At 37.7% G+C, this 118792-nt stretch overlaps 1 protein-coding gene across 1 annotated transcript; it reads left to right on the top strand.

Annotated features, from left to right (window-relative positions):
- Positions 1–2732: 2732 nt before the first annotated feature.
- On the top strand, positions 2733–118407 carry FYB1 (FYN binding protein 1). Its single transcript, XM_068535269.1, has 19 exons — positions 2733–2916; positions 25011–26172; positions 66955–67111; positions 85762–85808; positions 87736–87755; positions 88194–88228; positions 89212–89332; positions 91823–91982; positions 92485–92629; positions 96998–97020; positions 98096–98162; positions 98933–99067; positions 100742–100767; positions 102981–103047; positions 105578–105668; positions 106592–106754; positions 114468–114501; positions 117229–117260; positions 118047–118407. The coding sequence occupies exons 2-19, from the start codon at positions 25038–25040 to the stop codon at positions 118067–118069; spliced, it is 2481 nt and encodes an 826-aa protein (XP_068391370.1). The 5' UTR covers positions 2733–2916; positions 25011–25037; the 3' UTR covers positions 118070–118407.
- Positions 118408–118792: the final 385 nt, after the last annotated feature.

The following is a 118792-nucleotide window of genomic DNA, read 5'->3' as shown; positions in this document are numbered from 1 at the left end:
TAATGGGAAAAGTACTACTGCTATATCATGTCTTGAAAGTCTTATATTAATCTGTTGGTTCAGAAAATTGGTTACATATATCCAGAGCATATGGTAAAAGAGGTTTACACCAAAAACAGTGTTTTTGCTTTTGCACTTATTGATTATAAGCTATATAACATAGAGAGGAATGGGGAGAACACAATGGAATTTTTATCTTCATTATTACGTAATTGTTATCAATAATAACAGATTATTGCCCAAATTTTCCTTTAGAAGGATTTATAAAAATAGGGAAAAACTGAGTGTTTATTATTCCATAATTATAAGATTAGCTCAAGATAAGATAGATTTGGGAAAATGTCTATACTTCCATTTATTTCAGGAACATATTATCATGTTACTAAACTGGCTTCATGGCTTTTTACTTGTTTTTTATTAAATCTTCAAACCTATTCAGAACTATCAGCAAACAGAGTTACCATCCAAACCCAATAAAATATTCAATTTTTAAAATATAATCTTTCTAAATGTGTATATTTCTTCTCCCCATTTTGGAAAGCAAAATTTATGTCTACACCTCAGAGGTAGAAATTGCTAGACTCACCTTTACCTGGGGTAAATGCATAAAAAAATCACCTGCCCCACAAACCAGGAAGCCATCCTTGGCCTCTAATAAATTGATTCAATTCCACGATGTTTATACAGTACTTTCTGTGTGCCAGGCACCATACTAGAAGCTAGGAATCAAAGACAAAAAAGTTGCAGCCCACCCTTACAGAGCTCAAGGTCTAGAGAGAGACAGATTCCAACAACTAAAAGATAGCACAGAAGCCAAAGGAAGGCAGGCCACCTTCCCCAGTCTTTAGGGACTGAGGTCAGAAGTCGGTGATAAATCTACACTGGGCTTTGGGGCACGAGCAGGAGTTACCCAGGTGAAAGAAAAGAAAGGAGGTGCATTCCATGAAGACAGGGCACATTCTGGGTCCTGGGATTTTGTTTTGAGTTTGATCTCAGGGGCAGGTTGGTGAGGAAGCAGAAACATGAGACTGATTTTTAAAAGTTAACATTTTTCAGTACAGATGAACCTATTTGCAGGGCAGAAATAGAGATGCAGACATAGAGAATGGACTTGTGGACATGGGGGGCAAGGGAAGAGTGGGACGAATTGGGAGATTAGGATTGACATACATATACACTACCATGTGTGAAATGGATAGCTAGTGGGAATCTGCTGCATAGCACAGGGAGCTCAGTTGGTGCTCTGTGATGACCTAGAGGGGGGGGATGAGGGGGTGATGTGCGAGAGAGGTCCAGGGGGGAGGGGATATGTGTATACATATGGCTGATTCACCTCGTTGTACAGCAGAAACTAACACAACATTGTAAAGCAATTGTACTCCAATAAAAGAAAAAATAAGAGAGTGGAAAAAAAAAAAGTTAACATTTTTCTTCTTTCTCTTTCTCTCCCTCATAACCATCCAGTAAATCCAGGGATGGTAGCGTTGCTCTCTGGTGCCAGGGCCCAGCCTCCTTCCGTCTCTGGCTCTGCCATCCCTAGGGTATTAATAAGCCCTAGTCATCAATAAATCTGAATGACTCAGGCCCGCACAGCATTCTGGCAGAGAAAAGCATGGTGGGCCCAGCTTAAAAGCACTATGCAGAAGCTCTTCAGATCTCTTCGGCCTTGATCCCACGGTCCAAAACTTAGTCATATGGCCACAGCTACTGTCAAGAGGGGTAGAAAATGTAGTTGTAGTTGTATGCCTGGCTAAAAAGCAGGAATTATCTTACTGTAGAACAGGCGTTGGCAAACTTTCCGCAAAGGGCCAAATAGTAAATATTTTAGGCCATATACGCTCCTTGCCATATATCATTGCTCTTCTTCTTCTTTGTTTTTCTTCCAACTCTTTAAAAATGGGAAACCCATTCTTACCTTGAGGCTCTGCAAAACAGGCCATAGGCCAGATTGGGCACACAAGTCAAAGTTTGTCAACCCTGTGGAAGAAAGGAAAATTATACAAGAAGGAAAGTGGCCATTCCTGGCATAACCTCTACAAGACTATAAACCGCTCAGGGGAAGAGCCTTGTCTCATTCACCTTTCTGGCTAGCACAGTGCTGGCATATACAGTAGGTGCTTAATGTGGATGACTGATGAATGAATGAATGAATGAATGAATGAATAGAAGGGAGATAGGGGAGGTTAATTTAATAGCCACAATTTCTTAAAATCCCATTTTGTGCCAATGGCAGTCTCTTAACATGGATTGTCATTTGAATACTCCATTTTCTCCAGAGTTTGAAGAAAAGTCTAACCAAGAACAGACAAGAGTGAATCCACTGGGCTTTCCACCCACTGCAATCCCCTTCAGTTCCTGCAGTCAAGCAGCCCACTTCACCTCCCAACTACAGATGCAATTGGGTCCCAAACATTCCACATGTTGGAGTGGACATCCCTAGTCCCAGCCCCCCGTCCTTGACCTCCACGGCAGGCGGACAACCCCGGGTGTACAAGCAGATTACAGAACCAAAGGCCTTCCAGGTTCTTCCCTTTGACAACCATGGTGGCAGCAGAAGAGCCTTGACTTGGTTTTGCCCTTTTAAATATCACATGCTTGGTCAGACTGTCAGCAGAAGCACTCAGACTGAATAGACTCTTTTTAGTTCCCCTCTTTCTCCTCCTTCTTACTCAATATCCTGAGGGCACAATAGAACTTTTCTTGTCTAAGTCAGCGTGGTGGGGTGGGGAGCGAGGAAGAGTGGATCATTCAACCATTCCCCTAGACATCTCCCGGCCAGGGCTCAGCAAGTGCCACAGGGCTTGGATTCTACATGCCGAGCAGACACAACAGCCAAAAGTGAGGGAGCCTGGCCCCTGGCCCCAGGAAGACCTACTCAGTGAGACCACCCTCCCACTTCATTCTTCAGGAGTTCAGGTAACAGCTCTATCCAGGTTTCCTTTTTCAAACCAATGTGTGATTTTTTTTTTACAGCAGGAAAAGGTACTGCCTTCAAATTCTGGCAGCACAGATTGTGCTGGCTGGAATCATTGACAGAAAAGCATGTTCTGTTGGCAAATAGCAGAAGAGGTGGGCATCAGACACCACAACTCAGCCTCATTGTAGCCAGAAGGGTGATAAGCAGATGAAAATGTGTCTGTCACTTGCTGTTTCATAACTGGATAGGGCCTCTCACACATGCCTGTTCCAACCTCTGGTGCTGCTGGTATTAAATGAAGTCTTGCAACAAAACCAGAGCCCCGGTCCTAATTGGGAACAGACGATTGATTTCATCCTGGCTACTGACAAGCTTGTGCTTACCTTTTGATGAAGAGGAACAAATTTCACTTTCCCCCAAAGCTTAAGGAGCTGGCAGGAAGTGGGGATTCATGTGGAATTCCTACACAGACTAGGGAAAGGGGGCTCTGCTGCCATCAACCCTGCCTTCTCAGAAGGAATCCTGGCAAAGTGGGACAAATGATGACAAAGTGCTACAAGTCATTCGAGGAAATCTATTCAGAGCAACCGGTTACCTCCAAAATTTAGTTGGAGACTTTGGCCCTCTTGTATGAATTGCTACCTCTCATGAAAAGAATCACAGGGCCTTTCCCCGCCTCTCCCCCCTTTTAACTAAACTTACAATGAGGTAATTAAAAGAAGAGCATAGGCCTCTTACTCTGTCTCCTACCAGCTGTGTGACTTTGGGCCAGCCACTTAACCTCTCTGTGCCTCAGTTTTCTCCTCTAAAAAAATGAGGATAATAATAGTACTTACCTCACAGGGTTGTTGTGAGTATAAAATTATATATACTTATTGTGTACTAATATATAATGAGATCATTAATATTTGCCACTTTAAATATTTTGGCATTAGGGATTATTCTGTGTAGAAAAATAGATGGGTTTATGAACACAAGGCAAAATCATGGCTGTGTTTTTCTGTCTGTGCTGAGAAACTGTCGGGGGAGATTTTATGTTGATCAAAACATGTGCATGTACAAGATGGGGCACACACTTCAGATTCTGATGCTCCAAGAAATTAATGATAAATGAGGGGCAGGAGGACGAGATTGTTCCTTCCAATAAAACCACATCTTTAAAAATGCTCCATTAAAGTTGATCATGAATTTCAAAGGAATCGCGGTGTATTCATGGGACACCCTGGAGAAGTTAGCCTTCTGTTTCAAAGAGAAATGTCTGGGAAGGACTCCATTTCTCTTGGGAAATTATTTTAAAAGTGCAAATCCATGCTGCCTGCATGTTATTTCCATCCATTTATTTAAATACCAGTGCACTTTAAATGTTTCCCAGCTCCTGCGGGAATCCAGAGGCCCCTTTCCTGGACTCGAAGTTCAGTAAAGGTGGTTTTGGGGGAAATTCTACACCCTTGAAAGTTATGGCGGCCTCATCGAGCAGTCACACCGCCACCTAGTGGCGCGAAGGCTAAGTGCACGCGATTGCTTTGAAGCTTGTTCTAGCCTTACTGTGCCTTAAAAGTCATGTTTTCTTTCTACTACTGGAATCCCATGTTAACGAGAGAGAGAGGGAGAGAGAGGGAGAGAGAGAGAGGGAGAGAGAGAGAGAGAGAGAGAGAGAGAGAGAGAGAGAGAGAAAGAAAGAGAGGTCAGGGGAAGTAGACAAAACCTTTCACTGGTCTGAGGCGTTAGCATGGGCTGCCTCTGGGTGAACATTTCTAAGAACAAGAATGTGGGAGAGGACCGTAGCCTACTGGCAAAGTTAAGGCTGTGGTCCCAGGGGTTGTGGCTAAGACCGTGGTTCCAGAATCAAGATCTGAGTTTGAATGGGGGGGGATGGGGTCTGCCATTCACCAGCTATGGGCCTTGGGTGAACTGCTGAACTGCCCCATGCCTTGGTTTCTTTTTCTATAAAATGGGGATAACAATAACTTCTTCATGGTTTATTATGAGCTCCTAGCAAAGAAGGCAATCCATAGCATTATCTATTGTCGTGACTGTTTTTAAAAGGAAGATGCTGTAGAAGCTGATATCTCACAGGTCAGGTAGCACAGGACAGTGGACCCAATGGACGAACAAACAGGAGACCCAGATTCTGGTTCTGCCACTAAGTAGCTGTGTGACTTTGGACAGATCACTTACCCTGTTTCCTTTCCTGTAAACTGAAGAGCTTGAATTCACTGATGTTTAAGGTTATTTTCTTTCTCAAACACTGTGAGTCTAAGGTAAGTCTTCCCATTAAAATTGGCCCACCTTTAAGGCCCATTTTGACCTTTCCTTTTACCAAAGCCCAGGGTCAAGCATGTCCCAGGCATTTATTTCTATAGTTGCTGACTGATGAGAAATAGAGATTGGAATTGTCTCTGTATCAGCCACTAGGAATAGACCAAGTACATGTTTGGGCAGGGATGAGAATCCAAAGGGAAATCCTAGAAGCTGAAGAATATTCCCCCATCAGAAGCCGGTCTGGGGTTTCTCTGATACATTTGGAGGGTTCAGAACTTGCTTGGTTTTTTTAATCTCTGCTAACTAGCCTCCTTACATGGACAGGAAACCAGCAAAACCACTGAGCTGTATAAATTCAATATATACTTTATTAGTAGTATTGCCAAGTCTGTGCCACCAATGTTGGTTCGACTAGTACCTGATCTTTCTTCCAAGAGCACGTTAAATGCCACCAAAGCTCACCTACTGCATATAACTAATTCCCCACTCTGTTGTTCCAAGCCAGGGGCCATCCCAGCATGGACACCTTGCTCTGGGGTGGTAACAAATGGTGGCTCAGTAAAGATAATCATGAAACAATACTTTCTGCCCTTCATCCTAAACCTCATCCATGCAAGTGCTTGGACATTTATAGAAATCCAGAACAAAGGCATTTTGGATCTTTGTGAGGGTGGGTGTATTAATTTCTTGTGGATCCTATAACAAATTATCACAAACTAGGTGACTTACAACAACAGAAACTTATTCTCTCAGAGTTCTGGAGACCAGAGTTCTGAAATCAAGGTGTTGACAAGGCCATGCTCCCTCCAAAGGCTTTAGAGGAAAATCCATGTTTTGCCTCTTCCAACTTTTGGTGGCTGCTGGCATTCTTTGGCTTGTGGCTGCATCACTCCAAGTCTGCCTCTACCTTCACATGGCCGTCTCCTCCTCTCTTGTATTCTCCTCTTATAGGGACACTTGTCATTGGATTTAGTGCCACCCAGATAATCAGGATAATCCCCTCACATGAACCTTACATCTGCAAAACCCCCTTTTTCAAATAAGGTCATGTGCACAGGTTCTGAGACATGGACATATATTTTGAGATTGCTACCATTGAACCCACTTAGTGAGCACAGAAGACAGAGGGGAAATTTAGAAAGACAAGCAGCCAACATCTGCACCCCAGTTCTATTTACCCATGCTGAATCAGGGTAGCCCCGAAAGATATCCCAGTCCTTGACACTGAATTTCTGCAACTCTGTTAGCAGGAGTTGATCAATAAAGATGTGAGGATAAGAGCAAGAGGGATCCAGGATCCCAATGGTTTTGCATCATTTTTGTACTCAGATACACCAGGGGACTCTACACCCTCCCATTTGTACTGGCTGGGCTGGTGATTCTCCATAAAGAAATTTTTAGAGAAACAAAGCAGGATGCGTTGGGACATTTAGCATGTGCAGCTTGAAAAAATCTCCAGGGTGATTCTACCACACCCTGTGCTTCTTGCCTTCCTCTTTCCTTGTCTTCACCTCAAAGAGGACATCCAAAATACCTTTATTTACCTTATCAGTCAAAAAATAACTTTAGTCAGTGACAAGTATGCTCGTACCTCTCAAGTCATTTTTACTGGTTTTATTCATATTAGAAATTTGACATTGGTCCATTGTTACATTTTAGCCACACTTATATGTAAGTCATTTAATTTTTTCTAAAAGTTTAAAAAAATATTTTGAATCAAACAAAATTTCATCTGGACAGTAAGATGTTTACATGTAAGTTTGATCTTATTGAAATGCCATTTTCTCCTCCCTTTTGAGTCATTTTCTTTTCTGTTAAATTGAAGTATAATTGATTTACAATACTGTGTTAGTTTCAGTTGTATAGCAAAGTGATTCGGATATATATTATATATATATATATATTATATATATATATATTATATATATATATATAAAATATATTCTTTTTCAAATTCTTTTCCATTATAGGCTATTACAAGATATTGAATATAGTTCCCTGTGCTATACAGTAAAGCCTTGTTGTTTATTTTATACATAGTGGTGCGTACCTGTTGATCTCATACTCCTAATTTATCCCTTCTCCCCCCTTTCCTGTTTGGTAACCATAAGTTTGTTTTCTATGTCTGTGAGTCTGTTTCTGTTCTGTAAATAAGTTCATTTTAATTATTTTTTAGAACATATAAGGGATATCATATGATATTTGCCTCCCTCTGTCTGACTTACTTCACTCAGTATGACAATCTCTAGGTCCATCCATGTTGCTGCAAATGGCATTATTTCATTCTTTTTTTATGGCTGAGCAATATTTCATTTTATACATATATATGTATATACACATACATATATACCACATCTTCTTTATCCATTCATCTGTTGATGGACATTTAGGTTGCTTCCACATCTCGGCTATTGTAAATGGTGCTGCAATGAACACTGGGGTGCACCACCCCCTCTTCCCCCCCTTGGTATCCATAAGTTTGTTCTCTACATCTGTGTCGCTATTGCTGCTTTGCAAGTTCATCTGTACCATTTTTCTGGATTCCACATATAAGCGATATTATATGATATTTGTTTTTCTCTTTCTGACTTATTTTACTCAGTATGACACTCTCTAGGTCTATCCACGTCTCTGCAAATGGCACTATTTCATTCCTTTTTATGGCTGAGTAATATTCCATTGTATATATGTACCACATCTTCTTTATCCATTCCTCTGTTGATGGACATTTATGTTGCTTCCATGTCCTGGCTATTGTAAATAGTTCTGCAATGAACATTGGGGTGCATGTATCTTTTTGAATTATGGTTTTCTCCAGGTATATGCCCGGGAGTGGGATTGCTGGGTCATATGGTAGTTCTATTTTTAGTTTTTTGAGGAACCTCCATACTGTTCTCCATAGTGGCTGTACCAATTTACATTCCCACCAACAGTGTAGGAGGGTTCCCCTTTCTCCACATCCTCTCCGGCATTTATTGTTTGTAGATTTTTTGATGATGGCCATTCTGACTGGTGTGAGGTGATACCTCATTGTAGTTTTGATTTGCATTTCTTTAATAGTTAGCAACATTGAGCATCTTTTCATGTACATGTTGGCCATCTTTATGTCTTCTTTGGAGAAATATCTGTTTAGGTCTTCTGCCCATTTTTTGATTGGGTTGTTCGTTTTTTTGGTATCAAGTTGCATGAGCTGTCTGTATATTTTGGAAATAAGCCCTTGTCGGTTTACAAATATTTTCTCCCAGTCCATAGGCTGTCTTTCTTTTGTTTATGGTTTCCTTCGTTGTGCCAAAGCTTATAAGCTTGATTAGGTCCCATTTGTTTATTTTTGCTTTTATTTCTATTGCCTTGGAAGACTGACCTAAGAAAACATTGTTACAATTTATGTTCAGAGAATGTTTTGCCTGTGTTCTCTTCTAGGAGTTTCCTGGTGTCATGTCTTATACATTAGTCTTTAAGCCATTTTGAATTTATTTTTTGTGTATGGTTTGAGGGATTGAGTCATTTTCACTTTGCCCTTGCAATCATTGTAACGTAGAAAAAAAGAAAGAAAACATCTCACTGTGGGAAAATATAAGATCAATTTTTTCACATCAGTTCACATCCATCTTCAACCTCACTTGGGCAATAAACTTTAAGCTGCAGCCAGGTGAGCAATCAACACCATCCCTGGGGGACCCTGGATGAGCCAGAATGGTGCCCCAGGTCCCTGAACTGACAATTGGACGACTCATTTTATGGACTCTAGGGGCAGATCTTTGCTGGAAAGAGACACTAATACAGTCACCTGCCTAAAACCCCACCACCACACCAAGACACCCTTAGACCAAACATCAAAAAAGCAAGCAGCATTGTTTCTCTTCTCTTAGTTGTTTCCCCTTTCCAGGTTGCCTGTGATGTTGCAATGTCAATCAAGATGTTCTGGCCAGAGCCATACACCCACTACACCTTTTTCTGTCTCCTTGTTCATCTCATCCTCTGAGTAGAACAAATGTTAACACATCACCTGCCATGATTAGGGATACTTGGACAGAAGGTAAATTATGAGAGTTTGGTGGAAAATTTTTTGTATCAGAAAAGGAAACTTAAAAAGTTTTGTATGTGAGCTGAGAATTTAAACTCCAAATACTAACTACACAAGAAGGAAAGAGATCCACCAGAGGGCAGACAGCAGAAGCAAGAAGAACTACAATCCTGCAGCCTGTGGAACAAAAACCACATTCATAGAAATAAAGACAAGATGAAAAGGCAGATGGCTATGTACCAGATGAAGGAACAAGAAAAAAACCCAGAAAAACAACGAAATGAAGTGGAGATAGGCAACTTTCCAGAAAAATAATTCAGAATAATGATAGTGAAGATGATCCAGGACCTCAGAAAAAGGAATGGAGGCGAAGATTGAGAAGATGCAAGAAATGTTTAACAAAGACCTAGAAGAATTAAAGAACAAACAAACACAGAGGAACAATACAATAACTGAAATGAAAACTACACTAGAAGGAATCAATAGCAGAATAACTGAGGCAGAAGAATGGATAAGTGACCTGTAAGACAGAATGGTGGAATTCACTGCTGCAAAACAGAATAAAGAAAAAAGAATGAAAAGAAATGAAGACAGCCTAAGAGACCTCTGGGACAACATTACACACAACAACATTCACATTATAGGGAAGAAAAGAAGAGAGAAAGGACCGGAGGAAATATTTGAAGAGATTATAGTTGAAAACTTCCCTAACATGGGAAAGGAAATAGACACCCAACTCCAGGAAGCACAGCGAGTCCCATAAAGGATAAACCCAAGGAGAAACACGCTGAGACACATAGTAATCAAATTGGCAAAAATTAAAGACAAAGAAAAATTATTGAAAGCAGCAAGGGAAAAACGACAAATAACATACAAGGGAACTCCCATAAGGTTAACAGCTGATTTCTCAGCAGAAACTCTACAAGCCAGAAGGGAGTGGCATGATATACTTAAAGTGATGAAAGGGAAAAACCTACAACCAAGATTACTCTACCTGGCAAGGATCTCATTCAGATTCGATGGAGAAATCAAAAGCTTTACAGACAAGCAAAAGTTAAGAGAATTCAGCACCACCAAACTAGCTCTACAACAAATGCTAAAGGAACTTCTCTAAGTGGGAAACACAAGAGAAGAAAAGGACCTACAAAAACAAACCCAAAACAATTAAGAAAATGGCAATAGGAACATACATATCGATAATTACCTTAAACGTGAATGGATTAAATGCTCCAGCCAAAAGACACAGGCTCGCTGAATGGATACAAAAACAAGACCCATATATATGCTGTCTACAAGAGACCCACTTCAGACCTAGGGACACATACAGACTGAAAGTGAGGGGATGGAAAAAGATATTCCATGCAATTGGAAATCAAAAGAAAGCTGGAATAGCAATACTCCTATCAGATAAAATAGACTTTAAAATAAAGAATGTTACAAGAGACAAGGAAGGACACTAAATAATGATCAACGGATCAATCCAAGAAGAAGATATAACAATTATAAATATATATGCACCCAACATAGGAGCACCTCAATACATAAGGCAACTGCTAACAGCAGTAAAAGAGGAAATCGAGAGTAACACAATAACAGTGGGGGACTTTAACATCTCACTTACACCAATGGACAGATCATCCAAAATGAAAATAAATAAGGAAACAGAAGCTTTAAATGACACAATAGACCAGATAGATTTAATTGATATTTATAGGACATTGCATCCAAAAACAACAGAATACACTTTCTTTTCAAGTGCGCATGGAACATTCTCCAGGATAGATCACATCTTGGGTCGCAAATCAAGCCTCAGTAAATTTAAGAAAATTGAAATCATATCAAGCATCTTTTCTGACCACAACGCTATGAGATTAGAAATGAATTACAGGCGAAAAAACGTAAAAAACACAAACACGTGGAGGCTAAACACTACATTACTAAATAACTAAGAGATCACTGAAGAAATCAAAAAGGAAATCAAAAAAATACCTAGAGACAAATGACAAAGAAAACACGACAATCCAAAACTGTTGGAATGCAGCAAAAGCAGGTCTAAGAGGGAAGTTTAGAGCTATACAAGCCTACCTCAAGAAACAAGAAAAATCGCAAATAAATAATCTAACCTTACACCTAAAGGAACTAGAGAAAGAAGAACAAACAAACCCCAAAGTTGGCAGAAGGAAAGAAATCATAAAGATCAGAACAGAAATAAATGAAATAGAAACAAAGAAAACAATAGCAAAGATGAAAAAAACTAAAAGCTGGTTCTTTGAGAAGATTAAAAAAACTGATAAACCATTAGCCAGACTCATCAAGAAAAAGAGGGAGAGGACTCAAATCATAAAATTAGAAATGAAAAAGGAGAAGTTACAATATACACCGCAGAAATACAAAGCATCCTAAGAGACTACTACAAGCAAATCTATGCCAATAAAATGGACAACCTGGAAGAAATGAACAAATTCTTAGAAAGGTATAACCTTCCAAGACTGAACCAGGAAGAAATAGAAAATATAAACAGACCAATCACAAGTAATGAAATTGAAACTGTGATTAAAATCTTCCAACAAACAAAAGTTCAGGACCAGATGGCTTCACAGGTGAATTCTATCAAACATTTAGAGAAGAGCTAACACCCATCCTTCTCAAACTCTTCCAAAAAATTGCAGAGGAAGGAACACTCCCAAACTCATTCTATGAGGCCTCCATCACCCTGATACCAAAACCAGACAAAGATAACGGCAAAAAAAGAAAATTACAGACCAATATCACTGATGAATATAGATGTAAAAATCCTCAACAGAATACTAGCAAACAGAATCCAACAACACATTAAAAGGATCATACACTATGAACAAGTGGGATTTATCCCAGGGATGCAAGGATTCTTCAATATATGCAAATCAATGTGATACACCATATTAGCAAATTGAAGAATAAAAACCATATGGTCATCTCAATAGATGCAGAAAAAGCTTTTGACAAAATTCAACACCTATTTATGATAAAAACTCTCCAGAAAGTGGGCATAGAGGGAACCTACCTCAACGTAATAAAGGCCATATATGACAAACCCACAGCAAACATCATTCTCAATGGTGAAAAACTGAAAGCATTTCCTCTATGATCAGGAACAAGACAAGGATGTCTACTCTCACCACTATTATTCAACATAGTTTTGGAAGTCCTAGCCACAGCAATCAGAGAAGAAAAAGAAATAAAAGGAATCCAAATTGGAAAAGAAGAAGTAAAACTGTCACTGTTTGCAGATGACATGATACTACACATAGAGAATCCTAAAGATGCCACCAGAAAACTACTAGAGCTAATCAATGAATTTGGTAACGTTGCAGGATACAAAATTAATACACAGAAATCTCTTGCATTCCTATACACTAATGATGAAAAATCTGAAAGAGAAATTAAGGAAACACTCCCATTTACCATTGCAACAAAAAGAATAAAATACCTTGGAATAAACCCACCGAGGGAGTCAAAAGACCTGTATGCAGAAAACTATAAGACACTGATGAAAGAAATTATAGATGATACCAACAGATGGAGAGATAGATATACGATGTTCTTGGATTGGAAGAATCAATATTGTGAAAATGACTATACTACCCAAAACTCTACAGATTCAATGCAATCCCTATCAAATTACCAATGGCTGGCTTCCCTGGTGGCGCAGTGGTTGAGAGTCTGCCTGCCAATGCAGGGGACATGGGTTCAAGCCCTGGTCTGGGAAGATCAGGGTCTGGGAAGACGCTGCAGAGCAACTGGGCCCGTGAGCCACAACTACTGAGCCTGCGCGTCTGGAGCCTGTGCTCCACAACAAGAGAGGCCGTGATAGTGAGAGGCCCGCGCATCGCGATGAAGAGTGGCCCCTGCTTGCCGCAACTAGAGAAAGCCCTCGCACAGAAATGAAGACCCAACACAGCCAAAAATTAATTAATTAATTAATTAATTAAAAAAAAATTACCAATGGCATTTTTTACGGAATTAGAACAAGAAATCTTAAAATTTGTATGGAGACACAAAAGACTCCGAATAGCCAAATCAGTCTTGAGGGGAAAAAATGGAGCTGAAGGTATCAGACTCCCTGACTTCAGACTATACTACAAAGCTACACTAATCAAGACAACAATATGGTAGTGACACAAAAACAGAGACATAGATCAATGGAACAAGATAGAAAGCCCAAAGATAAACCCATGCACCTATGGTCAACTAATCTATGACAAAGGAGGCAAGGATATACAACGGAGAAAAGACAGTCTCTTCAATAAGTGGTGCTGGGAAAATTGGACAGCTACATATAAAGTAATGAAATTAGAACACTCCCTAACACCATACACAAAAATAAACTCAAAGTGGATTAGAGACCTAAATGTAAGACTGGACACTATAAAACTCTTAGAGGAAAACATAGGAAGAACACTCTTTGACATAAATCACAGCAAGATCTTTTTTGATCCACTTCCTAGAGTAATGGAAATAAAAACAAAAATAAACAAATGGGACCTAATGAAACTTCAAAGCTTTTGCACAGCAAAGGAAACCATAAACAAGACAAAAAGGCAACCCTCAGAATCGGAGAAAATATTTGCAAACGAATCAACGGACAAAGGATTAATCTCCAAAATATAAAAACAGCTCATGCAGCTCAATATTAAAAGAACAAACAACCCAATCCAAAAATGGGCAGAAGACCTAAATAGACATTTCTCCAAAGAAGACATACAGATGGCCAAGAAGCACATGAAAAGCTGCTCAACATCACTAATTATTAGAGAAATGCAAATCAAAACTACAATGAGGTATCACCTCACACCAGTTAGAATGGGCTTCATCAGAAAATCTACAAACAACAAATGCTGGAGAGGGTGTGGAGAAAAGGGAAACTTCTTGCACTGTTGGTGGGAATGTAAACTGATACAGCCACTATGGAGAACAGTATGGAGGTTCCTTAAAACACTAAAAATAGAATTACCATATGATCCAGGAATCCCACTACTGGGCATATAACCAGTAAAAACCACAATTCAAAAAGACACATGCACCCCAATGTTCATTGCAGCACTGTTTACAATAGCCAGGTCATGGAAGCAACCTAAATGCCCATCGACAGATGAATGGATAAAGAAGATGTGGTACATATATACAATGGAATATTACTCAGCCATAAAAAGGAATGAAATTGAGTCATTTGTTGAGACGTGGATGGATCTAGAGACTGTCATACAGAGTGAAGTAAGTCAGAAAGAGAAAAACAAATATTGTATATTAACACATGTATGTGGAACCTAGAAAAATGGTACAGATGAACCGGGTTGCAGGGCAGAAGTTGAGACACAGATGTAGAGAACAAACGTATGGACACCAAGGGGGGAAAGCCACAGGGGGGTGGGGGTGGTGGTGTGATGAATTGGACGATTGGGATTGACATGTATACACTCATGTGTATAAAATTGATGACTAATAAGAACCTGCTGTATAAAAAAAAATAGAAAAAACTTATTTATAAAAAGAAAGAAAGAAAGAAAGTCATGATCCTATGATGTATTCGGGAAAACACAGGACTTATCAGAAACTCTGGGTTTAGATCTCCTTTCTACCATGTGCTTGAACTCCGTTTACCTTTCTGTAACAATAAGAATTTACCAGGCTGTTGGGAACATCGAAAGAGATATTATATATGGAATTTTGTTTTTAAATGTGATTATTAGTTCTAATAATAGAATTAGTAATGGGTGTAAAATACCAAACTCCAGAATGTTTTTTGCCAGATGTACGAGTGTTCATAGAAAAATATTGAGATCATTTATAGCCTGGAATAAACGATCTTAGTAAAGCACAGACTTTAATCTAGATAGTGGCAAAGTGCCACATACTAGAACTAGCACGTAAGCAAGGAATCACCAGTACCCTCAGGAGGGAACGATGGAATGCATGAATGAGAGGGTATGTGAAAACCCAGAGCAGCTGAAGTCATGTAGCACCTTGGAAAATTGAGGGCGCCTGGGAAAAGAGCGTGGCTAGGTGTTAGGAGCAGGACATACACCATGGAAAGGTTGACATTGAGAACATCACAGTTTTAATGAGGAAAGGTGCAACTGACAGTAAAGAGCCCCATGATGACAAAGGTGAGAGAAACTGCTCATTTCCTGGCAAAGTCTTGCTGCTGTGACTTATAGGAGAGAAAAAGTGAGATCAGAACCGTGAGGTGATTATATTATTTAATCCTGATTACAAAATACTGAATGCATTTTCTCCCAAGTTCAAAAGGAGAACAAATAGAATAAAAATGAGTTGAGAGGTGTGGGGGAAGGATTCCACATATTCTGTAGACTGAGGTTTCAAATATCAACCATCTCTGTGTGTGGAATCTTCCATAGTCCTCCTTTTCTTTTTTTCTAAATAAATTTATTTATTTATTTATTTATTTATTTTTGGCCGTGTTGGGTCTTCTTTGCTATGCACAGTCTTTCTCTAGTTGGGGCGAGCAGGGGCTACTCTTTGTTGCGGTGAGCGGGCTTCTCATTGTCGTGGCTTCTCTTGTTGCGGAGCACAGGCTCTAGGTGTGTGGGCTTCAGTAGTTGTGGCACAGGCTGAGCACAGGCTCTGTAGTTGTGGTGCACGGGCTGAGTTGCTCCGTGGCATGTGGGATCTTCCCGGGCAAGGGCTCGAATCCGGGTCCCCTGCACTGGTAGGCGGATTCTTAACCACTGTGCCACCAGGGAAGCCCCGCCCTCCATTTCTTATATCTAGTTTTTATTTTCCTCAAATCACATTCTGGCTCCCTCGCTGACGAGCTGCTGCCCCCTGTCTTTTTTTTTTTTTTTTTTTTATTCAAGCAGAAAGTCACAAAAATTATAATCATCCTCATCAGTTCACTCAGTCCCATGTAATTAATTTTTTTTTTCATTTTGATCTTTTGTTAGTGCCGCCCCCTGTCCTGATGGGCTTGTAGAAATCTTCCTCTTCTAAGCAGTTCTCTTCACACAGAACTTTTCACACGCTGGGAAGGAAGTGTCTAGAAAACCCCACAGATGGCCTCCTCTCCCCACCCCTGCACTTTCAGTTTCTAACTTCTTGTCAACTGCAGAAAGGAACTCAAATCCCAGGCTGGGTGTCAAGGTGTCTTTACGTGTGTTGAGAGGGATCTGGGGGCTGAGAATAAAAGACAGCAGGACATTTCTATCTTATTTTTCCTATCCCAAGGAGTATCTTTCTCAGCCATCAAGAATGTTTTATTTCAAATTTCATATGTTTTTAGAAAAGTGAGTTTTCTTTTGCTGGTTTATACTCCTTTTATATGAAAATAGAATAACCTTTAGAAATAGTAGACGAAAATAAGATCTCTTTGAGGTGACAGAGTTGGAGGTACAGGTAAAATGAAAGGACTTGTATTATGATGTGGACATTAAATATTATCCTAATATCCAAATAAGCCCCTAGGAAGAGATCTATGAAAATACTTCAATTATCTACAAGTTCATTAGACAAAATGTAAATTCCTCCGAGCTTATCCTCTGACTTGGTATAGTTTATGCAGGCTAAGTGAATTATATCATAAGCAAATGTAAGATAAATTTGCCATAAAAACTATATAAAATGGAATAACAAAAACACATGGCGTCAGGACTGTTTGTTGTTCTATATTATCTACATCCTATCGCCATTCCATTAACATCAAGAAGTCAAAAACTTACAGCAGAACAAATTTCAGAAATACATAGAAAGTCATGGGTAATTTCCTCATCCATTAATGGTTAAGCCATCAGCGACCATGCCAAAGTCAAAACTGTATTTGTGCAGGAGCTATTTGGTCAGATGACTAGGAAGAGGTTTGAAGATTCTAATTTGTAGAATGATGGTGATTTTCAAGCCTGTCTTTAAAGACAAAGGGTACCCAAAAGCCTAACTGATCAATATACCTGGAGAGTTCAAGGTGCCACAGCATTTGGGAGGTGGGTCTTTACTGGTTAAGCTTTTCCAGTTGCTGTGTGACCTGGCTTCCTCTACTTCAATTCACCCTAGAAGAGAGAACCCAGTAGGAACCAGGAAAGAGTGCAGAGCAGCAAGTGCCTGAGATCCCAGAAGAGGGAATGATGATACACAGTGACATCTGCAGAGGTTTTCTGCTAAGATGCCCAGGCCAGCCTCCTGAGGAAAGAAAGGCCACATTGACCTGCGTCAAGCGAAGCCATGCACACACAGCTCCCGGAGAGACCCCACTCATTCCAGGTGTTTTCTTCCTACTGTATTTCACCTCACAACGCGAGGCTGGTGTGGTCTGCAGTTCCCTCTCCACCTTCACAAGTCACTGACAAAAATGTAAGGGGTTGTCACAGTCGGGGCTGCCACCACTTCTCCCACTGCCAGCTCCTCCTCCCTATGCTTTGCCCAGCCTGCAGCAGTCCACTCCCACCCCAAGAACTCAATTTGTGGTGAGAAGCACCTTCCCACATCCTGTTGAAGAGGGGCCTGATGCTCCCTTCAGTGTCAGAGGCTCAGCCAACTGGAATCCATCACAGCCCGTTCGCCATGAAGTAAACATTCCGTTAAGCAAGGAGCTCTCGAGAATAGATTCATGACTGGGTTCAACGCTCCTTAAGAGGCTAAGGAAATCCTTTTTCCTACTTTCATCTGTGTGATCAGTCATGAAGAAATTCGAGTAAATTCAGCCTGTCAGCCATATGTTTAATAGCGATTATGGAAAGAAATGTGCAGGCGTTACGGGAGTGCTTATTTGGGTATGGGGTGGCAGAGGGGGGTTGTTTTTGAGGAATAAAATAAAACCAGGTCCCTGCTTTTACATCTCCTCAAGAAAACAGAGTACACACATTAAATACATAAATTATGATTCATTAAGTACCTAAATATTTAGACAGTGTTAACAGGGATGAAAAAAAGATTACTGCTGTTTCAGTGTCTAGAGTGGAGCTTGCCATCTACTCTCTTGTGAAGCATTGTCATAAGTACTGTATTTTCAACCATTAACTCTATCTTGACAACCAAAAGCAATTAAAGTCGTTTTATTACATAATTTCTAACAATAGAAGTTCTAAGAAAATTTATTTTCAGACTAAAATAATCCACCCCCCCAAAAAAGATCCCTTTTCCAAGTTTACTGGGTATAGCAGATCAAGTCACTTTGAAGAGAAAAGACAACTTATCACTGTGTGTGTGTGTGTGTGTTGGGAAGTTGGGGAGGGCTTGGCTTGGTCATGAGGAATATATCTGTTGTTTTATTTTCTTTAATCTAGGCAATATAAATCCATGGTGCTAAATACTACTATTGCTCTATGAAAGTTTGAACTGCTTGAGTCTATTCCAAATTTTCACCAGCCTGCTTCCTACCTCAAGGATGGTAAATTTATCTGGCTTACAGAAGAACTATCTTTTCTGTCTTTTTGCTATACCTCTGGTCAATCCTGGGCTGAGTGGATCCTAAATTTGAATAACATGAGCCATCACCTCAGCAGAAGCTGTGTTCTCCCATGCAGTACGCCACCCTCACCTGCCTTCTTTCCTCTTCCACCCGTGCTGGGCAGGACTAGGACGGGCTTCCTGGAACATTTTCCCACTACATATGCATCTCCTTGCAGCCTGATGCCGCTGATGCCCCTCTATCTGGGGTTCTGTTCTGGACAATGGTGGCGGTGGTAGGAACTAATTTTGTTCCTTGAGAAGCACTAGCAATTCAGACCAAATATATCATGAGTATTGACATGTTATCTCAACATAGTAATAAAAAAAAAGAAAACCTACACATGGTAAAATTGATCAATGATGAAAGAAAGAAAGAAGAAGGAGAGTCAGAGAGATAGAGGGAGAAAGAGACCAGTTTGGATAAACTATTGTTATTTACCAACTCCCTTATGATTAAAAGCATTAGATGCAATCAAGTGAAATCATTTTCTTCTCTTATTCCTTGGGCTCTATTTAGGAAAGAATAACAGCATCCATAAGAGTGGTTCATTCTCCTCATGCTTTAATTACAAAAAGTGACACTAACACATATTAAGGAGGTAAAATTAGGCTCAAAGTTATTTTAAATTCATTAGTTACCCACGATTCATGGGTGTTTTATTTCTTTTGTGCTTTACAAATGAAACTTTACAAAGATGAGACTTTCAAAGACAAGGAACTTTGAAAACAATCTAGTGATAGTCTTTTGTATTATTAGTTTCTCTACAGTTATTTGTAGGTTTTAGAGTGGATTACATTATAAAAATTAAAAGCAGAATTTCTGGTAAGATGTTTCCAATTATTCAGGAGCAAGAGGATTAGCTCAGGGATTCTCAATCTCAGCACTATTTCGACTGATAATTCTTAGTTTCAGGGTCTGTCCTGGGCGTTGTAGGGTGTTTAGCAGCAGCCCTGGCCTCTATTCACTAGTTGTCAAGAGCACTTTCTCAGTCGGCCATTTCAATCAAAGATGTCTCCAGACATTGCCAAAATTGCCCCAATTTGAGAACCGCTGGATTAACCTAATGCCCAGGTTATATTTAAAACCAAACAAAATCCAGTTACCAATGTTATTAATTTTCCATATGAAAATATGTAGATGAACTAGCTGCAAAAGAAAACATTTTCTTGATGTGTAGTTTCTTGATGTCTGTCCTAAATGCCATATCAGCCTTTGGTTAAGTATGTACTTGATTTATTGCCTTTATGTAAGTTGCTGAAAGCAAAAAAGATTTTCTGGAATCTGGAGTTGTTACCTAGAAGTACAGAGGATGTAGCTAAAGCATTTTTGCATCTTCCCAGGGACTGTGAAAAGCATGTTAAGTTTATGTTAGTGAAGGTATATAATTCTGAGGAAGGGGAAAACATGGAGGCTAAAGGAAATTCATTTCTGTCAAGAGCATCTCTACAATTACACCTGTATAATTATAGAGCAATGCACGGGAGTAGTTTTGGCTAAACATCGTTCAGACGTTCTCCGACTTAAAATGGTTCGATTTAGGATTTTTCAACGTTATAATGATGCAATATGCATCTAGGAAAAACCGAACTTTGAATTTTGAATTTTGATCTTTTCCCAGGCTAGCAATATGTGGTACGATACTCTCTCGTGATGCTCACAGCTTCCAGTCAGCTGTGCAATCATGAGGGTAAACAACCCATGTACTTGCAGCCATTCCATACACATACAACCATCCTGTTTTACTTTCAGTACAGTATTCAATAAATTACCTGAGGTATTCAACACTTTATTATAAAATAGGCTTTGTGTTAGATGATTTTGCCCAACTATAGGCTAATGTAAGTGTTCTGAGCACGTTTAAGGTAGGCTGGGCTAAGCTATGATGCTTGGTAGGTGAGGTGTATTAAATGCATTTTCTATTTAGGATATTTTCAACTTACAATGGGTTTATCTGGATGTAACTATCATAAGTGGAGAAAGATCTGCACAAACTCATTAACAGCTGGAATTAATAACAATTTGCTTCAAATAAATTTGGAAAATAAATTTCAAGTAAATTTCAAAATAAAATGTTTGTTTTACTTAAACTCTGAGATCTCCTAGATTGTGAAATGCCTCTTCTTAGGAATAAACAGAAGCCAGATCTTTAAATCATTAAAACTTACAGAGGTCCTGCAAATTAATGTAAGGGGTTAGTAAGGGAGAAACTGGATGTAAATTATGTGAGAACTCTCTGTACTATCCTCTGAATTCTTCTGTAAATCTAAAACTGTTGTAAAACATAAAGAAATTAAGTCTATTTTTTAAGAGATGGTGCAAATAATATGCACTGATATGGATCCAATTATCAAGGGGGAAAAAGGAGAATTAATATTGAAAATATTTAACAACTGGAATTGCACAGGCACCAAGCAATCAGAGTGGCTGCTGATAACACATCCAGCTGAGCTGGTGTGTAGCAACTTAGTATCAGTTCAGGATAAAAGCAAGGTGCAAAGCAGGGGTTTCCATTTGTGCAAAAAGCGGGGACAGAAAGGATGTGCATGTGTGTTTATTTTTATATATTTGTATATGCACAGTTAGAAATATACATAACAAGCTGATAACAGTGGTTGACTGACTCTAGAGAGGAACTGGGTAAGTTCACCATGTAATTTATTGTTTAAAGCAGGTCAATTTTGAGAGTAAAAGGGAGCATTATTAATAATTATTCCAGAACAATAGGCATGAACTTGTACTGTACTGATAAGTCAGTATTTATGATCCCCATAGAACTGGGGCATGAGGGCTTGGAGGGTCAGGGTTTAGAGCAGGCTTACTTTTCCCTCTTTCATAAAATACATTGCTCTTACCCTCTTTTAAACTTTTTTAAAGTAAAAAGAGCCCTAGAAAATGGAATGAAATGAGAATGAGAGAATGTCAAACAATTTTTAATCATTTTTGCCTTTCTATCATTATCATAAAGAAAGAAATCTAGCTATTATTGTTAAGATTAAGGGCGAATCTGGGTGTTGAAAATTTTATCTGATAAACTTATTAAGAGTTGTAACAACTAAAAACCTCTAAAGCTAAGCAGCCAGTATAAGAGATTAAATAGTTGTAGAGTTCAGGCTATTGATTTACGAGACATGTTAGTAAATTCAGATGCTGTTATTGTTTCTTCAGTGTGTCCCACGTAGGAACCTGTGGCTCTTTCTTTCCCTGTCTTTCAACATACAGTTGAAAGTTTCAGAGTGGGGGGGAAACCAAACTCAAACATCATAAACTCTATGATGTTATCCAGCAGTATGTTTGTTTCAGTCATATTAATTTAAAATTAAGATGTAACATTAATGACTGTAACTTCAGAATTTGGTCACCTGGAGAAATGATGTTATGTGACTAGTGAATTCGAAAAACAAAAAATCATGATGGCAGACAATCCTTGGATGTATATTACATGCAATTCTTGATCTAAGAACTTTACATGCATTAACTCATTTAATCCTAATTAAAAAACAAAACCCGGTGAGAAATAGGTACTCATTATTCTCATTTTATAGGTAAAGAAAACTGAGTTTCAGAGAGGTTAAGTAATTTGCTTGATCACACAGCTAGTGAGTAGCAAAGTCAAGGCTGGAACCCAAGTCAATGATTTCAGAGACGTTGCTATTAACCATGATACTGCACTGCCTCCTGGTTTTGAGTTGGCATCTGGGACTTAAATTCCAAATCAACCACTTCCATATTTTCTAAACTAAAACCAGGGTGTGCAGTTTGACAATGTGTTAGTGTGTCTCATGGATTTCCCCCCATGAAATCCAAGTTGTGAAGTTGCTGTGACTAAGTAGGATATCACTTAAATCCTTTAGTTTCTGTTTTGTCACCAATGCAGTGAGAGAGGTGGAATAGATAATTTCTAAGTCTTCTCTTTCTTTATAAAAATAGGAAACCCTCCCAGGTTCCAGGCATTCTTTAAAGTGCCTTATAGATATTGATTTCTTTTAAAGCCCTATGACACGACTGTATTATTCCCTTAATAGAGGTGAGCAAACTGAGGCCCAGGGAGCTTATGTACCTCACCTTACAGTAAATAGCTGATCAGACTCAAAACCTGGCTCCCTAGTCGATGCTCTTAACCACTCTACTCTGCAGCCTCTTATCATTCTGGACTAAATTGTAGATCTAAGATATAAATTACAAAATATAGAGTGAGTCTAGAATAAAAGATTCTTCCCTAGAGACAGACTTTCTTCCAGGTGGGGAGCAAATTTTTGTACTGATATTTTTTTATGCATCTTGTGTTAAGGTTTAAAGTCCTCTGCAGCTATGATCTCCCAGGAGGCACAGGGTAGGACCCGTCTTCACCTGTTCCCTCTGCCAGCACCCAAACTCTCCCTGGTTCTGCTGCCTTCCTGCCTATTACCTCCGGGGATTACTTGAGGATTTGAGAAAATCATGGGGATAAAAAAAATGGTCAAGGGAGGCAAGGTAGAAAATAAGATATTTTCAGCAACTTGGATACAGGGTGGTAAATTAAAGGAGCAAAACCAAGCTGGAAATTGCTCCTTTCATCTCATTTTCGCCTCCTGCCTAGGTTCCTTACCCCAGTCCTGAAAGACTATAGTTTGGTACGGAGAGAAACTCTTGCTGAAGGGACCATTTCTTTTAAAATCACCATTCACAGTATTCATCTCAGTGCCAACCTGAACAATTTCCCAAATATATTAGAATCCCGAGGGTTCTATACAAAGGGGAATGAGACAGTTTCTGGACTTTGGAGCCCGAGACAGACCTGAGTCTGCATCCCTGTCCTCACAGTTCCTGGCTGTGAGCCCTTGAATATGCTACTTAACGTTTCTAATAATAATAATCTCCTTACATTGAGCCCAGGCTGAGGGCCAGGCAAGCACTTTACAAATTCTGTCTCTAACACACATGACAATTCTGGCAGATATGCTCTCTTATTCCCATTGTACAGATTGTGCAACTGAGGCCCTGCTAATCAACTAGGATTCCAGCCGAGTTCCCATGCTCTTACATGAGGTCCTCCTGCAGTTTCAACCTCAATCCTCTTTCCTGTGACATGGAGTTAAATAATGCCATCATCCAAAAGAATGAGATGAGGCGACATAGATAACTTGCCTGGTTCAGAATCAAGCACATGTGTTTACACGCTAAACGGTGGTTCTTATTATCAGGAAAGGAAGTAACACAGGGGCATGTAGCAGGGCCTGCTGTGCTACATGAGTTAAGAGGAGGGAGCAATTCTTCCCAACCAGACAGGATCTGGTTTTGTGGTATCTGAGTGGGGCCTTGAGAGAAGAAATACGCTTGGCAGTGACAGGTGAGGATAGAAAGTAAGAAAACGTTTTCTAGGTGAATTTTAAAGCAAAAAAATGGAAACTGTCGTGGCTACCTGTGATTTTTTTTTTTTTTCTAAGCCTCAGATTTTATTCCTAAAAGAACTAGAAAAGTTCAACTCCTGGCTTTTGAGAGAAAAAGCAAACCCACCATGAATTCTTCCAGGTTACATGGGATTATAGTCACAGAGAAAGGTGACTGCCCGCCCTCTTTACTAGGTAATACCCTAATTCTAGACCAGGAGGACAGAGACTGCAGAAACCAGCATCTGGAAATGAGATTTTCCAGCCTGCCCCTGCTCTTTCCTCGTCACCTTCCCTGTGTGCTCCAGACTATGCCCCTTGAAAATGAGCGCAGTCTGCCTGCTAGTCTGGTCCCAGTTGAATCATTTACACTAAATATGTATCAATAAGTAGAAAAACTCATTTTATTGCTTATGTATAAAAATGAGTGGGTTTTTCTGCCACATCTCCCTGTTAGCAAACAGAGGGACCTTATATATAGGTGGGAACAAGAACAGGCTTGCAAACACAGAAATGTCAAACGTGGCTATGCTGTGTAAAGCATGCAACCCAGATTTACAGAAGAGCATGCTTTCATTTTTTAAATGCAGTTTCTATTTAAGAGGCTCAGCTATAAAATATGGAAGAGGTCATTTGTTAGTCACTTTCATATTTTTTCAAGTTCAACAAAACACATAAATACCAAGTTCAGAGTAAATCCAACAAGAGAGTTAGAGAACCAGTGAGAGGAAAGGGGAAAAGATAAGCTGTGACTTAACAACAACAAAAAGCAAGTCAGTCTAAGACAACCAAAAAAAAAAAAGTCTAAGTATCATAGCCCTCCCCCTTCAAGAAATTCTCACAACTTATTTTGCCATAGAGGAAGATAAATGTTACAACATCTCACGAACCAATCAGCGACGCTGCAGGCCTCAAACCAGGAAACCCTTTAAAGCGTAGTACTTTAAGTTGTGCAAGTGAGACTTTGGGCTCTCAGTGAGTTTTTGTTCCCTGTGCTTGCAGGATGGGAAAGCAGATGTGAAGTCCCTCATGGCGAAGTTTAACACAGGGGGCAACCCCATGGACCAGGTCTCGGTCAACAGCAGGCCCTTCAAGGTCCCGGGCCAAAACTCCCCTTCAGGAGTACAGGCCAAAAAGAACTTATTCAACAACCAAGGAAATGCCAGCCCTCCTGCAGGACCGAGCAGTGTGCCCAAGTTTGGGTCCCCAAAGCCCCCTCTGGGGGTAAAACCTTCTTCTGAGGAAAAGCCTGACAAGGAGCCCAAACCTCCATTTCTAAAGCCGACTGGAGCGAGTCCCAGGTTTGGACCGCAGGCCAACTCGGCCACCAGAGACCCCGAGGTGAAACCGGGATTTCTGAAACCTGTAGGCCCCAAGCCCATCGACTTGCACAAAGAAGATTCCAAACCTGCGGTTCCCCGGCCTCCTGGGAATAAGCCTTCACTTCACAGTGTAAACCAAGACCATGACTTTAAGCCACCAGGCCCCAAGCCGGGGTCAAATCATCCAGCCCAGGAAAATGAACCGAAGCAAGTCTTCCCAAAGCTGGCTGCGGCTAAAGGCAAGTTTATGTCAGCCTCACAAGATCAGGACCCCAAGCCCCTCTTCCCCAAACCCGTCTTTGGCCAGAAGCCATCCCTGAATGCAGATGACCCCCAGGAAGACGAAAGCCCCACCAAGACTGGGGCTCAACAGAGAGGCCCCCCGGCCCTCCTGGGAGCCAAGGCCAAAGCCGGCCCTTTGAAACCAGCCAGGGACGACCTAGAGAAGAGAGAGCATGGAGGTGAGACGTCAAGTCTTCCTTTTCCTGGAGTCGTTCTGAAACCTGCTGCAAGCAGAGGGGCCCCAGGCCTCTCCAAAAATGCTGAAGAGAAAAGAGAAGATAGGAAGGTAGACGCTGCTAGGCACGTCTTGCTGAGCAAAATGAATCCGGAAGAGCCGGCCGCTGGGGCTCCTCCTGCCAAGATCCTGAAGACACCTTCGAAGCGGACAGTGGCAGGGCCCTGGGGCCAAAGTCAAGAAAAGGAAAAGGAGGACCAGAATTCAGCCGCCCCCAAGCGGAAACCCCTGCCCCCCTTGTTTACCCTGGGCCCCCCTCCACAAAAACCCAGCAGACCGCCGCACGTTGACCTCACGAAATTCCGGAAAGCCGCTTCTGGAAACAGTGAGTTCTTTTCTCATTTGCTATTGCACATGTTATTTTCCCAGCAGAGGGTGTTCTAGCTTCCGGGGAAAAATTTGTAACAAGGAAACCATGCCATCACCGGTACTCCTGTGTGTATGACGACTTTTGTTTGGCATTTTTTTTTCCTCTGGTGTGGGATGTCTGAGAAGGTTGAAATCCTTAGTTTTAGGTTGGCATTCTGTGAGGAAGTGCCTTGGGGCGCTGATTTGGGGGCGTGGGGAGAAATACATCCATTTGATTGCCAAGTGGTTTTGCTTAATGATAACCATTTCTTTTACTTCCTTTGTTGGGTTTCATTTCTGTTGAATGAGACTGAGGTGTGTTCCCTCTACTACCACAAAGGAGTTAGAAGGTGAGCAAACCTCTAAGCCAGTGGTGGATGCCCAGGGGACATTTGACTGTCACGGCTGGAGGGTGCTACTGGCGTCTAGCGGGTAGAGGCCAGAGATGCTGCTAAACATCCTACAATGCACAGAACAGCCCCGCCCAACAAAGAATTGTCCAGTCCAAAATGTCAATGGCACAGAGGTTGAGAAACCTTTTTCCAAATGATTTTAAATGTCCACAAATGTATCATATGTCCCCTAAGCCCAATATTCAAATAAGAGATGCACAGGACTCTTGTGAAATGGCACTTACTGTTTTATATTCTAGCTGTTTTCTATTGCTCCGTCAGCATAAAGTTTTCTGAACGTTTCTGATTCATAAAGTAGTACATAACTAAGATAATAAGCCAGACAAAGGGATACATTCTTTTCCTCCTGGGTAAATAGTTTAATTTTCTACCAGAGATGTTACCACCATGCTATGGCACATGCTAGAAGTTGATCCTGAATGACTTGGTAAAGATTTGTAACCCTCATAGTGATGAACGAAGCTCACTTATGCTTGAAATGATTAATATTTTAGGCAAATAATGTACAACCGTTGTTTACTGTGAGAAAGGAAAAAGGATACTTACGAGTGACCACACCACAACTATATATATTTTTTACTTACGAAAGTGTGATCTAATTAAAGCAGTTCTGGGTATAAAGGTAGTTCATTTTTATTTTGGCTCTGTAGAAGCATCTCACAATATGTCATCTTCCTGAGACCAATATTCTCGGTGTCAACCAACATGTTAGGAATCAAATCCCCCATTAATCGGTCTCGTAGAAAGCAAGTTTGGAATGACCCCGTGATCACCTGTCTTCTAGAAAGAGTTAGCCTGTTACACTTATTGTGTCCTCATATGTCACCTTCTCATTTTAATACTGGGCCATAACTCAGAAATGTTGTTTTTCTGAAAGCTTCTAAAAAAACCCTTTCTTAATTTCCTGTCTTAGTTCTTCTGTGCCTCAGGTAAAAAATTAACTATCATAACCTCCATTTTATGGCTCTGAGTTCATGCCAAGGAAACTGTCCTGATGTGAAGCGGAAATCCTTGAGAGTTTTCTTCCACGTCTTCCATCTTTATTTACACTCCACTACCTGGTTTGAGTGGTAGTACCCGGATGGCTGCTGTTGTGCTATTGAAATGCCAGTGAAGTCCTCTTTTGGCTCTGCAGTCCTGGCAAGGTCAGCCTTGAGCTGATTTTCAATGCAATATAGCTCCAAGAGACCCAGGCAAAATTGCTTAGGAAGCCAAGTTGACCCTTGCCCTCTTTCTCCTCCTCCTTGCAACCCTGTCCCCATCCTGACATGCCTCCCCACTGCTCATGTACCCCATGACACAGTTTAGATTCTAAATCCTCTCATCAATGTACCCTACCTCCACCCTCTGACCCCTCGATATACATTATGCTTCAAAGTGGACCCTGTTGCCGCTTCATCCACCTCTTCCACAAATCAAAACTCAATCTTCTTAATTTGAACTGACGTCAGGTGGGTGCCAGGATAAAGCAATCTGATTCATAACTTTAAATTCTGAGTAACACCCCTTTACAGCATTCACATTTTTTTTTTTAAAGCATTTAAATTTTTAACTTATTTTTTAAATAGAAATTTACATCTGGCTCAAAAATGATATAGAGTGAAAAGTACTTTAGTCCATCTCCACCATTTCCTGGGTCTTCTCAGCCTATGCTCCACAGAAACCACTCTTCTTAATTTGTGTATCTGTCCAAAGTTTCTTTGTGTTTACACAAGCAAATATAAATATAGATATTAATCTCCTTGCTTTTTACTCAATAAGTAAAATACTATATGCAATGCTTTGATCCTTGCTTTTTTTTTTTTTAAACATCTTTATTGAAGTATAATTGCCTTACAATGGTGTGTTAGCTTCTGCTTTATAACAAAGTGAATCAGTTATACATATACAATATGTTCCCATTTCTCGATCCTTGCTTTTTAAAAATAAAAATAAAATTCCTGTCTATCTTTCCACATTTTAATAAGAGGTTATTGAATATTCTTTAAAGCCGCATGATAGTCAGGTAAATGGATGACTCACCTAATTGATTTAACAATTTGTAGTGTTTCCAAACTTTTGCTCTTCCAAACAATGCTACAGAAAATAACCTTGTATATGTGTCACAAAATGAGCATTTACTTTCTGAACACAGAGAATTTCTTTTTTTTTATTTTTTTTTATTTTATTTTTATTTATGGCTGTGTTGGGTCTTCGTTTCTTTGCGAGGGCTTTCTCTCTAGTTGTGGCAAGCGGGGGCCACTCCTCATCGCGGTGCGCGGGCCTCTGACTATCGCGGCCTCTCCTGTTACGCGGAGCACAGGCTCCAGACGCGCAGGCTCAGCAATTGTGGCCCACGTGCCCATCCGCTCCGCGGCATGCGGGATCCCCCCAGACCAGGGATCGAACCCGTGTCCCCTGCATTGGCAGGCAGACTCTCAACCACTGCACCACCAGGGAAGCCTGAGAATTTCTTAATAGTCAGGTCTGCTGACTCCTAATCCTACCATTGCTATTTTTCCTAAACCATACTAAGTAATTTAGTACTCCATTTAGAAAGGTTAAAAAAAATACCAGAATTTGAAAGTGTATAATAGTATTCAAATTAACTGAAGCTTCACCTAGTAACTCTGTAGGTTTTCAAAACCCTAGAACTTTTTTCTTAGGCTTCTACATGGCTCCTTCCTTTCCAGGTTCACATCTAATTCCTTAAACCTCTTCCCCAGATCTACCTTCCATCTTTTATCATCTCTGTCCAATATATTAGCCATTAAGGGTGCTTATCGTTTATTGAGGACTTGTTACATATTAGATACATGTTACCCCTGTTTATTCCTCCCAAGAAACCAATGAAATGGGAATTCAATGAGGAAATTAAAGCTCAGAGAGGTTAGGTGACTTGCCCAAGGCCATAATGTGACTAGGCAAAGACAGGGCTGGTCCTCCTGTCTCTCTGATTTCAGAGCCTGTGTCCCCCCTTGCCACCCTCCTTGCTATGGTCCCTCTCTTGAAACATAGGATATTATGAGATAATAGGTCAAGCATAAGTGAAACCCAAAGAATCTTCATTCTTCTCCCTTTCTCTGTCCTTTGGTTAAAACACGTCATTTTTTGTTTTACTATAAATACCACTATAAGCTCCATGTAAACAGAGACCAGTTTGTTTAACATTATTTATTTGGAGCATAGAGATAATATATTCTTGTTAGTTGCTCAGATATGTCCTCCCACCGAAATCCGTTTAATCAGAATTTAGTATTCATACTCTTTATAGCTTAGCAATTGCTTTGAAAATGACTTGCTTTTCTGTCTAGATTCCCAAAGAAATCTCTGTCTTAGATTTAAAAACAGCCAAGATGTATCTGTGTCAATCATTTTATCACCAGTGTTTTCTGAGATGATATTCCTCTTAGCTCTCAGAGATTTTCTGTTCCATGTATAAGGAGGGCCCACCACTTCTTTTGATCAGGCTGATGGATGACAAACGCATCTACTCATTCTAATCCAGTGTGATAAATTTGTCTTCCCTTCAGAGCTGTGATTTGAGTTCTGAGTATTGCTTTTAATCCCCTCATTTGTAAAATGAAGGTTAGCTGTGCTAGTCTTGAGGGCAGTCCTTGCTGGGGACCTGAATGCTGTTCCATTTTCTGACATCTCGTTCAGAGCCCCGTACCAGGACAAGGCCAACCATGGTAGCTCGTTCCCCCTTTGTCTCTGGGAAGATCCTGTTGTGGTATGTAGGGCTTTCATGCTATAGGTTTTGCCTTGACCTTCCCCAGGCTGTTCACCACCTCTGAGTCCACTTCTCCAACCTGGCGTGTATTAGGGAGAATCCACAGGTTTTCCTAGGGTCACTGTCTGCCCCCCGTATTGCTTCTCAGCCTGGGGAACAAGTGGGAAGCTTCACTTGCCTCCTGTGGCACCAGACTCTTCTGTTTCTTCCCTTAGCCACTAATTTTTGAAGTTCATTTAATGAAGTTACTTTCCTTTTCTTGTGCCATGGCTCCTAGTGAGTTTGGGATCATGTTTATCTTGCCTTATTTTGTTTTTCCTATTTTATTTGGGAATTGGAGGAGGGACATCCTGTAAGTCCCTCCCTCGTTATTTAATACCAACTGAATATTTCAGTTATAATCCAGGAGTCAGAGGTATTTCCACAGGGATCGTAGGTTCACCCCTTCACAAGGCAGGCAGCAAGATGGCAGCAAGGAAACTCATGTGACTTTGGGTGCCCACGGAGAGCTGTGTTTCGTATCCTCTGGGCTGTGCTCGCTGGTCATGGACACTTGGACTACCGCTCCCTATCCCCTCCCCAAGTCTCCTATTCTGAGGAGTCTTCAGGACACAATCAAGAAGGGGCTGGGGGGAGATCCAGCTACCCCATGCGGGCTTCACTCAGACTGTTGATAGCATCTGACCTCCACTAACCTGCAAATCCCTGAGAGCAGTCATATTTTAAGCCTTTAACAGCCAATCAGTTTATACTTGGACTACGAGAGGATTCAAATACTGGCTAGGCAGATGAGCCAGGAGAAGGAAAGGACCACTGAACTGACCCCTGGGGAAGGCAGAGTCCCCCCCTTCAGGGCCACTGTCACCACTGAAAAGTCCCCTCAGCATACTGAGGTTCCTGGTTTCTTGCTGGGCGCTCAGCTGGGCCACCAAAATTCTTTCTTAACCGCCTGGGCACCAGCTAGTCTTTTAATACTAATTTTGACACGGTAAGCCACACTTATTATTTAATTTACAGGAAAAAGTTTCCTTACAGTGATATTCACCAGACCTGTAAGACAGACTACTGTTTTCTTAACTATGAGAAGAGAAATTTCTGTAAACCCAATTTGGAGCAGCATACCATGATTTACCCTGATGTAATAATAACTCTTCCTGTGATCAAGAGGCTAGAAGTTGGTATATTTTTAAGCCACTTACAAAGGAGAATTTGGAAATATTGCCCAACCAACTGGCATTACATCAACGTTTGTAACATGCGCTAGATCAAAGAAGCTATGACCACTTGTAATATAAATGCATATTTTGTTTTACAGTGGCTGACTTACCCTTAAAGTATAAAATGCATATGAGGTGATTTAATATATAAAAAATTTGATCAACATTATTTAATTCTTAAAATAGGCATGCAAAGTTGTTAAGAGAGTAAATCCTAAGAGTTCTCATACAAGAAGAGACTTTTTTTTCTATTTCTTTAATTTTTAGCCATATTCAGATGATGGATGTTCATTAAACCTATTTTGGTAATCTTTTCATGCAGTGTATAAGTTAAATTATTATGTTTCTGTAGACTCCTTAAACTTATACAGTACTGTATGTCAATTATATTTCAATAAAACTGGAAAAAAACCAGGCATGCAACCCATAGAGGTAAAAGCATTAAAATGAAATTGCAATTTACTTGAGGAAGGAAGGGGGTAAAAAAGAAAGTCACATCTAAGAGTCAAATGAAAATACATATGAGTCAAGTAATCAAATACCTGAAAGCTTTTCCTGATTTACTTTCAATTGTGCTTACACATAAAAATTTTTTTAAAGAGAAGCATTAGTTAGGAAGATTGGGACAAATGTACGTGTTATAATTAGGTCCAGTTACTGAGCATGAGATGCCTTGCTTCATATAATCTGCTAAAATAATCTCCAATTCAAGCCAAATAAAACCTTTTGTTTTTAAAGAATTGGAGTTCCAGAATATTCATTTGCCACTGAAGGCTCCTTTTTTCCCCTGATGACAACTGTTTCTGAATATGATGAGTTCATATGCAAAAAGTACCTCTTTGTGCATATGTGTTTTATTCTCAAAACAAAACGAATTAACTTTTATAACACAAGAATAACTTCAATTATTAGAAGAGCAAAAGTATGCCTCAGGAGCAGAAATCCAGCTACCTGATTTTACAAAAATATCTGGAAATGTTTTATCCTTTCAGAGTGAGCACAATCATGATAGTTGTGGCGTGGCTCTAAAGCCCAGAGAAACATCTAGAGCACTAGATTGTTTGTTCTTCCAATATATGAGAAACAAGGAAGAGAAAAAAGTCCACATGCTGGAGAATGTAACTGCTATATACAGTTTACACTAGTAAATTTACACTAGTAAATACACAGGCAAGAAACCTATTTCTCTTCCATTAAATTGCCACTAAAGAAAAAAGACTATACTTCATTTTGTCTGGCATAGCAAGGTAGAAAAAAACATGTAGAACAGCTGATAGCAATAGATACCATCAGGAAAAAGTAACCAAAGATGAGACATCTGGTTGTAGAAAAAGAAGTGTGAACAAAAACCCATGTGAGGTTTTTCTTTCCCCCAAGTAAGAACTTGCATTGTCGAATCAGCTGTTCGTATTTGTTACAAAAGTCTGCATCTCTCTGCAGCTGCGCTCCTGCACACCACAACAGCTCTTTCCACCAACATGCTCCTAGCAACTGGGCAGGTGTTTCTCCAGGGGTGGCAGTAGGTCTGTTGAGGTAAAGAGGGGCACAGGGAAGTTCTTGCCACATAACACCCCTTGCTCTCTTTTCTTGATTTTCTTAAAATTCTTAGAGCAATAAGATAGCTCATCTGATTTTCCAAAGCACCTGTGTGGTGACAGGATTACTGCGACCAGGCAGCTAAAAATCTGTCCCTGCAAAATGGCAAGGCAGATAAATATCACAGAGATCCAAAGTGTGTTTGAGTATTTGTTCCCCTCATCTGGAATGAAAGTTGTTCAACTGTTATTAGGTGGAGAAGGAAGCCTAGATTAATGCCCAGAAGAGTCCGTCTTTAGTGGTTTGTTTTTAAATCCTACAGTAGTTCCTATTTCTCTTCCAAATTGTCACCTTAAAGAAGTTGAGATACATCATGTGTTCTCAGTTACTGAGGGTCTGGAGTGTGGCTTCTCCTTGCTTTCCAGCCTTTAGCTTCTGGTTCATCTAGAGTGGGTAAAGCTACACACACACACACACACACACACACACACACACACACACGCACACACACAACATAGCCTTGACTTGCTCCTCAGCCATTTTTTCAAAAGCTGTTTTTTATGAAAGGAGGATAAGGTAAGTCTATAAAATACATTTCAGTCATTCACATTACTCTAAATTAAAGAGAATTTTCTAGACCTGATCTGAACAGTTTGACAAGCAGGAAATCTCACTCTTTAAGAGGCTGTCTTTGATTTCTCTGAAGGCTTGAGTTCTTAGTCCTCAGGAGGAGAAGTTAGTTGTGCTCTGGCTGAGTAGAGTGCAACCAGATCACTATCTTCTGCTAGATCTCTATCTACCACTTAGGAACGCCTACTTTTTCCACTGACTCTGAGTGATTATCTAATGGACCTTGGGTGAACTATTATAGAGTGCAGTAGTATCTTAGTCAGTGCAGCCTGCTATTACAAAAATCCCATAGATTGGTGGCTCTGCAACAACACAAATTTATTTCTCACAATTCTGGAGGATGGAAAGCCCAAGATCAAGGCACCGTCAGATTCATCGTCTAGTGAGAACCCACTTCCTGGTTCATAGATGGCTGTCTTCTCTCTGTGTCCTCACATGGCAGAAGGAGCTAGAAAGCTCTCTGGGGTCTCTTTGATAAGGGCACTAATCCCATTCATGAGGGCTCCACTCTCATGACGATGTAATTACCTCCCAAAGGCTCTGCCTCCAAATATCATCACATTAGTGATTAGTTTCATGTAAATTTTGGAGGAACACAAACATTCCTGTGCCACTCAAACTTGCAAATGAGAGTCTACTACTCCCCAACCATCTGTTTCCCTCCTATTTTCTTGCTTTCTTCTTCATTCTCATCTTCTAACCTATGGTTCCTTTTTAAAAATCTTATTTTTTTCCATCCCTCCACACCGTCACCACAAATCTGTTTTCTTTTGGGACAATGAAGCCTGGGAGTAAAACCCACAGAAAATGCTGAGCTTTATGAAGGCATGAGGATCAAAGAGTTTGCTGATTCTAAACTACTAAGAAAACATGGCTAATTACATGTGTCAACATGATTTTGAAATGGAAAAGCTAAAGTAGGAAATTAAAGCTGCTAGTGTGCTCCTGAAAATCTGGATAAAGTTCATTCCAAATGCTAGCCCATGCTTCATGGACAAATTTAATGGTCCCCACAGAAGATAAATGAATAACCAGTGGCTTGAATTCTCAAGGTCATTTCTGTCTTTCAGCTCCTGCTTCTAACTTGGATTGGTTTAGCAATTGCCCCCCTCACCTTGTGCTGTACTGCAGTCACCCAAACAAGACCCAGCTATTCTCCTTAACTTTCACTGCAAACCACTCACTGAAGGCATTTGTGTGCGTGAGTGACAGACTTCAGTGAAGGTCTGTGGAGACAGGAGTTCACGTTGCATTGAGGCTAGAAATGTAAAATGGAACACTGGCAACCACGGTTCTTCAAAAGCAACTGTGCATTTTGCAGCTCAGCTTCCTGTCCCCCGCACTGTGACTCACCTTCTTCTGTCTTTTCCTCACTTCTTTGACCCCTCCTTCTCAATGCGAAGAAAAATGAGAACACACTTTCCATTTTCTTATTCAGAAAAGTTCAGCTGCCTCTAACCCAAACCCTTGAACTCAGCTGGTGTCTTCCCTTGCACATAAGCAGGAGTTTCTTATTCAAAGGCCATTTCACCATCTCTTTTAAGAATGCAAGGAGGGCTTCCCTGGTGGCGCAGTGGTTGAGAATCTGCCTGCCAATGCAGGCAGGGGACACGGGTTTGAGCCCTGGTCTGGGAAGATCCCACATGCCGCGGAGCAACTGGGCCCGTGAGCCACAATTACTGAGCCTGCGTGTCTGGAGCCTGTGCTCCGCAACAAGAGAGGCCGCGATAGTGAGAGGCCCACGCACCGCGATGAAGAGTGGCCCCCGCTTGCCACAACTAGAGAAAGACCTTGCACAGAAACGAAGACCCAACACAGCCATAAATAAAATAAATAAATAAAATTTAAAAAAAAAAAAAAAGAATGCAAGGAGTTTGTGGGATGGGATGGCTGGGGGGTGGAAGTGGTTTTATTTTTTATTGTGATTGGTAGCCATTTTATTACTAGAAACAAACTGCTGATGAATAGAATACATCCAAGAGAGTTTGGTCTATCCTAATAGAAGTATAGGAACTGAATTGTTCCAAATTGATGTGAGAGTCAGGTTGTTTCATCCTTTTGTCTATTTTCAGTGCCTAATAACCAGAGATGCCTTAAAAATAAGAGTGCTGGAGAGCAGTTTTCTTCTATCAGATCTGGGATTTGCAAGTTTTCAGACTTTTGCCTTAATATAGGGACAACCATGCAAACTAATGTCTCTTACATGTCTTCATGATCATTGTGACACTAAATGGGTCCTAAAGAGAAAGATGACCAACATGAATAGTGGCTCTGATCAACAATGTGTACATCATATGTATTCAGAAGGAGCAAGATGACATAAATATTAGGCCTTAGTCTTTCAAAAGTTCTCAAACTTTAAATTGCTTTAGGAATGCCCCCAAAGTTTCTAGTTCAAGAAGCCTGAGATGAAACCCAGAAACTGGAATAGTTAACAACATCATCAAGTGGTTCTAATGCAAGTTGTTCCCTGACCGCAGTTGAGAAATACTGCCATTTATGAGAACTATTACAGTGGGGGAGGAGTAAAAGGGATGATGGGAAGAAGAAGGGTTTCTAAACCAGAGATATTTTCCTGAAAACAAAAGAAATGCTGTAACACTGAGACAGGATCTTAGAAGTTAGTGATTATATCAAAACATGGAAATGAGTGAGTGATCTCGTTAAGCAAACAAGTAGTATCCTAGGGTTGAACTTAAACATTTGCTTAGTTAGGGAAAGTGTAAAGATGCTATTCAAATATCTAACATCTGGGTGGCTGGCACCAGAGTCCTGAAAGTCTTTTGTTATATCAGGCATTAACCTGTTCGTTGATGGATTGCAAAGACATCCAGGGGTTACTGAGGGCATCTGGGACCCTCAGAGGGCTTCAGCTAGTTAGAGTGTTTTAAAAGTTGATGGTTAAATCGTACATACCAGCTGGCTGGTACACCCCAGCTCACCCTGCCCATCAGCCTGGAGGAGTGTAGGGCTCCCCATCTCCCCCACAGAACACCTGTAATCAAGGACTCTCACTACTCTCTCCCTTTCTTTCCTTTCTTCCTTTTTTCTGCTCTCTATTCCCTTCTATTTTCATTTCTTTTCTCCCCTTCTGCCCTGTAGTGGCCTTCAGATTAGTTCAGCAGTGTTTTTCACATGGCACATATTCTTACTATTCATCAAATTTAAAAGCCGTATTTAGCACAACTGGTGGTACTCAAGGCAAAGGAAAAACAGTGTAAGTGCTAAAATAAACAGACTTTGGAAACCTGAATAATTGTGTATCACTGTAAGAACCACCACTATATTGATGGAGGGCAGGATGACAGGAGAGCCCACAGTCCTGCCCACAGTGGCTGTACTTGTTCCCTTGGGAGGTCTCCATGCTTGGAGATGGAGGGCCCCCTCCACTGAAACTGACCAGGAGGGCCAGGGGATAAGCAGAATTAAAAGCACTGGGTTTTTCTATGATCTGAATCTCATCAGCACCCAAGTGCAACTGTACTGGCCTAGTTACCCCACTACCTATATAACTCATCACTTGGTAACAACATTCATCTTTTTCTTTAACAATGTTTAGTGTATTAAGTTACTAATCTTCAAAATAGGCCTATGTTCATATAGTACTTAAGAGAAATTAAGCCAATGCAAAAGAAAGCTGGGCATTTGTCCCAAAATAAAGGGTGGATTTCCTCTGTAATGCTGTTTAGTTGATGTTCAAAGCTATTCGAGTTTGGAGAAAAGCTCTCTCAAGTTCCGATGCTGCAAACAGAGTCCTGCATTTGTGAGCCTAATGATAAAAGGAGAGGGTGGATGTGGCATGGATAAAAACAGAGATTTTTTTCAAGCTTGTCACTGTATTTTTGAAGGCTGGAAACTTTCTTTTTAATCTTGCTGTGAAGTTGATAGGTGAGCTTACAGAAAGCGCTGTGAACACTTATGATCTATGAGAAGTGAGATGTATTCTAAAGACAGTAGTGCTTTTTTTGTTTTGAAAAATGTAGTTGTTTACACAATTGTTTCTCATCAGAGAGAGTTCAGAGCAGTTGCTTTGTTGCTAGAGAGACTCGGGGTCTAGTAAAAGCTCCGTTACTTACTGTGGGACCCCAAGGAGGGTTCTTAGCCTCTCCAAGCCTCGGTTTTCTCATCTGTTAACGGAAATACGAAATCAATTCTGTCATGGGATTATTGTAAGGATTAAATGAAAATGTATATAATGTACTTTTAGAGTTCCTGGTGTATCCTGAAAACTCAAACCATTAGCAGTAATTTAATTACATTTATTAAAGGGGAAACGGAGATAATGTTCAAATAAAGACCTCATTGAAAAATACATGAGTAATAGATGGCAGTCATCAGAAGTCGCCTCAGGTATCAATCAGTACTAGTAAGAACATCATCCAATTGTTGCAGACTTTAAATCAGAGTTTATTTTGTTTCAACACAACATACAAGATTTTCATTATCACAGCATCAACTTGGTCCTCTTTGAGATGCAGCATCGCCTTGCATCCCTCTTGCAGTATTACTGTCTCCTTACGTGTGAGTTTTACTATTTGTTCACTACAGAGTTCTCCTTTCTTGGCGCTGGCTTTTCTTGAATTTTGGAGGTTCTTTGTTTGTGCGCAGGTTGGTAGTGGTGATGCAGTTAGACTGTTAGCCGTTTCTGTTTGTGCAGCCAGCTCTGGGGGAGACAGAGTTCAGTGGAGTGAGGGAGTGGCTGAGCGCTGAGGGGTAGGGCCTTGATGGCTAGTCTTCCCCAGGACAGTCCCTGCCTCCTGGGCATTGCAGCCCCCGGAGTTCTGCTCCACTTCGCCCACCCAAGGGCTCAGTCATTGCTCCCTTGATTCCTGGCCATATCTATACTGCTTCTTCCCCTCCAAGTACTCCCCCAGAGCCCCTTCCTGTCCCCTGCATTCTCTGTCTTTTGAGTGCAGAGCACTCTGGGTGGGGTCCCACTCTCTCGTGTGCTCTGGTTGGGCTTCTGTTTCTTCTTTCAACAGATCTCTCTTCAAATCTCTTTTTTAGGGATTCCTCAGGGCTTCTGGTCCATTGTGGATTTACTTTCTTGTTTTCCAGTATGTTTATCATTTGTTTGTTTGTTTGCTTGCTTGTTTTCATTAATTATCTTTTCCATCATTTCTAGAGATCTGGGGTGAGCAGAGCTTGCTATGGCGTGTAGTCAACCGGCCATCTTGACTGGGAACTTTTAGTCATATATCTAAGGGGGAAAACATTAGTAAGGCATATAACTGTTGAAAAGCATCAATATCAGAAAAAGTACTTAATGGGTTATCGTAAATGAATCATCTAAAGTTTGGATTTACGCAATGTAAAAAACAGTGAAAAATTCAACCATCCTCATGTATTGATAGTATGTATGTGTCAATGTAGACTTTGCACCTGGTCATAATACATGACAACCATCCTAAAGAAGATAGTTGTTTACGTGGGTTTTTCACTTCTTGAATTATGTTACAAGAAAAACAATGTTTGTATATACTGAGTGCTCTTCCCTATTTACAAGGATTTGTAAGATCTAAAGAAAGAACTTTGAGAAATGTGTTTGAGTGCCTTAAAGGGAAACATAGTTCATTATTTGGAATTTTAAAAATTACATACTCTCCAAAAAAGATTTTTACTTAAATTCCAGACTTAAGGCATAAATGCTAACAGCACATGAGCTGGAATCAAGATTAACTAAAGCTGGGGCAAAATTGTTTTTACTTAAAGTGCTTTCCATTTAATTGAGGGGAAAATAATATAAATTCATGTTGAAAGATATCCATGGGATAGAGATTAATTAATCTTTGATAAGTAAAATCGATATAATTTCTGTAAGATTTTATAGGTCTATAGGTCAGAATAGGTTGTGCATCATCTCTCACTTTAAAATGAACACTGACTCAAAGCATGTATTCAACAAGGATCTCTCTATAACACTATTAAATAAATCTCGGGGCGAAAGGTGAACTATCAAAAAATATACGCAATTACTGAAGAGCTTTTTTTTAAGTCACAGCAGCGAACTGATGGGAGTTACTTCAGCATCTTGATTCAACAAAGAATATTTAAGTGAAAGCCCAGTTTGCAGTAGCAGTAGCACATTTGATAGCATACTCTGCAAATATGAAATGTCTTTCCTTCAAATGGACTTATCACCCAATGTGAAGATTCTTTGGGAATTTTCTTGGAATTTTTTGTAGTCTGTGAGTGAAGAGAAAAAAGAGAGATTTGACTTGATTATACTACCCAATAGTTTAGGATTTTCACATTCAAACTCACCAAAATAACCCGTTTAACTTTTGTTTTCAAATTTTCACCTTTTAGTAATTTAAAATAATTTAAACAGGCAACAACATTACTGATTTTATTCAGATAAGTATACCTTCCTTGTAGAAGAAAACTCATCAAGCTTTCTTTTGGTTAAAATACTTGAATTGTTTATTATTTTAACTTTTGTTATTCTGTTCCACATACAGCAACACAAAATGTTTTAGACTTCATTGATCAATTTGTTAAATTATAATTTACCTCATAACTTTGGCAACTATCTGCTTTAGATAGTTTTATGAATATTATAATCACATTTTCTGATATGGGCAAAAAATTAGCCTAACAAATCAATTTATAATACATTTTTCTGTTTTCTCTAATAATTGAAAATTGGGTTTTCTTCTAAGTTGCTAAATAGGACTGGGTCTGCCATTAGGTGAAGTAAATTTTCATCATCTCAAAATATCTCACCTGACAACTGTTATAAAATTTCCTTTTTACCCATTGTTTCTCAAGGCAATGTTTCTCCCAGTGTGGCCTGTTGACCATCTACATCAGAATGGGCTTAGGCACTTTACAAAACTTAAAATCACTGCATCCCCTCAATTCTACCACCACCATAGCCACCTTTCTGAATGAGAACTTCTGGCTTTGGGGCCAAGGTTATCTCCATTTTTTAATAACTGCCCTGGAGATGCTTGTGCACGTTGACAATGGAAAAATTTTAACTCAGATCAGCCCTTCTTTAACTGGCAAATACTTTTTTGTGTGTTATAAACTAAATAATAACTTGTTTCGAGCAGTGCTAGAAACTCATGTTCCTTAGGGAAGCCCTGGACTGAGTAGAAATGGAAAGGTAGAGATATCAAGGAAAAGGACAACTGGTAAACCAGGCAGTTGGCCTGAACCATTCCACACAGCCTTGTCATAGACACTGGCCTGAAGTGCTGTGACAGCTGGCATTTGACAGTTAGCTTGTGTAGAATCAGCGGAGGCTGCTGGATAACATTCATTCTCCCATCATGCTAGGAATTCCAGACAATCTTCCTAAAAGAACTAAGTGCTCTTAGGATACGTCCAAACAGGTCAAATGCATAGATTATGCTTGGTTTTGGTTGTGACTAAACCAAACCAACCCCTTTCCTTCCTGGACCAGAGTTTGAGAGTACCTAAAAGGAGAAACAAATACCAATATTTACAAATAGGGGACATGGGTGCCTTTGAAGATGAACTTTGTCAACTCAGTTTTGCTTAGAGCTAGGCCTGTCTACACTTATTTCCTTTTGCCTAAGAAGACAGTTCTGCCCTGAACAACTTTTGAGGATAATGAAACACCTAAAAAAATTAATAATAACAACAACAAACAGGAAAGAAACAATAGCACGAAAGTATGTCGGACTGAGGTGCCAACTATTATAGAGAAAGTGTTGTGAAGAAAGCCTTCTCCTACTCCTCTGTCTCCAGATGGGTACTTTATTTTACCAAACGTTTCACATCCCCCACATGCTGAGTACTCTGACCTTCAAGGATCTTAAATTTTGGCTCCTTGTTTTCACCCTGATTTGGGTCTGTGATGAACCAGTTAGCAAGGGATATGATCATGCTAAAATAAGCTCACTTTTCCCACGTTGTACCTGCACAGTTCACACTAACCTAGTAAAAAGGATGTATATGACCTGAGTCTCTTTGAAAGCCTTCTATTTAATTAAAGCTTTTTTTAAAACAGAGATAGACCTCAGGCCTAAATAAAAGCATCTGTTTTTCTTGGTTAGAGCCACCTGCACAGTGCCTCTTGGAGCTTCCTCAAATTTTAGTGAAACCAAATGGCAGTGGTAGATAATATTTGACCACACACACCCACGCAAACGCACACACACACACATTAATGGCATCTGTACATGCCACCTGCTCTCCATGCACACCAGCATTGTTTAATGAGCAATAAAAAGGTAAATGAGAAGGACCTACTGTATAGCACAAGGAACTTTATTCAATATTTTATAATAACATACAAGGGAAAAGAATCTGAAAAAGAATAGATATATACATATGTATAACTGAATCACTGTGCTGAACTCCTGAAACTAATACAACATTGTAAATCAACTATAATTCAATTTAAAAAGGAGGAAAAAAATGGTTAAAATGGTAAATTTTATATGTATTTTACCACGATAAATATAACTTCAAACTTTAAAAACATAAAATTAAAAAAAAAAAGATTTCTGACACATGCTCCTAAGTGTGTAAAACAGCTAGTAGCTAAATGTTAAGTTTTTCGGCTACTCCTTTTTAAAAAGGCAAAAATATCAAAATAAAGAAACTATTATTTTTAATGTGAGAATGATGCTATTTTAAAATATTTTGTATGCTTTATTCTTTATTAAAAGATCCAAAAAAGAATGCAAAAGAAAAAAAAAAAAGAAATGAAAGCAGTAAAAGATGGGACCAGGGAGGTAGGCAGGGGTCAGACTTTATAGGCCATGTTAAAGACTTAGGAATTTTGCCTAAATATGAGGTGACCTGGTTAGATTTGATGTTTGGGAAGGATTGTTCTAGGAGCAGTATAAAGAAGTAGGAGACCATTGCAGTAATCCAGGCAAGAGCTTGGACTACAGAGGTGGCAGTAGAGATCGCAAAGGAGAGTGATTCTGAGAGATATCTAGACTAGGAAATGATGGATTAACTATGTGAGAAGACCACGGTCTTTATATTGTACATGTTCAATTAGAGGAGTCTTTGAGACGTCACATAGGCAGATAATTACAAGGGTCTGGAACTCATAGGAACTTCAGTTCTCTCTCTACATTGTTGACACTTCAGCCTGTCTCTTGGGACCCAATGCTCTTCTGAGTGTTTACATTCCCACTTGTCTGATAGACTGTTATCTAGGTTTGTCCTGTCCAATATAGTAGCCACTAGCCACAGGGAGCTTTTTAAATTTAAATTAATCAAATAAATTTAAAATTCAGTTCCTCAGTTGCACTAGCCACATTTTAAATGCTCAGTAGCCACCTATGGCTAGTGGCTATAGTATAAGACAGCACAGATATTAAACGTTTCCATCATCCCAGAACATTCTACTGAACAACACTCATCTAATGACCTCCTGGTGCCTCAGCTACATCTCCAAAACTGAATTAATATCACCAACAATATCACACCAATTACATGTTATATGGTGCTGGTTATTTCTGTACCTAAACTCTTGAAAACTGTGAGTTCCACGAAAGCAAGAACCATGCCCTGCTCAATCTCAAGTCCCCCCATACCAGCAAAATGCTTTTGCACTATGTGCTCGGCAAGCATTGGTTGATTGAATGAGTAACTGAGCAAGGCAGTATTTAAAATTCTGTCCCAAAAATATGTAGAAAAATAATCACTTATGTAATCTCTTAGATTTATACTGATGAGATGACTACTGAAATTTGGAACCATGGGATAATATAGCCTGGTTTATAAGACAGCTTCAGTAAAAGGGCTTATTACACATAATTATAACATAATTAGAGTAGAAGCAGGAGAGGTAGAAAGTAAATGGTGTACTCCCGAGCTACCTTCTGCCTCTACTGTACTCAGTTTTAACGCGACCAGCATTCAGTGGGTAACACCTACCACCATGTACCACTTCACGGAGACAGCAGCAGCAATAGCATCTGTTGCTATAGCATCTCTGTTTCCAGCCCTCAAGTGTTCTGCCCCTAAATGGCCAGAATACCTTGCCAGATAACTGTGGTGGTGTTGTGAGTTCTGGCCACATAGTCTTCCTGGGACTGGTCAGTGTCACCATAGGGATTTCCCAAGAGCCTTAGTCAACACCCGATCTGCATACGCTCATCACAATGTTGCTGCAAGGGATTGCCTCCTCACACATAAGAATGGGAGGGTCGGAATAGCAATTAAACATCGGTGGAGGCCCCAGGAGGAATGATGAGGCACATGAAAATGGAATAGAAGAGGAGTGGCAAAGTCTGAGTAGAAACGTACTTGTCCTCCTTTATCCCAGCAGCACAATGTTCTGATATAATTTTCCTGTTTATGCACAAGGAAGAAGGAAATTGTAGGTGAGGGATAATTATTTTGGACATGGTAAATCATTGGGTAGTGGTACAGTGTGGACAGCAGCAAATAGTTATTTAGCACTGAGCATGCCCTAGGTACTGTGCAAGACCCTAGGGATCCAACAGAGATGAGACAGATGTGTCTCTACTCTCCTGATGCTTGTCTTGTACTAGGAGCCACGGACAAGTCAGTGGGCACATAAACTACCCCTGACAAAGGCTAAGGAAAGGAGAGCACGGACTAGATGCTGTGAGACTTAAATATTCCTGGAGACTTAGAGGAGGAGGCTTCCTATTGGAATTGACACCCAAGCAGAGCCCTCAGAAAAGAGTGTCAATCAGGCCAGCGGAGGAAGAGTGGGGAGACAGATGAGCACGTGCAGATGTCTGAAGAGAAGTGAGAGCTGGCAGGGGCCCCAAAGTGGACTTTTCTGTAACTCAGAGTATCAGTGGGAGAAGTGGCAAGGTGTGGGAAGTACAAAAAAGTACTGAAAAGTCAAAGCCTACATACTGTTCTCTGTCCCCTAGAAATGGAAAAGATCTCATCTTTTTTTTTTTTCTCTTTTCCTACTCTGCCCCGTGTTTCTTCCTCCCCCACAGGAATCTAAATCAACCCTGCCATTCAGTCACACCACGTGGTTGCACAGTGGTTAAATGCACACGCTCTGGAGCCAGGCTGTGTGGGTGTGATTCCCAGCTCTGCGCACCAGTAGCTGTCAGACTTTGGGCAAGTTATAATAATTTGCATGTTTCCTCACCTACAAATGAGTACAATAATGCTACCTACCTTCTGAGGTTTTTGAGGAATTACAGGAATATTTCCAAAAGCAGAGCTTTGAGAACATATGTGCCTGGCACATAGGAAGCACCCTACAAAAGCTATTAGCATGGGCTAAAAGGACTCTGGTTAGCTAGTATGGAAACAAGCATTTAACCTACATTTCCATGGGAAACAACTTACAAACTTCTCTGTGTCCCAATCCACTAGGAGCCGGGGCTAGGAAGATTTTTAAACTTAGCAAATTTTCTGTGTGTTCCATGAGATGATATGTTTTTTAGGGATTTCCCAAGATTTTGAGAAAATTATCAGGTACCTTAGAAAACTATTGCAATATGTTAAAAGATCTGAGGAAAAAGAAAAATCTGTCTTACCACACCCAACAATAAATTCCTGAGTGATATTTCTTTAGAGATTAAAAATTGTTAACCTCAGTTGTTATCAGAAACATAATGACAGGCCTTCTGTACTTTTTTGAATCTTGGTTCAGTTAAAAGAACGCAAGTATTGCTCAAGTTCTTTTACTTTATTTGGATATTCTACCAGTATTTCTTTCTTTTCTCCTAATATTATATGACAATCCATTCTTATTCTCCCCATTTTGCAATGAAGACACTGAGGCTCAGAAATTAAGTAATTTACCTAAACTTACGCAACTAGTAAGAGATGTAGCCAAAATTGAACCCTGAGCCTTCTGACTATAGAGTCTGAATTTGTATTCTGATATTTGAGCCTTAAAAAAACTTCATTATCATATGGTGCTTGGAACACTGAGACATACTGAAAGGTTAGTGTTATCTCAGAATTGCCCATCTACTGAGATTTCCGCAGGATGTTATAAATGTTACGGGGAAAAGTAATTCAAGTATGTTTGGGAAATCCTGGGTTAAGCAAATTTAAATTAGTTTTTTAGTGTAAGGTCTTAATATACTACTGAGCACTATGAATATCAAATGGAGAATATAATTTGCAGCAATTTCCAAACCATATTTGTCTACAGACCTCTTTCTTTTTTCCTCCCTCTCTCAAAATAGCTCAGTAAGACCGATGTTCTCAGGAACTAACTTTGAAGGAAATGCTGCATGACATAAATGCAGAGTAACATAATACTTACAATTCAAATTCACTGGTGAAAAATATTTTGTGTTTGCTAGGAAAGAGGTTTCACTGGACAGAGCAGAAATTGCATAAAAAGGAGTTTGAAGTCATTGTTCTAAATCTTAATTTGCTTGAGATGGGGAAGCTGAGTGAGAACAACTTTGCAAAAATATGTCGCCAGTAAAGTAGGAAGTGGGTATTCTTGCAGCTTCTAACAGCTTCAGCAGCTTTGTTGTTCAGAGTCAGAGCTGTAAGATGCCTTATCTCAGAGAGCACGCACACATGCACACACAACCTCAAGGACCAGAGAGAGGTGATGAAGAACGTTGGGGATTTTGGTGGCACCCTTTTATATATAAAAGTTGAGGTTCAAAAGCTGGACGTAAAGCAATTGCAAAGTTTAAAAACTTACTGGAAAAAAAAGTAGTTTTGCACCCTAAATGATTCACTAATTCTATGGCAACCAGCAGTTTCAGCATCATAAGTTGCAGTGACTATGATCAACCCACAGTTATTAACAATCTTTAATGTCAAGAGTTCCTTTCTGGGCCCAATTCTGTCAACTTTGGGTGATCTTGGACAAGCAATTTCTTTGACCGCCTTCTCATTTGCAAAAGGAGAGGGTTGAATTGGATCACCCCTAAGGTACCTTCCTGCTCTGGAAATCTGTGAAATTAAAGGAAGAGGTGGGTCACAGACCTCTTCTGGTCGTTAATTCCCCAAGAAAATAGAGACCTATCTGGATAACAGGGGCATGGCAGTAAGGAGGCAGCAACAGAAACAACAAACTTTGGAGGTTAGCCACAGCCCTGAGGAAACCAGATAGGTGTCTAGGCTGTAGCCTGCAGGCCGCTGTGTCATGTTACTAAATTCAGGATGGGCCTGAAATAGTAAGTGTAGGCCATGAATGGCTGGAAATAATGACAGCTGTGATCTTCCAGTGTTGCCAGGGCAAAAGCTCCTCAGACAGAGTCCACGAAATCAGAAATACTATATATATGAGGAGGATCACTGGCTTCCTCCCATGGGTTCATGATGCCTGATTGAAATTGTAACCACCCAGTCTCTGGAAATTAGGCTAACCTCTTACCTTTCTGTTTTTGCTCCTGTCTCTCAGGGTGAAACTTCACCGTAGTTTCACCGGTGCAGTTTTCACTGCCTACACCATCTCAATTAAACTGGGCTTGGGAAGGCAAACCAAATGACTAGTGCATGAAACGACTTGAATCAGAAAATCAGGAAGTTGCATCACTATTTTTATTTTACTCTGAACTTGAAGAAAAAGGCTCATTTCTGAAAAACTCGAAGGTTTCCATCTTTGTTTCTTCTCCTACCATTTATGACTGTCTTGAGAGATCAATGGTGTTTATCTTTTCAAAGACTGGCCACTCCTAATCGTTGATGCCAAAGGAAGTAAAGTAAAGCCACTCCTAATGGCCACTTTCAAAGTAAAGCCACTCCTAATCGTTGATAAAGTAAAGCCACTCCTAATGGCCACTTTCAAAGTAAAGCCACTCCTAATCGTTGATGCCAAAGGAAGACTAATCATATGATCATCCAGAGTTGTGAGTTATTATATGTTTAGTTGTTTGAAAATATAGATTTGCTTTTGCTGATGATGGGGAGTATAGCAGCTGTGTACCTTTATAATCACACCGTCCTTAGGTGGATATAAAAACAACTTGGGATTTTCTGAATCAAAGAGGACAACCGTGAGGGGGTCACTTTGGGGCAGGGATGTTACATTGCTGTATTTAGAGGGGGCTGCTCCGTGCTCTGCACCTGCCTCTAGAGCACTTAACACCCTGGATCTCATGTATAAAATGAAGTCTTCAGTTTTCTGGAATGCCACCAGCAGGCTGGGACACACTATTCCTCCTCAAGTAGAGCTGTCTTGCCTAGTTCAGGAATTTTAGCCTCCTTGATCTCTAGCCACTGAAAAGCCAGTAGCCATTGGAATAGCCAAAATCAACCCCTTCTCCCCCACCCCATCCCCAATTCCAAATGCTTCTTTGGAAGCTTGTACTGCCCACCCCCATTTGGACCCTTGAGCAGATAGATGCACATGGATATTCTTTTCTGCCTAGCATCCTATCAGGATGGCCAAGAAGAGCACTGGGCAGTATGAGCGTGCAGTTAAAAATCTTTTGGAAACATCCTACACAGCAGGAAACCTGCACGTAAAAGGCACATTAAGAGTTGAGCTCGTTATGAAATTACAGAGTGGCGATTCCACATACTTTCACAGCAACTTTTGTCATACTTCTCTTTTTGTCTCCAGAAGAAGGCAGGTGTTTTGCTCAATGAGGTCAAAAGAAGTCCCTCACTAGTTCCGACCATCACACACCCATACTCCAGTCCATGTGAGACAGTCTCATTTCAGAACCATTTCAACTCAATCCAACCCAGCTCACTGCTTATATCAGGAACATCAATCAACTAGGGTCTTCTCCAAGCCCCATCGAATAGATGTCTAACCCAGTTGCTGTTGACACATGACCATCCCCCCCACCAACCGGGTCCCTTCTTTGAAGTTTTCTTGGATTCTCTGTAAAGAAGGCTCAACAGCCAACGTAGAATCTGCCTGGGTGAATCTCCACTCTGCTCTATCTTCCCACCCTACATCCCTTCTTCCTCCCCTCAACTCAGAGATCTGGCTATCAACAATTCCCCTCCTTCCCGGAAGTTAGTTATCAACCTTGCTCACAGCCAGAATCATCTCAGCACACACATGCACACAAATGTATGAGCAAGCAAACATATACTCATGACTTTGGGGAATTATTAAAGTCCTCCCCTTCACAAAAACAACTGGGAGAACTGTTTCTGTGTGGGGGAAGAGTTCTGCCTGCTATGCTTGCCTTTAGTCTATTAGTTGTTGATTTTTCTGTTTTGCCTAGTCTCTCCGTAGCTGCTTCTTTCATCTTGAAGAGTAACATGTACATTTTCAGTTATTTCACCATTGAGATACTGAAAAAACTTTCAAAAGGAAGATGTTAAGCTTTTATCTCCTTAGGGTTTTGGAAAAAATGAGGTAGAGAGTAAGATAGAGAGAGATTTGGTTTCCTGGGTTGGTAGAAAGAACATAAGACTTGAATAAGGAAAAAGGATTCTCTTATCAGGATCTCATGATTTTAAGATTTGCGTTCCTTCGTGAATCACTAAACTTCTCTGGACCTCAGATTTCTTATCTTCGATCAGAACTGAGGATACTTTAAAGAGTTATTCTGTGCTTTGTCATCCATAAGGTTAATGATTCTCTCATTCTGTGTTTCAAAGTCCTATGCAGAAGCAGGAAGATGGCTTCATAAAGAATCAACAATCAATTTTTTATGCCAAATGATGTGAAAGGCACAGAAACAGTAAACTCACAAGAACTTCCAGTCCTACAATTTTATGGTTGTCTTTAGGAACAGAGATTCTAATTCCTTGGCCATTTGCACCATAAAAGGTATGGGGTAGGTAGTCAAAATGGATTCTACCCTCTTGATGAATCCACTTTGCCTGGTTCTTTCTCTCTTTCTGGATAGAAAACTGGTGGTCAGTATTCTATAAACTGTACATTAAAGATTGCTCCTGATCACTTTGTCTTCCTTTCTCCAATCTTTTCAGTCTGCCATATCCTAAAGTTATCTTCTGGTCTTCCCCTTTGCCTTTATCACTCTCCACCCCTACTTGTCACTTCCCCATCCATCCAATTATAAAAGGGGTAGTGTGGTGTTTTTTTTTTTAATTGAAGTATAGTTGATTTACAATGTCATGTTAGTTTCAGGTGTACAACATAGTGATTCATTTATATATATATATATATTCTTTTTCAGATTCTTTTCCCTTATAGGTTATTATAAAATATTGAGTATAGTTCCCTGTGCTACAGAGTAGGTCCTTCTTGGTTGTCTATTTTATATTTAATAGTGTGTATATGTTAATCCCAATCTCCTAATTCAGTGTGGTGTCATCTTAATGAGGTTTTTCCCATTTCATAATCACCAGGTTCTCTTATTTCAGCTATGGGTGGATCATGTAAGGTTTGGTTCTTGTAGACAGGACAAGAAATAACCAGAAGGAACTCTTAGAAAATGAAGTACAAACTGAAAGCATCAGCTAGTAGCCAATATGATATTATTGAGGGTCAAAACTAAACAAGTTGTGCTTTAAGAAAGAGAGGTTGTGATAATAATACATTTCAGGCAACAAGTTACACACCTTAGTAGCACAGTGACTACTTAAAATTACCAGTCTCTACACAGCCCTGGTCTACCACCATTTAGTCTGCACCAGGATTCTCAAACTTGACTGTGCATCAGAACAACCCCAGAACTTGCTAAGATGCAGATTTCTGGGTCCCAGCCCCAAAATCTCTAATTCATTAGATCTGGGATGGGGCCTGAGAATTTGTATTTCTAACTAGTTCTCAGATGATGCTGATACTACTTACTGGTGCTGGGTCTACACATCAAGAAATACTGTCCTGTGCTAAATAGAAGAAAATGGACAAATACTACCTTTAAGTTATTTTTTTAAATTCTTTTAAGCAATCTACTTAAAGCATCTCTTCATACCTTAATCTAAACCTCTTACCACATCAGTAGTGCCAATATTAGCTGGCTTGAGTTTCACTATTTCTTTAAAAGAGAAGAAAGCAAAATTAGCGTTTCTCAAAATGTGGTCCATAGTCTACATGCATCAGAACTCCCTGAGATTCTAGGCAAGAATGCAGATCACTGAGCCCCATCCAAGAGCATCTCTGAATCAGAATCTCTAAGGATGGGTTCCCAGAACCTGTTTATTAAATATGCACCCGAGTTATTCTTAAATTTTGAAACTACTGCTGTAGATCTAAGTTCAATAATCAGCCTTATACTCAAGTTCTGAATAATTAAATTCTGACAATTTAATAAGAGCCTAAAAGGTGATTCCTTTTTGAAACTAGGGGTCATATTTCAGTTGAAATGTCTACAATATTAAATATTTTAAGTTTTAAAATAGCTATGCTATATAATTTATTAATATTTGATCTATGATGAAATAATGGTACCCTAAAAGTTTTTCTGTGATTGCTGTACATACTTGATTTTTCCTCATCACGTACTAAATTTTTGGTCACTGAGTAATTAACTTGTACTTCTTCTGTTTAATGTCATTCTAGTTAGAGCTCTCTAACTTACTGGGGTTTCTTTAAATATAATTCTTAGCTTCTAAAGTAGCAGTAGGCCCTTCAACAAGGTGTTATCAACAATCTAAGTTAAGTGTGCTCCTTTGATGCAGTCCTGCAAAAGACTGCATTGGAAGTTTGGTCAAAATGAACACTATGACACAATTTGTAGCTGTCAAAGTTTACCAAGACAAGTAATACAGCTTTAGCAAAGCATATCAGAAGAAATCAGACTGGGGCAGTTTAGGTGGTCATAGCTCTCTATATCTCCTGGTTCCTCAAGATAACTTTGGCTTGGTTCCATTATAGGTTGGACATGTACTGTTTTGTTTGTGAATTCCTGGCACATGTGGAAAGAGAAAAATGGGGTCTTACCAAGCCCCTTATCCTCCCCCCTCCACAGTTTCATCATGCTAAAACTCCAGTATGGACAAGAGCATCAATTATGTGCAAGGTCAAGGGGATTTGACTCCAAGTCTGATTGACTCCAAAGTACATGGTTTTGACTGGAACTATACATTGGCTGGCTATCTTGGACTCTTTTCTCCTTCCTGGCTCACCTTTCTGGATGAACTTTGACCAGTCCAATTCTGATCTATTCAGAATCCTTAGTGTTGATCCTATACTGCTTACTGGCCTTGCTCTCTTATTACCAAAGATTTCCTTTCTTTCAGTCAAGTCAGTGATTTAAAATTTAATTGTATTTAGACCCAGTGAATTTTTCTACTGAATGACTTCTTATTCCAACTCCAAGTCTGATATTAAATGTTATTCTTTCTACTAATTATATGACTTATGCCTATATTTGACTGTCATTCTTTCTGTTCAGTGCCCTGTAACATTCAATTTCACTACTGCGTGCAAAAAATGATAACCCTTCGTGTGAATATTAATGATAAACATGAATTACATAATAAATTCTTTATTGTGTTTAACCTTTGCTTTGTTCCAAGAGTGACAAGATCCAAGAGGGTTTGACATTTTTTTTCTATTTTTTTTCTAGCAGAAGATTATTTATTCATATACCCATTCAACAAATATTTAGTGAGTGACTACCATGTGTTTATGCCTGGGAATATAGCAATAAGAATGATTATATGGTTTTTGCTTTCATACAGCTTACATCCTAGTTGGAGGAGCAGATAATACACAAGTAAATGGATAAACAAATTCAGAGAATGCTTAGTGTTGTGAATGAAATAAAAACAATGATGTGACTGAAAGGTAGCAGACAAAGTGAAGCTACTTTAGATGAGATTGTCAGTGAAGACCTCTCTGAGAAGATAATATTTAATCAGAGTCATGAATGATGAGAGAGTCCAACTATACAATGATATGGGAGAGGAATGTCTGGCCAGAAAGCAGTTAGTGCAAATTCCTTAGGCAAGAATCAGCCTATTTCTTGGTTAAAGAAATAGTAAGACCTCAGTCAGCTGGAATACCATAAATGAAGGGGGACTGGTTCAAGATGAGGCTGGAACAGTAGGCACTGACCAAATCCAATGGGTCCTAGAAGATCATGGTTCAGAATTTGTAAAAGGAAGCCATTGAAATTGGAGCAATTATGAAGAAGAGTATTATAATCTGGTTTATATTTTGGGGCTTCTCTTTGACTGCTGTGTGGAGTATAAAATGTAGGCACATAAGAATGAAGCTGAAAGACAGGTTAGAAGGTTTTCAGGTGGGAAATGATGTGGCTTGGACCAGGGTAGAAGGGAGACAAGTAGATGAATTTAGAATATGTTTCAGAGGTAGCATTGATAGAAATTGTTCATGTACTGGATGTAGGGAGTAAGAAAACACAAAACAGGAATCAATATGAGTGGTTGTTAAATATTATACATTGATTTCACCAATTTACTATTATATTTGGACTTCATACAAGATTAGATGCACAATGTAAATGTGACTATATTATTTTAATTTAATTTGCATACTATAGTGAAGAAATTTATGAATTAGATTTAGAAACAGTAAAACTTGGTATTGTTTGATCAGTTAGAATCAGTAAGCAGAGCACACAGATGAGATAAATGAGGTGGAGAAATCTTTATTTGCGATTTGTAAACCTGACTGAGCTGTGGAGAGACAAGGTAGTATATTTCAATGTGAGGTCTTCAGACATTCTCAGAGTTCCTTAGATCATCAATACAAACTTTTAAATTATCATGTTAGTGAAAATCTAAAAAAAAATTAATGTAAGCATACATTTACATTAATTTTCATTAAAATACACCTTTATTTACCCCAGACTAATGAAAAGTACAAGTGAAAGCCAAAAAAATGTCACAATGAAAATAAAAACAAAGGTTTCACAGTAACTGAAAAAAGAATGTAGTGGTAAAATTGGGTTATAACACAGGACATAATACTATAGCAATACTAAACTCTAAAAGAAATATTCCTCATTAGAGCACTTTAATTAAAAATAGACTGTGAATATGGGTTAAAAATTAAAAATGGGTTTACTCAATGGTTAAACACATGTTACTAATTGCAAAGGTTTATTAGCACCATATGAAAAAATATACAAATACAACTAACTAGATTAAATTGTCCTTCACTGAAGAATCCATAATGAGGGAAGGGAATGAAAGTTCATGGATTACCTACTGTGAGCTAGGCACTTGTGACAGGCACTTTTGTTAATTAATGTAATTATCCTAACACTGGGAAGTAGGATTTTATCATTTTACAGATGAAATTGAGGCTCAGAAAAGTTAAGTGATGGTGTTGACACAACTGAAAAAAAATGATTAAAAATGTCCAGTGGTAGAGAGGGTATGAGGAGGCAAGTCTTCAGAGAGTCTCTACTGGTAAAGTTCCGCTGGAGGACAATTTGACAGAAACCATGTGAATATAAAATGTGCAAATCCTTCATCTCAATAATTCTACTTTTACATACCTAGTCTAGAAAACTACTGCCACAGATATAGAGAGAAGCATGTAGGTAGCTGCTCACGGCTGCATTGTTAGTAGAAAGTGGGTAAAGACTAAACAAACCATGAAATATCCTGATCACAAAGCACTCTGCCACAGTTACAAAGAATGAGCTAGGCCCATGCTATGCAATATGATGCTCAGCATACAGCAGTATTTAGGCTTTTAATCAGATATTTCTATGCATACATCCATAGGTGAGTAAATGCATAGGAAAAGTTCTGCAAAGATAAACAATGGTTGGAATGGGGAGTGAGATGTCATGTGAAATTTTATTTTTTCTGTTCTAAAACTTTTTCAAGAAATAATTAATGTTATTTGTGTAAATTAAAATACTTTTTTTTTTTTTTTTTAAGAAAAGAAGGAAGAGGGCAAGACCTGCCTGAGGTCCCACCTCTGGTAGGAGCTTCTCTGTGGCTTTTATATTTTCTCTCTTGGGTCTTCTCTTCTTCTATGTCTTTCTCTCCTCTAGGTCTTGATTCATCACCCGATGCTTTTGTGCTGTCTCTTGATTCAGGGACCCTTCTCTCTTCTCCCTTGGTGATCTTCCAAAACTAGCAATGACAAGAATAGTCATTGCCATAGAAATGACAAACATTAATTGAACTGAACCTTTTGTTTACATCCATCTGTCTACATAGTTGTGCTTCTTTCAGCTACACTGGGTCGTGGTCACTTTGCCTCTCCAGCGCTTCTTCCTTTGGAGTCTCTGTTCAGGCGCTGCAGGGAAGCTCTGTCTTCTTTGTTGGCAGTTCTGGTCCTCTTTCCTCAATTCATGATTCTACCTGGTCTGGTGGTCTAATTTACCCCTTTCAAACCCTTATAGTTTTAGCAGGAAAAAAAACTGGGTTCCTGGAGGAGCCTATGATCAGGCAATTTCCCTCAATAGACCTTTTCTTTATGGCACTTCCTCTCACTTAACTTAAAAAAAGGTGTCTATCACAAAGCAATTTAATCCAAAAGTGTGCTTTGTTTGGTGTGCAGAATTTGGGGGATGTTGTTTGTTTTATGTATTTGTTTTGTTTTGTTTACTTAGTTGCCAACATTCAAAAATTGAAAGATTTCACAGAAAAATCTAGACAAATTTACAGTCAGCTGGAGCCCTGCAGTAGCCACTCCATTGAGCCAGGGCATGAATCTCCTGCTCACCAGTCGATTCCCAGAGCTACGTACAAATGCATGCTCCTGTCTGCCTTCCACTGACAGCTGTGTTTGAAGCATCTGCTTTAGTTGTCCCTCTATTTGCTCACATTCTGAAGCTGTACTATTGTCTCTGCATCAACAGTGTTTACCCCTTCTCTGCTTATAGATGCTATGTTTCTGGATTATATTGATTTTTATTTTAAAAGTATTGATTTACTCAAAACACTCACTATTCCTTCAACATATAAAACAGTTCATATGAGGATTTTCTAAACCTTGAGTTCTAGTACTTCCTTTACTCCTATATGAGTTTTAGTATACTTTTAAAACAATTTTAGCATTTGAAGAAAAGAAATTCAGTTATTGTCTTCTGCTCAAATATGCTCTATCTCAGAACAAGAAAGGCACCGTGTAAGCTATCAGCATCTGACAAAAAACTTTTCCTATATACTGACTTTTTTCCTTTTAATATAATACTTAACATTCTTTTAAAAGGAAAGGTTCAGAAGTCAGCAATCTTCAGTCAAATTACTGCCTGATTTGATTTCATGTTATTTTATGAATTGAAAATAAATAAAAACATTTATAAAAACAACTTACATTTCATGATTATGTCTAATTATGAAAATAACGATATAAACAAATGGATAGCTAACAAAGTTATTGGGCAAGTGAAGTTTTAAGAATTAAAAAAGTATTCAGAGACATTGAATGTTACAGTTAGATCTGAGATAGGGAAGCTTAAGGTAGTGATCAAAGGCTTTCTTTACTTATTTTCCTCTAATTGATCATATTTGTTTTGATCTCTACCTCTTCACCTTCTTTTTAATTTCTGCCTTGATTATCTACGAAAACATGAACGTTTCAGTATTACTTTTCTTTCCATGTTGATAGACTATTCTAAGCTGGCCACCATTTTCTTGGCAGCTTGCTTTCAAAGCAAAGGTTTTTTTTTTTTTTTTTACTTATATAGTTACAGTACTTTGTTTTCAACTAAATTGGTTTTCAAAATTTCCCATCCTCTATGGGTTTACATCCACTATGGGTTTATAAATTCTTTGAAGATAAGAATAGATGGCTTTGAATCAGGCAAGAAAAAAATTCTGTAAAACAGGATTTTCTAAGCCTGTGACCCAGGGGTTTCAAATCCTTACCTTTGAAAGCTACTGAGGATTTTCTGAAAAATTTTATGATTTGACATAAATGGCAATACTACTTATATGCCTATATTGTAAATGATATTCTATACTAGATCAAATGTCAATCGTAATAGAGTATGATTATCCCAGTCTCAGTACACAGAGAGACATAAACGTACCCTCGGAGGTTTAATGAGAGCCTGTCCCATGTAGAACACAACGGTTCTAGGTTCTAAGATAATTCTTAAGTAGAACACCAACTATGTGCTGGGTAGGTACACATATCATTTCTAATTCTCATAACCATCCTGCATTTTAGGAAACAGTAGTCCCATTTTAACAGGCAGGGAATATAAAACCCAAAGAAGCAAATTACATTACCCAGTGTCCTACAGCTAGTACTAGTTGGGATTGGTAGTCAAACCCAGATCTGAATGACTCCAGCACAAGTATTGTTTCTACCAAACCATTCTACTTCCCATGTTGAAAACTTGCTTCTGGTGTTGTTTAGGAATCAAGAAAGTGAAAGTAATGTTTGTTTGTTTGGTACCTAACAGGCTGGATAAGGAGTTGTTAAACTTCCTGATTCTTAACCCATTCTAAGATATCTTAACAGAACCAAGATTATGCATAGTTGGTTTGGGGAAAAGGTTTTGGTTTTTACAGTTAAGGTGGGCAGACTGCCATACATCAATGATGCAGCCAGATCAAGTAATAGTTAAGAACAGGAATGTTTATTAAGAGCTGCAATGTTCAGGTGCTTCTGCAAGGTGGGTGTATATGACCATTTCACAGATGAGAAAATGAAGACTGAGAGAAGTCAAGCAACTTACTTAAGGCCCCAAATTGAGTAATAAACAATTAAATAAAGGTTAACATAAGAGTGGTGAAGTCTGATTTCTAACCCAAGCCTCTCTACCTCAGAACTTTTCATTCTTCCCTCTGCCATGAAGCCACCCAAGCACAATAAAGGTATAGAAGTGGCAAATATAGACTTGTGTTCCAAGAAGTGTGGCTGTGAAGGGAAGGAGAAAAAGCAGCTAGTAACTAGAGTGGGGGACAAAGAAGAAAGGATATTGTTGTGTTTCTTTAGAATAGAGGAGATCAAACCATGTTTAAGACGGGAAGTGCATCGTAAAGGATGAAACACACAGTCCAGAGCACATAGTAATTTCATAATAAATGTTTCTTACCTGATGCAAGTGAAGGAGTTGGTGATTAATGAAGCAGAGTCTATAAGGAAGCGGGCACTGATAAGAACCAAGAATGGCAGCTAGTATTGGTAAGACTGATGTTTTTCCAGAGAATCAGTGGTAAAGGAAATGAGGGAAGAAAGATGTAAGGAGACTTTAAGTTAGAATGAAGGGTAAGTGGGGATGGTCAGGTAGTGTGTTCTCCATGCTGTTAGTAAAATAAGAGGTAAGAAAATCTGTGGTGAATGAGGAAGGCATGAGTAGGGTCCGGTAATGTGGGGAACTTTGAAATCACTATTATGGTAAGCGTGATAAGATCTCAGTGAGACTCGGTCCTGAAAAAGCCCATGTTTAGTTAGGTGTAAATGACTGCGCATGGGCAGGCAACTGCTAGGGGTTCCATCAAGTGTGCACTTAGATTGTTCTTAGTGCAGAATTCACCAGTCCAGACTCTGGAAATGCCATACAATTGCTAGAGCTTTTCATCCTGTTTGGATGGGCAATAGCCATACGCTTATCCAGGCCTGGAGAAACTAAAAGTCTATATTCCATGTTGCCAGTTCAATGGCTAAATCTTGGGGCAGGCACATAATAATTCCCAAATAAATAAATGACCTTATATAAATGATTTTAAAATATTTCAAGTCAGGATAAACTTAGTAATGATTTTACTTGTGGCACCCCCTCATTGTTGTGTGATCATCTTTTATGTTTATATAATGCTTCAGACTTTTCAAGATGCTTTCATACATATCAGCTCACCTAATCCTTAAACCTATGTGAAGTAGTTGGGGTCATATAACTCCCTATTGACAGCTGGAAAAACTAAATCACGTGGAAGTTAAATGATTTGCCAACGAAAAAGAGCTCTTTGGTGACAGAGCTGGTGGTAAAATCAAAGTTTTCTAACTTCTGGCTCAGTTCTAAGACAACCCAACAAAACCATAATTAGAAATTAGGTCTAGAGTCAGGGCTTTATGGCAATTGGGTGATAGTGTCTTTGGTTTTGTAGAGGAATCCATGGATTAAAAAGGAAATCCAGAACCACAACTCAAGATGCTCCTTAGATGCCTTGGGACATGAAGGTTACAAGCACCTTCTTAATCAAAAGTCATAAATGTCAGAATCTGTGGGGTAGATTTCCCGAGTCCTCATAGATATTTGTGTTACAAGATTACTGTGACAATATCAGGAACCAGTATTTAGTTGTCAAAAAAATCTAAAGTGCAAAGTTTGTGAAATAATACAATTTCTATTTTCTATAACATGAGTACATTACCACCATCACCATTTCTTCATTAATCACCCCCTCTCCTTCTCCGCATCTCTTCTTTCCTTCCCTCTCAACTCTGTTTTTCCGTTTATAGTTTTTTTTCTTTTCTCACATTTATTTAATTTATTTATTTATTTTATTTTTTGGCTGCGTTGGGTCTTCATTGCTGCACACGGGCTTTCTCTAGTTGCAGCAAGCAGGGGCTACTCTTCGTTGCGGTGCAAGGGCTTCTCATTGCGGTGGCTTCTCTTGTTGAGCACAGGCTCTAGGTGCACAGGCTTCAGAAGTTGTGGCACCCGGCCTTCAGTAGCTGCAGCACGTGGGCTCAGTAGTTGTGGCTCATGGGCTCTAGAGCACAAGCTCAGTGGTTGTGGTGCACAGGCCCAGCCGCTCCGCGGCAAGTGGGATCCTCCCGGACCAGGGCCTGAACCTGTGTCCCCTGCATTGCCAGGTGATTCCCAACCACTGCGCCACTAGGGAAGCCCCCCATTTATAGCTTTAAATCCTGACATAATGTCACCACTTTGGGTAGTTTGAGTTTCAGTGAACCTGGAGCCACCCTTCAGGGCAAGGCCAGATAACCCCTAGGCACCGCTGACTCATGGAAGCCTCTCCCAGTAGTTTGCTCCTGGTAAAATGGCCCTTGTGTTCCACTCATCCAGGCTGGCCTGAGCCAGGGCACATGACTTGCGCAAGACCTCTTCTGAGCTTCCAAAATTAAAGAGAATGAAGTTTGAATCAGAGGTTGTTAACTTCCCAGATTCTTGAGTGTTGTTTTCATGCTCTAGAAGGTTTTGCAAGTTCTCTCCCCTTCATTCCCAACTCTCCCCATTTTTTCTGTAACCAGTATGAACTGTTCCCTACTATAAGTACAGTCAGTTCTATTAGTCACATTTTTTTAATTATGGCTAAGAATTTTATTATCAAAATTACATCTTTTGTGGAAGTTCAAGTGTTACAGCAAGGTGTAAGTCAAGCTCCCATTCGGCTTTTTAGCAAAATGCTCAGTATCTCCTTCTTGAAGCCTTGGGCTCCAGTTAAAAGGCCCAGGAACACAGTTCCTGAATCTGACTTGGGATGAGAATGGGCAGTAGGATGCATATTCACCTGATTAGCTCACTGCCACTGAGCTGTCCTAAACTGTCCAAGAGACTAGCTCTGCCTACTGCTATGAGGCATATCCTTACACAATCCTGTCATTCTTTGGGGAAGAAATTCCAAATGGTCTTTTCAATTCTTGTAAAGCCACAGACTACCTAGGCGATATCCCCTGAGACTTGGGGGATAAGACATATATATATACATGTATACACACACACACATATAGATAGATGGATAGATAGATAGATGGATGGATAGATGGATGGATGCATGGATAGATAGATAGATAGATAAATAGATAGATCAGAATTTTGTGTGTTAGGTCTCAAATTTTACATTTCTAATTCTTGATGCCAACCAAACTCTAAACTTGTTGTTCTTTCCCTTTATTTTATTTATTTCATATCTTTTAAATCCTTTCATGATTTTATTTCAAACTCCTCAATTCCAATTCATGAGACTTTTTTTTTCCTGTCAGCCCACATCAGTCATCCATCTTTGGGTGCCCATTTTCCACTAACTCCTGAATATCTACTTTCCTGCTATCTGGTTTCCAAGATCAAATTCTGAAACATATATCCAAAACACCAATATATTTGAATTCCTTTACAGATTACTTTATAGTCTCCAGAGCTAGTACTGCCCTAATGAAACTGAAAACAGTTGTCAAAACTGCACTAAGAGGAAAAGTACCAATTAGAAAAGCCGGACTTACAAAAATGTGTTAATATGTCCATTTGAACTTATCACTAATTTCCATTTCATCACTTTGAGGGCATGAGCAGAACATAGCAGAAAGGGCACAGACATCATAAGAAATCAACTAAGGTTCAAATTCTGGCTGAGTTTGAATTCCACCTCTATTGCTTACTGACTCTCTGAACTTGGGTAGTTTTCTTAATTATCAAATGGAAACTAGATAATAATATATACCCAAAGGAATGTTATGAAAGTTAAATAAAATTTCATATGCAAAATGCCTAAAACGGTTCCTAGCAAAAAAGTGATTTATTAATGTTATCATTAATCTCAGAAATTTCCTATAGATTTATTGTTTTTGTTTCTTCTTTACTTGCTTTATTATAATTCAATATCCACCCTTTTCTTTCCACCACATGAGACTAGATTTTTGCTTTTGAGAATTCCAATATTACTAATTATATTTTGGTATATTTTATAAAGTCCACATTAAGATTTTAGAGCCATATTATAGTAAGGTAAGTCTACCTGTTTTTTTCCTCCTGAAATACTAAGATGCTTTTCCTTAGAATTATTTTGTATACATGCAAATATATTCTCTGCAGTATTTGAAAGTGACCATAAATTTTGCAAAGCAAAACATTCCACTGCTAAATACTAGTGTAACATAGGAAGACTTTAACATGTGTTCTCCCAAGCTTAATGAGGAATAAGACACTTACACAGTTTAGTGTCTCATTAAGCCTGTCAAATTATCTCTAACAATTTTCCAAAAGTAAAAAAAAAAATCCAACCAATCCCTCTCCATCTCCCAGCCTTGCTTTCCTCTGGTTTTGCTGTACCTTCAGGCAAGCCCCCTGGTGGTGGTGGTGGTTGGTCAAAGGGTAGAAACTTTCAGTTATAAGATGTGTAAAGTCTGAGGATCTAAAATAAAACATGGTGACTATAGTAGATAATACTGTATTGCATAACTGAAATTTGCTAAATAATAGAACTTAAATGTTCTCAACACCACCCCCCAAAAAGGTCAATATGTGAGGTGATGGATGTTAATTAACTGGATGGGGGGAAACCTTTCACAATATATATGTATATCAAATCATCACATATACACTTTAAATATCTTACAATTTTATTTGTCAATTATATGTACAAACTGGGGGTGGGGGGAGGTAGGGAAAGAAATGGAATATTTAAAAAACCATGTCGAGTATATGAGGGGAGGAACCAAGATGGCAAGGTAGAAGGACGTGCTCTCACTCCCTCTTGCAAGAACACCAGAATCACAACTAGCTGCTGGACAATCATTGACAGGAAGACACTGGAACTCACCAAAAAAGATACCTCACAGCCAAAGACAAAGGAGGAGCCACAATGAGACGGTAGGAGGGGCGCAATCACAGTCAAATCAAATCCCATAACTGCTGGTGGGTGACTCACAGACTGGAGAACACTTATACCACAGAAGTCCACCCACTGGAGTGAAGGTTCTGAGTCCCTCGTCAGGCTTCCCAACCTGGGGTTCCGGCAATGGGAGGAGGAATTCCTAGAGAATCACACTTTGAAGCCTAGTGGGAACTGATCGCAGGACTTCGACAGGATTGGGGAAACAGAGACTCCACTCTTGGAGGGCACACACAAAGTAGTGTGCGCATTGGGACCCAGGGGAAAGAGCAGTGACCCCAGGGGAGACTGAACCAGACCTACCTGCTAGTGTTGGACGGTCTCCTGCAGAGGTGCGGGGTGGCTGTGGCTCACCGTGGGGACAAGGACACTAGCAGCAGAAGTTCTGGGAAGTACTCCTTGGCATGAGCCCGCCCAGAGTGTGTCATTAGCCCCACCAAAGAGCCCAGGTAGGCTCCAGTGTTGGGTTACCTCAGGCCAAACAACCAACAGGGAGGGAACCCAGCCTCACACATCAATAGTCAAGTGGATTAAAGTTTTACTGAGCTCTGCCCACCAGAGCAACAGTCAGCTCAACCCACCACCAGTCCCTCCCATCAGGAAACTTACACAAGCCTCTTAGATAGCCTCATCCACCAGAGGGCAGACAGCAGAAGCAAGAAGAACTACAATCCTGCAGCCTGTGGAACAAAAACCACATTCACAGAAAGATAGACAAGATGAAAAGGCAGAGGGTTATGTACCAGATGAAGGAACAATATAAAACCCCAGAAAAACAACTAAATGAAGCGGAGATAGGCAACCTTCCAGAAAAACAATTCAGAATAATGATAGTGAAGATGATCCAGGACCTCGGAAAAAGAATGGAGGCAAAGATCGAGAAGATACAAGAAATGTTTAACAAAGACCTAGAAGAATTAAAGAACAAACAGAGATGAACAATACAATAAAATTAAAATTAAAACTGCACTAGAAGGAATCAGTAGCAGAATAACTGAGGCAGAAGAACAGGTAAGTGACCTGGAAGACAGAATGGTGGAATTCACTGCTGTGGAACAGAATAAAGAAAAAAGAATGAGAAGAAATGAAGACAGCCTAAGAGACCTCCGGGACAACATTAAACACAACAACATTCGCATTATAGGGGTCCCAGAAGGTGAAGAGAGAGAGAAAGGACCAGAGAAAATATTTGAAGAGATTATAGACGAAAACTTCCCTAACATGGGAAAGGAAATAGCCACCCAAGTCCAGGAAGCGCAGTGAGTCCCATACAGAATGAACCCAAAGAGAAACACGCCAAGACACGTAGTAATCAAACTGGCAAAAATTAAAGACAAAGAAAAATTATTGAAAGCAGCAAGGGAAAAACGACAAATAACATACAAGGGAACTCCCATAAGGTTAACAGCTGATTTCTCAGCAGAAACTCTACAAGCCAGAAGGGAGTGGCATGATATACTTAAAGTGATGAAAGGGAAGAACTTACAACCAAGATTACTCTACCCAGCAAGGACCTCATTCAGATTCGATGGAGAAATCAAAAGCTTTACAGACAAGCAAAAGCTAAGAGAATTCAGCACTGCCAAACCAGCTCTACAACAAATGCTAAAGGAACTTCTCTAAGTGGGAAACACAAGAGAAGGAAAGGATCTACAAAAACAAACCCAAAACAATTAAGAAAATGGTCATAGGAATATACATATCGATAATTACCTTAAACGTGAATGGATTAAATGCTCCATCCAAAAGACACAGGTTTGCTGAATGGATACAAAAACAATACCCATATATATGCTGTCTACAAGAGACCCACTTCAGACCTAGGGACACATACAGACTGAAAGTGAGGGGATGGAAAAAGATATTCCACGCAAATGGAAATCAAAAGAAAGCTGGAGTAGCTATACTCGTGTCAGATAAAATAGACTTTAAAATAAAAAATGTTACAAGAGACAAGGAAGGACACTACATAATGATCAAGGGATCAACACAAGAAGAAGATATAACAATTATAAATATATATGCACCCAACATAGGAGCACCTGAATATATAAGGCAACTGCTAACAGCTATAAAAGAGGAAATCAAGAGTAACACAATAATAGTGGGGGACTTCAACACCTCACTTACACCAATGGACAGATCATCCAAATGAAAATAAATAAGGAAACAGAAGCTTTAAATGACACAATAGACCAGATAGATTTAATTGATATTTATAGGACATTCCATCCAAAAACAGCAGATTATACTTTCTTCTCAAGTGCGCACAGAACATTCTCCAGGATAGATCACATCTTGGGTCACAAATCAAGCCTCAGAAAATTTAAGAAAATTGAAATCATATCAAGCATCTTTTCTGACCACAATATTATGAGATTAGAAATGAATTACAGGAGAAAGAAACGTAAAAAAACACAAACACATGGAGGCTAAACAATACTTTACTAAATAACCAAGAGATCACTGAAGAAATCAAAGAGGAAATCAAAAAATACCTAGAGACAAATGACAATGAAAACACGACTATCCAAAACCTATGGGATGCAGCAAAAGCAGTTCTAAGAGGGAAGTTTATAGCTATACAAGCCTACCTCAAGAAACAAGAAAAACCTCAAGTAAAAAATCTAACCTTACACCTAAAGGAACTAGAGAAAGAAGAACAAACAAACCCCAAAGTTAGCAGAAGGAAAGAAATCATAAAGATCAGAGCAGAAATAAATGAAATAGAAACAAAGAAAACAATAGCAAAGATCAAAAAAACTAAAAGGTGGTTCTTTGAGAAGATAAACAAAATTGATAAACCATTAGCCAGACTCATCAAGAAAAAGAGGGAGAGGACTCAGATCAATAAAATTAGAAATGAAAAAGGAGAAGTTATAACAGACACCACAGAAATACAAAGCATCGTAAGAGACTACTACAAGCAACTCTATGCCAATAAAATGGACAACCTGGAAGAAATGGACAAATTCTTAGAAAGGTATAACCTTCCAAGACTGAACCAGGAAGAAACAGAAAATATGAACAGACCAATCACAAGTAATGAAATTGAAACTGTGATTAAAAATCTTCCAACAGGGCAGAAGACCTAAATAGACATTTCTCCAAAGAGGACATACAGATGGCCAAGAAGCACATGAAGAGCTGCTCAACATCACTAATTATTAGAGAAATGCAAATCAAAACTACAGTGAGGTATCACCTCACACCAGTTAGAATGGGCATCATCAGAAAATCTACAAACAACAAATGCTGGAGAGGGTGTGGAGAAAACGGAACCCTCTTGCACTGTTGGTGGGAACATAAATTGATACAGCCACTATGGAGAACAATATGGAGGTTCCTCAAAAAACTAAAAGTAGAGCTACCATATGACCCAGCAATCCCACTCCTGGGCATATACCTGGAGAAAACCATAAATCAAAAAATACATGCACCCCAATGTTCATTGCAGCACTATTTACAATAGCCAGGACATGGAAGCAACCTAAATGTCCATCAACAGAGGAGTGGATAAAGAAGATGTGATTCATATATATAATGGAATATTACTCAGCCATAAAAAGGAATGAAATAGTGCCATTTGCAGAGACGTGAATAGACCTAGAGACTCTTATACAGAGTGAAATAAGTCAGAAAGAGAAAAACAAGTATCGTATATTAATGCATGTATGTGGAACCTAGAAAAATGTTACAGATGAACGGGTTTGCAGGGCAGATTTGAGACACAGATGTAGAGAACAAACGTATGGACACCAAGGGGGGAAAACCGTGGTGGGGTTGGGATGGTGGTGTGCTGAATTGAGCGATTGGGACTGACATGTATACACTGATGTGTATAAAATTGATGACTAATAAGAACCTGCAGTATAAGAAAACAAACAAACAAACAAAAAACAACTAATACTAAACTTTCTTTGGGTTATTTGTATGGAAATATGTTAATATAAATGTTTCAGACATTACATGAAATTTCTAAAAATCTTATATATTCTGGTATAATGTTATAAGTTATATTTCTAGTTATTACTTTAAAATGTATATCTCAGAAATAACTAAATTTCCTTGCCATTTGCATTATTATGAACTTTCATCAAATCTTTAACCGTGGTCATTTTTAAGTCTTTTGTCATTTACAGACAGTTCTGGGTGTACTCTGATGGTTTTGCAAAAATGTTCCTATAAAAGGGTTTCATCTTCAAGGAATTCATGGAAAAGGCTCTGACAGGTACAGGTTTCTGGTAACTGACTATACTGCTGAACTGAATGAATAAGCATTTTCAGAACTCTAATGGAAAACTGATGAATTCATAAAAGTGCTAACAAAAGATCAAGATGAAAAAAAAATTAATTACATGGGACTGAGTGAACTGATGAGGATGATTATAATTTTTGTGACTTTCTGTTTGAATAAAAAAAAAATCCCACAAGTATTCAGAGGCAAAAAATATACAAATCAATTTTCACTGCAAAGTAAAAGAGCGGTTACAGTGGAGGATTACTGGACTGAATGTCAATACTATGACATAGTATGAGTGTGTTTCGTGTTTGGTAATTGCAATCATTGTTGCTTTTGTTGTGGTCCTCCATTTACAATGCTTGGTGTCAGCTTATTTATCTCTTGTAAAAATAAAATACAGTGTGTGTGTGTGAAAAAAAAAAGAACTTAAAAAGAAAAAAAAGAAAGAAAAAATAATTGACTTTATGAGGGCAAGAGGGTTGAGGAGGATTCAGAGAATCATGATCCTATAGAGGTTTTGTAAGCATTTAAGAATAAAAATATGTAGATGTTTTAATTGTGTAAATATAAAAGCTGGTATGCAGAAAAAAAAAAGCCATATCCCATGATTCTGAGAGTATTAAACTCTTTAAAGCATTAATTGGAATAATTAGAATGCATTTCTTACATATTTATGTTTAAAATCCTCATTTCTACATACTTGGAATAGCCAGTTCTTATAGTTTGAAGATTTGTCTTAATTCACAGTATTTTTTGCTTTGCTTCTTAGGTACCAGCAAAGTCCCAACGTCTTACTCAACAACTTCCCTACCACCACCTCCACCATCCCATCCGGCCAGCCAGCCACCATTGCCAGCATCTCACCCAACACAGTCGCCAGTCCCAAGTCTACCTCCCAGAAACATTAAATCTCCCTTAGATCTCAAGTAAGCAAAAGGTTATCTTGCCATTTCTTTGTCAATCTCTTGCCATGGATTTTCAAACTATGCTTGGCTGAATGCTGAGGGTTCCATGGTAAACTAATGGAGCCACAAAGGTGAGCAGTTGGCAGGGGGAAGACATGGCTGAGCAAGCTGCTCTTACACCACCATATGCTTGAGCAACTCTTATTTCTCTGTTTTTTCAGTGGTTTTCCCCTTAAGAGTTCATTTGAAGAAATTTTCCTGTGCCTTTTTAGAAGTTCTGAAGCATTCTTCAGGTCAGCACCACCACCACCACCATTAGCATCACCACAACCACCATTAACATCATCACCACCATTATCATCACCAACACCACAGCCATCACTGTCATCATCACCACCATCACCATTATCATCATCACCACCACCATCATTATCACCACCACCAGCACCATCTTTGCCATCATCACCACTATCACAACCACCATCACCACCATCACCACCATTATCATCACCACCACCACCACCATATTTTACTCACTGCCTATGACGTGCTAGCACGTTACATGTATAATCCTTATAACTTTATTGAGTGGATAGTGTTATCATCCTGTCGCAGATGAGTAAATGGAACTTTACAGAGGCTAAGTAACTTCTCCAAATGTGAGTCAATGTCAGTCTGAGTCCAAAGAAAATGTGAGCTTTTAACCACTCTGCTAAATAATCTCCTTTAAGTAAAAAATGGAGGTTTCCTCTGAATATTCAGATTTTTGACTGTGTATTAAAAAACTAGGAAACTTATTCAAGCCCACTCTCACTTTTCTTAGATGGTAGTTTTAGAAATGTCAAAACTGTATGGGTTGTATGCACGGGCTCTTTATCTGTGATTTACCAGAATAGCTGGTTGAGGAAAAAGCAAGCAGAAGATTGGGATAGATGAAATGTTTTAAAAAGAAATAGCCAGACGATGGCAAGCATAGATTCCTTTGGCAAGTCAGAGTAGATCTTCCGTTTCCTCTTCTAGAAAATTGTTTTGCATGATTCTCCTTTACCGCAAGTAAGTAATATGCCAAAATATTTAGCTACGTTTGTTTTTCCTTCACTTCAATCCCCTACCAGATTGATGTTCATTACATTTAAAGTACTTAATATCCTTAATCCTTCTGATAGAATCTATTAATATCAAAATCCGATTGACGGCTTTCCTTTAATGCTGATGATTACAATTTAGAGCAGAGGTTGAAAACGTGTTTGTCATGGGTAGCCAGCACTACATTTCACTTTATTAGGCTTTGGGTGTGGGGGGGTGTGGTTAAAGGCATAACTGCAACTAACTAGAAGGTGTTAGAGCAGCTTAGTGGCTACAATCTTCCGTATAAGCTGCATTGTGCATTTATGTTCACTACATGCTCTTCCAGGCATTTGAGTTTATGAATCCTAATTTATGATAACCAGCTACCAAATAAGAGTGTAAGCCATCTGCCTACTAACATATGTGTCAAATAAATATGAGTTTAATTAAAATAACTCATATGTGTTCTTATATACACTTGATTTCTGTGTAAATTACTTTCCTTTCACATGTATTAAATCCTGTGTCTTTTTCCTAATTTTGTTCCTACTCTGATGAATTTAACCCATTAGATTTTGATCTTAGTACTTTTGAATTTCATTATATGACTCTATCCCAGCTCCTGGCTTCAATTAGGCTTCTGGATCCTGTTTAATTCTAGTGAGAAATTTCAGTAAATGGCTTGAGCATGAATTCCTGATAATTTCTAAGGCTTAAAGACTGGTAACCCTTTGATTGAAGAAATCATGGAGAGGAGGAGGGCTTGGCATTTTTCCTGCTGTTTGGGAGTCCCCAAGACCACCCATACGTTTGATGATCCACTAAAAGGACACACGGGACTCAGCACATAGTAGTACTCGTGGCTAAGATTTATCCCAGTCACACTCTCCTTCTAAACCTGGCAGTGGACAGAGTAGGACTGCTCCTTTCTCCAGGTACAAAAATGCAATACAAGTGTAATGTTGCTTCCCAGGAAAGCCTTTTAGAGGCAGCTTTTACTGAAAGCTGGCACCTAGGCACCTTCTGCCTAGCAACTACCAAAATACCAGACTTCTAGAAGGAAAGCAGGTGTTCACCGTAAGTCATGTTGTTTATACAATCTAGGCACAGCAAAGCATTCTTATCATTAGGCAACTTTTCCTATCAGTGCAGGAAATGCTTTCAGAGCTGAGTTCCCAGATACAAACCAACAGCCCATCTTGAGGGAAGATTCTTTTAAAAATAGCAGCTTCAGGCCTGCTATGTTAACTCTTTTCTGTAAATCTACACCCTAGAATCCACTGTGATAAGGTGGAGAATAAAAAGTTATAAAAAGAAGAAAGGATTTCAAAAAGAGACCAGTAGCCTGGACTACACCATCATACCAATGCTCGTCAATTTCCCAACTTTGTAGGAAATTCGTGCAAAGTTGAAAAGAGCCCGCCAACCAGCCAGGTTCAAATTTTTACTTATAATAGTGTTTTCATCAGAAATCAGCAAAATCCACCAATTGTAATAAACTTAACCTCATCCCTATTTCCATCTTATTAAGGACTCCTAATTAGAAAGTTTGATTCATCTAAGAGTTACTCTTACTCTCAGAAAAGAGATGGAGAGAAACAAGAATCTTAGATGTTACATTGCCTAGGTAAGCTAGAACTGGCACATCTGAAAGTTAAATGTCAAATGAAGAGAACAGAGAAAATGAAAGCCAAGGGACATCTGTAAGGTGATTTTTTTTTTTTAAGTAAAAATGTGGTATATGGTGTAAGACTTTCAAGCTCCCATCAGAGAGCTCAAGTAAAATCCAAAATGAAGAAATATCTGGGTTGGAAACTTTCCTCCGAGCAGGGGAAGCTAGAAAAGACACAAAAAGGAAATGAAAGTAACATCGGTCTTGATATTCAGTCTCACAAATTTATATTTCATGTGAGAGGGAAATTTATGGAATGATTTTTAAGTAAAATTGTGAGTGATGTGTGTTCTATGCTTTTTCTTCTCACCACCACCCTCCCAATAATAATTTTTTGAGCCACTACTTTGTGCGTTTACATTAGAAATTCACAAAATATCAGTGAACAAAATAAAGACTCCTGCCCACATAAAACAGGGGGCAAGAGACACAAGGGGGAAAAAAATAATAAACAAGTAAAGGATATAGCATGTTAGGAAATATCAAGTGCTATAGGAGAAAGTAGAGCAGATTAGGTGGTGTAGCGTGAGGGTTGGGGACAGTGTGTTGCAACTTTAAAGGGACAGGTGAGGGTCGCTCCCCTTATAGGAAGTTATACTGGAGCAAAGACTCAAGGAACTGAAGGAGTTAGTCACACAGATATCTGGAGGAAGACCATTCCAGGCAGAGAAGACAGACAGAACAGAGCCCTAGAATGTCCAGGGACTCAGAAGGAGGTAGCTGGGGCTGGAGTAAATGAACAAGGGAAGGAGTAGGAGAGAAAGACTCAGTTCATGCAGGGTCCTGCGGGTCATGATAGAGATTGCAGCTCTTATTGTAAGTGAAATGGGAAACCCTGAAGAGCTAGAGCAGAGCAGTGACGTTCTCACACTTATGTTTTGTAAATATCACCTTAACAGCTGTCTGAAAAGGGACAGTTGGCAAAAATTGAAGAAGGGGAACCAGTTAGGCAGATAGTACAGAAATGCAGGCAAGGTGCGGAGGTGGCTCTAACCAGGAGGGTACAGTGCAAGTGGTACGAGGTCCAGATTCTGGATGTATTTTGAAGGTAGAGACTACAGGATTTGGGGTGTGAAAGAAAAAGAGGATCCAATGTGGCTCCAAGGTTTGAGCCTGAGTAACTCCAAGGCTGATGTGTCCATCAACCGAAATGGGATTGGCTGAAGGTGAGCAAGTTTGGGCGTGGGGAAGATCAGGAGAGCCCAGCTATGTTAAGCTTGTGGCATCGCTTAAACATGCAAGCGCAGATGTTGAGGAGGCAATTAGGTATAAGAAGTGAAGAGTTTGGGAGAGAATTCTCGGTTAAAAATATTTATTTGAGAGTCATGGGTGTATATTCCACGCTTAAAGTCCTGACACTGTTAAGATCACTAAGGAAGTGAATTCCTAGAACCAAGGATTAGAACAATGAAGAACTAGTGCTCAGGTGAGGGACTGGCTTCCCAAAGGCATAAATGACTGATAAGGTTCACAGTTCTCCCCAGGGTATAGAGTCTGTATTGCTTAAGGCAAGAAAACGAATCGGGATCAAAGAAAGAATTTCAGGAGATCTCGCAGCCTTTATCACCTGCCTACTTCCCAGAAGTCACTTGTAATTATATCTTTCACGTCAGTATGCCTTAAGAATGTGAAGAATTGGAGGCAGGTGAGAATTACGAATAATAAACATCTTCAAAAAGAAAGTAGTTGAGGCCAAAGTTATACTGTATTTTAAATTGTATTGTTTCCCCACCTAGTGGTCAGAAATCAGCTAGTTCCATTTTCTATTTTACTCAGACATCTGAAGAGGAACTGAAATGGGTCAAAGGAGCTCGTTGATCAGTTTTAGTGTTCAAATCAATATCTTTAGGGTAACGCATTTCTTGGTACCATTTTAAAAAATTAATTATAATTTTAACAGTATAACTCATTCATATGAACACAGAACCAATGGCTGAATATTGTGGTATACAAAGCAAATTACATGGTTACTAATAGTAATGAAACAGGAAAAGTGAAGTAATAAGAAATAATAAATAATGGAAATGACTAAGGTTGGAAAAGGAAAGGTTAAGCAGTTCTTACCCTGAGGTCATTCTTAGTCAGTGTAAGATTTTTCTTTTCCTGGCTCTAAAATTAGAGGAAAAGTAAGAATTTACCATTATAACCTTTTTGTTAGTTAGAAATGCTTAACACTTGACAAAATTCAAAACCCATTTATGATAAAAACCCTCCAGAAAGTAGGCATAGAGGGAACTTACCTCAACATAATAAAGGCCATATATGACAAAACCACAGCCAACATCATTCTCAATGGTGAAAAACTGAAACCATTTCCACTAAGATCAGGAACAAGACAAGGTTGCCCACTCTCACCACTATTATTCAACATAGTTTTGGAAGTTTTAGCCACAGCAATCAGAGAAGAAAAAGAAATAAAAGGAATACAAATTGGAAAAGAAGAAGTAAAGCTGTCACTGTTTGCAGATGACATGATAATATACATAGAGAATCCTAAAAATGCTACCAGAAAACTACTAGAGCTAATCAATGAATTTGGTAAAGTAGCAGGATACAAAATTAATGCACAGGAATCTCTTGCATTCCTATACACTAATGATGAAAAATCTGAAAGAGAAATTAACAAAACACTCCCATTTACCATTGCAACAAAAAGAATAAAATACCTAGGAATAAACCTAGCTAAGGAGACAAAAGACCTGTATGCAGAAAATTATAAGACACTGATGAAAGAAATTAAAGATGATACAAATAGATGGAGAGATATACCATGTTCTTGGATTGGAAGAATCAACATTGTGAAAATGACTATACTACCCAAAGCAATCTACAGATTCAATGCAATCCCTATCAAACTACCACTGGCATTTTTCACAGAACTAGAACAAAAAAATCTCACAATTTGTATGGAAACACAAAAGACCCCGAATAGCCAAAGCAATCTTGAGAAAGGAAAATGGAGCAGGAGGAATCAGGCTCCCTGACTTCAGACTATACTACAAAGCTTCAGTAATGAAGACAGTATGGTACTGGCACAAAAACAGAAATATAGATCAATGGAACAGGATAGAAAGCCCAGAGATAAACCCACGCACAATGGTCACCTTATCTTTGATAAAGGAGGCAAGATTATACAATGGACAAAAGAAAACCTCTGCAATAAGTGGTGCTGGGAAAACTGGACAGCTACATGTAAAAGAATGAAATTAGAACACTCCCTAACACCATACACAAAAATCAACTCAAAATGGATTAAAGACCTAAATGTAAGGCCAGACACTATAAAACTCTTAGAGGAAAACATAGGCAGAACACTTTACGACATTAATCACAGCAAGATCCTTTTTGACCCACCTCCTAGAGAAATGGAAATAAAAACAAAAATAAACAAATGGGACGTAATGAAACTTCAAAGCTTTTGCACAGCAAAGGAAACCATAAACAAGATGAAAAGACAACCCTCAGAATGGGAGAAAATATTTGCAAATGAAGCAACTGACAAAGGATCAATCTCCAAAATATACACGCAGCTCATGCAGCTCAATATCAAAAAAACAAACAACCCAATCCAAAAATGGGCAGAAGACCTAAACAGACACTTCTCAAAGAAGATATACAGATTGCCAACAAACACATGAAAGAATGCTCAACATCATTAATCATTAGAGAAATGCAAATCAAAACTACAATGAGATATCATCTCACACCGGTCAGAATGGCCATCATCAAAAAATCTACAAACAATAAATGCTGGTGAGGGTGTGGAGAAAAAGGAACCCTCTTGCACTGTTGGTGGGAATGTAAATTGATACAGCCACTATGGAGAACAGTATGGAGATTCTTTTAAAAACTAAAAATAGAACTACCATACGACCCAGCAATCCCACTACTGGCATATACCCTGAGAAAACCATAATTCAAAAAGCGTCATGTACCACAATGTTCATTGCAGCTCTATGTACAATAGCCAGGACATGGAAGCAAGCTAAGTGTCCATCGACAGATGAATGGATAAAGAAGATGTGGTACATATATACAATGGAATATTACTCAGCCATAAAAAGAAATGAAATTGAGTTATTTGTAGTGATTTGTAGTGAGGTGGATGGACCTAGAGTCTGTCATACAGAGTGAAGCAAGTCAGAAAGAGAAAAACAAATACCGTATGCTAACACATATATATGGAATCTAAAAAAAAAAAAAAAAAAGGTCATGAAAAACCTAGGGGCAAGACAGGAATAAAGACACAGACCTACTAGAGAATGGACTTGAGGACACAGGGAGGGGGAAGGGTAAGCTGGGACAAAGTGAGAGAGTGGCATGGACATATATACACTACCAAACGTAAAATAGATTGATAGTGGGAATCAGCCGCATAGCACAGGGAGATCAGCTCGGTGCTTTGTGACCACCTAGAGGGTTGGGATAGGGAGGGTGGGAGGGAGACGCAAGAGGGAGGAGATATGGGGACATGTATATGTATAACAACTGATTCACTTTGTTATAAAGCAGAAACTAACACACCATTGTAAAGCAATTATACTCCAATAAAGATGTTAAAAAAAATAAAGTAACACTTTCTTCAACATTTTTTGAACATTAAAAAAGAAAAATAGAAATGCTTAACACTTTCTGGAATTTGAGACTTGCCATATCAGTCACGCACTCCCAGACAGTCTTACCTAAGCCCATTAGCTTAAAGAAGTCACAGTTTTATAATTTATCATGTGTTAAATACAGGAAGTCGTGTTCAGAGAAAAATTCATGGGATTTCGTTTTCAGTGAGGTCAGGTATAGAACAAAGTTTTATATGTCACTTAGATTTCCTCCTTCTTCTTTAAAAAACAAACTGACAATTAAGAGCTAAAGTCACGGAATAAAGGTCATGAATAACGAATAAGGTATAAAGGTCAACAGTTCCCATCTTTAAAAGTCAGGAAGTAGAGCTCTAATAGCTTTCTAAACATGACAGTCATAACATTAAATTAATTTTGCTTTTCCTATTTAATTCTGTATGCTTTGTTTATACTAAAACAAAGAACTATGGTGAAAGGCCTTCTTGAATAGACGTCTTTATTGTAACAACTGATAAGCTTCCTTTTCTTCTTTACCTGCTCCCTCTGCTTACTTTTCTAGGACTTGGGTTGCGGCTAGTGTCATTGTCTATTTCTCTGTGTGGCTTTTCTCAATGCCTGGAACACTTTTTTGAACAGTTGGTGACAGTTTGATCTGGGTCTATCCTTGACACTCACCTATTTCTCCCCCTCATCTTTCTTCCTTTTATTCTTCACTGTTATTCCTATTCTTAACACTATTTCATATTTAGTGACTATATTGATGTGCTATATATGGTGAATTCAGACCTATATAAAACTAAAATTGATATGCTATAATGTTGGTTCCATTAATATATGTATGCATACAAACATTATCTACAAGTAATAAATGGTTTACATTAAAGTACAGGCATATATGTATGAGTGTGCTATGCAGATCCCCTTCATTTTGCAAATATTTGTTATTCATCCAAGTGTTTCAGGAAGTAAACTGCAAGTCCAGTAGTCTTTTTAACTTATATTCTTCTTCAAAAATGATAATAAACAATTCACCTTAGTAATAAGTGTTTCTTTCTTAGTATTACTAAGACATCATTAATTTGGCCAAAAAAAATCAAAGTCCTATACATAACAGGAATTATTCTAATAGCTTCCCAAAAATGACAGTCATAATAATAAATTAACTAACAGAGTGATAATCTCTTTATTCCAAGGGCTTATGGTCTTGTAGTAGGAAGAGAGACCTGAAAGTAATTGCTCTATAATTATAGCAATCCAGAATAATCTCTGTAGTGAGCAATGTATGACATATGGAAGCAGCAACTGTGTGAGCTTGGGGGAGTTGGGATAACTTCACAGAGGAGGGAGTGTTTAAGAAGAAGCTTAAAGATTTAAAGATTAAGGAGGGCCACAGCAGGGGATGATGAGAAGGGAGAATTATTCCAGAGAAGGCAAACAGCAGGGGCTAAGCATGGAGGAAAAAGAAACCAGTGTTCAGAGAATAAGTGAATTCAGTATTAATATGTGAGAAGAAGACAGTGTAAGAAGAGGAAATATGGAAATTAAAACTGTAAAAGAGGAGGACTGATCTTAAGAACTGTATACCGTGAAAAGAACTATAGATTTTATTCTGTAGAATGTCAGTGTATTTTGATGTCTAAGGTATTTATATCTTGTGCTTTTACTTAATATTCAATTCACTAAAGTTAATAATGCAAAGGCCTAAATTATTTTAAATACTTAAATTCACATAATATAACTTGCTATGCAATTTATACACCTAGCAATTTTTATTTGAATAAGAATAATTATTTTCAGGGGGATCTCTGATTAATGATTGAAAAACTCAGACTAAATTCTTTCAAATCAATAGTTATGTTTATAATAAATTTAAGTAATTAAACTCCCTTACATGTTTCACATTATGTGTATAAATTTACATATTGAATTTTGTTTTTAAGCATTTCCAATATCTGAATGAATAAATTTCATAACTCCACTCAGCAAAACCTCACAAGAACTTAAAAAACTCTTGTAAATCTATTACACCATATCCACTTCTCTTACATACTCCAACTGCATTTGCAATTGGATTCTTCTCATACTTTTTTTTTAATTTTTGAATTTTATTGTATTTATTTTTTTATACAACAGTTTCTTATTAGTCATCAATTTTATACACATCAGTGTATACATGTCAATCCCAATCGCCCAATTCAGCACACCACCATCCCCACCCCCCCACAGCTTTCCCCCCTTGGTGTCCATACGTTTGTTCTCTACATCTGTGTCTCAACTTCTGTCCTGCAAACCAGTTCATCTGTACCATTGTTCTAGGTTCCACATACATGCATTGATATACAATATTTGTTTTTCTCTTTCTGACTTACTTCACTCTGTATGACAGTCTCTAGATCCATCCACGTCTCAACAAATGACCCAATTTCGTTCCTTTTTATGGCTGAGTAATATTCCATTGTATATATGTACCACATCTTCTTTATCCATTCTTCTGTCGATGGGCATTTAGGTTGCTTCCATGACCTGGCTATTGTAAATAGTACTGCAATGAACATTGGGGTGCATGTGCTTTTTGAATTATGGTTTTCTCTGGGTATATGCCCAGTAGTGGGATTCCTGGATCATATGGTAATTCTATTTTTAGTTTTTTAAGGAACCTCCATACTGTTCTCCATAGTGGCTGTATCAATTTACATTCCCACCAACAGTGCAAGAGGGTTCCCTTTTCTCCACACCCTGTCCAGCATTTGTTGTTTGTAGATTTTCTGATCATGCCCATTCTAACTGGTGTGAGGTGATACCTCATTGTAGTTTTGATTTGCATTTCTCTAATAATTAGTGATGTTGAGCAGTTTTTCATGTGCGTCTTGGCCATTTGTATGTCTTCTTTGGAGAAATGTCTATTTAGGTCTTCTGCCCATTTTTGGATTGGGTTGTTTGTTTCTTTAATATTGAGCTGCATGAGCTGTTTATATATTTTGGAGATTAATCCTTTATCCGTTGACTCATTTGCAAAAATTTTCTCCCATTCTGAGGGTTGTCTTTTCGTCTTGCTTATGGTTTCCTTTGCTGTGCAAAAGCTTTGGAGTTTCATTACGTCCCATTTGTTTATTTTTGTTTTTATTTCCATTACTCTAGGAAGTGGATCAAAAAAGATCTTGCTGTGATTTATGTCAAAGAGTGTTCTTCCTATGTTTTCCTCTAAGAATTTTATAGTGTCCAGTCTTACATTTAGGTCTCTAATCCATTTTGAGTTGATTTTTGTGTATGGTGTTAGGGAGTGTTCTAATTTCATTCTTTTACATGTAGCTGTCTAGTTTTCCCAGCACCACTTATTGAAGAGACTGTCTTTTCTCCATTGTATATCCTTGCCTCCTTTGTCATAGATTAGTTGACCATAGGTGCGTGGGTTTACCTCTGGGCTTTCTATCTTGTTCCATTGATCTATGTTTCTGTTTTTGTGCCAGTACCATATTGTCTTGATTACTGTAGCTTTGTAGTAGAGCCTGAAGTCAGGGAGTCTGATTCCTCCGGCTCCGTTTTTTTCCCTCCAGACTGCTTTTGCTATTCGGTGTCTTTTGTGTCTCCATACAAATTTTAAGATTTTTTGTTCTAGTTCCGTAAAAAATGCCATTGGTAATTTGATAGGGATTGAATTGAATCTGTAGATTGCTTTGGGTAGTATAGTCAATTTCACAATATTGATTCTTCCAATCCAAGAACATGGTATATCTCTCCATCTGTTGGTACCATCTTTAATTTCTTTCATCAGTGTCTTATAGTTTTCTGCATACAGGTCTTTTCTCTCCCTCAGTAGGTTTATTCCTAGGTATTTTATTCTTTTAGTTGCAATGGTAAATGGGAGTGTTTCCTTAATTTCTCTTCCAGATTTTTCATCATTAGTGTATAGGAATGCAAGAGATTCCTGTGCATTAATTTTGTTTCTTGCTACTTTACCAAATTCATTGATTAGCTCTAGTAGTTTTCTGGTGGCATTTTTAGCATTCTCTATGTATAGTTTCATGTCATCTGCAAACAGTGACAGCTTTACTTTTTCTTTTCCAATTTGTATTCCTTTTATTTATTTTACTTCTCTGATTGCCGTGGCTAGGACTTCCAAAACTATGTTGAATAATAGTGGTGAGAGTGGATATCTTTGTCTTGTTCCTGATCTTAGAGGAAATGCTTTCAGTTTTTCACCATTGAGAATGATGTTTGCTGTGGGTTTGTCGTATATGGCCTTTATTATGTTGAGTTAGGTTCCCTCTATGCCCACTTTCTGGAGAGTTTTTATCATAAATCGTTGTTGAATTTTGTCAAAAGCTTTTTCTGCATCTACTGAGATGATCATATGGTTTTTATTCTTCAATTAGCTAATATGGTGTATCACATTGATTGATTTGCATATATTGAAGAATCCTTGCATCCCTGGGATAAATCCCACTTGATCATGGTGTATGATCCTTTTATGTGTTGTTAGATTCTGTTTGCTAGTATTTTGTTGAGGACTTTTGCATCTATATTCATCAGTGATATTAGTCTGTAATTTTCTTTTTTTGTAGTATCTTTGTCTGGTTTTGGTATCATGGTGATGGTGGCCTCATCGAATGAGTTTGGGAGTGTTCCTTCCTCTGCAGTTTTTTGGAAGAGTTTGAGAAGGATGGGTGTTAACTCTTCTCTAAATGTTTGATAGAATTCACCTGTGAAGCCATGTGGTCCTGGACTTTTGCTTGTTGGAAGATTTTTAATCACAGTTTCAATTTCATTACTTGTGATTGGTCTGTTCATATTTTCTGTTTCTTCCTGGTTCAGTCTTGGAAGGTTATAACTTTCTAAGAATTTGTCCATTTCTTCCAGGTTGTCCTTTTTATTAGCATACAGTTGCTTGTAGTAGTCTCTTAGGATGCTTTGTATTATTGCGGTGTCTGTTGTAACTTCTTTTTCATTTCTAATTTTATTGATCTGAGTCCTCTCCTTTTTCTTGATGAGTCTGGCTAATGGTTTATCAATCTTGTTTATCTTCTCAAAGAACCAGCTTTTAGCTTTTTTGATGTTTGCTATTGTTTTCTTTGTTTCTATTTCATTTATTTCTGCTCTGATCTTTATGATTTCTTTCCTTCTGCTAACTTTGGGGTTTGTTTGTTGTTCTTTCTCTAGTTCCTTTAGGTGTAAGGTTAGATTGTTTATTTGAGATTTTTCTTGCTTTTCGAGGTAGGCTTGTATAGCTATAAACTTCCCTCTTAGAACTGCTTTTGCTGCATCCCACAGGTTTTGGATAGTCATGTTTTCATTGTCATTTGTCTCTAGGTATTTTTTGATTTCCTCTTTGATTTCTTCAGTGATCTCTTGGTTATTTAGTAACGTATTTTTTAGCCTCCATATGTTTGTGTTTTTTACATTTTTTCCCCTGTAATTCATTTCTAATCTCATAGCGTTGTGGTCAGAAAAGATGCTTGATATGATTTCAATTTTCTTAAATTTACTGAGGCTTGATTTGCGACCCAAGATGTGATCTATCCTGGAGAATGTTCCGTGCGCACTTGAGAAGAACGTGTAATCTGCTGTTTTTGGATGGAATATCCTATAAATATCAATTAAATCTATCTAGTCTATTGTGTCATTTAAAGCTTCTGTTTCCTTATTTATTTTCATTTTGGATGATCTGTCCATTGGTGTAAGTGAGGTGTTAAAGTCCCCCACTATTACTGTGTTACTCTAGATTTCCTCTTTTACAGCTGTTAGCAGTTCCTTATGTATTGAGGTGCTGCTATGTTAGGTGCATATATATTTATAATTGTTATATCTTCTTCTTGGATTGATCCCTTGATCATTATGTAGTGTCCTTCCTTGTCTCTTGTAACATTCTTTATTTTAAAGTCTATTTTATCTGATAGGAGTATAGCTACTGCAGCTTTCTTTTTATTTCCATTTGCATGGAATATCTTTTTCCATCCCCTCACTTTCAGTCTGTATGTGTCCCTAGGTCTGAAGTGGGTCTCTTGGAGACAGCATATATATGGGTCTTGTTTTTGTATCCATTCAGCAAGCCTGTGTCTTTTGGTTCGAGCATTTAATCCATTCACATTTAAGGTAATTATTGATATGTATGTTCCTATGACCATTTTCTTAATTGTTTTGTGTTTGTTTTTGTAAATCCTTTTCTTCTCTTGTGTTTCCCACTTAGAGAAGTTCCTTTTGCATTTGTTGTAGAGCTAGTTTGGTGGTGCTGAATTCTCTTAGCTTTTGCTTGTCTGTAACGCTTTTGATTTCTCCATCGAATCTGAATGAGATCCTTGCCAGGTAGAGTAATCTTGGTTGTAGGTTCTTCCCTTCACTTTAAGTATATCATGCCACTCCCTTCTGGTTTGTAGAGATTCTGCTGAGAAATCAGCGTTAACCTTATGGGAGTTCCCTTGTATGTTATTTGTCATTTTTCCCTTGCTGCTTTCAATAATTTTTCTTTGTCTTTAATTTTTGCCAATTTGATTACTATGTGTCTCGGTGTGTTTCTCCTTGGGTTCATTCTGAATGGGACTCACTGCGCTTCCTGGACTTGGGTAGCTATTTCCTTTCCCATGTTAGGGAAGTTTTCAACTATAATCTCTTCAAATATTTTCTCTGGTCCTTTCTCTCTCTCTTCTCCTTCTGGGACCCCTATAATGCGAATGTTGTTGCATTGAATGTTGCCCCGGAGGTCTCTTAGGCTGTCTTCATTTCTTTTCATTCTTTTTTTCTTTATTCTGTTCTGCAGAAGTAAATTCCACCATTCTGTTTTCCAGGTCACTTATCCGTTCTTCTGCCTCAGTTATTCTGCTGTTGATTCCTTCTAGTGTAGTTTTCATTTCAGTTATTGTATTTTTCCTCTGTGTTTGTTTGTTCTTTAATTCTTCTAGGTCTTTGTTAAACATTTCTTGCATCTTCTGGATCTTTGCCTCCATTCTTTTTCCGAGGTCCTGGATCATCTTCACTATCATTATTCTGAATTCTTTTTCTGGAAGGTTGCCTATCTCCGCTTCATTTAGTTGTTTTTCTGGGGTTTTATGTTGTTCCTTCATCTGGTACATAGCCCTCTGCCTTTTCATCTTGTCTATCTTTCTGTGAATGTGGTTTTTGTTCCACAGGCTGCAGGATTGTAGTTATTCTTGCTTCTGCTGTCTGCCCTCTGGTGGATAAGGCTATCTAAGAGGCTTGTGTAAGTTTCCTGATGGGAGGGACTGGTGGTGGGTAGAGTTGACTGTTGTTCTGGTGGGCAGAGCTCAGTAAAACTTTAATCCACTTGACTGTTGATGTGTGGGGCTGGGTTCCCTCCTTGTTGGTTGTTTGGCCTGAGGCAACCCAACACTGGAGCCTACCTGGGCTCTTTGGTGGGGCTAATGACAGACTCTGGGAGGGCTCACGCCAAGGAGTACTTCCCAGAACTTCTGCTGCCAGTGTTCTTGTCCCCACAGTGAGCCACATCCACCCCCGCCTCTGCAGGAGACTCTCCAACACTAGCAGGTAGGTCTGGTTCAGTCTCCCCCGGGGTCACTGCTCCTTCCCCTGGGTCCCGATGCACACACTACTCTGTGTGTGCCCTCCAAGAGTGGAGTCTCCGTTTCCCCCAGTCCTGTCGAAGTCCTGCAATCAAATCCCACTATGCTTCAAAGTCTGATTCTCTAGGAATTCCTCCTCCCATTGCCGGAACCCCAGGTTGGGAAGCCTGACGAGGGGCTCAGAACCTTCACTCCAGTGGGTGGACTTCTGTGGTATAAGTGTTCTCCAGTCTGTGTATCACCCACCCAGCAGTTATGGGATTTGATTTGACTCTGATTGTGCCCCTCCTACCGTCTCATTGTGGCTTCTCCTTTTTCTTTGGATGTGGGGTGTCTTTTTTGGTGAGTTCCAGTGTCTTCCTGTTGATGATTGTCTAGCAGCTAGTTGTGATTCTGGTGTTCTCGCAAGAGGGAGTGAGAGCACGTCCTTCTACTCTGCCATCTTGGTTCCTAGTCCTCTTCTTATACTTTTTAAGAAACATTTATTTTAAAAAATTTTAAGCGTATAAAAGGCAAGGAGAATAGCATAGTATGCACCCATGCACCCTTCCCCAACTTCAACAATTATTAACTCACTACCAATCTTGTTTCATCTATACCCCATCCACTTCTCTCTTCTCATATTACTTTGAAACTAATACCAAGCATCATGTAATAACAACCATAAATATTTCAGTAGGTTTCCCTAAAAATAGACTCTATGTATTAATATAAAACTTTAAGTCTTCAAATTTCCAGTTTTCTCTTAAATTGTATGTGGGTTTTCTTGTTTGTTTGAATAAGAATCCAAGCAAAGTCTATGGCTTATATGTTTTATAATTCTCTTTCAATCTCTAGGTTCACCCTGTATTACTTTCTTTTTACTTATTGCAATTTATTTGTTGAGCAAATCAAGTTGTTCGTGGGCGTTATAGTTGCCCACAGTCTAGATTGTGCTGATCGCTTCCTCACAGTATAGCTTATGTGTTCCCCATTCCTCTACAAATTGGTAGTTGGATACGGATGGGGGCTTGATCAAATTTAGTTCTATTTTCTAAATATACTTCTTTCTTTATTTAGGTAAGACTCCTTCCTGGCTGATGGTATATTCTTTTATTAGGAGCTCATAATTTTGGCTTAGTCTGTTTTGTGAGGCCAGCAGCCATTGACATTAACACTTAGAGTCCTTACTTTTCAACTAAAATATTAAGTCTAACTGACAAATTTTTAAGTGATGTGACGCAGAATATTCAACTGAATATCTAATGTAGTAAATCTCTTAAATACTACAAATACTTAAAATATTGAACATACATATATTGTCCCAATGATTAGAAACAGATTTTTGTACCATGGGCTTGAATTACTTCATCATTTCTGTATTTAATTCTGAATCATCCAAGATCTAAAAAAGGCTTACTAAGAAAAACAAGTGTCATGTCATGATCAATTTCACCAGGCCTTTACACTTACCTAGGTGGTAAGCTATGCATATGTGTTAAATTTTAAATGTTTGATTTTTTTTAAAAAGTGAGTTTATTAGATAACAGTTTATGACCACATATGTTTATCATCTCAGGTGGAAACTGAGACATGTATATCCATGGCAATTCTTCCTGGGCTACAAGAGTACCCACTAAGCCCTTTTTTTATGGTCTCAGTGATAGCAAGGCACTTCCTGCTCACATTCTCCAAATGGTGTCAATTTCATGTTAGAAAGATCACTTTGGCAGCAGCATGTAGAAGGGACTTTAAGGGTAGAAAAGATGAAGAGCAATTCTCATCACTAGAAGACTGTCCAGAAGGCTACTGCATGGGTCCACACTAGCAATGATAGAATCCTGTTCTTGTGTCTAGCAGGATAGAGGAGAGAGACAGAAGGGGAGGTGCATTATAGGAGACACTAAATACACAGAACTTGCAGAACTTACAGAACTTGATTAATTCGATGTGGGACTGTAGTAGAGTGAGAAATAAAGGATGACTTAAGGCTTAGGTGGTTAAGGGAATTGTGGTGCGATTGACCAAGGTAAGAAACTTAGTAGGAAAAACAGGTTTAGGCTGGGATGAAAGAGGGAAACCTCAGCTTCTGGGATGTTAATATAGAACCATCAGCGGGACATACAAATAAAGATAGATAGGAAGATGAATGGATGGATGGATAGATAGATAGATAGATAGATAGATCGGTAGATAGATGAGTCTGAAACTCAGAAGTGAGGTCTGGGCTAGAGATTTCAACATGAAGTCACCAACATTAAGATAATATGTGAAGCTGTGGAGTTATATGAGAATATGAGACCATCTAGGGGCAAATGTAGAGTGAAAATAAAAATGAGGAAGCCAAGACCGGAACACAAAAGAACACCATCACTTAAAAGGGGAAGTCAGAGCAAATTAACCCACAAAGGAAATTGTGGGGTAGTGACCAGAGAGACAAGAAGTGAGCAGGAGAGATTTCTCATGGAAACAAAGGAGACTCCAGGAAGGCAAAATAGCCAATACTGTGATAAGAGCCACAAAGCAATCAAGTAAGGTGCAAGCTGAGAAGTGTTTAATGGATTTGGTAATCAAATCTTTTAAGAATAGTTTCAGTGAAGGATTAGCAAGGGAAGCCAGATTGTAGTCAATGAAGAAATGAGTAGGAGGAGAGCAAGTAAGGTCGGTGAGTATGGACAGCTTTTTCTACTTTGGGAAAAGGAGGATGGACTTGTGGTAATGTGGAGCATTTAGAAAGGTGAAGAGAAGTGTTTGCCCTTTATGAATGAGAGTAACTTGGGCTGAGGGAGAAAACAGTAGTGAGATATTTAGGGATGGGGAGTGAAAGAAGAAGAACAATAATAGTAATATAAATAATATGATGACACACAGAAGAAAGCGAATAAAAGGAGTAAAATATCTGATCATTCAGATAGGATTCAGAACACAGATGGAAAGAAGAACTTCGGTAGGGACAGGTAAGGATGTGCGTAACTGTAGATAAGCTTGGGAGTTAAAGGAATGTATTTTAAGAGAGTTCACCCCCAATAAGTGCTATTTTATTGGTGAAATAAGAAACAAGATCATCTGATGAAAAGAGAAAGGAGAGGAATAGGAGATCTGAGGGAAGTAATGAACGTTTTGAATAGCCATTGGGAAGAATGATGCAAGAGAGGGTTGACTAGAAAAAAAGTGTAATGAGATTATAGAATAGTGTTGGGGGTAGAGCTGAGACTGAATATCAATTATTGGTAATATCCTAAATCAGTAAAATGGCAATTTTCCCCAGCTATGCAAATCAACCCAAGAATAGAAATAGAAAATATAGATGGTTCCATAAATCACTGGGGATTCATGCAGCCCAGGTATTGATAGCTGTTATGAGCAGTTGGAGTGAAGTGGTTTGGAATGAAGCACCTTGGAGTCCAAGCCACAAGTGATGGAAGCAAAACCAGATGGAGAACATCTGGAAAAGAGTGATGAGTCAGGATTGGAACTAATGATCTTTGGAATCTGTACCATACAGCCAATCATATACCTTAAGAACCCAGAATTGACTTATTGACATACTGTCATTTTAACAGAAAAATATTTCTGCCCTGAAACTAAACTACTGATTAATTGTAGATGCTCACTTTGAATGGGCAGTGCTGTGCTCAAGCTCCCCGATTCTCCATTTTTTGCAGCAGTAGTGGCATCAATACAAGGCTAAAGCCTATTCTACTGACTTCTGAAGTTTTAAATCAGAGCAGATATGAAAGAGAAGAGTTATTTTTAAATGATCCTTTTATTCTTTTTTCTTGTTCATTGTAAGGGGAGCATCTACTTGTTCCATTTTCACTTTTTCTTCTCTCTTGTTTTCAGAAGCCCTGTAAATGAAGAAAATCAAGATAGTGTCATACACTTTGATGGTAAGAGACGAAAGATGCTTTATTTATTTGTTCCCTCAGATACGGAAGTTTGAGTTAATCATTCTCATAGGATCATTAATGGGTCATTATCATCATTGGTCCATGCAAGACCCCTCTCTTGTTTTACTTATTTATTTATTTCCTTTTATCTCCATGACCCACTCCCTTACCTTCCTCCCCCTTACCAGAGACAAATATTCTAATGTACTTAGTGTGTGTCTTTTGTACATATTCTTTGCATGCTCTTGTATGTGTATATGTACATATTTCAATTTACATAAACTGTATATTATAGCTCACTCTGGCCTTTTTTTTATACTCAACACAATGTGTTTTGCGGGGCTCCTCCATGTTGTATATGTATATTTAATTTCTTTCTGTTAACTACTGCACAGCACTCCATGGTATGCATCCTATGCATTCACATTTCACCTTCAACTCACTGGTACCACAAATAATAGTTCAATGCACCTTCTTGTCCATATCCCCATGTGGACCTCTGAGAGCCTTCCTTTATATATATCCAGCAGTAGAGTGGCTGCTTGTAAGCAATGGCATATTCATTTCAACTGAGTAGGATTAGAGTGCTCTCCAGAAGAGCTGCATCTCTGTGTACTCCCGTCACAGGGCATGAAGATTCCAAGATGCCTACCTTTTGCCAGTGCATGGTACTATGCAGCTTTCCAGTTGTTTCCAGTCTTACATGCATAAAATGATGTCTTGTTTCATTTTCATATCTCTGCTTGCTGCTGAGTTCGAATACTTGATTTGTTTATTAGCCTTTGTGGTTTTCTCTTCTGTAGGTTTCCAGTTCCTATTCCTTGACCATTTTTTTCTTGGGGTTGGTATCCTTTTCTGGCTGACTTGCAGGAGTTCCTTTGTATTCCAGATATTTATCCTATGTCAGTTGTAGACATTGCAAATATCTTCTCTCATTCTGTCCATTGTCTATTAACTTAGTCCATGCTGTCCTTCACTGAACATAAATATATTTTGATATAATCAAATTCATTAATATTTACTTTGTAATCTATACTTCTTAAGTTTTATTTAAGAAGTCCTATCCCTAGGAAATACAAATATTATCTTCTGTTTTCTTCTATGAACTTTATCCGTTACAGTTAGGTCTTTGATCTCTTTGCAGTCCACTTTTGAGGCGTTAGTAGAAATCTAGCTTTGTTGTCTCATGGACAAAGCCAGTTATCTCATTACCATACTCTGAAATCCACCCTTTTCTCATTAATTTATAATGCCACATTTACTATATTAACTCTATTGGTGTGTTTGTGTCTTTTCATATATAGGTATGTATGTGTGTGCATGTGTGTTTCTATTTGTGTGTGTGTAAATTTGTGTATCTGTCTCTGAGCTCTCTGCTCTATTCCACTGGTCTATTCATTTGTATATCAGTTCCACACTGTTTTTATTATTATTGTTTTAGATGATGTCCTAGTACCTGGTAATTTATTGATATTACCAAACCCTTGAGCAGTAAAATATCTTTAAAAAAAATCTCATTAACTTGATTTGTTCGACACATGAAAGCAAATCCTTGGGAACAAGTAAGTTGAAAAGTGTGAACTAGTTGTGATTTTCTGGTAAAATCTTTGTTCCATACTGCAAGCCCACAAAACCAAATGTTCATGCTTTTCATAAAGAGAATAAAGAGTGTCTTCATTAATTTTTGGCTTTTGCATTATTTTATGAAAGTCAGTGAAATGATTTTATAATTAAATTACAAGATTCAAAAAAGCCATAGTAAGAATCTAAACTACATATTCTATTTTGTACTTCTATACCTTTGGTAAATTATAAGTTCTGTTACATGATGAACTGTTTTGAATATTATATTACATCTAATAATCCTGTATTAAAGCACTTCTTAATTACAGTATATTAAATTGTATTCTTTTTTTAAACACTTTAGGAACGGGAAATCTGGATGAGGTCAGTTTTTTTCCTTCTCATATTATATTGCTGTAATTAGAATATGTAACAATTATTGTGATTCATTTTCTATTGATATAAACCAACAAATGAAAATCCTTATGAGTAATGGTGATTGTTTTCCATTTATAATCTTATTTCATCTAAAATGCTTGAGACATTAAGCACCCATTATTACACTGACTCATAGTAATTTTGTAATGTTAAACATAGACTGAAGTCTGGCTACACATCTGAATTACATAGCAAGATATAAAATGAAATCTTTCTGTGCTTCCTTTTCCAGTCTATCTCTAAAAAGGAAACAAAAATATTTTAAATAAGCCAAATTGACACACAAATGTATGCTTGTTTTACTGATTATTTGAGCAATGTAATATGTGTATGTTCCCTTATTAAATAATTACAATTAATCATTATTAATGTTTTTCTTGACAGGAACAAGAGAGTGAAGGAGAAACATATGAAGACATGTATGAGTTACATTTTTTTACCATGATATTTTCCTTCTAAGATGAATATAATGATTTGTATGAGGGAGAGTGGAGGGATATTCAACACTGGGAGGGAAAAGCTGTATTGTTCAAATGACTGGCATATAATGATAACCTTTATTTCAATAACAAAGGACTAAAGATTCTTTTCTTGTCTAAGGATTTTACAGAGGACTCTATTAAAATGCCATCCCCGGAGAGGTCAGAGGCCTGCAGCCCACTAGATAGCCCACAGGCAGGGAATCACAGGGGCCGGGAATCTGATTTCTTGATCTCGGTGTGTCCTTGGGCACATGAATTCGTGTATACGTTACAATGTCCTCACCTAGACAGCACTTCACCTCACAACCTTGCTATGAGAGACGATTTAACACAGCACCAGATGCCAAAGTTTTAGCCTGCTAAACAGAAAGGTGTTAGAAAGGGTTCCAAAATGGGTTTCTGGGTAGCCCGAGACTAAGAAATTTCTTGGAAAATGAGTAGAGGTAGAATGAATATGTTATTTTATCTTTTGTTGATTCAAATATGTTAATTTTCCCTACCCAGTTCTTATTCAACTAATTCTGACTAAAGTTTCTGAATTAAGGTTTGCACATGTGTGTACAAGTGCATGTGTGTACGTGAACTTGTACTAGTGAGTGCATGAGAGAGAGAGAGAGAGGAGAGATTAATTCTATTCATGCCGACAGGCCGCAAGAACCTTTATAAACAGTGCTTTCCACTTGCCTGCCCGAGCTGTAAGGGCAGCAGAACCTTAGGAAGGCATCCTCATTTGAATGCCTCCTGCTGGCTCTAAGCACAGTCTCATACACCCAGGAATTTTGACAAGCCTTGGCTTTATACCTTCACCTATACTTCTTCACATACTATCTTCTGCTCTGGGTAGAAACCTCTCTGGATAGGGAGCCCTGACACATCAATGCCCGTGGATGCTAAAACAAACTTACAATTTTAATCCACAGAGAAACATCCAAAGAAAGAGAGAAGAAAAGGGAAAAGGAGGAAAAGAAGAGATTAGAGCTGGAGAAAAAGGAACAGAAAGAGAGAGAAAAGAAAGAACAAGAAATAAAGAAGAAATTTAAAGTAAGAGCTTTCTTGCCAAAGGGTGAAGAAGAGTAACCTCTTTTTATAACTTCCACACAAAAGGGGCACAATCCTTGAAACCTTACATGGTCGGAGAATTACTTAATCATTGTTTTCTAAAGAGTAACTACCTTCACAATCGTAATGTTTTTGTCCAATAATCTCCTTTACCCCTGCACTAAAAAACGAATGCAATAAAATCCAAATAAAATATGATGGGAGCTCAGGAAATTTTATGTCGATGGAGTGAAAGAGTACTTGATACTCAGACCCATCTTGACTCTCCTTGTTATGCATTTCCTTTTATCCTACTCATAATATGAGCTCAGGACCACACACATACACATCCCTGTGGCATGTATTATAGTGGTACGAGGGACAGAAGTGTCTCTGGATTAACCAGACCTGTCGCAATAAAGCTCCGTGAGCTACGCTGACTGCTGCTGTCTAGACCTGACTTACATTTTTGCCTTTATTTTAGCCGATGTACATGCTGACTTTTGATACCTGCTGTTTCTCCTCCCTCTTCATCCACCTGGATTTCTGACCTCTGTCTTCTCTGATCTCTGATTTCTAATTGTGTGATTTCTATTACTACCACCACTACCACTATACTTGCGGCCTATACTCTTTTGGCCAGCATGTCTTTGATGACATGGCCCATCTGGGGTGGGTCTAGTATGTCAGCTATAGCATGATTATCTAGTTACAAAACTATTCTTCACTATAAAAAGGATTCATATCAAGTTTCCTTTAAATATTTAATTCCTCCTGAACATTTACAATATGGTTTGAATTATAAAAATGTGATTTATATATAATTTCCCAGTATATTGATTATAGTAAAACAAAGATTCAACAGCAGGCAAAGGGAAAATGTAAAGCTTAGAGTCAGTTGGACAGATGTGGATTCAAAGTCCAACTGCACATGCAAATTATGTGATCATGGGCATATTACTAAACTTCTCTGAACCTCAGATTCTTATTTTTAAAGTGAGTCAATGATACTTCTCCTGAAAGTTTTTTATGGAATTAAATAAAATAATGCACGGAAGGCACTGTATCTATTATAGGATCTCATTCAATTTTGCTTACTACATATAAGCAAAATTAAGATTACAGTATGAATACTAAAACATTTTACTCATACAGAATGTATGGCTACCAATGTTTACAGTTTTCAAGTGGAAAACATGAAAAATTAATTTCTTAAATGAAAATCTTTATAACATACTTTTTATGAAGAGATTGTTTGTAGTTTTGAAGGAATTGTGTGAAGCTTTCCCTTGTGGGTTTTTTTTGGGAAATCAGTTTTGCATTGTTTCACTCATTCATTTGAATAATATTTGTTAGTAAGAAAAAAATAGGATATGGAAGACATACCACCAAATGTGAACTCAAAAGTTTGTCAAGACTGGGACTTTACACGCTATATTCCTTCCACAAAATGTTAATAGATGTTCCAATTAAATAAATAAATGTGAGAACTGTTACATAGCTTCACATTTCATTATTTCCAAGACAAAATATTTCACATTTTAAAATTCTGATATTAAGATGCATTTTAACATCGTTGGCATATCAAAATTTAAATTAAGCTATTTTCTTTCTTTCTTGGTGGTGCATAATTAATGATATGTCTCACAATTCATCGCATCACAAGTTCAATAAAATAAAGTAGAGCTTCTTCAAAACTCACAATGCATATTTGCATATCAAAAGGTCCAAGAAATTCTGTTGAAAAGACACCAATTTAGGATTAGGAAATGTTTAGGATTCATGACCTCTAAACTAGATTATTCCCCTGCTGTCAAGAAAACACTGTACTATTCAGGATATTAATTTAAAAACCTCTCATAATATTTGTTTGTTATTTTTATTATTCACAAAGCTATTTCTAAACTGTTGTCTGTTTATAGCAGGTAATGTCTACTCCAAGTTTATAGGTAGACAAGTACCACAAAGTTAAAAAAAAAAAAGAAAGAAAGAAAGAAAATGCTTTTCCCACAAGTACAACCCACCACCACCAACCCTTGCTGTTTTAGGCCTGCAGAGAACCATCAGAATAATTGCACAAAGCACAGAGGGGAATAACCTCTGTCTACCAAGCAAACCACCAGCATACCCCATAAAAACACATAGCACCCAGCATGTCGTACATAAGTGGTATTCGGTTATCAGTGGCTTTCTCTGCAAATCTTCCACAGAGTTCCCGAAGTCAACAGATCACTGCCACTCTCTCCTGGCCCCCGAGCATGTGCTTACCTGTTCTTTGCTGGTTCTGTCTGACCTCTGCAATTTTCCCCTAACCCCTCCTCTAAGAACATTCACCAGGAATGACATTCACCCTCAACTTCTAGTTCAAACTTGTAAATGTTGGAAATAGGCAGGTTGGCAAGTGGTGGACATATTGTCTTTCAAAACCACATTCCTTAAAGATGTTCTGAATAGTAAAGAAGCCAGTCGTGATTTTTTTTTCCCTCTTTGCAGCTAACAGGCCCTATTCAAGTCATCCACCAAGCAAAAGCTTGCTGTGATGTCAAAGGAGGAAAGAATGAACTGAGCTTCAAGCAAGGAGAGCAAATTGAAATAATCCGAATCACAGACAACCCTGAAGGAAAATGGCTGGGCAGAACAGCCAGGGGGTCATGTGAGTGCACATTTTCCTACAGCTTCGAAGTGTTTTCTATTTGAGCCAATATTAATGTGAAAATTCTTCCAAAGCTACTCATAAGCTTTAAGTTGGGAGCACGTTACAGGGTGGACAAAGATAGGAAGATTTTAAATGACAGGTAGAGCTCCATCTTCACCTCATCTGTGTAATCTTTTTAGTGGGGAAAAATGTAAATATTTATAGTATCCCAGGGAGGAACAAAGAGCATTAGGTTCTTCATCGATGTTAAAAGGCAAAAATGATTCATATGAATCACTTTGGAATCTTGAAAATAGACTCTAGGCTTACTCCAAACCACAACAGCGTAAGACTTTGACAAAGTACAGTGAAACATGTGTCAACAAGTCTATAAATCAGAATTGCAAGCAAAGAAATAAAGGGAAAATTTAAAGAGTAAGTGTGCAATTAATATTTTATTCACAACTTTATGATATTTAAGCTACAGTTACCCAAACATAAATTGTTCCCCTTTTGGTAGACGGCTATATTAAAACAACGGCTGTAGAGATTGACTATGATTCCTTGAAACGGAAAAAAAACTCGCTCGGTGCTCTTTCATCAAGACCTTTTGAAGATGACCAGGAAGTATATGATGATGTCGCAGAGCAGGAAGATGTTAACAGGTACGTGTAAATACAAATTGTAAAGCAAATCACATCATCTCTTTGTCAGAGATTGTGGATTTTAAGGTGCTAGAATTTTACTTTCCCTATTTCCTACTGCTCTCTATCACTAAACTAAATTACCATTTACAATCACTTCAATATGGATGAAAAGTCATTGGAAACTCCATAGTCTTTTATTTTACTCTTTGGTTGTATGTATCAAATACTACTTGAAATATAATGGGCCATTTGCCAGATATTGCCAAACGTGTTGTCAATCCAAAATGCTGTTTTACAGTATTTATTCTGATTTGATCTTAAGGATATGCCTAAAGTAAGTATGACTTTGTAAAATTGAAGGATGAGATGTAGAAGTTAGCTCTGAAAAATATAAAGTGTTTTTCTCTGAAATCTGAGTCTAAATATATTCGTCGTTCTTATTTAAAAACATAACAGACAAAAATGCTTTTTAAAGCCAACTCTACTTTGCTCTTTAAGAGTAAAAATGTAAAATCCCCTATGATCCCTGGCAATCAACTAAGGGTCCAACTTTCCATTCATTCCACTAGAATGGCATGACCTTCCCCACAAGAATTATGGGAACATCTTTCTGGGGTAGAGGAGCCCAGAGGAGAGTCTGGCCATCTTCTCCCACGTACCTTTCCTTCCCTTCTCTCTTTTCTCCGTCTCCAGCTCCCTTTATCCTTGCCTCCTCTTCTGTCTCTTTTTCCTAGCTCTGATCTTCCTTGTCCTTTCTTCTCCTTCCTTTTCCATTCCCCTTTTCTTTCCATTCCTTTTTGCCTCCAATAGCTCCTTTTCCTGGTAAAGCCATAATCCCTTCAAGTTGAAGGAAAAGGAGAAGGAAAATCTCCAGCACAGTGAAGAATCCTCTTTTTTTTAATGCCCATTTGTGGAATTGGGAAACCCCCCACGTGATTCCAAAACACATGATCTGAGCTAGATCTTCACTTGGGAAAAAATGTGTCTGCATTCTTCATAACTCAAATTTTAAAGGAAAAATGTTTTCATTATCAACCATTTTAAAAATGTAAAATGATCACAACAGTAATATACTTATGAAATATATGAAGAATTAAATTTCCCTCTTGTGGACTTTGAGCTCATGGCATCAATTAAACTTATGTTGCTCTCTGGCAGTTTTGTCTTTCTAAAATGAATAATAGGGAATTCCCTGGCGGACTTGTGGTTAGGATTCTGGGCTTTCACTGCCTGGGGCCTGGGTTCAATCCCTGGTTGGGGAACTAAGATCCTACAAGCCACGTGGCATAGCCAAAAAAAAAAAGAATGATGGCCTTCCATGCCTTCTTACCATGGTATGATCATAAATTATGCAATATATATCAAAACATGCGATGTATGCACTGGAGTTTACAGATTGTAAATTGGCCTTAGTAATAAGAAACACCTTGACCTAATTTGAAAGTCAGTAAATGCTAATTTGGGGGTCAAAGTTCCAAATGGCCATATTCTGAGGGTTACAGAATTTTCTGGACATGAGTATTCCATACCATGTATATTAGCAACATATATACTTTATGTTTGCCTTTTATCTTTTTAAAAAAAAAACACACATTTCTCTTATTTTGCAATTAAAGAACCCCAGTTATATTAATATATACATATTTACACTGATGAACATACTCAAGAAAAAAATGATAAATCCACAAAAAGGGATGATATCCTTAAAATGAAGCATTATTTTCCATAATAGGTGACTATTTCCCAAAACTAATGCTATTACCTTTTCCTTTTATCTAGTCTATACATACCACAGCTCTAAAAGACATCTCTAGTTAGTAAACATGTAGCAGAAAAAGAATCTTCCATTTAATAAACTGGGGTTGGAGGAGGTGTATGGTTTTAATGCTTAATATTTTAAACAAGTATAGCCCCACAATATTTACTAGCATCTATTCCTCCCTTATGCATGTTTAATAAGAAAATGGAATAAGAGACATCACTTCTACACAAGTTTTTTTTCTTGAAACTACAGCTGCTGCTGGCAGAGATCTCATAACAGAATATGCTTTGTCCTTAGTAGAACAAGGAAAGACGCTGAGTATAGCTGGCAGCTTGTCCTGGCAAGAATAAGAGAAGGCACCATCCTCTCCTCTCCCTCCCCCAGATGCCTCCTGGTTCCTTGCACTCTTTACCAGCTCTTTCCCAATTCCTCCAGGGTAAGGAGAGCTGACTGTGTACTTCAGATTCTGCGAGCAGACAGGAGGCTTAAAAGCACAGGTCCCGACAGCGGTTCTTCTCCCTTTCTTCTCAACTAAGCAATGTTTTGTACTAAATGTGAAACGTTGAACAAAAGGAAATTACAAGTGCAAGTACCACTCCTCCATCACATAAAAAAACTTTCTTCTATGTATGTTTCCAACCTTTTCCCTGCCATTTATCCTTTCCTCTTTCTCTTTCCTCCTCTTTTCTCACACTCTCCTCTCCTTACCTCTCATTCATCTGATCAATGGTTTGTATTCCAAAAAGACCATTATAGGAAATTGAAGAACGGCTCTAGAAATGAAATAATGGATGGTGGCTTTGCTCCTGATTATAACTCTGTTCTTTAGGAATTGGGTAGGAGACTCTCCAAGGGAATATATTGTATTTGCCAGAAGTGGCAGCCAACCCAAATTGCAATTTTTCACATAATTCTATCTGCTTGCTTCATGCTCACAGGGAAGTGTTAGGGCAATGAATGTGAAAATAGTTTGTAAGCAAGTAGAGAATATACTAAAAATTCATCAAAAATCAATTCCTATTTATATATTAGGACATTTATAGCATGTTTTTCTCCAAAGTTCCATTAGCAAACATACTTTTTATTTCTAGATTAGCAGTAGATCTGCGCCAGACCAATTTCTTTCATTCTGACTTAAAGGTTGAGGAATCAGGTATGAGTGTATAATTACACTATACGATTGTAATATCAGACTGATATCTGTTACTGGCAGGTTATCCAAAAGGCAAAAACGGCGACACGGGGAGCGCAGAGAGGTGTAACCAAAAGGATATTGTAAGGGAAGGCAGGATGCTGAAGTTCTCCTCTCATTTCTTCATTTACTTAAAAGTGGGCTTGGTCATATCACGTCATTTCTCAGAGCCTCAATTTCTTTCTGCAAAATGAACTAGATGACTTCTGAGATTTTTGTTTTTTTAGTTCTCACACTCTACACTTCCTTTGTTCTCACAGAACTCATATTTTAGTGGGAGAAATGGACAAGAAAACAGACAATTATAAAAGAGGGGAAATATAGAATGTTATCAAAATAAATTAAAAATCAGAATTCTGGATTTAGAGAATCAGGAGCCACACTCTACAAAGGCCCCATGAAGAGGATTTCAATTTTTTTTAAGTTCTCCCTTTTAAAAAAATGTAATGCTATTGGACTAAGAGTTAAATGCTGTGACTATAAGATAGCAAAAGAAAATTGAATTTAATGCAGTAATGGTTCTGGAATAATACTCTCTTTTTATAAATAAGTCCATCTATGGAATGATGTAATACTGTATAATCTGAAAACTGCCTCATGGGAAAATGCTAGAAGCAGACAGTATCATTGTTTAGAATACTTTATGGTACTGAATCTCACTTGATTCTTATTAGGTTTGTTTTGCTTTGTTTTTTGCTTTGTTACTACTCATCTATTACAATAAGGAACAGTTTTTCTTCCTTTTCATATATAACATCTGATAACTTTTTTTTCTAACTAAAATATAGTTGATTTACAATACTATATTAGTTTCAGGTATACAGTATAGTGATTCAATGTTTTTATAGGTTATACTCCATTTAAAGTTATTATAAAATATTGGCTATATTCTCTATGCTGTACAATATATCCTCGTAGTTTATTTATTTTATACATAGTAGTTTGTACCTCTTAAACCCCTATCCCCAACTTGCCCCTCCAGCCCATCCCCTCGTTACTGATAACCAGTACTTTGTTCTCCATATCTGCAAGTCTCTTTCTGTCTTGTGATATTCGTTCATTTGTTTTATTTTTTTTAGATTCCACATATAAGTGATAACGTACAGTATGTGTCTTTAACTATCTTTATTTCACTAAGTACAATACACTCTAGGTCCACCAGTGTTGTTGCAAATGACAAAACCTCATTCTTTTTATGACTGAGTGACATTCCATTGTGTATGTATACTACGTCTTCTTTATCCATTCATCTGTCGATGGACACTTAGGTTGCTTCTCTTGATATGTCTTGGCTATTGTAAATAACATCCTGATAAACTTTTGATTGGAATGTTATTTTTTCTTTTGTATAACTGCTCAATATATGTACTTCTCTCCCTGATAGCTAAATACTTCATATATTAATTTAATTGGTCCACTTTTTTTTTCCTAGCCACAGTCAGAGTGGAAGTGGAGGTAAGCCACACACTTTCATCAGCAGTTTCTGCAAGTCTTCAACGTTTTTGTGTGTACTAATGACAAAATGCTTTTGTCTGCAAATAATGAGGAGGATCTTAATGTGGTAGAAAGAACACAGGACTGGGAACCAATGACCTGGAGCCCAGCCCTGGACACTGAGTGACCCTGAGCAAGTCAGTTCTTTCTTCCAAGTTTGTTATGGGTCATAGGGTGACTCCACTTCCAGTATGCCCAGGGCAGTCTTGATTTATGCCAATTGTCTGAGCACAATTTTTAGTAGTATCCCCCTTCACTTTCAGAAGTATCCTTGTTTGGATGATAACTTACATGGTCACCTTAGCTATGACTCCTAAATCTCCTCGTTATCTCATCAACAAAATAAGGGTTACTAATACCTGGCAGTGCTAAAATTCTCATCCTAAAAATCAAATTTCAAGTTTATTGTACATATTCTTGTACAGAGAAGGTACTCAGTAAAGATTTGTTAAATAAATATTTGTCAAATAGAAAGGTTCCTAAGGACTATAGGATAACAAATCAAATGAAGGTTTAACTTTTAAAATATCACATTGATGAAATGAAATAAAGAAATGAAAAGTCAGCCCATCAATGTTTACAAATTCACCTTTCATTTTATTTGCTTTTCTTTACTTATATCTTGATCAGTAGCTTTTTCTGAATGTCTCCTCAGTATTAATTACATTTTTCTTATCACCTCTCCCTTCTTTTTCCGCAAAAAATTCTAACTCCATCGTTATTTAATTTTACTTTTTTCATAGTTATTTTCCCCCATTTCTTTCATCTCCCATGCATACTACTCTTTATCTTCCCTCATATTTTTATTACATTTCACATCTAAGAATTCCTTATAAAATAATGTTAAAAATAATTAATTTACCTACTACCTATGTGAGAGTGGGAAATAAAGCTACTTTTTATTTCAATAGTTGATATGAAAGTAGGATGCTTTCTGCAATTAAATAAGACAGATTTATTATCAAATTTTGAGTGAACATTTGTGACCAAATTATAAAATTAACAGAAGACTTTTTCCCCCCTAATTCACATGAAGGGATGTTCCCACCTCCCCCAGACGATGATATTTATGATGGAATAGAAGAGGAAGATTCTGTTAATGGGTAAGAATGATCAGCGAACTGCCTTTTTGCAGAGTATTGTATGTACTGGAATTGAATAGTCTTGATTTCTATTTAAAATAAAAAGCAGAAATAGCATTCCCTGTTACGTTACCAAAAATTATTTGAATGTTTAACAGCATTAGTAAATGCGGAAGTGTAACTGCACCACACTTCAAATGAAGTGGTATATTGTTTGGAATAACCTTGACAACTACGTCAAAAGCAGTGAAATGAAAAAGGGATAAAGGATTAGAAGTGTTGCAGATTTTTTTTCAAACTTTTCCCTATCATTTATTTATCAATCAATAATTTATTTTTACGACAATCTGGAAAGTTAATCAGTCACATGGCTATCCTTTGTATGTTAATCACAGTTGTAGGCAACCCAAATAAACTGAGGTCATATGCTATCTGTGGCAAAACCGGTACTGAATCCTTTAGGTGTTTAAACTTTTGAAATGGCGTATTTTAAAATTTAAATACATATTTAAAAATTTTTAATCTATTAACAACTTACTTTTAATACAGTAAAGCTAAATTGATGTTTCAAACTTAATCCTGACTCAGCTCGCTAGTTTAAGAACCAGGAGAAATCTACCAAATAGGAAAAAATAACTTACCTGCTATTTACCTAGTAGCAGCAGTATTCAAAGACCATAACCTATAAACATAATAGCTTCATTTTGTTCAATACAATGAGTAGCTTACAGCCTGAATGATCAAAGCAGTATAATTATAAAAAATCTGATCAATGCCTGCATGCTCCAAAGCTCTATGCTACAGGTTGAAGAGAAGAGTAACACGTGGTCCTGGGGGATTTTGAAGATGTTAAAGGGAAAAGATGACAGAAAGAAAAGTATACGAGAGAAACCAAAAGACTCTGAGTCAGACAATGAAGGTTCATCGTAAGAGTCGACCAACCACCAAATCCAGTGCATGATAACAACACTAATAATTTAATCAAATGCTGCTAATATTTTATAACCAATAACCAAATTCTGACAGACTTTTAAGCCATTTTAATGTGTTTTTCCATTAGTCATTCTAGCCTCATTTACTGTGGCACCCTTAAACTCATGCATTTATATGAGAGGAGCACAAAGTATTCGAAAACCATCATATGGTTCAAAAATATATTTTGCTTTCCATTCAAACATGTACAAGCACACACACGCACAAGTGCACACACACACACCCTCACACACTCATACACACTCACCCTCCATTTAATAGGACTTTTTTTAACTGTGGCATCAATCTGAATGTTCACAGTTCCAATGCCACATTTTATTATATAATATTGTATACTGACTATTCTTCAAAATATACATTCTCTTTTAAAAATTAATTGCTAGAAATAAAGGACACAATTTGGAATTTCTTTCCTCTAAGTACAGTATTTAAAGTCTTTGTAACTATATCACAATTGTGATATATTAATTCTACTTGAATTACATATTTATCCTATAATAAAATTATTCTAAACATCTTCAGTTTGTATAAATAAAACTAAAGCATAAATTTTACCTTTCCATCCAAAAATAACCCTTTAGTATAAGTTCCATGCGTATGAATTTGAAGGATCTTAATTACACTCGTCGGTACAGGATATCCTTATTTTATATGTGCCTAATAGATTCACCACACTTAACTGAAGTCTTTATAAGATGTTAATTCCACATAGAAGTCCTAATTTTAAACCCTTTTGTGAGACACTAAAACAACACTCAATAAACAGGACTCTTAAAATTATAAGTAAACATAGCAAATCTTCTCTTCATGCAGCATTACTCAAATGTGGTCCTTAGAAATAAAAGCAGAGATTTTTTTTTTCGCTCTAATTACACACCAGCTAATTCTGGTTTTAGATCACTTGAACTAATGACCTTTCACACTTTACTGTAACTGTGCACCATTCTTCCAGTGATGTGTGTGTGTGTGTGTGTTTAAAACTCAGAAAGTAATAAAAGCAAAGGTCTTTTTCTGTTGCAACTAAAAGCCACCCAATCCTGATTTCAAATCACTTCTGATAATAAGCTCTCACTCTCTAGTTTCAGTGGATATTCCTCTCTTATTCACCATTCTTCTGTTTGGAGATATACATGTACATATTGTTGAAACATGGTCATATAAAAATTCCTATGACCTCTGCTGATTTTGACTCGCATTTCTATTCTTTGAGTCAAATAAACAGTTTTGGGCCTGAGCTATGCCACAATGACTCCAGAATACTGAGACCATTTAATTACTCTGGTATGATAATATGCCCAAACTTCATAGAACAAATCTGCGAACATTGGTCTAATGGCTGTGAGCAAAATAAACCACTGGATATCTCGACTCTTGACTTTTTTGGTCAACACTGGAGTTCACAAAAAGTCTTGCTAAATTCCAGATTGATGGACAAAAACTTGGGACTTAGCAGAGAAATGGAGGATGAGAAAGGAATGACAGTCAACAGATTAATTAGACTGTATAAGCCTCCAGGCTATTACTTATTCATGTCTCTCCTAAATAAAAGACTCAATTTCTGTGTTTATATTGGTCTGATTATAACTGTGTTCTCATTTTCTTTCCAGTTTCCCTTCTCCTCCTAAACAAGTGGGTAAGTAATAAAAGCTAACTGTATATTTTATATCTCACTTCTTGCAGATGAGGTAGTGGAAAGGATTGGCTATAGTCACGCTGTCTGAATTAGAGTCCTGACTCTGAAAATAATAAATTGTGTAACCTTGTCAAGTAACTGCACTTGGGGTCACCACAGTTTCTCAACAGTAAAATAGTGGGAAGAGGAAATTTTAAAATATCAACGATTTTTAAACAGTTCTTCCAGCCATAGGATCACTATGGAGAAAGGGACAAGTGAGTAGGGATGGACCCCAACATTCCCCATGGACCCCCCCCCACCCCAATTCAGCCAGAGCTTGATGTACTGGACTTCTGCATAAAGATTTCTGAAAACATGCCACATTATATGCCACGAAGGTCCTTCTAAATCTAAATTTCTTTGATTTTTAAAATGTATCACTTATATTGTCTTTGGAAAATTTTCCACTGCTCAATGAGAAACAGTTTCTTCTTTGTACAATTTTGATCAGCTTATTTTTTTACCCCTGCTGAGACAGATCTTTAAAGGAGTTTTCTTAAATTTACTTTGAACAAAATAAAATGTCTCACAAGAATATTCAGGGCCTTTCAAAAGGTTTATTTTAACTTGTAAATAAATTGAAAGAGCAAACCAAACACAAAGATAATCTATTCTTCCAAACTGTTTATCTGACTTTGTTTTCAGTTATCAATTTGAAAATATGTAAGGCTCTAACTCAAATTGATCAATAACTGATAAGTGTATATCTTAATCTATAATTTTCAAAAAGTACTCAAGAAACTTAGCTCCACAAATAGTAGGCATAAAATGGAAAAAATGTGATCAATTAAGTAAAAAATGTGTTTCTTGTTTTAATTTTCTTTCATTCTCAAAGGTGTATTAAGTGCATGTGCATGGAATAGTAACTTTTCCCTTTCTGGAAACCAGTGATATGTCATATTTTTACATATTTATTATAGATTCTTCATGTAGTTGAGCAAGTTTTATCCTGTGAAATTAGTTAACCTGAGTGGGAAGAAAATACACACACATGCACACACACACACACACAAACATATATACATACATATACAGAGCATATATATATATGTGTACATATATACAGAAGGGGGGGAATTTTTTTTTTTGGTTGCGCCGGGCCTTAGTTGCGGCAAGCGGGCTCCTTAGTTGTGGCATGTGAACTCTTAGTTGTTGCATGCATGTAGGATCTAGTTCCCTGACCAGGGATGAACCCAGGCTCCCTGCATTGGGAGCGTAGAGTCTTATCCACTGTGCCACCAGGGAAGTCCCAAGGTGGGGGGGGGGATTTTTTTAAAGGAAATCAAATCCTTACCACTACCAGAGAGCATTTTAAACTTTCTGTGATAATCATTCCTTAAAACATTTGTACTCTCTTCAACTCATCTCTTTAGCTTAATTTGCTGTGGAGCAACTTAATAGGTATAGAGAGGACGCATTCCTCCTGACTTTATTAACAAGAAGTCTAGAAGCAAGAAAAATGTCTACACATTGGAAAAGCCATTGAACCAGTTCAGGTCATAGCAACTTTTCCACCAATACTGATTCTCAAGACCTGCTGGTACCAAAAGTGTCGTTTATTTTACAATAGTGCCACACATAATATTCCTATAAGGTAAAAGTTAATAAAGACAGATCAATGAGCAAAAGAGAGGGATAGATAGATAGATAGATGATAGATAGATAGATAGATAGATAGATAGATAGATAGATAGATGATAGATAGATAGGCACAAAGACAAAGACATATAAATAAAATGATATATATTATCCTAGCACCCCAAATCCCATAAAAATCTTGACTTCAATCTCTACCTGCAGCCAGTGGCCAGTAATATTGATTTGCTTGTCAGCAATCTACTAATCTTACAATTCATCACCCTTGTGGATATTCAAATAATCTCAGTCACTGCTTTAGGGGTTTTTCCCTGATAACAATAGTTATAATCGTTGCCACTGTTTTGTTGTTGTTGTTGTTTTTCTTTTTGAGGGATATTTAACACAAGCATCAAGGAAGATAGGAATCTCTCCCTTTTAAGGAATAGGCAGTGCTTCCAGGAGAAATGTACAGAGACCTCAGGAAAACTTATTTTGTTGTCCTTGAAACAGTCTTTATATTAAAATACCATTGAATGCTCATATCAAAATGTACACTAACAGTGTTTCAACATTGGCTATTCTGTCTTTGTTAGACATGGGAGATGAAGTTTATGATGATGTGGATGCCTCTGACTTCCCTGCTCCACCACCAGAGATGAGGTAATTTAAATGTTCTCATTACAATGAAGTAATGAAAATCAGACGGTTCAAGAAAATCCAGCTGGAATAAAACCCCAGTGAGGGCATGTGTACTGTGTGCCATCCTGTTGGCTCTGTCCTCCTCTCCCTGATCCCAACTCTGACCTGTCTGCCAGGTTTGTGAATGGATGGATAGCCCAGGTCTTCCTCCTCGTTCTCTCTCTCGCTTCCCCTCACCCCTTCCCAGTGGTCCTTCTCCCTGTTCCCTGATTATCTTCTGACCTATGACTCACCAATGTCTTCATTCATTTATTCACTCATTCACTGGGAAAATATTTGAGAGCCTGATCGCAACTCATCTCACTGATTCATTCGCTCCCTTTTTTACTTTTTTCTCAAAACATTTTTTGTCTTGAACACACTGCTTAGTTTATGTCTCGATCCTAACCCACCTGCTTCAAGCCTCCTCCATCCTCCACAAGAAGATCGTTTCCTTTTATGAAAAAAAAAAAAGAGAGAGAAGATTTGTGTTTTGAAAGGACTTTTAAGAGTTATGTCACTTTTTCACAAAATCATCTGATTCTCAAAGGTTCCATTCAAACAAAAACAGTCAACAGTGAATAGTGACATTCTTTAGCTTACCTAAGGCTTCAATTTAATTTTAGACAAAAGTTGTAAGAAAATCTAAAATCAGTTAATAGAAGAGGAGTACCTTTTGAAAATTCTTTTGTAATAGAAAATAACATGTTAGGATGCTTTTTTATACTCCAATAAATATGTGAGATGATCTGATACATGCTATGTATGGAAGCAAGAACACCTCTCTAGCTTTTTCAAGAAAAAAGAAAGATGAATAAAAAGATCTTGAAGTTGATCAGTTAAAGGATAAAAGTAACATCAATGGAATACAGTAAGTGGTGTCTTCTGAGCTGTACTGGTAAAAATGCATGAGTGAACTCTAAGTTTCTGTTTTTGTCATTTTTGGTTTTTTTACCAACATTGTTAAACTAATTTTACAGAACAAGAGCAAGATCAAAGAAACTGAGGGGAAAATATCCTGTTATTTATATAAGAAGATCAAGTTCTACAGACAAAACACACCAGAAATATGAAAGGAGAATCATTCTCCTTTTTCAGTTCTCCATGAAAGGAAAATCTAATCTTCAGAAATATGTTAAGGTTTAATATTCCTCACCATTGGGAAGTCGCTTCTATTCCTGACAGTTTTAAGCACATTTTTGTGTTTAATATTACTGTAGAAATGCCACCACATTCCATTAAATAGCTCCCTAGGAACCCAGAGTCACCCACTGGCCCTTTTCTTTAAGCAAAATAAACCCCAGCTGATTAAACTTTGTGCAATATGTACTAATTTCTTTCCCGTTGCTTATTTTCAGAGTTTAAGGCAATCGTGTGTCTCTAACACAGCATTCTATTTTTTTAAATAAATTTCAATAAATTACCTTTAAAGAGAGCTTGTGGGGCATTTTTAACATTCATGTATATTCTGATCGCTCCAGAGTGCTAATCCGGGCCAGCAATTCCACTACTACCCAGGTACCATCAGAGAGAAGGTATGAGGGACAATGCAGAACCTAGGGCAGGACAGTGTGATAATTCATTTCCCAGTGAATGAACTAAATTCTAAGATTCAAAAATTTTAAATAAATCAGTTACAAACAAAACTTTACCTTAGGTAACCAAAATTTTGATTACCTTAGGTAATCAAAATTAATGTCAGTGTTTAAAATTTTTCCTTATTCACAAATATTCTGATTTTTTAAATTCCCTCCTACAGAGAGTCACAGCCTTTCCCTAAGATCCATACTTAACCCAGGAATTGTTCACAACCTTGGTTGCAAATTAATATCACCTGGGAGCTTTTAAAATATATATGTCAGTACCTGGACCTCACTCAGTTTAATTAATTAGAATTTTTAATTAATTTAATTTCTGGGAATTAGACAAGGGCAGTGGTATTTTTTAAAAACTTCCCAGGTGGTCCTATATGCAGTCAGGCTGGAGAATCACTACCTCAGAGCTGTTCACCTCTCTTATAATAATTGGCTTTAGTTGGTATCATGAGATACGACCCTGGCTTTGTTTTAAGTCGATTATATATAGATAAATTTTTTAAGCCATAAAAATCAGTCTTTCACAAAGTGTTCTTTTTTAAAAAGCCTTTTCTATGACATTAGCCAAACCACTTAATTATCTAGGAAGGGTTGAAAAATATAAGGGGTTCAAGACTAGGTTGAATCATATGAAACTGCTGATATGTAACCATGTTTAAACTATACTTCAGTCATTTTATACCATTCAACATAATACATTATCTCTCACTTCCATTTTAACTCAGTCTGTATTCTCTTGAAGATCTATTCTGCATTATGAAATGTCATCATTTATTACAATGAATGTACTAGATTTCTAACAAAGATAATTGAAAATGAAATTTAACAAAAATGTAATGTTATGAATTGTCTGTTATACACTATTCTTCTAATATTTTGAAACTAAATGCCATTTTATGTGTGTTCTGCCATCCTAGTCAAGGAGCCAAGGCCAAGGCAGAAGAAAAAGACCCTAAGAAACTGAAAAAGCAAGAAAAAGAAGAAAAAGACTTCAGGAAAAAATTTAAAGTATGTTTACATTTAAATATCATACAAAGTTCAAAGTGCTAATGAAAAAATTGATGATTTTTAAAAGTGTAATTATCAATATCACAGTTCTCCATCACAACTCCTTTATTTTCTACAAAATTTATTTTAGATTTAAATTTATTCCTATAAGAAATTAAGTAAACTCTCATACATGCACAATATATGTGCTGTGATAATCATCTAAATTTAGCTGTCCTTTGAAACTTAATAAAAAGGTAAGCTAAAAGTAGAATAGATAAAAAAGATGTGAGATAGATAGATATATGTGAAATATTATTCAGCCATGAAAAGCAAGGAAATCCTGCCATTTGTGACAACATGGACAGACCTTGAGAGCATTATACTAAGCGAAATAAGTCAGAATGACAGAGACAAATACTGTATGACATCACTTATATGTGGAATCTAAAAAAACCAAACCCACAGAAATCAAGAGTAAAATCGTGGTTACCAGAGGAGGGGAGCATGGGGAGATGTCTGTCAAAGGGTACAAATACTCAGCAGTTAGATCGGTGCTTATAGTTAGCAATACTGTGTTATATACATGGAAGTCCCTAACGGAGCAAATCTTAAATGTTCTCTCTATAAAAAAAGAAGTGGTAGTATTGCGAGGTGATCAAGCCAATGGAATTTAAGTTCTGATGGTTATCATTTTGCAATATATGAGTGAGACAAATCAACACATGCATTACATCTTAAATTTTAAAAAACTTTTTATTTTAAAAATAATTATTAGGTTGGTGAGGTTATGAGTGATTTTTCTCCAAAGAAGTTTTTGTTATTTTTTGAAAACAAGGAACTAGTTATTTAACAAAGATTTTCTTAATAAATCTGTCAATAAATGAATTACTTTAATAATACACATCAATCAATAATGTAAATGTTTTTCCTTATTTTTCCAGTATGATGGTGAAATTAGAGTCCTCTATTCCACCAAAGTTGCACCCTACTTAACTTCTAAAAAGTGGGGGAACAGAGATCTACAGGTAAAGCCTGGAGAATCCCTGCAAGTTATACAAAACACAGATGATACAAAAGTTCTCTGCAGGAATGAAGAAGGAAAATGTAAGTCACTATTTACTCTTTATAGATAGGACACCCCAGAATTTAACAACTAAACAAGTTTTAGTGATCACTCCTATTTGTATTAACTGTTTTTGCTCCATGCTTTGTGAATTGTGGAAAACATTAAGAAACCGGAGATCTTGCAGTGCTGGAATCAATGTATTTTATTTTAATTTTTTTTTTTTTTTTCATTTCCCACCTGCTATATTTGGCACTGAGTTACCAAAGTTATGCCAAATTAGTGCTTCTGAAAATGTGGTCCCACAGACCACCAGCATCAGAAAACTCCTGTGTGTATTACCATTCTAACACCCTGGACCCACCCGTGACTTGCTGAGTCATGTGCTCTGGAGGTCAGACAGAGTCTGATCATAACGGCTTCCCTAGTTTGCTCCTATGTACACTAAAGTGAGAACCACTCTGCTAAAGTAGTGAGTGGTTCTTGCTCTGGTCTGGTTTGAAATTATATCGCATATGTCACACCTAGAATCTCCAGTTTTCCTACCTTGCAAATTCACTTGTTTTCACTTCCTGTTCGGCCACATTTAATACGACATTCTATTCCAAATAAACACGAGAGAGTCCTGTCCTCTCTGACTTTCTCAGCTACCAAAGCTGGCAGATGGAAATGTTTTTGTCCAGTTTTAAAAGGAAGCTTATTTCATTTCAAGTCCAGGGAAGAGTGAGTCAAAATTATGTTGTCCTATATTTAAAATTGAATAGCCAGCATGGCTGTCCCATACCAGCTCGGTACGTCTGCACGGAAAACACAAACTCTGAGCTCAATTTTAATGACAGGAAGGTGACTCAGGGACAGGAACCAAAGTAGATTTTTTAAGAATAAAATACAGTGACTCAAGGGTGGGGAAAATGGATTTAAAGTTTTTATGGAAGGGGTGTGGTTGGCTTTAAAAGAAAAAAATGGAATGTGGGTGCAAAGATAACAGGCAGGGGTATGTAGCGTTACTACTTGAAGGTCACTGGAGATAATTCAAAGATGGAGTTCCAGAAGACAAAGAAAAGCCCCATTCAGACCAGGATTTGTGAAGATGTACCCCAAGGAATAGTCTTAAATGCAGAATAACTACATGCTTTAAAAGATCATCAAAATATTTTTAAATGTTCAAATTTTTAAAATTATTAAATAAGTAATGATGAATATACAAACTGAGTATTTTCCAGGATGATTATGATAGCATGAGGAAATTCTCATGATACAACAGTAAGAGAAATAAGAAGCCTGCTTAAAGTAGGACAGGATTTATTTACAGCCATGTTAAAAAATATGTAAATAAAAGAAACCAAACTAAAATCCTCATAGTGGCTGATTAGGGTGATGGGCCTAAATGATATGTTTCCTTCACTCTACTTTCCAAATTATTTCACATTTTTCACAACAGAGAATTGTTCTAGTACTTGTCATGTGGACCTTTCTCCAGAGGACAAGCTTCAGACTTATCTTGCCCTGCTGTCCTGAGATTTCTGTCCCCACAACAAATCCAATCTAGAGCAATGCTCCTCGACTTCAAAGTACATACACTTCACGCGGGGATCTTGTTAAAAGTGCAGATTCTAACTTAGTAGGTCTGAGGTAAGGTGTTTTCCCAAGGTCCCAGGTGACTGATGCTGCTGGCCCACAGAACATGCTCTGAGTAACAGGATATAAATGACCTCAGCAAAAAACATGTATAGATACAGATGAGCGGATGTAGATTCAGCATCAAAAACAGAAATTCAGAGGAGACTCCTACCTAGGAACCAGTAGACCTTAAGAATGAGGAAATGCAACAGCCATTCTGGGATAATTTGTAATCTGCTATCATTTTCTACTTCGACATCAATAATTCTAAATACTGCTATGACTACTGGAGGACTCCTATCCTCTTAGAATTTATCATCTGTTAAAAATGAGAGGTGAAAACATTACATGACATTCTGGTAGATAAAATCAAGGGTTCCTTGTAACTTTTATCTTCTTTTTTTTTTTTTCTGGTGCAGGACCAATGCACTTTACAATTCTCAAGCTCACTGATAACTAATTCAATTCTTAGGTGGTTTTGGGGTCCATCTCGAACAGAATGAAAACCAGGTGATTATATCGGTAGCACTTGCGTACTAGTTGTTTTTTATTTATAGACTTTCTTTGGCCTGGACTTTTTCTTAGTTTGGCTTTCCCATTTGGGAGGAGATTCTGGGATACTCCCATGAGCACTTGGAGAAGTAGACTGGGAAGAGAAGGCAGCTAATAAAATCTTGTTAATAAACTAGGAAGAGAAGGAAGCTAATAAAATCTTGAGAAGGCAGCTAATAAAATCTTGTTATCAAAACAAGGTACACTTGAGTAGTAGGAGCTTAATCAGTTGGGAACTCGGAGTGGCAGTGTTATCCCATCTGGTGGGAAACAAACTGGGGTACTTATACATCAACTCCCTGTCCATCAGGAATTGAAGCCTACTCCTGGGCAGATGGGAGGGCCACCAAGAGCATCTGCGATTGCATTATTCCACAATTCAATGATCATATCTGCTTAATTTCCCTTTTATTTTTCCAAATCTCTTGCTTTTCTTTATTTTTCTAAAACTGCTGGTTAGTCTTTCCTTGAACTGGATCCTTAACATGTTTAATTTTCTTAATTTCTGATCTATTCCTCAAATACCTCCATAGGATTTGGGACAATTGTTGTATGGATTTAACCCTTCCTCAGCTGGCTTATTGCAATAGCCTTTCAAATGATATGTCTCCCTTACCCTTCTCTCAGCCAATCCACTCACCATACTGTTACCCAAATATTATTTTTAAACACATGAAGTCTTTAGGGTTAGTCTATAAAACACTTTGTGATCTAGCCTCACCTTCATCAACTATTTCCCATCTGCAACTAACACTCCAGAAATATAAACTACTCATTTGTCATTCCCTGAATACATTTTGCTATTTCATCCTTCCATGCTATTTTATTCTACTTGGAATGTCCATAAATTGTCTATTAAAAACAACCCAGTTGTCATCTAAAATTGGAAGCACACTCACTCACTCCTCCGCAGCCACCCTAACACAATTAATCTCTCCCTTGCTGCACCATGTCGCTACTGTTATTGCTGCCACTGTCCTTACTGTTTTTCCAATCTATTACTCTTATGAGACTGAGCTTGAGAGTAGCTTCAGTGAAATGTTCTCAACATTGTATTGCCAACACCTTCTACACTGCCTGGCACCTTGTTTGGGGCTTGCTGAATTGAGTATAACAATTTGGAGATTGCAGTTGGATAACCAGATGAAAATCTGACATACTGACATTCACAGGAAGAAGTCCGTTGAATAGTTTAACTTGTTAGAAGACAGAAGTTCTCTGTCTTAGCCATAGTGATGTGGTTCACTTGTTGTGTATCATTTGGGAGACTCTGAATCTTTCATTTCCTTTTTTCCACATCTAATTAGCAGTAACGACATTTGCAGTCCAACACCATGATGACCCTAACATTTTCCTTACTTTCTATTCTTCTTTAATCCAGCAAAAAAAAAAAAGAAAACCGTAGTTTACTTAAACCTAATTTGTAATGATAGATATGAGAGGCTAAATCATTAACAGTAATCCCTTCCCACTGTGGAGTAGAGTACAAGCCACTTTTACAGGCATTATCACATTTGATCAAGTCTCACCCACTGACTTGTAGAAAAGCATATTGTAGAGGCATTGAGATCTTAAATATATATTTCTGGCACATTCCCAAATGTTTAGAATTTCTCGCTAATATTTGTGCATGTTCCTCAACTCAAAGTCTCATAAGCTGTGAGTTTTCCCACCTCCTGTCACTGGAGAAAATTTTTCTACAAAAAAGTAGAAAATTTTTTCTACAGAAAAGACATGAGCTGAGTTATTTGTGATCAAAATGTTGTCCATTTCCTTCGGGCATCAAAGGAAGGGGAATTTTAAAGATGCTTTGGGTGTCCCCAAATCCAGTTGATCATTTCTTTGCTTAGGTAATTTTGGTTTCGATTTTAAAACAACACATGTTCACTGAAGAAAATTTTTGTATTCAGAAATTTAATGTCACCTAATTTGAAGCCCTAAAAATAAGTAGGGAGAGAAAAAGAGAGAGGGAAACAGAACATTTTTATAGAACTAGGATAATAATTTATATTTAGCATTATACACTGCATTTCGTTTTTAATTTCTATTACCTTATGAGCATTTTCTCTTGAAGTCGGACGTTGTTCCACTTGCCTTAGTAAATCTATGCAGTATGACTTTATTGTTTTTAAACTGCATGAGGGCAAATTGAGTAAGTTTAACTTTATTTCTGGACTTGCTCACAACAAACGAAATACTAAGGAAATAATAAAATTTGTCATTTTTATTGAGTAAAAAATTTGAAAATATTAGAACAAAGATATTTTTCATTTTTTCCAAAGATGGTTTTGTATATTCTTGGTAATTTTATATTCACAACACCCTTCTGAAAGGTGAGTCATTAGTCCTGGGACACATCTGCACCGTAGCAAGTAAATGTTTTGGGAAGAAATTAACTGGCACATATGGTGGGTGGGTGTTACTTTCTTAACCGACTCTACCCACCACATATTTCAAAACATTTGTTTCGAGTCACTGTGTTCTGTTCTATGAATGTGAGATTTCCTAATGATAATTTCATACTATGTGTGAGAATCCCTGGTGTGCCAGTGCCCACGATATTATAGAGCTAACTAAACACAGCAGCCACTCTGCATGTTACAGAACTATGATGAGGTTTTCTGTTTATTTCATTTGTTTGTATTTTTCATTACATTCCCTATGATGAATGTTCATGGAACATGTGAGCAGAGAACATTTTTCTACTGCAAAAAAAAAAAAAAATTTGTGTCTAGGAACTATCATGGAGAAGTTGTTTAAAACTTCTTGGTAAGACACTTGTTTTGACACTGTCATGAATCATGCTTGTAATAGAATGAAGTTTCAGCAGAAATTTTTAAAGGTACTAGACAGCAAAACCTATGCTGTATTAAAAGTCGTTAACCCTGCAAAAGTGCTACATAATGGTGATTTTATAGTTTATGAGCCCCAAATGATCACATCATTTCAGGGAACTAAAGTAGAGCAGCACAGTACCATCCCACACCCCAACCCCTTGATAAGTTTGTTTTTAAATAATATTCACAATCATTGATGTTTATGTAGCTCACACAGCAACAAAAACAACAAAACAGCAACAACATTAGAGCTTTCAACAAAAGAAAAAACTGCTCCATAGAACTCTTGAAGAGTCAAGTTATAGGAGGAAATGTAATAGGGATTTGAGAAGCTAAGAAAATATATTTTTTTATAATACATTTTGTGAGGTTAGGTAATTAAGCTGTATATCATGAGTTATTAACTTTGGTCATCGAAAGGACTGTTTTATGCCTAATTACAGATAGTGTTTTATCCAGGTCTACACAATTTCAGCATAACTAAGTTTTAAAAAGTGGATGACCTACAAGCACTAGAAAATAAAAACCTTTTATTTCCAGAAATAGTGATTAAATTCTCTTTGTTTTGGATTTTGTTTCTCTTGACCTTCTAAATATTTTTTACAAACAACAACAGAAATATATTTGAGGCCAGAATAATTCCAATCTCTGGCAATATTTTCTTACTTCTTACGCATTTCTCTAATTGTCTACATTCTAATATTAGTTCAGACACTTTACAAAGCCCAGACAACTCACAATGAGATTGACTTCCTTGTTAAAGGCTTCAGTCGTTATTTTTAAATTATTAATTTAAACATGAATATCATGGGAACACTTACTTGTATTGTTTTATTTTCCAATTTGTTTTAAGAGAAAATTCAAAATGAAAACATAACCACCAATTTTAACTAACGAAAAAAAAAAACTTTGTGACTCTTAGTGTCTGTAGAAATGGTTCACACTTTATGTTAGCCCTAAACATGAGTACAAGTAAAGACAGACTTCAATTATTGGAAGCCTGACACAAAATCCACAATTTGTTCAAAAAGTCTGTTATTTGCACAGAGTTTCTCTTTTGAGAGACACACATAGAGTTGAATTTGTTAGAGATGAGATTATCCCCCTTTAAAAATTATGCTAAATGATGATGTCTACCTTAACTTTTTTTTAAGTTTTGTTAACGTGAAATGACTGAAAGAACTGTGGAATCAAAGTCTACCCAAGGATCATAGATATTAATTTTAGATGACCTTTATATTAATTTTTCCACTTCTTTAACTGAAATAAAAAGGAAGGTATAACATGGTCTAATTTTTCATACTTTGAGAAAAATATTACTTATTGTACTTTTATCATTTTGACATATGCTTCATGCTGCAGGAATTCAAAGATAACTTTGATTCTTTATTTTCCAAATATGATTCTTATGAACAATTTTCATCAACAAGTAGTTAATTTCTTGACAAAATATTTTGGTGGAATTTTTTTTACCCTGGAATATATCAAGGGAAAGTTCATTTTCTTAAATTTTAACCCACAATTTCAGTTGTATGATTCTCACTTTAAAAAAATCTTGCATGTTAAATCAATGGCAATGATATTAGTATGTTTACCTAAGTTTATTAACATTGGTATTAATTTTTGCTTGTGAGCTTCCTGCTTTATCAGTTTTTACACATTTACTCTGATTTAGAACCAAAACTAGATCTGAGGTGGAGCAAAAACAATAGATTGACTCAGCAAAAGAAGTTATTTAGAAGCTGTATTGACAAGACTATAAATGGTACTAATCTCAAGCATACAACAGTAGCTAGGCGCTAACACAAAACCAATAATTCCAAAGGTTAGTAACATTAATTAGATGTCAGCAGACATTTTCTTAAGAAAAATAGCCCATATTTTTTCTTAGGAGTATTTTGCACAAGAGGGGCAAAAATAAAGTGAAAAAAATCTTTTCTTTCTTGTATAAAATGTCTATTTTCCATTTAACAGAGGAATCACTAGAATCCCTGATACGTGCTCTTCTAATAATTATTTGTTCCATGAAAGATGAAAATGCAAACGTTGACGCTCTGTCAAATGGCAAAAGCAATAGTGAAAGATCTTTCACGCTGGTTATAAGAGAGCTGTTTTGAAACGATTTAGAATGCACACTCCCCCAAGTAAACACTAGATTGCGGATCTGAAAGGGGAATGGATCACAGTTCTGACTGTTCAGTATAATAAAATTTGAAAAGTTAAGTCTTAGACCTGGTGATATTTAAAATCCCTACCTGTGACCTACTTTTGTCATAGGAGAAATTATGCTTAATAAATTCTTAAAACTGTGTCACATGGGTAACACCTTAAAGAAATAGATTAAAATGTGAAAGAAGCTTGTGCTACAACCTACAGTAGCTTAGAAAAGAAAATATTGGTTTTTAATTTATGGGGGAAAGGAGGAAAGATTGTAAATGGAGGAAAAGAGTCATGTAGGAGAGAGAGAGAAAAAATGTTAGAGAGAAGAGGAAAAGTTATAAAGCAGAAACTAACACTCCATTGTAAAGCAATTATACTCCAATAAAGATGTTAAAAAAAAAAAAGGAAGGAGAGAAAAGTGGACACAAATAAGAAAAATAAGTCATGTTTGGAGATAGATATAATTATTCAATATATTATATCATATTCTTTTAATTATTAAATTTTATTTCAATTTCTTTAAAAATAGTAGGGATTTTTCAAGTTTGTACTGTTAATAAAATTTATTTTCTTTTTCTTTCTTAGATGGTTATGTCCTTCGGAGTTACTTGGTGGACAAGTAAGCCCATTTTCTTCTACTACTATACTTCCAAAAATAATTATATGCTTTTCTTTAAGAAAGATTCCTAATATCACTTACATAATATAATCTACTAAACTATCATAAATAAATTTTAAAACAATATGCTATACTAATGTCAATGGTAGTACCCATAACGAAGTTAGTTTTGATAAAGTGTCACTGTTTTAAATATAAAGGAGGAGCCCTTCTGATTCATGATTATACAGTTCATAGTTTTATATATTCATTGGATACAGACGTTGCAAATATTGCAGACAGGTCAAAACCACTAACATTTTAATTAATACTTTGCATTTCGCTAGCTATTAATGCAGTTGATTGAATTGAATTAATCAGGTATCTATTAGTGTCTGCAGAGTAGGTACAAATATCACCTGTTAACGGTTTATAGCTTGGCCCCTAATTGAAGGCTTTTCTTTACTCACACCAGGCATAGTAGAGTATTAAGTTGCCTTTTCTGGAAGCATGCCAGAAAAAGATAGTGGTCAATGATTCTTCCAATTTTATGAATAGGACATTGTCACAGTCTGGTACTAGTGCTATTAGAGTCCACCCCCAATGTTATAAGATTCTATTCCAAGTAAACCAGTGCAAGAAATGAACTCCATTATCAGGGTAGGTCATATACCAATACAGAGATTTACAGAATTCAGCATGATTAAGAAATCAGGGAAGATTCACAAACTGTATCCATAAACAACCTGACACCAATCAGAAAGAGGCAAAGCAATGTTAAGGGCTCTGTCAGCAAACCAGGAAAGAGTCAAAAGAAAAATAATCACAATACTTTTATTTTCCTCAGAGCATTAATCACTGTAGTAGGCATGGGACTTTTCAATAGGTTTTACTCTATGAAAGATACAAATTTCAAGGAAAGAATGCGTGACAAATAACGGGACCATGTCTTCATCAGTGATTACTACAGGATGATTAAGAGAGAATTCAGAAAGTGTACTCTCTAAGTAATTATTGCTTTACCACCTATTGAAGTGAATACTTGATAAAAGTTTATTGAATGAATGATAGAAAAAAATCTGTCCTCTTTGCATTTGCATCAGATTTCCATTAGCCAAATCCTCCCTCAATCTCAGAGAAAGGATCCAAACAGAAGACATAGGGAACTCACAGCATCTGCCATAGTTGGCAGCAATTTGAAAAGCCTGCTGCTGCTTCCATGATAAATGCACAGAGGTAGTATAGGAACCAAGAGTAGGTCTGGTCTAAATGACAAAGTCACCTTACATTTGTGTATCCTACGTTTCAAGGCTATATTAATATTTATAATTCTTTCTATTTTAATTACTTGCATATCATTCTCTCCTCCATTAGATTATACGTTTCTTGAAATAAAAGCTTTGTCTTACTTATATCTCCTGGTACATAGGAGGGACTCAGTGTGTGTGTGGAATAGAATATTTCACAAAGATTCAGGGCAAGATAAAACCTAAAATGTGTAAAACTCACCAGAACTATTATTATGGATGCCGCCTATAACCACAAATATTTTTAAAATTATATAACATAAGAATCACCATACAGTGACTTCCTTGGCAATCCAGTGGTTGAGACTCCATGCTTCCAATGCAGGGACATGGGTTCAATCCCTGGTCGGGAAACTAAGATCCCACATGCCGTGCGGCATGGCCAAAAAGTTTTAAAAATAAAAAATAGGACTTCCCTGGTGGCGCAGTGGTTAAGAATCCACCTGCCAATGCAGGTGACATGGGTTCAAGCCCTGGTCCGGGAAGATCCCATATGCCGCGGAGCAACTAAGCCTGTGCGCCACAACTACTGAAGCCCACGGGCCTAGAGCCCGCGAGCCACAACTATGGAGACTGATTGCCACAACTACTGAAGCCCGCATGCCTGGAGCCCGTGCTCCGCAACAAGAGAAGCCACCGCAATGAGAAGCCCATGCACCACAACGAAGAGTAGCCCCCGTTCGCCACAACTAGAGAAAGCCTGGCATGCAGCAATGAAGGCCCAACGCAGCCAAAAACAAAATTAATTAATTAATTATAAATAAATAAATAAAATATATAAATAAAAAATAAAAAAAGAATCACCATACAAACCATATACTGGCTGCTTATTTTGCAACCAATATTTATATATTTTAAATTAATATTTACAAATTATAATTAGAAACATTGCAAAAATGATGCACCCATTTCCTTTGCCAAATATTTTTGTATTTGTTTCAACATTTGAAGTTCAAGTGAAAGTAGTATAAATCTGATATTACTGAACATAAAGAATCCATCGCAGTTTTGGATTAAGGCCCCCAGTGGAGTACTGTGCCATCATTTTTCAGTTTGTTCAGTTCAACAAACACTATTGACCAAGGACAGCCGTGTGCTAGGCTTATAGTTCTATCTAAAGATGAGTAAGGCATGGTCTATGCTCCTGGGGCATGTTTTCATTATTCTGTATGTCTATGATATGGAATAAATTGTGTGTGTGTGTGTGTGTGTGTGTGTGTGTGTGTGTGTGCACGCTTTAAGAATGAAACAGAGGATTAGATTAAGTCAATGAAAGGAGATACAGATGCATATGAAATTTCTTCCCACTTATAAATGTAACTTCTCACCCTTAAATGCCTTGTGTCACATAAAATCACATTATAAAACTTATAACCTAAATATTGCTTTAATGTTAAGAAGATTCTTTCTTTAAAATAAAATTTATTTTCTAAATTTACAGTGATGGAGAGATTTATGACGATATTGCTGATGGTAAGTCTCACGTGGCACCCAGCACAGAGAACAGTCATGGTGAATTTACTGTTCTTACAAATACTGAAAATAGCTTGCTGGATTAATTAGAGCCTTCCAATCTGATTAGAATTTGAATCACCTGAAAATGTTAAGAAAGGCAAATGCCATGGTATAATGAAATAAAATTATTTTTGAACATGACTGAAAATCAAGGAAAAATCTCTTATTTATTTTCTTTGGAAAAAAAGAATGAAATATTAGTGTATTTTTCATTATACCATGAATCTTAATAAGAATTGCTTTTATCCACAAAAATATTTGTGCTTCGACAGTAAGTAGGTACTTATTTCATAACCTGTATTACTCACTAGTATTATCTAAGCATTGTACGTTTCTAAATTATGATCTAAAAAATTAATTTCACCTGAAATGAAGCATAGTGTTAATTATGTTCCTTTTAGTCTCCTTTTAAATGTATGATTCTTACTAATACCTAATATTTTCAACCTCATTCAGAATTACTATCAAAAAGTACATTTAATTAAGTACCAGGTAAAATAATCTTGAGTCTCATTTTGATAGAGAATAGATTTGTCCAGAAACTTTATTTGGAAAGGTACACTGAGCAATGAATGTTAAATAAATATATGGCCTTCCATTTAACTGCTTTTTCATAAAGTGAGCCAATTCTCCTGTTTTTATCCTAAACCAGGAGAGTATGAATCATTTACATTTACAACGTTGGAACACTTAGAGGATATGTATTTTGTGTAACTAATTTAAATTTGTATTTTCTTCTTTTAGGTTGCATCTATGACAATGACTAGTTCTCAGCTTTGGTCATTCTGCTATGTTCATTTGATGCCAATGTGAAGTCTGGGTTTTAATTGGCCTATGTTATCAGGTATCATAGAAAATGAATGCACAAAACTAGTTATTACCATTTGTTATAAAATTCTGATTATTTTTATACATTTTGAGATTTTGGACTTAGAAAATGATTTCTCTGCTTAATCAACATCTTGGAAAACTGCATCAATGAGATGTAAGAAATATTAAATACCAGTTCTGCCTCAGCTACAATTATGTAAGCACTTCTTTTAGACCATCAATAGACAACTCTCCCTTCCTAAAAAAAAAAAAATCATTTGAGAAAAAATGGCTGTTGTCTAAAGAAATATAAAGAACAACAAAAATATAAGGAAGGAAATTTTTAAACTTTTCATAAGAAGAAAAACTCTTGTTTATACTTCTAATGATCCTATCTTATATTCTCTATTCAAATTATCTATCTTTTAAAAGGCAGGGCTGTCTCCACTCTTACTGGTGGGTTAAATGTTTTCAAAAATTATAGTAGTAGCAGAAGTTTTGTATAAAGTTTGTCCCTATTTGTTAATTACGAATATTTTTTAATTATTTGACGAGAATGTGTGCAATTAGTATGCACACCTAAGATTAAAACTGTAGAAGGGTCTAAAATGTTTTCTTTTTGTAGATTCATATGCTAACCAGATAATTCTGTTTAAAGTACTGTTGTAACTAGAGCAAGT

Source organism: Eschrichtius robustus, chromosome 2 (assembly GCF_028021215.1).
Source record: "Eschrichtius robustus isolate mEscRob2 chromosome 2, mEscRob2.pri, whole genome shotgun sequence".
In the NCBI taxonomy this organism is placed as follows: domain Eukaryota; kingdom Metazoa; phylum Chordata; class Mammalia; order Artiodactyla; family Eschrichtiidae; genus Eschrichtius; species Eschrichtius robustus.
Note: the sequence above shows the minus strand (reverse complement) of the source record. Positions and strands in the feature narration are given on the sequence as shown.

What these genes read in the sequence shown, in the direction of transcription:
- FYB1 (XM_068535269.1), top strand. Translation starts at nt 25,038, where the DNA reads ATGGCGAAGTTTAACACAGGGGGCAACCCCATGGACCAGGTCTCGGTC. An exon ending in AAATCTCCCTTAGATCTCAA is followed by an intron (nt 67,112 to 85,761) that starts GTAAGCAAAAGG and finishes TCTTGTTTTCAG; the next exon opens with AAGCCCTGTAAATGAAGAAA. An exon ending in ACTTCAGGAAAAAATTTAAA is followed by an intron (nt 105,669 to 106,591) that starts GTATGTTTACAT and finishes TTATTTTTCCAG; the next exon opens with TATGATGGTGAAATTAGAGT.